Here is a 137,499-nt window from a genome sequence, read left to right on the forward strand (position 1 = left end):
CTGGTTCCACGGAGCTTAGCCACACCCCTTTATGACACTGTCTCCCTATTTAATCCGACCGCACCAGCTGATCGACGCTGGATTATTGAACTACGTTCCGTACTCACGAACCGGCTACAACATCGTTGTGAAAGCCCTCTGTTACCGGACCGGACTAGAAGACTTCAAGTTCCCTTCACCTCTCCTCTTCCACGACTAAAGCTGAACTCTCTCCTTCCAGGATAACCGCCTCTGAGGAGATCTCGGGAACCAGTGTTCTATGTGCCGGAAGCTAAGTAAAACCTCTGTGATAAGCGTTGCATTTCAAAGCTGTTAATTCCTGTCTTCAAAGTCCTTCGATAAAACAAAACCGTTACAGCTAACTTCAACTCATACTTTATCTCAGTTAGCTGCATCTGTATCGCTTCAGTTAAAGTCTATGGAACAGCTATTGTAACTTCTTATCACCTAATTCATTAATACTACTAAGAGACTCTTTCTGATTCAGTGTCTGCTAATTACTACCGTTTACTACTTAAAGCTACAGTGCCTGTAATTGTGGACTTCAGTTATCGTTTACTACTTAAAGCTACAGTGCCTGTAATTGTGGACTTCAGTTATCGTTTACTACTTAAAGCTACAGTGCCTGTAATTGTGGACTTCAGTTATCGTTTATTAATTAAAGCTACAGTACCTGTAATTGGACTTAAAGTCAATACCTTTTACTTTTGATAATAAATATTCAAACTATAAGAAATCTGCAGTTGTGTTCCTTCATAACAAATGTTTAGACGTGACACCAAGCAAGACAGCCCTTCCAAAGTGGTTCTTTTTTACCTGTTTTCACAGAAGCAAGCATTGACGTGCTCTGTGAAAATAAATATTTTGCTTCCATCACAATTTTACTTTTAAAACAGACTACCCTAGCAGTGTTTTTAGAATGATGCATTCCGTTCAGATATGTTCATGCACAGATTACACAGTAAACAGAACACATTTATTGACATATTATCGTACATGCATTGCTGTATGGAGGATGCACCAAGACACAACGAAGGGAAGAAAGAACAGGGAGTTGTCCATTTTGTACAATGTGGTCCCTAAACCACTGATAAACTGGGTAGTTCTAAAGTGATGAAAAGTCCAATCAAAGTATTTTAGAAAAAGTTTAGAAGGCCCACATGGTCATGGGATACATGAGGTGTCCCTCACCCTTCCAGCTGGCTTAGAGCTTCTCGGACGCCAGCAATAAGAACCTCGCTTTCTTTTGGGTGTGTGAGCATGGCGTTTTGTAAGCGACTCATGTAGGTGTCAATGGTATCCAGCGTTGGTGTTTCCGAAGTACCTGACAAAAAAAAAAAAAGGAGAACAGAAAATGTAAAGACATGTGGTATGTTGATATTGTCAAAAAATGAATCGTGTGTGTAACTTGTATACAGGTTCTAGAACCTATTCTCCACAAACAGATTAGTGGTTTTCACTGTAACAACTTATATATCTGAAAAATATAAACAAAATTAAACAAGGCACATCGACACACACACTACTTGGCAGACACCAAACTTTGATATCAGGTTTGGGTAGGTACAGAAAGTAGCTTTTATAATACAAGCCTGTCTTGGCCTTTTACATTAAAATGGAGTGCTATGACCTCAGCATCTAAAGCTGCAAACAGGAACATACCTGGAATTGGTACAGCCCGCAGACAGTGCGTCAGTGCCTGGCGAACACTCTGTAGGTGCTGCTGCAACAAAGAATTCCGCCCCTGTTCTTGGTTAAGTTCGGCCTCCAATCTCTGCACTGCAGATCTCATGCTCTCCACGTGTTTCTGGAGAGCAGCGTTACGTTCTTCAAACTCCATATTGGTCTTCCGCAACTGTCTTAATTCTGCCTCACGTGCTAAATAATAGAACCGTGAACAGGTGTAAATGTATTGGTAACAGGAAGACCCCTGTCGGTTATTTCTCCGTCAACAGTGATCTCTTACCTTTGCTGTGATTCAAGAACTCCTCCGTAAAGATTGGTATGTCGAAGATTGGTCTCTCTTTCAGAACAGATTCTTTCTGCAGCGAGAAATAGGAAGATATATGTAAATATCTGAAGGAATGTCGAGAAGTGGATAGTAGAATGCAATGCAGATGAGCAAAAGAAAGAAGACAATTAATTATATAGGCATTAATCTAACTGGCAATATAGTCACTGGAAAATTAATTGCGTGAATGAAAAAAGTCATGCATTTCGTGAACAGGGTATTGCGGTGATGAAAAATATGAAATGTGGATGATTTAGGACACGCAATACACAGTAAGAAATGGGGAGGATATAGGACATGCAATACACAAACTAATTATTCACTAAAGTGAGAATTACTGGAAATTAAATTTGGATTTTTTCTAAATTGCCTATTTTGGCCTAAATATTTGTATCACTTTAAATTCCCTACAATTCTCACTTTAGTGGTGTGATTATAGCAGTAAGTCTAAAGTATCAATGCTCAGGTTTCCTGAGCTTTACTTTCTAGGAATCTCTCTTTGATTTTTCACAGAATAATCTTCTTAAAATTTACCTGGCATAAAGAAACTGGCTAACCGCTGCTAAGCTCAGAATGTTTCTCTTACTCACTTTGTATGATCGACGCTTTGCTAAAAGAATTCTGAAAGTATCACCAATTTGCTTCATCCTGTATACAAAATGGCTTATTTTTTTCCCCTTATTTGATCCTTCATCAGTGTTAAAAATCAACCACCTCGCCTTTTTGGCATGCGTTTCATTTACAGTATCTCACTATTTTTCCCCAAACTTTTGTCCCTCTGTAATTCTCTATCCATGATCCCTCATCTTGCACTCCAAACACCGCCGACATATCTTGAATTTATTGTCTCAACAATACAATCTCTCTCTCTTAGCAGTCCACCTCTCCTTCCACAAAGTTATAGTTAGTTATTCTAAAGGGACTGGTATGTAACAAATAAAAAACAGGGACAAAAAAAAAAAAAAAAAAAACACAAAAAAACGAATTCATGTCGAGTTAAAACAATATCAATAAAATGCCACTTCATAATCTTATTTTTGTAGTATCATCACACACTTAAAGTCAATAAAAATCTTAAATGATCAATCCTTAGTATTACTAGGATTGGGAGGCATTTATTCTGCCCTTGCAACCTTGCAGATGAAAACAATGGTGATCTGAAAAAAATGGCGCTGTAACATGTTACAGTTTACAAGCATACTCTATTGGCAGTCAGACAGACAGTCACTAGGGGCTTTTGACTACCATTCAATATTCCATAATTAAATCATTTGACATCAAGTGTTCCACAGCATCTGGTGCCACATACTTTGCATGCTATGTCCAATACTTCTCAATGAGAAATATTGAATCAAATGCTTCTTATTGAGGTGAATGCTGCGTACCTTGCAGTGTACCTTTAACATTGACAAAGTGAGTAATCAGTATATAGGTCAAATGTAAACGGTTGACTTTTTTTTTTTAAGTGCCAAAATATTCTTTACTATGCCCATCCCGTTTACTCGACTCCAACATCCATGCTATACCATCCATAGCCCACACTGCTATCCATCCAGCATGTCCTCCTACTGCCTGTCAGAGATTAACAGCATTATAGCTCTGTCAATGTCTCTACTTTCAACCAAATCCTTTGTGAATCCACTTCAGGATAGGACATATTTAGTTTGCTGGTCTTTCCCTTATCCAGCTTATTAGCTTTCTCTAGTCTTAACAGCTCTATATAATCCATATGGCTAATCTCCTGGCTCCACAGTTAATATTTACACACTTGTATATTCAGTATGAAGTCAATAGATTTCTTTGAGCAAGCGATGAAGTGCCTATGGCTCCCTCCATCCAACCAGTAACGTTCCCTGTTTTTGCACCAAAATAGACAGTATCATGACAGCAGGTTAGCGATCTAGAGTAGAAAGCGGATAATTAACTACATCTCACTGAAACCCATGCTGTATTAAAAATAAAAAAAATACAAATAATAACGTTTAATAAGCTATGCAGTTTTACAGAACAGGAGTCACCCGATTCCTGGGTTGGTGAGCGTACTTCAGAGTCTGCATACCAAGTGATTTTGTAGCAGATGCAAAAAACTCCAAACTCTTTTTTTTTATTATATTGTATATTTTTAAGTCACCAGGTACAGAATACACATGCACACAATCTAGCGTTTCCCTTTAACCCATCTTGGTTCTCCTCGTCTTTCCTTTTGTCTTCACCATTTATTCTAAATCCCCGCCCCCTCCCTATTTTTCCTTTACTGTACCAAATGAATGCTTCCAAAACACAAAATCAGTGGAGAACTAGAGCAAATGAATAGGTTAATGTAAGAAAATGTCAATTAAACAAAGCCTGTCTGTTAGCAGAGCTTAAATGTCCTTTTTAGGGGGCTTATAGTGGTCTAGTATCCTTACCTCTGGGCCACTGGAGATTGTACGAGCTCCTTCTAAATAAAAAAATAGAAATTAGGAGGGAAATCATTCTCATACCCAATTTCCAATTTGTCCATACCATCTTATATTCCCCACCATCCTAGCTGTCACCCCGGCTCGCACTCTTACATCCATGTGCTATAAGAACCCAATAAAAATGGATTAAAAAAAAATCATTTAAGGCGAAAATAATAAAAAGATATGGTAATCATATGACCAGACACCTTAAAAAAAAAAAAAAAAAAAAAATTTAAAAGCCGGTGACGTAGCCCTGAACCCCGGTTACACAACTCTCTTTACAATGTTCCTTTCTGGGAGCATATTAGCCCTAATCGAGAGAATTTGATTATTTTATAGTGCACAGGGCTATAATACACCCATGCACTACTAGATCAAACCAAAAAAAAAAAAAAATAGACATTTAGAATTTAAATTTAGGTTAGATACAGATGGTTTATTGCAGACTAGAGAGTCTGCTCATTCAGATACTTGTCTGAAATACATAATTTCTGCTCTTCCAGAAGCTTGTCTATATACAGTCACAAGCAATGCTCAAACACCTTCTTCCCTGGGCTGTACACTTCATCAAGGTTATTTACTGAACCAAGTGTGAGCACCCGTAGTTGTGAATATGTTGCAGGCACTGCTCAAACACTAGATGCCTTTTGCTTAAAGGGAAACTATAGTGCCATGGAAACAAGGTTGTTTTCCTGGCAATATAGCTCCATACAGTGCCCCCCTTGGTGCAGAAGTGGTTAAAACTCCTTCTGTCACTTACCTCATTCCAGCATCAATGTCCCACAGGCTCTGCTGATATCAGCCAGCAGAGGGACCTAATGCGCATCCACGGGAGCAGTAGAACTTCCGACATAGGAAAGCATTGTATCTGGTTTTGGGTGATGCTGGATGTTCTCATGCAGAGCGTGAGGATGTCCAGCATCAGTTAGACGATTAAAAAAGTCGCCTAACCACCCAGAAGACCCTCTAGTGGTACACAGCCACTAGAGGTGAAGTTAACCCTGGCAGGTAGTAATTGCACTTTATCAAAAACTGCAATAAGTACCATAGTAGGGTTAAGGGACCTGGGACACTGTACCCAGATTACTTCAATAAGCTGAACTGGTCTAGGTGCCTATAACATCCCTTTAAACAAGTTTTCTGAGCAGAAATGCCAGTCCTATTGTGTTTTATACTCCACCTCCTCTAGACTGTAAGCTCGTTTAAACATGGTCCTTAAAGTATTGTTCCTGTAACATTTTGTATGTCTTATTTCTGGTCAATTTTATAACATTGTAAAGCCTTGCAGATGTTGGCGCTATACAAATGCCAAACAAAATTAAAAAATTGGGGATCTGAGCTGTACATGGCATATTGATTCTGATAAACTTGCACATCAAAACTACATGTTTAAATGCAGAGCCAAGATTTCTGCGGATGACCGAGTCCATCAAACCTGCACTTAAATTATTAAAATAATATGCAGTGCAGACAAAACAAAAAGTACTAATAGTTTTCAGGAATATATCGATGCTGCAATCCATTCTTAGCTAGTTCCTTCCTGCTGGTATGCACATGTAGAAGTCCCACTGGTCCCTTTTAAATAGAGCCATCTTTCTCGCTAAATCTCACCCTGTCTTTGCTGCCTTCCCTTCTGGTGACTCTGTGACTTGCAGCTGTATGAACGGAACGCCTCGGTTTTCTGGTACTGCTGGAGTTCCTTTGTATACCGCTCCTTGTCTCTTTCTGCTTCATCCAGGTAATGCTAGAATACACACAGCTCAGTGCTGGGGGAGGCAGAGAGAGGTCTCAGGACAGACAGTATAGTGAATTAGGAGAAAAACAAGGAGTAAGGAGTTAGGTGAAGCACAGCTTAGAAAATAGAAGAGACAGAAGAAAGTATTAGTATAAATAGGGGATAAAGGTCACTGGCTACACTTCATCTGTTGGGCAGTGAGCAATCAATCACCCAGCTATTATGGATGGCTATTATTTAAGTGTTGGTCACAACTATGGGAGCTGAACGCTTCTCTACTACAAAGGAGATACTGTTCTCAAACCAGAGGAAGTAAATATCTTACGCTCAATCACATTAAGATTCAATTTAGATGTATATGTAGGATGAATTCATGAGTAGGAAAGGATAATGGCAGACTGCATGTGTCCCGTGGGTGGCCTGAAGACAAAATAGGCTACTGGTGTGCGGTAGGAAAGAACACACTTTTTTTTTTTGAACTGTCACCTCCCATGCTCTTATAAAGCCACAAAAAAAAAAAACCAAAAATAAATATTAGTTAATCAAGTAATCAACAACGCTAAATTGCAGCACAGGGACCAATCAGCATCGTATCGGCAAGTGGGTGGAGTGAAAAGGATCATGAGTATGGATGGAACAAATTACATTCTTGGACATGGTGAGGGTGGATATACAAAATCTACTCTGCCAAAACAAAGGTAAATCACCTGCTTCTCATGGGCGGGCAACTTGCTCCACTCACTGCCTACGATTCTGGTGATCTCAGGGAATGGCACATCTGGTCTTTCCGCCCTCAGTTGCTCCCGCCTTTCATTCATAAAACGCACATATCCAGTCAGAGGTGCTTTTGGGGCATTGTTGTCCCGAGGACTCCTTTTCCTCTTGCGCCCTTTGGTCCAGCCACCACGTCGACCTCTTGACTGCTACAAGAGGTTGGAAGCATCTTTCAGCATGAACTTCCTTCATGTCACATCCATCCGTCAACTGTTCCACATTCAGCTTAATTTGTTTTCCATTCAGTCACCCCTTTCCATTTTCTTTTTTCTCTAGTTGTGTCTTTGCTCCCCCCCCCCGCCCCCCACCCCAAGCCTTACATGTTCTTTTCTTACCTCTTCCTCTTGCCTCGGTTCTTCACTGTCTACCATTTGCTGATCCCCACTATGTAATGCTAGATCCTCCTGTTCTTGATGGGGAGTGGGGGGGTGAGCACCTCCATGTTGTTGTGAACAGTCTGATATAGGTGTCCTGAGGATAGATATTTAGAACAATAACAGGTTGTTAACCTTTTGCAAAGTTGTATAACAAAACAAAGACACAAGGTAAAGTATCTCAACATACATTCCAGAGGAACAGGTGGCTTAAAAAGCAAAACACTCCAGACAAAACGCTTAATGAAGTCGGTCTTTTTTTGTGTGTGACAATTTCAAAAAAGAAATTGGCAGTTTTATAATTGGAGGTAGAAAGACCTCCCTGGATGTCAACGTTTTACAGCTCACTATGAAACATTGAAAAGCTGTGATCGAGTGCAGCTCCATTACAGAAGTTTTTCAATGAGCAGCCTCTGATTTGTGTATTCCCCAGTACATGCTTTCAGTCTGTGGAAACGAGACCTTGCAAAGGATGGTGGGGCAAGAACACGGTAGCATTAGGAATACGAGTTAATGTTCCTTTAATACAGCTTGGAATTCTGCCAAATCTGCACTCCAAATCAAATACCCTAATACTTGCATTTCCTGTCTATTGTGTTGGGTGGCTATTTCGCAGTAGGCACCTGACAATGTTAAAGTACTGCTCATTGTCTACCTTTACAAAATGTTTGTAACATGTTTTAGATCTGGTGCAAAAAACAGGAAACAGGAGGTGGATGAATGCCAATCCCATACCATAATTGGTTTCACAACAAGGGTTAAAATAGATTAACAAGGCATTGTAAAGGGTCTAGCATTTTTTTTTTTAACATTCAGTTTTCTAGTGTTTGGGAACATGGTCAATGTCTGTAGGTTAATTTAAATAAGGGAAATAAATCTGTTTAGCAGATATACCCTTAATGAAACCATGCATTTTTACATTGGGGTTATATCTAAAAGAGCTCGCAAAAGCTGCAGTTTTCTTGTCTGCTAACTCTGCAAACCGTGTCCTTCTAACCCCACCTAGACATTCTGTGGCGGTCCAATCACAGACTTACAAATGCAGCTCAATAAGTTTTAAGCAAGACTGAGCATATTGCTGCCTCTTGAGTTTAGCTCCACTGAGCTAACCAAACCAGGAAGTAACATAACCTGCTGTCTGATTGACAGCCAGGTTATTTTCTAAAAGTGACAATTTATTGAAATCTGCACTTTTTGTAAAACGGAGAAGAGGACACTTTACACATAAAACACATCAACAAGCTGGAGTACTTTAGAGGCCTGGCCCTTTAAAGATCACGGACCAACAAATTAGGCAATGTTTGCAATCCAGCACATGAATGTAGTCCATGTAAAGAGCCTGGAATGTGATATCAAATTTACAAACAGAAGGATTTAATTTGTTATGAAAAAAAACAAAACAAAAAAAAAAAAAAAAACACACTTTGGGCTCAATATATTCATTATTTTGCATGATGCATGTTTTCCCCAGCATCAGTACATCACATTTTTGTAACTCTTATTTTCATTGTATGTGTCGTTTTTACTTCGTTTATTAGTTAACTGTGTGATATCTGACAGCTTCCATATGCGTTAACAAAAATAAACACACCACTGTGCTATTCACTGGGGGCAGAAATTATTCCAACAACTGCCAAGCACTTTAATTTAACAAGAGTACAATAATGGAAAGCATTGTATTGTCTTGGCACAAGCAATGACTTAAGATTTGAAAAGATTTTTCCCTCTTTCTAAAAAAAAAAACAAAAAACCATCATGTTTAAACAAGTAAATAATTCTAAGATTAGAAGGCTACGTTCCACGTTTTTCCCCCCTGAAAATATTGCTCATGAACTCTATATGCACCTTAACTCGAAGGCAAACAATTGTTTATCCACTGAACACCAAAATGCAATAAGCTGAAAAAGAAAATGCTACAGGCTAAAAGTTTCCAACTAAACAATCAAACGAACAGATTGTCGCAGCTACAATATCGTGGAATATCTTTGCCAGTGATCAGATGCATTTCATGTGGATAAAATTTAACATACACATACTTGGTGCTGGACTTCGAAAACTCCAATAGAAAAACATATCCCCCAAAAGATCCCTAATTTCCGCAGATTCGGACACACCAAGCTTAGAAAAGGTACATTTATTTGCAAAAGAAACGGAAAAAAAATATAAAACATGGAAATAGAAGCAAAAAATTGCCTTGAACAGTTCTCATATGCACCAGTCCAATATCATATAGTATGTAAAGTTTGATGACAACATGCTCTGTGACCCTAGCCTGTCCTAATATGCAGTAAATCCCACTGGGAAAAAAAAGCTTAAAAAAAAAAAATTGTCAAAAGTATAACAGAAGAAAAATTATAAAAGAACGGCACCTTTTACAAGGGGGAAAAAGCACATAAAAAAGTGACCCAATGAAGGACCGAAATGCCCTGAACGCGTTTTACGCCTGGCACAGTGCTTTCTCAACCAAGGTTGAGGCGGGAAACGCGTTCAGGGCATTTCGGTTTGGAGTTCGGCTAAAAGAACCAAGCTGTGACTTATCGAGTTGGAGAATTTTTCCCAATTCAGCTATTTTGTAATGAAGTTATCGATTCAATAAGATTCATTGTTAAGTGAATAGACCTGGCAGTATGTGCAATGTAAGAATTGCAGCTATAATAGCTTCTCGTCGATACCTAGAGATTGGAAAACCTGCTCTGTGTGAGCACACTCTCCAATATCGTCCTTACCCCGTATATGCTGCATCCATGTTCTCTTTGGTGTCATCACTCTCTGCACCCAACGGCTGGACAGCAGGCCCAACACTCTCCATCTGGAAAGTCAAAGAAACAAAAAAAGAGCCAATCATTCATGGTTTTCCTGCGTTAAATGGAATATAAAATTCACATTAAACATACATCTAGCAAAAAACTCTCCTCAATGTCACAAATGTATATAAAGGTAGGAGGAAGACAACCTACAGTATTTATTGTGGTCTATTACCATTACATACGATGCCCCTCTTCCTACCAAAGGAGACCCAAGGGGTTAAAAACCACAGATATGGGTTATGCATTAAAAACATTTGAAGCCTCTGCATTTAGTGCAAATGTTTACAGTTTCCCAGTGAGCTTCAGCCAATCCTAGCACTCCCATACTGGAGCTGAACAAATCCAATTAACCTGTGAGAAAAAAAAATAATAATTCAGGGAGTCTGGGATGAAAAGTAACAGGTGGCTAGATAGGAGGTCAAAAGAGAAGCTATAACTTCCTGTTTAATAAATGGGAGAAACAAGCTCAAAACAGAAGATGGATTTAATAAAATGGCGGAGAGAGATCATTTTGAGATCCCCTGTGTCACAGAGTAAATCTTTTCAGTAGCCAGATTATTCAATAAACAAGGAAGTGAAAATTCTAAGCCAAACTATCAAAGTCGGAAAATTAACTGAACAATTTAAATATCTCTTGTCAATACCCGCAACACTCAAAACATTAATCTGGAAAAAATAAATTAAAAAAAAAAAACTCACAGAAAAGCACTGCTGGTTGACTGTACACAAGCAGCAAGAGCCAAGAGCCGCCAATCTAAGAAATATTTGCAGAGTTCTGTGTCGCCATGCTGTGTGTGATAACCCCGAAAATTGAAGGTCTTGGAAGGTGCATGTGCCCTCCAGTGCCTGTCTAACAAGCACCAGAGATCAGGCAAATTTAAACATTGCCTTTTTTGCAGAAACAGCAACGTTTTCCACATGGTCTGAGAAAATGAACAGGGTATTTGCACCAACTCCACTTCATTTTAACAAATTCTGCTCAGTGGTTTTTGATCCCTATAGGATTAGACTGATTTTTCCTTTTAGGAGATAAAAAGGTATACAATGGTCTGGGTTAGGGGTACTGCTCACCTATGCAGACTTGCATGATGTCAGTAACTTTCCAATGAAGCTGCCAAAACTTCCCAAGCACCATCAAAGGAAAGTCAATTTAAAAATAATTATGGAAATGTTAAAGTGTCGCTCTGTGTGACATCGTGGGTGTACAGAGATTTATATTCAACGATAAAAAGAAACAATGCTTTTTGTGTTCTGACAGGTTAGAAAAGTCCTAATGTATACATATTTATCAGTTCTTATACTGTGCTCTTATCCAGGAGTGTTTTATTTTATTTTAAGCAGAGAATTCTGCTTAATGTGGTCTTTATTCTAACAGTTGTAGCAGTTCCATAAACATTTATGTTTTCCGTGGGAGGTCTATTTTATTTACATTGTTGGGATCACTCTCACTCTAAAAGAATTGCAAAACTGAATAGTCAGACTTGACCAGTAATGAGTTAAATTAAAATTAAAAAAAAAAAACTATATTAAAAAAAGTTTATTTTACCATGCACAGCAATGCAGATGTACCTTTTTTTTTTTGTAAATATAATTTTTATTATTTTTGGAATAAGTAATGTCAAACGTAGAAATTTAACATGGAGACTCGCAGGTCTCTAGCTCACACATGTATACATGGGCACGCAGGCCCGTTTATCGTCTGTTCTTAATTTTGGCTCGCAGGCCTCAAGTGATCTCCATAGGTAAAGTGTTAAGAGAGAGACAGACCGATCTCAGTAGGATGCTATTATGTTCAACATATCTAGACATTTCAAATCTCTGGAACGGCAGCTCATAGGAAAACCTTTACTACCCCTGGTTTGGTAAACACTCTGTTCCAAGATGTTTGTGGAACAGCTATTTTCGCGCGGCTTGGCCGTGCCTGTCCCAGTCCCATCTGTGCTCTCTCAGAGTGTCTGGTTAGGGGTGTCGGTTAGCGCCAGCCCGCCTATGGCAACCGTTACCTGTGCTAGCTTCTAGGTCGGTCCGCTACTCCCGTCAGGCCTGTCTGTTATTTCCAGGTCGTGGACTTGGTCCTTCTTGGTCGGGGTGTGTGGGAGGGGTCGAGGATGGAAGGTTAGGGTCATGGAATTAGGGGGGGGGGGGGTGTCGGGTGCGTCTGTAGTCCTTTATGGTTCGTTTCTGTCTATCAGTCTCAAGCGGTCCATAAAGTCTGGTTTCGAGGTCTGTAATATCCAGTGTGTCCACGTGTTAAAGTATGTCTGTTGTGTGTTTGCTGCTGTGTGTTGGAATTCCTCTAGGATTCGGAGGTCTTCCATATGGGCGAACCAAGTGGTCAGTGGTGGAGTTGTGGTTTGTTTCCAATATTTGGGGATAATGGATTTGGCCGTGTTCAGTATTCGTATGGACAGTGATTTTTTGTATGCGGATCTTGGTGTCTTAGTATGGTGCAGGAGCATTTCTGCAGGTTTAAAGGGGGGTGGGTCATCTGAGAACAGTTGCAGCATTTTGTGGATTCCCTGCCAGAACGGGATGATTCCCTTGCATTCCCACCAAATGTGCATGTGTGTGCCCCTCGCCACTTCACATCTCCAGCATTGTGGAGAGTGTGTCGGGGAGATCGCGTGTAGAGTCGTTGGCGTGCGGTACCAGTGTGTCATGATTTTGTATGCCGTGTCCTGAGTCTTGCTATAGCTTGCGCAGTGGTGTGTGAGATAGCAGATTTTTCCCCATGCCACTTCGTCAAGTGTGTGCCCTAATGCCTCCTCCCATTTTCCCATGAAGCCTGGTGTGGTCGTTGGTGTGTGAGTCAGTAGTAGGTTGTATAGAAAAGAGACGCCATGTGCTAATGGTTGGGGTTCCAGGCATTCCCTTTCGAATGCTGTGGGGGTTCTCGTGAGCGATGTGCCCTGAGGGAGTGTGGCAATGTAATGGCGTAGCTGTCGGTATTTGAATTGCGTCAGGAATGTGATTGGTGTCTCTCCTCTAAGCTCCCTTAGGGTTTTAATGCCGTCGTGTCTAGAGATATGTCTGAGTCTGGGTAAGGGGTTTGGAATTATGTCCCTGAAAGCTTTCGGGTCTTGACCTGGGGGGAACTCAGGGTTGTATGTCAGAGGCAGCATGGGTGAGGGGTGCGTTGACAGGTTGTGTTTACCCTTCGCCCTCTGCCATTCCTGGATGGTGGCCCTCATGTATTGTGATTGTGTGAGCGTCTTACTCCCTGATCCTGGTGGTATCCATGGTATTATCGCTGTCGGTATCCCTGCCTCCCCCTCCTCTGCCTGCTTCCAGAGCTTGTGCACCCCCTCCTTGGACCATTCCAGTATCCGCAGGAGATGGCAGGCTCTATAATATAGGTGGAAATCCGGGAGAGCGAGACCGCCTCTGTTTTTGGGAAGTGTAAGTGTGTTGTGGCTAATCCTGGGTCTTTTCCCGTCCCATACGTATCTGCCCAGGGCGGAGCGTAATGTGGTGAAGAATGTGCGAGGAATTGTTATGGGGATGGTCTGGAACAGGTACAGCAGGCGTGGCAGGAAATTCATCTTGACCACCTGTATTCTGCCCAGCCAGGATATGTGCGGGTATGCCCATTCCCTCATGTCTGCGTGTAGCTGTGCGTGCATCGGTGTGAAATTCTCCCCGTACATGTCCCCCGCCTTTCTGGTTAGCCAGATGCCCAGATAGTGGATCTTGTGTGCTGCCCACCTAAAGGTGTAGCTTTGTCGCATGTGTGTTGTCCTGTGTTCCGGTATGCTGATGTTAAGTATGGAAGATTTTGTGTTGTTGATTTTTAAATTAGATATGGCCCCGAAGTCATGTAGTGCCTTCAAGATGTTGGGGAGAGAGACCTCCGGGTTCGATACATAAAACAGCATGTCGTCTGCATATGCCGCGATTTTGTGGTGGGTCTTTCCCACCGTCACCCCTGTGATGTCTGGGTTTGTCCTGATGGCCTGTAAGAGTGGTTCCAGTGCAAGGACGAAAAGTAATGGGGATAGGGGGCATCCTTGGCGGGTGCCATTTCGGATATCGAATGCCGTTGTCAGTGCCCCGTTCACCACTACCTGTGCGGATGGTTGCGTGTATAGGGCCTCTATCCAGCCTCTGATTCTGGGGCCCATGCCAGTTCGTGCTAGTGTTTGAAACATGTATGACCATCCGACTCTGTCGAAGGCCTTCTCCGCGTCCGTGGACAGCAGGAGGAGGCCCCCGTGAGCGTGTTTCTGGCTGTGTATCAGAGTGAGGGTGCGCATAGTGTTGTCCCGTGCCTCTCTCCCTGACACGAATCCCACCTGGTCCGGATGTACCAGGTGGGGCACGTGTGGTTGCAGTCTGTTGGCCAATATTTTGGCCAGAAATTTAAGGTCACAGTTGATGAGAGAGATGGGTCGGTAGTTTCCGCAGTGGTCCCCATCTCTACCTTCTTTCGGGAGGATGGTGATGTGGGCTGCGAGTGATTGTTTGGGGAAGTGGTGACCCGCCCTGATAGCGTTGTATGTGTCTACTAGTGGGGTGTAAAGTATGTCCGCAAATGTTTTGTAGTAGCTCCGGGGTAAGCCGTCGGGGCCTGGGCTTTTGCCCGGTTTCGTCTGTTTTATTGCGAGGGCCAATTCCTCTAGCGTGATTTCCTCCTCTAGAAGGTCTGCGGTGTTTTTGTCTAGTGAGGGTAGGTCTTGTGTAGTGAGATAGTCATTTATTTTGTTCGTCAGGCGTTCGTCGGCAGCCTGTGTCGGTGGGCGGGGCAGATCGTATAAGTTGGCATAGTATGTTCTAATTATGTCTTGGATCTTCGTGGGTAGTCGGTGTAGTGCGCCTTTATCGTCTCTAATGCGCTCTATGTATGTCTGCTGTCTGCGTTTTGCTAGCATCCTAGCGAGTAGTTTGCCACTCTTGTCACCATGTAGTGCAAAAAACGCTTTGTGTCGTAGTGCGTCCCTGAGATGTCTCTTCAGTAGGAGTTGGGTCAGTGCCCTGCGGAGTGTAAGAAGTTTATCTTGTAGTGCGTGTGTTTGGGTGCCCTTGTTTTGTGTGTCTGTCTCCTGGATTTCGGTGAGTATTGCGGATATCTCCGCTTCCCTTCGCTTTTTCAGCAAGGCTCCTTTTTGGAGGAAGTGCCCTCTCACTACACTCTTGTGTGCCTCCCATAGTATAGTCGGTGTCGTTTGTTCGGGTGTGTTTAAGGTGAAGTATTCTCTTAGTACGGTGCCAATGTCCGCCTTAATGTCCGGTTGTGTTAGCAAGTGTTCATTCAGGCGCCATTTGGTCACCCTTGGTCTGTGCATCGGGGATGTTATCGTGATGGAGATGGGTGCATGGTCCGACCACGTCACTGTGCCTAGCTCCGCTCGCTCCACTAATGGGAGGTGGAAGTGAGTCATAAAGAAGTAGTCAATCCTGGTGTAGGTGTTGTGGGGGTGGGAGAAGAAAGTATAATCTCTTTCATCTGGGTGGTGAGCCCTCCAGCAGTCAATCAGTTTTTGTTTAGATAGGAGAGTTTTAAGTGCTGTTAAGTGTTGGGTCGGGATATGAGATGTCCCCGATGAGGAGTCCCATCTTGGGTCCATGGCTACGTTGAAATCACCCCCTAGGATGAGTACCCCTTCCGCAAATTTCTGAAGTTTGCGCAACATGTGGGATAGGAACCTATAGTGTCTCTGGTTGGGGGCGTAGATGTTGGCAAAAGTGTAAGTTTGGCCTACTATCTTCCCTTTCACGAATAAGTACCTGCCTTCCCTGTCCGTCAGTATCTCTTCTTCTATGAAGGGGACTCTTTTGTGCATTAGGATCGCGACCCCCCGTGCCTTTCCCCCCTGGAAATCGCTATAAAACCCCCTCGGGAACCTGTGGTCGTGGAAGCGGGGTCGTGCCCCTTCTCTAAAGTGGGTCTCCTGTATGTAGGCTATGGACGCTTTTAGAGTGTGGAGTTCGCGTAGTGTAGTCGACCTCTTTTCAGGTTTATTAAGCCCTTTGGCATTGATGGACACTAATGTGAGGTTTGCTGGTGTGAGTGACATGTTTGGTGTGTGGTAGTGTGTGTGTCTACGTCTGCAGTCGGTCGGTCTCGGGGCGTAGGATGGGAGGGGGGTGGGGAAGGTGGGGAGGGTGTCGGGAAGTGAGGGGATATGTAGGTGTAGGAAATAACCGTCACCTGGGTGACGTTAGGGTTATGGCGTCGAGGTGTATGTGTGGGCCTGGGCCGTTTTGCGCGCCCAGTGCCCCTCTCACCTGGATGTGGCGCCTATCCCGTCGGGGTGTGGGAGGAACACCGAGAAGTGTCGTGACCACGTGGGAAACTCCTCCCCCAGGTGGTCCGGTTCTCGATCTCTTCCTAGTCTGGGTGGTCTGGGGACGTCTGCCTCCCATGCCTCCCTGTTCAGTGGCTCAAGTCGTGATCGTAGGTGGCTGTCTCCACCTTTGGAAGTCTCTGCAGTCGAATCGTCACCCTGGGCATATCTTCAAGTAACACAAGAACAAGAAACAATAAATCATACATTAAACGATTCTATTTACCCTCAAGCTTGCAATGTCTATTCAATAAGTAAAACCAATGCCGCGCTATAGAATTATGCCTATACAGAGCTTTAGAGTTTGGTCAGAGAGGCGGCGCGTTCTGAAATGATTGGAGAATACAAATAACACTAGTAAACCTTCATAAACATTCAAGTTATTTCTGCGCGGCTTTATGGGCCGGCCGACCCCCCCGCTCACCCTCCCCTTCCACCGTAAGATGATGGTGTCATGATACAATAGTGTTGCTTATGCTAATACCTACAAAGTTGGTTATATATCACCCCCTGCCCCCAGTTATTCCCAGTAACCCTAGCTCGTGGTGAGAGGTGTCCCTGTGCCCTGTCAACTCTTCCGTGCTCTGGAGGGGCATCTTGAGTGGTCTGGGCATGTGTTGGAGCCTATGTGTGAGGTGGTCCGCATGGGGTGTCATGCGGTCCCCTTTCCAGTGCATCTGCTCTCTAGGCTTTACGGAATGTCCCCCCCTCCTCCCTCCTCTATCCTCCTCCTCTACGGGTCGATAGCGGCCCTGTCAGTTCCCGAGTGAGCCGGGCCCACACCTCTCCTCTCCCGCCCGCTCCTGCTGGGGTCATCACGGGTCGGTGTAGGAGAAGCGTTTGCCCAGCCCAGTCGGCCCCATCTTGTGCCCGTCTCCCTCCCGGCCCTTGCGTAGTCTGTTACCTTTGGGCTGTACCTTCCTACCCTTCAACCCTCGCCCCCTCCCCAAGTGGTTGAGCCAGTCCCGTGCCAAGGGTCCAGCATATACTTGCGAGTCTTTCGGTATGGGCGTCGTCTCGGTTGTGGCGGCAGTCCTGTAGTATATCGAATGATTTGCAAAGTCCGGGCCGCACCCGGGGTTTCGTAGTTCTGAAGGCGGGTGTCTCCGGAGGAGGGGTGTCAAAGTTCTAGGCAGAACATTAGGTATAATCTACAAGGTGGGTATTCCTCGTGTCCAGGTATGGGGAGCCCGTGTGAGTTGTGATAGTCCGTGTCTGGTTAGAGTTCTGCTATTGTGACAGGGGAGTCTCTACTGGTGGTGGTCGGCCGGTGTCGTCCGCCATCTTGGCGCGTGTCGTCGATCCCCTCAGAGTTGGGCCCCCGAGGGCCTCAGCGCCTGTTGCCGCGTAGTTCTCCGGGTCTGCGTACTCTGTGGTTGGGGTGGAGCCCCTCGAGCAGGCGTGTATGGTGCTAACGGGTCCGGCCACTGTAAGGGTGCCGGCGTGATTTGGAGTTCTGCTGCTAGGGCATTTAGGTCTTGTCTGTCCTTCATCAGGAAGGGGCCGTTTGGTGTCTGTACTTGTAGCCCCGTGGGGAAGCACCAGCGGTAGCGCAGCTTATTTGCTTGTAATTGTTTGGTGAAGGGGCGTAATGCTCGCCTGTAAGCCAGCGTGGCTGGTGCCAAGTCGGGAAAGAGTTGTACCTCGGTATCACCAAGGTGTACCGTTCCTGCGTCCCTGGCCTTTCTGAGTATGTCCTCCTTGAGTTGGTAGCTCATCAAACAGCATATGATGTCGCGTGGTGGGGTCCCTTCCGGACCTTTGGGCCGTAGAGCCCTATGTGCCCGTATAAAGTCAATGGGATCATGGTGTGTGCGGCCCAGTATGGAATTGAAAAGACCGGTCAGCGTGGTCTGTACTGGGGCGGAGTTGTCCGCTTCCTCCGGGATCCCCCGGACTCTGATATTCTGCCTCCTGCCGCGATTGTCCAGGTCTTCCATGTGGCCCGCCATTTGCTGTAGTTGGAGGGTGTGGAGTCGTAGCGTGTCCGTGTTCGCAGACTGCGCCGCTGACATGTGGTCGCAGTCCGCCTCCACTTGGGCGACCCGCTGGTGTAGGCCTCGGATTTCCTCCTTGAGCGTTTGGAGCTCCGTTGAGATGGAGGTGCGGAGTTCCGAGTTGGCCGCTTTTAAGTCGGCTTTTGTGGGCAAGTTGCGTAGCATTTCCATCCAGTCTGGGTGGTGGGCGGCTGGATCGGTAGGCAGGTTGTCCGCCATGGTCCCGTCTCCGCTTGGTGTAAGTGGGAGCGGGTCCTCTGGGGCCGTGTGGCTCGTGTAGGCCTGAGGGTCTGCGTCCGCTTGTGCGGTCAAGAAGTGCCTCATGGAGGGGTTTTGAGACCTCCTGGGGGTGTCCGCTTGTTTAGGGGGTTGAGAGGGTCGATTTGTTTTGCCCATTTTCAGGGTGAAAGTGTGCTTTAGGCGGTGATTTAGCGGAGCCTTACAGGGAGCTCTAGGTCTATGCTGCCATCTTCTTCAGCGTCCAGGCCACGCCCCCCAGATGTACCTTTTAATTTGCAAATAACTGAATCTACATGTTGCGATCAAAACAGATAGCAGATATAATACAAATTAAATCCCTACCCACAGTATTTATCATTCTAAGAAATTTGGGACAGCAATCTAGGTGCATGAAGTATAGTTTATTTTAAACTAGGGTTTCATCTCACTTAGGAGATTAAAACAAAGTAGTTAAACCCTTATATTAAACAGAATATGGGTTTAATTGATTAAATCAGAAATTGTGGACAACTGACAAGGGAACTGCCATTTCTAGGCTAAAAAATATATTCTGGAATAAGAGGAATTCAAGTATCATATAAATTAAGCTATTTTGGCTTTAAATTTGCAATCCCCTCGTCACTTCTCTACAGTACCTGCTGCTGTAGCCAGAGGCCATATCTCTTACTGTACCAGAGGAAGAAATCCTGTGACTTGTCAGAGGAGCGTTTAAATGCACCCCCCCCCCCCCCCCCGACATGGTCTCAGCTTTCTGCAGAATACTTATTTTTATTATCAAATACTGGTTATTTGTAATGCCCGACAAGGAAGAAGTATGTTGTGCCCACTCGAAAAAGTAAAGGAATATATTGAATATTTGATATTACTATAGGTGCAGCTTAAGTGCAAACAGATTTTATTTTTTTTAAAGAATTCTTTATTTTCACAGACAGATTGGAGTTATTTTTGGCTATCACAAAGTAAAGATGAAGTGACTTGCTGATTAAAATAGGACTCTTAAGGTAGGACCTCTGGTACTATGTTTATATATGGTACAACCCCTGGCATTAGGTTTACTTATGATAGGACTACTAGCACTGGAATTAGGTTTAAGGACCCCTGGCGCTGGCATTAGGTTTACTTATGATAGGACCCCTGGCACTGGAATTATGTTTACTCCTGATAGGACCCCTGGCGCTGGCATTATGTTTACTTATGGTACAACCCTGGCGCTGGCATTATGATTACCACATAAATCAAATGTTTTTGATTTTCCCTTCATTTTCAAAATGACTAAAATTATTTTTTTGAAAATGTAAAAAACAGCTCTGTTATGGAGTTAAAGATTTTATGAATGTAAATAAATTTCACACAACATACTTCTGCCTCTGTACACATAACCATCAACTTTGCTTTTTTTTTTTTTTAAATCATACCTCGTGCTCCCTTACAGGTCTGTTCCTCTCAATAAAATGTAATGATTGGGAATGTCACCTAACCTCATTATATATATTGGAATAGTATCTTTTATTAGAAAGAAAGGTTTGTCTTGTTTACCTATTGTACAGCCCATTTACTGTAGTGAGCACGCTAGCAAGGAACCGGTCACATCTTAATCTAAAATATTTTTATTCAGAATGATATTAAACTAGATGTAATTGTTTGGTGAAGGGGCGTAATGCTCGCCTGTAAGCCAGCGTGGCTGGTGCCAAGTCGGGAAAGAGTTGTACCTCGGTATCACCAAGGTGTACCGTTCCTGCGTCCCTGGCCTTTCTGAGTATGTCCTCCTTGAGTTGGTAGCTCATCAAACAGCATATGATGTCGCGTGGTGGGGTCCCTTCCGGACCTTTGGGCCGTAGAGCCCTATGTGCCCGTATAAAGTCAATGGGATCATGGTGTGTGCGGCCCAGTATGGAATTGAAAAGACCGGTCAGCGTGGTCTGTACTGGGGCGGAGTTGTCCGCTTCCTCCGGGATCCCCCGGACTCTGATATTCTGCCTCCTGCCGCGATTGTCCAGGTCTTCCATGTGGCCCGCCATTTGCTGTAGTTGGAGGGTGTGGAGTCGTAGCGTGTCCGTGTTCGCAGACTGCGCCGCTGACATGTGGTCGCAGTCCGCCTCCACTTGGGCGACCCGCTGGTGTAGGCCTCGGATTTCCTCCTTGAGCGTTTGGAGCTCCGTTGAGATGGAGGTGCGGAGTTCCGAGTTGGCCGCTTTTAAGTCGGCTTTTGTGGGCAAGTTGCGTAGCATTTCCATCCAGTCTGGGTGGTGGGCGGCTGGATCGGTAGGCAGGTTGTCCGCCATGGTCCCGTCTCCGCTTGGTGTAAGTGGGAGCGGGTCCTCTGGGGCCGTGTGGCTCGTGTAGGCCTGAGGGTCTGCGTCCGCTTGTGCGGTCAAGAAGTGCCTCATGGAGGGGTTTTGAGACCTCCTGGGGGTGTCCGCTTGTTTAGGGGGTTGAGAGGGTCGATTTGTTTTGCCCATTTTCAGGGTGAAAGTGTGCTTTAGGCGGTGATTTAGCGGAGCCTTACAGGGAGCTCTAGGTCTATGCTGCCATCTTCTTCAGCGTCCAGGCCACGCCCCCCAGATGTACCTTTTAATTTGCAAATAACTGAATCTACATGTTGCGATCAAAACAGATAGCAGATATAATACAAATTAAATCCCTACCCACAGTATTTATCATTCTAAGAAATTTGGGACAGCAATCTAGGTGCATGAAGTATAGTTTATTTTAAACTAGGGTTTCATCTCACTTAGGAGATTAAAACAAAGTAGTTAAACCCTTATATTAAACAGAATATGGGTTTAATTGATTAAATCAGAAATTGTGGACAACTGACAAGGGAACTGCCATTTCTAGGCTAAAAAATATATTCTGGAATAAGAGGAATTCAAGTATCATATAAATTAAGCTATTTTGGCTTTAAATTTGCAATCCCCTCGTCACTTCTCTACAGTACCTGCTGCTGTAGCCAGAGGCCATATCTCTTACTGTACCAGAGGAAGAAATCCTGTGACTTGTCAGAGGAGCGTTTAAATGCACCCCCCCCCCCCCCCCCCCCGACATGGTCTCAGCTTTCTGCAGAATACTTATTTTTATTATCAAATACTGGTTATTTGTAATGCCCGACAAGGAAGAAGTATGTTGTGCCCACTCGAAAAAGTAAAGGAATATATTGAATATTTGATATTACTATAGGTGCAGCTTAAGTGCAAACAGATTTTATTTTTTTTAAAGAATTCTTTATTTTCACAGACAGATTGGAGTTATTTTTGGCTATCACAAAGTAAAGATGAAGTGACTTGCTGATTAAAATAGGACTCTTAAGGTAGGACCTCTGGTACTATGTTTATATATGGTACAACCCCTGGCATTAGGTTTACTTATGATAGGACTACTAGCACTGGAATTAGGTTTAAGGACCCCTGGCGCTGGCATTAGGTTTACTTATGATAGGACCCCTGGCACTGGAATTATGTTTACTCCTGATAGGACCCCTGGCGCTGGCATTATGTTTACTTATGGTACAACCCTGGCGCTGGCATTATGATTACCACATAAATCAAATGTTTTTGATTTTCCCTTCATTTTCAAAATGACTAAAATTATTTTTTTGAAAATGTAAAAAACAGCTCTGTTATGGAGTTAAAGATTTTATGAATGTAAATAAATTTCACACAACATACTTCTGCCTCTGTACACATAACCATCAACTTTGCTTTTTTTTTTTTTTAAATCATACCTCGTGCTCCCTTACAGGTCTGTTCCTCTCAATAAAATGTAATGATTGGGAATGTCACCTAACCTCATTATATATATTGGAATAGTATCTTTTATTAGAAAGAAAGGTTTGTCTTGTTTACCTATTGTACAGCCCATTTACTGTAGTGAGCACGCTAGCAAGGAACCGGTCACATCTTAATCTAAAATATTTTTATTCAGAATGATATTAAACTAGATGTATCAGATTAGCAGGGAAACAAAATAAATTGAATTTACCATGTTATAACAAAAACGAATTTAAATAAACAAGAAAAAAACATATGCTAACTTACACAATGCTGTAAAAATAATTAAGAACATAAACCCATGCTTTTCCCTTATAAACATGAGTGTGCTGGAGACCACTTGGGGTGGCAAAACTGTTCCAAGGCATTAATGCTGGGCAGGTAAGCAAGTTATTTTACTTACCTTCCCCTGCATTATTTAGGAAAGTAAAAAGGAACGGATACTTCACGGGAAGTACTTGTTGTCTGTGATTCATATGGACAAATCTCCTGACATTCTCACTTATCCCTCTGTGCTACCTTGTTTGTTTGGAAGAAAATAAGTCTGAATCATAAAAAACATTATAGCAATAATCAACAATTAATTGGCCATCTGAGGATTACTGAAACATAATTTCATAACGTTGGTTTACTTATATATAGAAACAATGTAATACTAGTACAGTTTCTTCTGTTGGTCAGTTCTTTTATTTTATTTTTTTAAACACACACTCTTTTAAAGTTATACGTATGGTTATACTTGCCTTCACTAAGCACCTGCTGCTGGTGGAGCTTCCTAGGAAAATAAACAAGTCTTCAGGAGTACACTGTACAGTAAAATAAAATAAAAAATGATTAAGGTTTGAAAGATTGCAACGGCAGAGGTCCTATACTACTACTATAATAAAGCTTTATTCCTATCACAAACAATGATAATTTAAAAACATGGCTGCAGGCTCCAAAAATGGTAGCATGAGATCTATATATTTTGCCAAAACTAAATAAACAGACTTCCAGAATGGAATTGAACACTCCCAATAAACAATGCGGTCTCAATGACAGCAGATAAAATGAGGAATTGAGGAAGTGCATCAGCACCTAAAAATCAATCATTTTCCCATGAATCTTTAATTTGAAAAATGGAGAGGTTTTTTGTTTTGTGCCCTTTCCTTGCAGTCCAGGACATCATTTAGTAGCAGAGAATAGGCTATTGATATACAGAACCATGGTGATGACAGTTCAATCCCAATTGTATATTTTCAAATAAGGCTATATCACATCGTTAAGAGGTGCTGCCATGGCAGAGACTAAATATTGAATCATTTTGTGTTGCGAAATAGAATTCAGTAATAAATGAAATACCTAAGGTAAAGTAAACAGACAGTTAAGCCTTACTATATTTCCCCAACTTGTGGCACCACAATTCTTGTTTAGCATGTCCATTATGGAGTAAGAGCAGCAAATGATAGGTCTACACGTGCACCTCTACAATACAGTGGTTGCCTGTCTTGACATTTCCAAAAAGTGGAGGGAACTGGACACTGATTGACCACATATTCCTCCTACAGTCTCTCATAGCTTTCCAATGCGGAGCAATGGAAGGCATAAAGTTATGCGAGGTGGGCCTAACTAGTCCTGACGGTCTCTCTTTTGGGTCTCCCACTCTTTAGCATGAGTGCCAACATTTTAATTATTGGTAGCTGATGGCACTCCAAAGTGCCCTCATAACGTCATTTTAAACCTACTGTAATATGGGAAACTGGGAATTGAAAATATCAATCCATAATTCACACAATAGCTTGAAAGCACCATGAACACTGCATCTGTCTGTAGTGGTTATGGTGCAAAGACTGCTGCACATTTATATGTAAGTGCCAACATCCTTAAGCAACGAATACATAATGTACCAAGTAGATAATATATGTATAAGTTCTACGAGGTAGTAACTAAACATTTGCAACTGTGCAGCACTATCATCACCCAGATTAATTTTTTACACTAATGTAACACCCACCTCTATTCCTTCCTAGCTCCATTTTCCCCAATCATGCACACCTACCTCCCAGCATTAACATACTTTCTTTGCCGGCATATTATCATCGGACTGGAATGATATTATCAAAAAGTGTCCCTGTATTTCTCTAGAAAAAAAGAGTGAGACACTCTTGACAAATGAATAATTAGAACAACTACAACCATGCCCTGTAGTTTCTGTAACAGAATGGTCTTAGGGATGGCCTCCTGCTCCTACCTGTCAATCAATTCTCATAAAATGACGGTGATGTTTAATGCATATCACCCAGTAAGAACTCAGAGACAGGTGAGGAAAGGGCCCATATCTTTACACAGCAAACAGTATTGATTTAACTTACTGTCACTAAAAACCAACTGGTGTCAATCAAGGTACACTTCCAAGAATGTGCTATACCAGTCCAGTGGTTTTTAGGACCCAAAGCACATACACGACTTGTCGATCCATTCTCAAATTGCAAAAAACAGTTCTGTAATCCATTGGCATTGCAATCTAAATATATACGAAACAGATTCTGCAACACCTTCATTAGATTATTTAAAGTTCTGCAGTTCCTGATATGTGAACAGTTTTTACTGTAGGCAGTAACTAGGATTGTCAGGTTCACCGTCTTGCTTTTGTGTAATAAGCAAAGCAGCAAAATATCTCTCTCTCTCAAACACTTATGGTGGGGAAAATTTGTGATTGAAAACCCCTTCCACCTGAAGTCTGTGGATAGTTAATACAATGTTAAACAGAAATCTGCACACTAGTAAAGCCATAAGACTTTTTTCCCAAAGAAATCACAAATCTGCAGTGATGTTACTACCGCAAAGGATTCTGGGTGGGTATATGCAAATTAGTTTAACAAAGAATTACATTTTTGCCTCATTCCATTTTAAACATGGATTCCTTTTAATCTGTGTTTGCTGTATACAACAGCTTTCAACACGGAATCTGGTAGGGTAGAGAGAATTCTCTCTACCCTACCAGATTCCGTGTTGGATACTGTTAGCGGGGAGTAAACGGAGGGTACATAGCACGAGTCAATCAAGAGTTTATAGTGTACCTGTGAGATATACAGCAGTTTGGGGGGCGTTCATTCGTATAGTAACTTGTAGGTTATCACCTTAGGTTATACTATCCCCATCCAGCACGCTCTCACATTTATTGATATCCTCCCGATCTAATTTTTCTTTATTTTGGTTTTCTTTATTTTGTGTATTGTATTTTCATTTCTCCCCCTTTTTTTTTTGTTTTGTATCTGGGTCCTTACCTCAAGCATTTTATGCATTAACTATTAAAAGTTATATTTTACTTTTTTGTACATATGTATGGATAATCACTAGGGGGCGCCCTACTCTCTCTCTGACCCACAAGGTCTGCTTCCTATTTATACAATTTTGTAAGGGTTATCCCCTAATCTGGTCGCCCCAGGACACACCATAAGTTGCTTCCCAGTTTGGGTATTCAACTTACTTTTTTCTATACAACAGCTTTGAAACACAACTTGGGGAAAACACAGACTCAAAAGGAATCCATGTTTAAAATGGAATGAGGCAAAAATGTGATTCTTTGTATTGTATTAACTAATAGATAGATCTATCATGTATGTCTCCCTTGTGCTGCCAAAACAGCTCTGATGCTTTGAGGCATGGACTCCACAAGATATCTGAACAAGTCTTGTGTTATCTGGCACCAAGACATTAGCAGTAGGGGTGATCAAAAGCACTCTAACCGGTCTGCAGCTACGCAACTCAGGTAGTGTTTTCCGACACCTTTCTATCATAGCCAGCATGAATGTTTTTCAGCAATTTGAGCTACAGTAGCTATTCTTGGCTAGTTGACTTTACGGGCTTGCTCCCCACGTGTATCTTTGAGCCTTGGGCACCCATGAGACTGATGGCGGCTTACAGGTTCTCCGTCCTTGTACCACTTTTGGTAGGTACTAACCACTGTGTACCGGAAACATCTTACAAGACTTTGTTGTGGAGATGTTATGACCCAGTTGTCTAGACATCACTATTTGGCCCTTGTCAAAGTCACTCAGCTCTTTCAGCTTCCAAACGCATGAAAATCAAGAACTAACTGTTCACTTGCTGCCTAACATAACCCCCTCCTGACAGGTGCGATTGTAACAATATAATCATAATATAAAACAATATAAAAATTTTATTCACTTCACCCGTCAGTGGTTTAAATTTTGTGGTGCGTATATATATATATATATATATATATATATATATATATATATATATATATACACATACATACATACACATATTTCTATAGAATGTAAGCTCATTTGAGCAGGGTCCTCTCCAACCTATTGTTCCGTAATTGTCCTATTTTATAGTTAAATCCCCTCTCATAATATTGTAAAGCGCTACGGAATCTGTTGGCGCTATATAAATGGCAATAATAATTATATATATATATTATATATCTCTCAAGAAGAAATTTGACTTATTCTTTCAACCAAGACAGTGATTTCTGTATAGTTTCCAACAACAAATGAAATCGACGTTCGTACAGTTTTTTCGTAACGTGTTCATGTAAACATAGCGGATTAGAACGAGCAGCTTTACTCTTAGCCCAGGGGGTTAATACAATGAATTTGTATGGCGCCAACATATTCTGCAGCGCTGTACAATAGGTAAACACAACCAAAACCATAAATTCTAACAAAACACGATTGACATACAGGAAGAGTAGGGGGAGAGGGCCCTGGCCAAAGGAGCTTGCACTCTAACATGTACCATCAGCCAAGCCCTGTGTGTTTGCCCCCCCTCCCCCCCCGGGAATAATAACCCCCTGTGCCAGCAATATTCTGGGTTTATTAGAGTGTGCCCATTGCACAGATTGAAATAATAATCCCTATTACACACGGATTAAATCATCATTACAATCAGTCAGTGTTATTGTTACCAGCAGCCCGCTCTTCCTCCTCCTCCTCTTCCTCCTCAGCTCTGGGTCCGCAGCGACCAATGGGAGAGCAGCATCCGCTCAAGGCCTCCTCACAGAGCGGATCCTTCCGCCGCTATCCTCACTCGGGGTGATAGCTCAGTACCATAGCTCAGTCTCAGTGAATGGATAACGGTGTGAGCGTCCGCGGTAAGGACTATATGTTCGCTGCGTGAATCTCGAGGAGGCTCTCGGGAGTTGTAGTTTCAGGAGTGGGCGTGTCTCAGTTGAGAGAGATAGAGAGAGCGAGAGCACTGTTGCCCCTTATTGGCTGCGGCGGGTTCCAAGCCTCGATTTGATGTTCAGGGAGCCCCGAAGCCTGTGATTGGCTGTTTTTTCTAGGGGAGCCTGCGGGGACCTGTGAGAGCAGGAAGGCGGCGGCCGTGTGGTCTTCGCTGGAGAGATCGTGTCACGTGACATCAGGTAGCGCGTTCTGCTGTGCAGCAAGGTATCAGGCTGGTCATGTGACACTGGGGGGGAGGGGGCAAATTAATAAATCAATGGAGGCAGGACATTCCCCCTCCCCCCGTGAGTGACAGTGATAGAGTGTCAGAGCCATTACTGACAGCAAACACTGACTGCTATAGGGCTGCCATGGATTCCCTCACATCATGAAAAGTGCTGCCATGTTACTGTATGTAGCATTCATATGCTGCAGGAGGGAAGCCATTTATAAATAGGAGATCCTGCTTAGTATATGTCATTATTGCAGTGAGTGAATTCTGTATACTGCAGGGCAGCCCTTTTCATGCACTGACCATGTGCTGTGTACTCAGGGAGACATGGTGGGTATTAATTATTGCAGTGAGTGAATTCTGTATACTGCAGGGCAGCCCTTTTCATGCACTGACCATGTGCTGTGTACCTGTTGTATCGGTCTGTTATTATTGTGTTTTTTTATTTCCCAATTGTACAGCGCTGCGGAATTTGTTGGCGCTTTATAAATGCTGGTAATAATAATAATAATATGGGGTAATGGGGATGTGATTGCACTGGAGGCAGACCATGGGTAATGCTAAAAGGGATCCAGAAGTCATCCACTTCGCTGGCGCACGCTCTGTAGTAATCAATGCTATTCAGCACTCCAGCTGTTGTGGAATACGTATTGATTGGTTTTCTGGCACCCGGATTGTAATAGATAATTAGAGCAATAGATCAGTGGTGGCCACAATGTGGCTACCGCAGTTGTAGGTTTGCAATCATTGCAGTTTAAAGGGACACTATAAATTGCATAACTATAAAATCTCAGTTTAGTGGTTATGTTGACAAAAGCATCTGGGCACTGGCCCGTGATTCTTTGTCAAAATGTTGAGGAATGTGTATTGGTTGGTAAAGCTACCTTTTAAAGCGGCAATTCCATAAACAAAGTAGGGACTATTTTGTCTTTGTATTTCACCTTTGCCAGACTTTCTTAGGCTGTGGTTAAAGTCAAAGTGTCAATCCCGACAGCTGTCACCAGTGATGGCTGCAGGGAACTGGCTCTGTCTCGAGAATCCTGCGTTCTCCAGGATTCTCCATAGACCTCATTGCTGAGTACAGAAGTGATCTTGGAGCAGGCCAAGCAAGATGGTTGTGCCCATGACAGACCGGTTCAGGTAAGTAAATCTATCCTCTAGCAGCCACTGGCTCCCAGTGTCACAAACAGGGACGCTTTAATAATGCAGAAATGTAATTCCCACTCTAATAAAGGAAGACTCCAGTCACCCTAAAATGTTATTCCAATAAAGTTAAACCACTTACGACCATTTTGAACCCAAATTTCGTCCTCCGGCAAAGTCTGGGACTCCAATGAGGAAAGTGCTTTCTGTTAAAAAAAAAAAATTGTGGGAATGGTATACACCTTTCTAAGGAACTGGTGGTCCTTGGGTGCTGGAGAGAGCCTAGATTTCCCACTCCTAGTCAATAGAAACATAGAATGTGACGGCAGATAAGAACCATTCGGCCCATCTAGTCTGGCCAATATTTTGAAATACTTTTAATTAGTCCCTGGACTTATTTTAAGTCCAGGATAGCCTTATGCCTATCCCACGCATGCTTAAACTCCCTCACTGTGTTAACCTCTACCACTTCAGCTGGAAGGCTATTCCATGCATCCACTACCCTCTCAGTAAAGTAATACTTCCTGATATTATTTTTAAACCTTTGCCCCTCTAATTTAAGACTATGTCCTCTTGTTGTGGTAGTTCTCCTTCTTTTAAGTATAGTCTCCTCCTTTACTGTGTTGCTTCCCTTTATGTATTTAAATGTTTCTATCATATCCCCCCGTCTCGTTTTTCCTCCAAGATATAGATGTTAAGATCCTTTATCCTTTCCTGGTAAGTTTTATCCTGCAATCCATGAACCTTAGTAGCCCTTCTCTGAACTCTCTCTAAAGTATCAATATCCTTCTGAAGATACGGTCTCCAGTACTCCGTACAGTACTCCAAGTGAGGTCTCACCAGTGTTCTGTACAATGGCATGAGCACTTCTCTCTTTCTACTGCTAATACCTCTCCCCATACAACCAAGTATTCTGCTAGCATTTCCTGCTGCTCTATTACATTGTCTTCCTACTAGAGATGTCCCAAACAGTTCGCCGGGAACTATTCGCTGGCGAACATAGCTTGTTCGCGGTCGCCGCGGCCGGCGAACATATGCGATGTTCGGTCCGCCCCCTATTCGTCATCATTGAGTAAACTTTGACCCTGTACCTCACAGTCAGCAGACACATTCCAGCCAATCAGCAGCAGACCCTCCCAGACCCTCCCACCTCCATGACGAATAGGGGGCGGACCGAACATCGCATATGTTCGCCCGCCACGGCGACCGCGAACAAGCTATATTCGCCGGCGAACTGTTCGGGACATCTCTACTTCCTACCTTTAAGTCATCTGAAATAATTACTTCTAAATCCCTTTCCTCAGATGTTGAGGTTAGTAGGGTATCAAATATCCTATACTCTGCCCTTGGGTTTTTACGTCCAAGATGCATTATCTTGCACTTATCCACATTAAATGTCTGTTGCCACAGCTCTGACCATTTTTCTAGTTTACCTAAATCATTTGCCATTTGGCTTATTCCTCTTGGAACATCAACCCTGTTACATATCTTAGTGTCATCAGCAAAAATACATACCTTACCATCAAGACCTTCTGCAATATCATGAATACAAATATTAAAGAGAATGGGTCCAAGTACAGATCCCTGAGGTACCCCACTGGTGACAAGCCCAAGCTTCAAATATACTCCATTGACTACAACCATCTGTTGCCTGTCACTCAGCCACTGCCTTACCCATTCAACAATATTGGAATCCAAACGTAAAGATTGCAGTTTATTGATAAGCCTTCTATGTGCAACAGTGTCAAAAGCCTTACTGAAATCTAGGTAAGCAATGTCTACTGCACCACCCTGGTCTATTATTTTAGTTACCCAATCAAAAAAAATCAATAAGATTAGTTTGGCATGATCTCCCTGAAGTAAACCCATGTTGTCTCTGATCTTGTGTTTTTAGATGTTCAACAATCCTATCTTTTAACATGGTTTCCATCACTTTCCCCACTACTGAAGTAAGGCTTACTGGCCTAAAGTTGCCCGACTAATCCCTATTACCTTTTTTGTGAATGAGTACAACATTCGCTAGTTTGCAGAGCGTCATGACATTCCTAGATTACAAGAATTGGGGTGCCATAGTTTAGCCATCTCTGGTCTGAAGTAAGTGATTGAATCAGTAATGCTTACTTATAATGTGATCCTAGAAGCCAGACTGTGCAAATGACAAACAGATTAGGAATTAGTGACCATCTTGGGAGGGGACTTGGAAAATGTGAGTGTGAGAGCAATGGCCCTTGAAAAGTGATTCAGCCATACAGTGTGTCAGTCTCATGCTTACTAATGTTGACATATCCTGTTTTAGGGAGACCAGGATTAAATCCTTCGACATCACATGGTATTATAATTTAATCGTTAATCATGCAGCTAGACAGAGCTCCATCACAGCATTACTGCCTGAACAGCGTGTGCTTTGGCTCTCTTTGTTGTCACTTTTGCAGTGTCTAAAAATATCTCTATCTATTTTTTTTTTCAGCCCATTCACTCTCGTTTTATTTGTCGGCTTCTCTTTTTTTCCCCCATCCTTTTTTCATTCTCCCCCCCCCCCTTCTTTCTCCGTTTCCCTCCCACCAGTCCCCCCCTCCCTCATGAGACTTCCATTTCCAGACTCTTACATTTGCTTCTCACAGGAATGATTCTGCTTTTCCATTAACCGTTTCACAACCCGACCACCACGACTGAAGGGCGAAGCTGTTCATGTGATTCCGCTCGTATAATAAACTTAACCCCTTCTCTGCCTTAGTGGAATGTAGTATATACTTCTCAAATAGTTTTCAGTGCCGTGTTTGTCTGAGAAATTAGCAACACTTGCCCTGCAAGCCTCTTGCAACCAGGGATTGACCAAGCAAAATTCTAGCCTAATCGGATTTCCCACATCCGTTCTCCGCAGGGCTATAAAAGAGGGTTTAATGGAACAATGTGTTATCAGACTTTCTCCTCGCACAACGGAACAGGTCTTCTATGCTACTATTTGGACAGGAGCCTGGTTTCTGATCCCACACAGGAATTGAGTCAGGCGAGCTGTAAGCTGCCGAGCCAGACTGTAGTTATTTCTAAATTGACTTTACAAAGTAAAGCAATTCTATTGTCCATTTACAGATCCTTATCTTATATTTACAGTTAAGTGTGTCCATCATTCCTATTAACTCATGTTCTATAGAGAGTGTGCAGTATTTGCGATTAGTGTATTTGGTTTAAGGCCTTGTTTGTATTATTATTATTGGTATTTATATAGCGCCAACTAATTCCGCAGCGCTTTACAATATTATGAAAGGGGTATATTTACAATAAATAAGACAATTACACCGAGACACAGGAACAATAAGTAGATGAGGACCCTGCTCAAACAAGCTTATTTAAGTGCTGTCCAATGTTTTAATATGCAGGGGCTTGTGTCACTCCAACTCCTGACCCGGTTACATTTATATTGTAATATAGTAGCACGTATGGATTTTTTTTTCAGGCAGTCTCTTCTAATTATCATAATGAATACATAAATAAGATGGCCGTACTGCCTTTTATGTGGATAAATATTTTATATTGAAGCATCGATTTTAATGTAGTCTTGTGTGATCATCATGAGTGCGTACCGGTTGTTCATTATCATCGTGGATTGTGCAATACTCAAGCTAATTATTGCTAATAATTGGTTTTATTCATAAACCTGTGCATGCATTAGTTGCATAACTACTGTCTTGTTATAAATTATATCGTCGCATATTTTTTGGATGTGTGTTTAGAACCAATGGAACCCTGCAGTTTAACCCCTTAAGGACACATAACGTGTGTGACACGTCATAATTCCCTTTTATTCCAGAAGTTTGGTCCTTAAGGGACACATGACATGTGTGACATATCATGATTCCCTTTTATTCCAGAAGTTTGATCCTTAAGGGGTTAAATGCCCCCCCACCATTTTTTATTTTTTTAAATGGCATAATTGGAATTTCTCAAGGGATTAATCTCAAAATGGAGAGCAGCTGTCATAAATTTCTTTGAGTGGCTGACAAGGCTGACAAGGCTGACAAAGACTGTTGCTGAAATTTTTTCATGATGTCTCGAGCATGCATGCTCGCTGCACGTCTTCCCGTAATGCAATGCACATTCATCCTTCCACCGGCGCTGTGAGTGCTAATGGCTGCTCTCACACTGCAATCATGGCCTTGTGGGGTATCAGGAGTTTTAAATTGCTTGTCACATTGTGATAGTGATGTGCAATATATACATGTAAAACTATAGCAATATTTTGAAGGAAAATTGATAGTATAGCCCATAGTTCATTTTTTTTAAATTATATATTTTTTTACTGTTGGGTTGTGCGATAATCAGTTTACGAAATAATATATTGATTCACTGAAGCAATAGTCTATGCACTTCCTATAAGCACCATAACTATGTCTGCTTGTTGAAGTGGTTATGGTGCTTGGTCTCTGAGCACAGTGTTTTTTCCTGAAAACGTCCGAATATAAAGATATTTCAAAGTGTCTGCTTGGGTAACTTTACTTTTAATAGCTAGCATTATCCAGCTCAGAACATCAATTTCAGCCTCGCTATGTCTGTGTGGTACAACTTTTGTACATACGCGCAGTATGCTGATGGTGAAGTATGACCTTTTCATTCGCACGGACCATACTTGATCGTCTATCATGCTTGGTTTGCTCCCTGCCCAGCTTTCAGCTGATTGCCAATCAGTGTTTCTCTTGGTCCTGGGAGAAGCATTTATTGGACACTGCGTGACACAAACAAGGTGGTTCATGCAGGACAAAATAAAGCGGTTGGTAAGCATTAGCTCAGAAGTCTGTTCTAATTTCACGTTTCGGAACCTGTTAGCAAGGCCTTCAGATGTTGCATGTTCATATGTGGGGAACCTGATGATACCGGAGAAACTGACGGAAGCGAAGCACAGAGAGATGGACACAGGTTTCTTCAGGAAGGAAGAGATTCTTTATTGGATCACCGATCGGGACTCAGAGGGACTAATGTCACCAAAAATACAGCAAGTTCTGAGCCCCGGACAATAGTGCAGGCTCCTTATATAGGCACATAACTCCTCCCATATTAAGCTCCACCCGCACATTCTCTTAACCAATCAATACAAATAAGAATTAACTTCCTGCTTGACCGCATGGCTTGTCCAGCACAATGGAGGAGGGGAATACTATATCCTGTATTCTTGCACATGCTCCGTACACTACTGATCGTATCTTGCCTCGTGCAACCAACTGATCGATACGTCAGCATATGCACGTACACATGCCACGTGGTAATCTCGGCCTACTAAATTTATTTTTACCGAGATTCCACCACATTCCCCCCTTTGATGCCTCTTGATATTTCACAATTACTTGAGGCATCACTTAACCTTAGTTTGCATACACCGCAAGTTACCTTGAACCAGACCAGACTTATCTTATGATGTGAATCTTCAACACTCATCTTCCTGCATTGGTTCTCCCTGATCTAGAGCCTTATATTTATAAATTGCCATTATCTGTGCAGCAGCCTTCCTCTCTGCTATATTTTCTATCAGGCTTTGCACAGACCTAACTACTAAGGGTATAAGACACGGCAGGAGTAGACACAACATTAAAATCAGTAGGACTCCACCTACCACTGCCTTAAGCCCTCCAAACCACTCATACCAGCTACCAAACCAACTACTTGGATTATACCCTTTCCATACCTGAGTAGGCACATGCGCTAGTTTAACCATATGGCTAGTAAGCTCAGCTATTGCTTGCCCTTCGTCATCTATTTGAAGACAGCAATTGCTCAGGTTAAACTTCCCACATACACCTCCCTCTACTGCCAAAAGGTAATCCAAGGCTAATCTATTTTGGTAGACTGCTGTCCTCATCCTGGTATTATGCTTCGCTAGAAGATTGAGCGCTTGTGATGTCTCATTAGTAATAATCTCAACCACCGCCTGTAATCGTATAATACGGTTGAGCATATAAATAGGGGTTCTATAACCAAAGGTACCATCTTCTGCCCACGTGGCTGGCCCATAGTAATCTATAATACGCTGGGGAGGCCATTCATTATCTTCCCAGGTGCCTATGGGTCCTCTTTTCTTCCTATGATTCACATCATACACTTTAACACCTAAAGTCTCACCTGTTTCAATAGGTAACAAGAAGAAGGATGGTTTGAGCATACCCAACACACATGCCCCTTCCCAGTCCTGTGGCAACTCCGAATAGGCTTTCTTACCACAGATCCAGTACAAATTTGCTGGGGCTCTCCAGGTAGATGTGATGGATAGGTCAAACCACACATCCTTTAAATTGGCGTATCTGGCAAACGGGTTAGATGGTTCTGAGACATTTGAAGCCGACCACCAAGTTGTATTCTTTGTATCATCATCATAAGCTTTTTGCCCTAGACAAGTTAATTCTCCTACAGAAGTATTATACATCATTCCTTTCCTTGCTATGCAAACATAACCTATGATGGAGGTCTTTAATCTCCACTCAGATTTACCTCTAACACTCATATGATAATCGGCTTGTGTAGATATTAATTGGTCAACTGCCTCAGAACCGGACATTACCTCCTTTGCTTCCCAAGGCCATTGGTCTCCCATGTTAGTACCTCCACACACATAGCAGTTGGTAACATTAAGACTACCGACAATACTTTCGGCTAAATCGATGAACAAGTTTTTAGCATTATGGGGGATCTTATTATCTATGCTCATCTCTTCATAAAAGGAATGGAATACTTGATGAGTTTGGGAGGATACTGTATCAGTCTCTATCCCTATAAACAATACTGTCCCAGGATCTAAACCCGTACCATATATTTGAAACCCAAATAAATTACCATACTTGTCTAAGAACTTGTCGGGGTTATTTATAAGTATATGGACTGGATTGCATTCCATAGACTTACAATATGGGCTGGTAGGCAACTTAGTCACTATCATGTCCTTGTCTACTGTCTGTCCCCAAGTTGCCCACCCCACACAAGACCAATATGGGCAAAAGTTATAATCTCTATTTGGGCATCTAGGACTCACATATTTATTTTTACTACTGGGACAAATATATTTATCATTAGACCCATACGTCCTCTCCCATCTAAGATCCCCACATACATTCCACGTCTTTCTACCACTTGATATCGCCTTACATGCATCAAATAGCAGAACACCCGAAGAATGTACGGATTCTAACACCGTCTTGTTAATTAGGGTCCCCTGAGGATCTCCATTCCTGAGAGTCAACCAAATTGTACGAGGTTGATACTCCGGACTGAAGCACTTAGGTTCTCCTACTCCTAAATGGCACACACTATATTCTATATTTAGGTATCTACATCTTGATACATCTCCTTTACACTCGTATTGTGAATGCCAAATTAGGGTTTGGGAAATATGGTTACCTGTTCTTGTAGTCTTAATGCATACCTCACAGCTAGGAGTGTCGGTACCTCTACCTTCCTGAATATAAAAATACACATAAATAAACATTATTATAAGCACATCTTTCGTCGTCATCCTCAGTCTTCGTCCGTGCGAAGGCACCTCAGCTTCCAGGATGTAAGGGCTGCAGGGAATGGAGTTCTGCTCGTCTTCACAGGAGTCCCTTCGAGACTTTCCTGGCTTATACACTATACGTCGGTGAGCGGACAGGCTTTATTATGGCCGTCTAAACACTCACTTCACCAAATCTCTGTAACAATAAAATTTATAATCCACAAGGTTCCTCGTTACTCCGACTGAGTCGTGCGTTTCAACCGGATCTTGCAGGGATTCTCTGGATCTGCTGTAACTTGCAAAGAATCGACTGCTGCTGGTTTAACCCTGGAGTGATGTATCCACGGAGTCACTTCGGCTACTTTTATCGCTGTAGGGGTAGACAAAAGAACAACATAAGGACCTCTCCACTTGGGCCCTAACGGTACATTATTCCACTCTTTAATCCACACTTGGTCTCCTGGGTGGTAACTATGAACTGGGGGATAAATATTCACAGGTAATCTATCTTGTACCCATTTCTGTACCTCCTCCATAGTCTTACCCAACTCTACAACCTGCTGCCGGGTAATTCCTTCTCCCAACTGACTCAAATCCCCCCTTAAGTTACCAAGTACGGGAGGTGGTCGCCCATACATGATTTCAAAAGGAGAGAGGCCCATCCTTCTGGTAGGGGTACTGCGGATTCGCAATAGAGCTATGGGTAAGAGAACGTTCCACTTAAGTTGGGTTTCCTGACACATTTTAGCCAACTGATTCTTAATAGTTCTATTCATTCTCTCTACCTTACCAGAACTCTGGGGTCTATATGCCGTATGAAGCCTCCACTTTATACCAAGCATATGAGTCAGTTGTTGTAGGCACTGATGAACAAAAGCTGGACCATTGTCCGATCCTATAGAGCAGGGTAGTCCATATCGGGGTATTATTTCTCGTAACAGGAATCTCACAACTTCTCCTGCTTTCTCTGTACGAGTAGGACATGCTTCTACCCAGCCTGAATAGGTGCACACAATTACCAGCAGGTAACGATGTCCACCCGACTTAGGCATTACTGTATAGTCAATTTGTAAATCGGACATGGGGAGTCCCCCCATAAACTGGACTCCTGGTGGCTTTACTGGTCCTTGTCTTGCATTATTTTTAGCACACGTTACACATCTTCGTACAATGGCCTGAGTCAAGTTGGACAATCTTGGTATGTAGAAATGTTTTCTGAGAGATTCTTCTGTGCTGTCTCTCCCAGAATGTGTCCCGTTGTGATAGTTTTGGACAATTTCTACCGCTAGTGATGCTGGAATGACTATTCTTCCATCTTCTAACTGATACCATTTGTTCTCCAAATACTTTCCAGGTTCAGTCTTTAACCACTCCTCTTCTTGAGCTGTATAAACTGGAGTCCATTGAGACAGTGGAGTTGGTATAAGAGCAGCTAAATGCCCCACATATTCCTGTCTTCCCGATTCAGCGGCACGCTTAGCTGTACTGTCTGCCATCCGATTTCCCTTGGTTACATCACCATCTCCTCTCAGATGCGCTCGACAATGTATGATACCGACTTCTTTCGGCTCCCACACTGCTTCCAATAGTTGTAGGATTTCAGCTGCATACTTGATTTCTTTGCCTTCTGAATTCAATAGTCCTCTTTCTTTATACAAAGCTCCGTGGGCATGAGTGGTTAAAAACGCATACTTGGAGTCCGTATAGATGTTCACTCTTAAACCTTCAGCCAATTGTAACGCTCGTGTCAGTGCTATCAATTCTGCCTTTTGTGCTGATGTTCCTTTCGCCAGTGGCCGGGCTTCTATCACCTTGTCTATTGTTGTTACTGCATATCCTGCATAGCGGATCCCTTCTTTCACATAACTACTGCCGTCGGTGTAATATTGAACATCGGGGTTCTGGATGGGAAAATCACGAAGATCTGGTCTACTTGAAAATACTTCATCCATTACTTCCAAACAATCATGTTGACTTTCAGTAGGTTGTGGCAAAAGGGTAGCTGGATTTAAGGTGTTTACAGTCTCTAAATGCACTCTTGGGTTTTCACACAACATTGCTTGATACTTGGTCATACGGCTATTACTAAACCAATGATTTCCTTTGTAATCCAACAACGTCTGTACTGCATGTGGGACTCGTACATAAAGTTCTTGACCCAGAGTGAGTTTGTCGGCTTCAGCTACTAGCAGGGCGGCTGCAGCTACGGCTCTTAGACAAGGTGGAAGTCCGCTGGCCACTGCATCCAGTTGCTTAGACATATAGGCAACAGGTCTTTGCCATGATCCCAAGTACTGTGTCAATACTCCCACAGCCATTCTTCTTTGCTCATGTACATACAGGTAGAATGGTCGTGTGTGATCAGGTAGACCTAATGCTGGGACACTCATCAAAGCCTTCTTCACATCTTCAAATGCCGTTTGCTGTTCTTGAGTCCACAAGAAGGGGTCGTGCTCTGTACCTTTGATAGCTGCATACAGAGGTTTTGCCAGTATCGCGTAGCTGGGAATCCATATCCTACAGAAGCCTGCTGCCCCCAAGAATTCTCGCACTTGTCTTCTATTCTTGGGTATCGGTATTTGGCACACAGCTTCTTTTCTCTCTGGCCCCATAATTCTTTGATCTTCAGAGATATGGAATCCCAGATATTTGACAGTTGGCAAGCACAACTGAGCCTTCTTTCTAGACACCTTGTATCCTGCCTTCCAGAGAATGTGTAGTAGATCGTGCGTTGCTTGCTGACATATTTCCTTTGTAACTGCTGCTATCAACAAGTCATCTACATATTGTAACAATACACACTCTCCTGGGATGGACTCGAAATCCAGTAGATCTTGACTTAGAGCTGAACCAAATAAGGTAGGTGAATTTTTAAACCCTTGGGGCAGTCTTGTCCAGGTCATTTGGCGTTTTGAGCCCGTTACAGCGTTTTCCCATTGGAAAGCGAAGATACATTGACTTTCTGCGGCAATTCGGAGGCAAAAGAAGGCATCTTTGAGGTCTAAGACTGTAAAGTAAGTAGCCCCGCCCGGAATTAAAGCAAGCAGGTTATATGGATTGGGTGCAACTGGATGTATACTAACAACCGCATCATTGACTGCTCTCAAGTCCTGCACAGGTCGATACTCATCTGTACCGGGCTTTTGAACAGGCAGCAATGGGGTGTTCCAGGGGGAAGTACAGAATTTTAGGATACCATACCGTATGAACTTATCCAGATAAGATTGGATGTTCTTCTTAGCCTTCTGCGGGATGTGATATTGTCTTAGGCTCACTGGATAAACCCCAAGTTTTAGTTCGATTTTAATAGGTGGAATATTGCGGGCCAGTCCTGGTGGGTTGTTCTCTGCCCAAACTCCTGGTATGTTGAATAAGGATTCATCACTCCTAGGGTTTTGGCTAGTAAACGCTGTATAAAGTCGCCACTCTTCTTCCTTTGGTACGGATAATGTCATAATACCTGAAGGTCCATTAAACTTTAAGGATGTTGTTCCATTTGGTAGGAACGTAATCTGCGCTTGTAACTTAGATAGCATATCACGTCCCAGCAATTGGACTGGACATTCAGGCATATAAAGGAATTGATGTTTTACTACGTGGCCTCCCAATGTACAGAGTCGACTTTTAAGAACCGGTTTTGCAGCACTTCTTCCAGTTGCTCCTATCACAGTAATAGTCCTTCCAGATGGAGGAGCAACTAGGTTAGTCACCACTGAATGTTCAGCACCAGTGTCGATCATGAACGCACTCCTTTTTCCCCCTATTGATACATCGACCATAGGCTCCGCTCGACCAAGGGGGATGGAGCCCGGTCGGTATCAATAGTCCTCCATGACCGTGTCAGCCAATCCTACAAAGTCCCTACCTTCTCTATCGCGGGACCTTTGCGCTGCTGGAAAATACCTATCTTCCCTAACACTTCCTCTGTTCCCATTGCTCCCTCTATTACCATTACTCCCTCCGGGACCTCCTCTACCTCTCGCTCTGCCTCTAAAGTTTCCATAACCTGTCCTAGGTCTGTCTCTCTCATACTGTTCTCTTCGCGGACACTCATTTCTCCAATGCCCTTCTTCCCTACAGTATGCGCACTGATTTCTACTTAGAGGTTCCTCATTCCACTTACTATCGCCTCTATCTGGGCCCCGTCTATCTACGCCTGCGATCGCTACCGCTAACATATCTGCCTTTCTACGCATCTTGCGCTCCTCCTCTTTCTTACTTTCTGTTTCCCTGTTCATATATACTTTATTCGCTACCTCCATTAGTTGGGTGATAGACATACCTGCAAACCCTTCTAACTTCTGTAGCTTGCGCTTAATATCTCCGTAAGCTTGGCTGACAAAGGCGGAGTTCACCATTCGGGAATTATCTGCGTCTTCCGGATTAAAGGGGGTATACAAGCGGTATGCCTCCAATAATCGGTCATAAAAGACACTGGGCGCTTCATCACTTTTCTGAATCACCTCAACTGTCTTCGACATATTAATGGCTTTCTTTCCTCCAGCTTTCATGCCAGCAATTATAGCGTCTCTATAGGCTCTGAGTTGAACCATATCAGCACCATTTACATTCCAGTCGGGATCGGTGTTAGGATAGTGTGTTGCGGCCCATGCTGCTGGATTGGCTTGATTCAAAGCACGGGCTCTATCCTCTAGCGCTTTAATGGCCGCTTGATTAATCCTTGTCCTTTCCTCGTTGTTAAACAAAGTCATTAATAACTGCTGGCAATCAGCCCATGTCGGGTTATGTGTCTGAACTATTGAGGTGAACAGATCGGTCATAGCTTGTGGTTTCTCAGTGTACGAGGAATTGTGGGTCTTCCAATTTAAGAGATCGGTAGTCGTGAACGGGACATATACGAAGACTGGGTCAGCATGTGCCATTTGACCTGCGGCATCGATATAGGCTGACCCGGGATTCAGACGAAGAGGCATCTGATAATGTTTTAATTGTTGGGTACCGGTCAGTTGTCGGGTTAGTATGGGGCTACGTAGAGGGGCGTCAGTTAGAGGTTCCGGTCGGGGGGTAATAAAACATGAGGGTGTGGGAGCTTGGTTTTGGGAAAAGGTAGTAAATAAAACACTTCGAGCCGAGCTAGAAGAAGCTTGACCGGAAGTCTGAAGTGGCGCCAAATCAGGATATTCAGATCTAATGGGGGTTGGCTCTGGTTCCGGAAGGGGAGATTTAGTACGAGAGGGGGTGGATTCTGTACTGGAGGAGGAAGCGGAAGTGGATGGGGGCAATGAGGGGAGGGGTGCAGGACTTCCTGCATTTGCGTCACTTCCTCTTAAAGGAAAGTAAGGGGGCGGCAAAGGGATCTCGGACTCAGGGGGCGTGTCCAAAATGGGCCTAACACCAGTCCTAGTGGACAAACAAGTCCTAGCCACCATGAGGCGACATTGCTCCTCGTGGCATGTCTGAATCCATTTTGGCGAGTCATTTACGGCCTGTCTCCAACAATCAATATAAGGAAACTGCCCGTAAAGTTCAGGCCTACCTGATACAGCCACGTGTAAGCGCTGTACCAGAGTTGGATCCAAACTGCCACGTGGCGGCCATGCCGCAACCAAAGTAGGCCACTCCCTAGTACACAAAGTGACCAAACGTACAGGAGACATTTTAACCCCAAAATCACATGTTTTGAATCCCTTTTTAAAATTCTTCACCATACAACCTAAGGGATCCGGAATCGTTGACTCCGACGCGCCCATACTTATCAATGGAACGTCGTTGACAACGAATACTATACACGCGTACTATTCAACAGTCACACCCGTTTCCTCTGGCAACAGCACCACGTGGTACGGTTACCAAGTGAAACGTACACAATAACACAATAAACACTCAGGGAATTCCCGTACACGCACAGCTGTTACACCAGTCACTATATAATCAATATTATGCCCTTTGGCGAAACTATACAGTCACCCACGCTATAATTCTCTATATAGGAATTACCCGTCTATAACACACCCCAGTAACATCGTCTTTTACAAATAGCGGTTACAGTACGGTCAAAGCACAATTTAAGGTCACAATACAATTATTAGTGGTTATGGTGTTAAACATGCAATAGACGACAATGATTAGTACTTATATACAGTGTCAGTAAATATACAGGGTTATGGTACCGTGCACTATAATACAGCAACACACTATTAACACTCTCGCTAGACGGCTGAGCTCGCGCTATCTAACAAGATATACACTTTACTAAACAATCTTTAACACATTTACAATTCCCAACTAAACTATTGGCCAGTACCTTGATGGACTACCTAAAACTATCTACATCCGTTTTGGTTAGCCACACTGCCCAAGCACCACATATAGCGAGCTAGAGGACCGAATTTACACAGACGCCTCTTAGTCGATAACTATCAAAAATCTAGTGGGTTCCAAATTTACACGCCTTCCCACTTAGCCAAGATAGGTTGAGAGCTAGCGAACCGAATTTACACAGACGCCGCTTAGTCTCCCGGTCCCTCCGACCTAGCGAACAAAATATACACCCTAGAACGCTAGTCTAGACAAGACACCGGTGTCCGGCTAGGGCTATTTACACCAGAACCCCGCCTGACTAACAAAATCAAACGGTCTGACTAAAGAGCGTTCGATCGAGCGGTGCGCCTTCGCTCCTTCCCTCCGACAGAGGGGGCAGATTCCATACACAATTCAAACCCCTTATGGGCCTACCGCACAATCGGTATACCCCTAGTGGGTCTGCCGTCTAAAACAGCAGTTGTCTTACCTCCTCGTTCCTGAACCTGAGTTCACACTCATCGACGGGGACACCCCAGCACTTCTTACGTAGAGGCCGATGATCTCCTGGACAACAGACCAGTGGCGCCGAGACGAAGGGAGGTCCACGCAGAAGTTCAGGGGTGCAGCCGTAGAGAACGTGGGCAAAGATAGACCGTCTCACGCCTCTGCCTCTCAGCTACCGTTGAACGATGAGTTTCCCGGCCAATGCACCAAATGATACCGGAGAAACTGACGGAAGCGAAGTACAGAGAGATGGACACAGGTTTCTTCAGGAAGGAAGAGATTCTTTATTGGATCACCGATCGGGACTCAGAGGGACTAATGTCACCAAAAATACAGCAAGTTCTGAGCCCCGGACAATAGTGCAGGCTCCTTATATAGGCACATAACTCCTCCCATATTAAGCTCCACCCGCACATTCTCTTAACCAATCAATACAAATAAGAATTAACTTCCTGCTTGACCGCATGGCTTGTCCAGCACAATGGAGGAGGGGAATACTATATCCTGTATTCTTGCACATGCTCCGTACACTACTGATCGTATCTTGCCTCGTGCAACCAACTGATCGATACGTCAGCATATGCACGTACACATGCCACGTGGTAATCTCGGCCTACTAAATTTATTTTTACCGAGATTCCACCACACTGATACATTGGTCATTATCATTGGAAAGAGTCAATGTTACAAACTCTTCTCCTATGCTGACAGATAAAAGATGGGGGAAAAAAAAATATTAAAATCACAAAAAGTAAGAATTCCACAAAACCTTTCCAATATGTGTGATGTTATCATCCACCCTGTTTTCCTGGCTGGTTTTCAGAAGACAAACTGGACACCATACAGGTACTGCTCAGGTATCCAGCCGCCTGTTCCAGTGCTGATGTAGAACCATTAACTGCTGTGCATGTCCTGTTCTGCCAACAGGAGTGGTTAGATTGAAGAATGCCTTGTACACGAGGGATAACATTCCCAAAATCGTGAGCACCATCATTTGTTTCCACTGCTGTAAAACCTGATTTGTAATAATTTATTGAAAGCAATTGAAATAGTATTCCTTCTATTTGTGGATATAGTACATGAAATTTGAGTTCCTTTAGTGACCCCTAGTTTAATGATTTCCAGCAGAGGGCGATGTAACAGAAGAATGTTCCATTGCACCCAGTTAATGCCAACACTCATGGCAAACATAAAACACACAGTATAGAGAGCGCAAGATAAAGATAATGTAGTGAACTTTCTAGGACAATGCCCCAAACTCAGTTGTCCACAAGAATAAATGAAAAAAGCTGCTAAATACAATAAAAAACCATCCCAAGTTTTAAAACATCCCATAGGACAAAAATTAAAACAAATTATGTATCAGCGCCTAGTGAATATACCCCTATTTTTAACATAGGGCTCAGCACAGAAAATATCTATTCAATAAAGAGTCCGCAGGGATAAGTTGCTGCAACAGTAGTATATATGTCAAGTCTGTGTCTTTGTACGTATCCAAACCTTAAAATAGAAAAGTTACCGACATAGCGTAAAAATGTTACAACTTTATTTCCCATATAAAAAAAAAACCCCATAGGAGAAACTCTTACAATAAAAAATTGTGAAGCTTATCTCTAAGATTCACAATAAAAGCAAGATTCAAACAGAGTGTCAATGGAAGAGTTGAATGTTACCGCTCCGTGGATACTGATTATTCAGAACCGGTCCTGTGCACTAAGATCGGTCCTCTCCAGGAGCGCCGGCTTCCAGATACTGCTGTGATCGTTACAAATTCAAAAGTCCCGCCAAAAACACGATCTACGCGTTTCGCTTGTTAGATTGAGCTTTTTCAAGATGAGGTGTTTAGGGGGACAGTAGGTATATGTAAGTACCTTTTAATTAACGGATCAATTAATATTTGTTAAAAATCTTGTAGTTCCGTAATTAAACCTTTTATAGTAACTTGTAAACGTTATCTTATACAGGTTCTATATTCATACAAATACATATAGACAATAGTATTAATCCTAAATAAATTTCTACTTAAATGCATGTTAAAATACAATTAATTACTTCACTCGATTGCAAGCAGTCAGTCTTATCATGTCTAGTGAGAGTGTGCCATTTAATTCTGTTCTATAGTAAGACAAATCTTTTTCTGCTCACTATCGCATACTGATTAAACATTAAGTAAAATAATTTCACATTTCATATTTAACAGATATTAAAAATATATAAAAAGTAAAAATGTAGATAATATTCTTTGCGTAAAACTGAAAGGTTATAATAAGATCTGTCTAGTAATTCACATATAGATGTATGTACGAATGACACATTCCATTATATTATAATTAAAAAAAACAGACTTTGCTTTTGTATGGCAAGGTTGGACATGAAAAGCTTGCTATCTTCTAGTCAGCAATGATGTATACACATGGATAATATATCAATATAATCACTCTGATATTACTCTATAATCACAATTAAATTTTCGTTCTTATCACAGTGTGTGGACACTATTTCTTACAGTTTTCATTCTCATGTAAAAAATGTGTATACTGAAACCTCCATCCTAGATTGATTTCGCTTAAGTACTTAAAAATACAAATAGCTCTTTTGTTTGATTAGATACGGACTATCCTTTATATCTAATGGGGCTGTTCCATTTGAATCTACTCCACGAACGGATTTTCTCGCTTTATATCACTTACTGGCTAAACATTAAATCAGTTATTAGCGTTTAGTATTAAACCGATGTTTAAATTACAATGTTAGTCAAAACAGTGATCCCAACCATTATATGGTGATAAAAAAAAATGTAGATGATGTTTATTTTCCTCAGAGATATCGAATAATTCACGCATAAAAATATCTATACGGACAGCATAATTAATTATATTATCACCATATAATGGTTGGAATCACTGGGATCACTGTTTTGACTAACATTGTAATTTAAACATCTATTTCACTGAAGCGCCTCCAGTCGCAGGGTGACAGCCACTAGATGCAAGTTAATCCTGAAATGAAAACATGGAATCCACACCACTTCATTGAGATGAAGTTGTCTGGGTGCCTATAGTGTTCCTTTGAGCACCATCATATTACAGAGATTCTTGTTACTACAGATTTCGAGATATTATCATGAAAGATGGTGTGAATTAGAGACTTTCCTTTCTGACTACTGTTCGTGTCTTTTGGATTTTGATTACAAGAACAAAAAATATCAGAAAAGGCTAGTTAAAATTTCTGCGGCCATACTTGGCCGGTTGAGAGACCTAGCATTGGAGCAGTGGGCTGAATTCCTACATGAATGTAATTACTTTGGAAAACTATAACAGCTTTTTGTTTATATAATGAAACTCCTATGGAAAATGTGTGAGCCATTGATCTGAATTGGAAGCATGTCAAGGACAGAGAACTAATTATCAGACATCATCCATATGCGCTAATGCAGGCTATCTAGTTGATGCAAGTTTGCCGTGGAATGCCTCCAGGCCAAATGAAGTCGATGTCAGTAGTAGGTTAATGCCAGGGTGGCATGGGCTATTTTTGGAGAGCGAGTGGACTGCACAGCTAAGACAAGATTACATTAACTCTGCATGCGCTATTTTCTATTTAGGTAATTTTTTAAAAATTCTAATTAACTTCTGCTCACAATGATTTCCAGGCAGCACTAATGCAACATTCTTCACTTCAAGGCAATTTTTTTTAATTCACTAAACTCCAGATTGTGGTGAATTAAATTACAAATATCAAAATTCGGTCCAAAATAGACCAAAGTGAGTGTGAACCGTTGGAAATTCAAATTGAATTGCAAATTTTAAGCCAATATAATGGAATAGGAAGAATTCCAGTAAGTCATGTTCTTAGTTTGGCTATTGAGGTCTAAAACAGGGCTCGACAAGTCCCTGGTCATCACGGCGACTAGGAATTTTGTCCTGGCGCCTGGGTATATATCAGCCTGTTCTTTCTGATGCAGGTGATTGTGGGAGAATCGGACGGGTGGCCGTCAGGAATGCAGGTTGCGAGGGTACTCTAATCCCCCTGCTCTGCTCCTTTGCATGCACGGCTTTGATATTGGGTGCCTGGATATGACATCACTCTGACCTCTGCATCACTGAAGGTGAGATAACAGCAGCCCCATTGGACCCCAGGGAAAGAATCCCCACTGGATTCCAGGGAAAGGATCACCACGGGACCCCAGGGAAAGCAGATCAATTCCAGATCTCCAAAAGATGGGAAGCTGGGTGGACATAAATTTAATTAAAACAAATAATTTGTGAGTGTGTTTGTCAGTCAGTGAGTATGTGTATGTTGCTGTCTGTGTGTGTGTGTCTGTCTATCAGTCAGTGTGTGTCTGCTTAGGTGACTGGCTCCCCTCTGATCGCACGGTAATTGTTTTTACTCACACTTTTCTCCCATGTCGTGACGGTCTCACCATGGCTAGCCCCGTCTCCAGATAATCAGTCTTGATGATCAAAGCCAATTCAATGCTTTCAAACTAAAACACGTTTGGAGGCTATTGTGCATGAGTGACAAAATGCAACACCAATCAGCATATCCTCCTAGAGATGCATTGAATCAGTGCATCTCGATGGTGAACGCTCAGCGCTTCCACGCAGGGCGGAGACACTGAATGTAGAAGCTGCACACTGTGCAGCACTGAGATAGGAAACAACTCTAGTGGCCGTCTGAGTGACTGCAACTAGAGGTGTTACTAGCCTGCAGTTTTCTCTTAAAAGGCAGTGTTTGCATTGAAAAGCCTGCAGGGACAGACTCTAGACACCAGAACCACTACATTACGTTTTAGTATTTCTCTTGAGTAACAAAATAATAATAATAATAAAGGGCTCCTGTTTTTAGCTGGATCTTAGATTCAAAGAAAATGTTTAAAGCCCTGGTCTAAAATTCAAAATTCTCTTGAAATTTCGGACAATTCTCACTTTAGTGAATTAAGCTGACGGTTATCTGTTGAAATTTTTTATGAGTAACATTTATATCACTTTCAGAATCCAGAAAACATAATTAATTTGTACATTTGCTTGTTAGTTTCTAGTAACATATTCATGCTCTTACTACTACAAATGAATTAATAATTTGTTGATATTGTGTGTATGAAGTACTCAATAAAAAGAAAGGGTAAAGCATCACCAAAACTCTCATACGTAACTTCATTCACGCAGTCTTATAGACCGCAGAATGTCCTTTTTTTTATTGTAAAAGCTGGGCTGGAAGTGGGACACTTTTTTTATTGTTTTTCGATTTTTAACCTAAAGTTTTCAATTCCCTTGTCGAAGCTTCGCCATTGCTTATTTGGGCTCCGATCTAATATTGTTAGATAAGCTCTACAAATGTTTCAGTATTTTTGGATAAACATTTTAAAACAATTACATAATTTTTTCAACATATTAAAATTATATATCATTTATTAAAAAAAATATTACAAAATATATAAAAAATACTACAAAATTAAAATATATTTTCATAATATTAAACCATTTTAAAAGTTTATCCAAAAATATTAAATCATTTAGAATGCTTATCCAACAATGCTAAATCAAGACCTTAACGAATAACCCTATATGCTTAAAAAAACACGAGTAAACTTTTATAAAGAGATTCTATAGTGTTAGGAATAGAAATCTGTATTCCTAATACTTTAGTGCCCTCTAGTACCTATCCCTTAATTATTGCAGTTTCTCAAAAACCGCAGCGTTTTACATTGCATGACAAAGGGGGACAGGGACACTGTACCTAGACAACTTCAATGAGATGAAGTGGTCTGGGTGCCTATAGTGTCCCTTAAGTTATGACTGCGCATATGGAGTTTAACCCCTCTAGTACCAGAGGTGTAACTCCACCTTCGGAGTGTCATCAACCAGCCTGGAACAAGAGTCCAGGGCTGCCTAATATTAATTCTGTGCAAGTTTCATTGCAGAGAATGTCAGTCATTAGCTGAGAGCAGTCAGCTAACGCTCTCATCCAGTGAGTGTTGAAGGCCGGGGTTCTGTAGCTCTACCACCATGGAGCAAGTCTCACATGCAGGGAGGTGTGCTAGATGGTGGTAACACTTTTGGGTCATGAATACATGTTTGTGTTCCTGACCCTATAGTGTTCCTTTAACTCCTAAATGGCAGAGAATTGAGCAGTGAGACTGAAGGGGCATGACCTATACACCAAAACTGCTTCATTAAGCTAAAGTTGTTTTGATTCCTTTAGTATCCCTTTAATGTTTTATTATCTACTTGCAATTTTGTTCTGCAGATTTGTCTGTTAACTTTGTTTTCTTTTTTCCCCTTTTTTTTTTAAAGTTTTTTTTTTTCTGTGCACATTTATTTTCTTATAAAGTCTGAGAAACATTGCATTAATGGTTTGTCTCGTATTCTTTTGTTTCTACAGTGTTCGCAGTAGTGTTTTTGAATTGATTTTCATCCTGTACAGGATTACTTTACTGTTTAATGTATCCCTATTGACTTAGAAAACACGTGGATCTATAAATTTCAGCATCTTTATTATTAAGGATGTTAATGTTTAAGATGAGTAAAAACAACACTATTTATCTACCTGTGTCCAGGGCAATAATGGTAGGTATGGTGGTGCCAAAACACGCTGTGGTGGTTATGGTGCCTGGAATCCCATTGCTGTGTCGTACGATAATAAAAAAATGTATATAATACCTTACTGTGTCAGGTACCCGGCTTTTTTTTTTTTCTTTTTTCATTCTGAGTTGCTATGATAAAGCAGAAATTCATATTATCTATCTTAATTTATCAGGCCTAACAATTGTTCCAATTTTGGCATGACAATCCCTATTTTAAGCTACTGTTCCTCCGTTCTGATTTTGTTCCCTGGTGTGTTGTATCCACGAACACTAGGAAACTGTTGCCAGGGAGAACAGCCCTCATTAGACATGATTGTACTGTGTGTTGGGTACTAGGGCTTCAGTAGTGCTCTCGGCATGGTCTTCTGTGATGGAGCCAAGCCTGCTGTCTGGCTGGCAGCCTGGCGTGCTTGATACCAAACTGACATGCCCCTTCATTGGGCAGGCCAGCCATTATGGGCATCCCCAGTGATGCCCCCTAAGCCAGCCCACCCCCATTCCAATCCCATACGATTTGGTGTGGGGAGATATGCATTATCATAGACAGTATTGATTTATTATACAACATATATGTTTTGAAATAAATTAAGACCCATTTTTGAGACTTAAAATATTTATTTTCCTATTATAGGAAACTATTTCACCTCTTCAAGACCTTTCCAGAAACACCTGAATCCTTTCTATAGGTGCCCTAGTTATGGAAATAGTGAATGTTACTAAAACGTGATGGTAAAAAAAAACCCGATAAAATAGCCAAGTAAGCACCTCTATAACTTTGGAAATACAGAAGATATGTCACATTTAAAAATAAATAAAATCAAAGTATGTGAGGTTGAAAAGTGCCTCTTTATTTGGAATTACTATATGGGAAAAAATAGCAAAGTCAAATTAAGCGTTATGCTAAATATTGCAACAAACCTTGAAGAATTTCCTGCTGGACACCCTGATATCTTTTACATGACAGTCTGCTAAAGGAAATTGGTATAAAGAAACAGTATAGGCATTATAACATCTTCATCTAAATGTAGTTGTTATGATGCCTTGGTGCTAGGAGTCCCGCTGGAGAAATCTTAACTTCGAGAACGGTTTAACCCTGAAGTTGCCTCCAGCACGGATCTGCCCCCCTGGCAGTTTCCTGCCTATGTAATTTCACTTACAGGTAGCGCAAAGTGCCGCCGGGCAGGGGCATTGCTGATTAGGTGTGAGCAGACAGCTTACGTTCCCAGCCAATCAGTAACTCCTTATTCACAAAACTGGCATGGAAAGAAACATACCTTTTCTAAGCCAGTTTTGTGAATAAGGGGTCACTGATTGACTGAGAGCGTCAGCTGACCCTTCTCAACCATTCAGCGCCAGCACTGCGCGCTTCCTGTAAGAAGCTGCCAGGGGAGGAGCTGAGATCGGTGCTGGAGGCAACTTCAGGGTTAAACCGTTCAAAAACGGTTTAACCCGTAAAGGTAAGAGTGCGTCTGGGAGCCTCCTGGCATTATAACAGCTTCATGTATTTGAAGTTATTTTGGTACCTAGAGTGTGCCTTTAAAGGGACACTCCAGGCACCCAGACCACTTCTGCCCATTGGATTGGTCTGGGTGCCAACTCCCACTACTCCCAACCCTGCAAGTGTAATTATTGCAGTTTTCTATAAAAGTTTTCTACTAGACAGCCACTAGACTGAACTTCCTGGATTATAGCACAGATTATCTGTGCTAGAGCGGCGCTGGACGTCTTCACGCTGTGTGAGGACCTCCAGCTTTGCTCATTTCCCCATAGGAAAGCATTGAAATTCATTTTCAATGCTTTCTTATGGGGAGCGCTAATGCGCATGCGCATTAGGTCTCCCCGGCCGGTGGACGGGATCTGTCTCGCCCACTGGCCGACGGAATCAGTAGGAGGAGCGGCGCGAAGGAGGAGACAGCGACGAGGGACATCGTCGCTGCTTCAGGTAAATTTTCCCGGCACTGGAGATTCCCTTTAATTGTCTATTTTCAATAAAACTACACTAGACTTGAAAAAGTTACATTTCCTTTCACATTGTTTATTCTTGTTTACTTAAAGGGAAATCATGTTGATGACTGGTTACCTTCAGATAAATATGTATACAAGCTGTCAAAACTTCCAGTGAAGTACAGATTAATAGATATACTTGCCCAAAGTTTGTTTACTTTACGAACAGCATTGTGCCCTCTAGTGGATGGAACGACTGCGCACTCAGCTGCCCTCCAAACGACGAGAACAGAATCTTAGTATTTCTAGCATGAGACTGCAGTTAAACACTCTCAGCACTCGTATATAAAGTCTTTAGTGCTGGGCTGACAGTGTGGGGACAGTATAGACGTATTACGCAGGAATGTGAAATATTGAATCTTAAATAACTTTAATCTAGACATTTGCAGCCACTTTGGCAGCAGCACATTCAATTTTAGCTTGCGTTACTTTCAAAGGAATACTTACGCTTAGATAAATGGATTTAATTTGAAATTTTTCAGCGTTGCCTAAAACATTTGCTCGGTACTGTAAGTATATGAATATTATGAGTAGAAATCAAATACTGCACACAATGTATAAACCAAAATAATGACAGTTCTAATAAGAACGTCAAGTGCCTGTTTTATTTTGGTGGCCACATTAACCCTCTCTCCTGGCGTTCTAGCGTGAAGGTGTTTAAGTGACTTGTCCTATTGGTGTCCTCTCCCCAGTGCAGAATGATAGAGGGGCTTTTTGGTGCATAATACGGAGTCACATTACAGCGTCCGAAGTCATTTCTAACTTCACTATAGTCACATTATTCCAAATTTTGCACTTAGATCCCGTTCAAGTTATCAATTCCCTACAAATCAGTGTTTAGTAAATACGTCCCTCTGAGTTGTTTGGAATGCGTCGGGAAAGCTTATTAGGGTATGGGTACTCTGAGATGGCACTTTGTGAGTTGTGGTGTGTTGGACAGCGAGAGTCTGAGTGGGTGTGTGTTGGGCAGATTGACATTGCAGTATGTTGATGTCCATGTGGTAGTGTTTATACCTCTGTTTTCTGGATTTTTGTATTTGATTTGATCATGCCTCTTTTCTTTCTGCAGCTTATCCTCTGGCATTTTGACATACGAGGAGCATGAAGATGTTGTCCGAGCCTTAGCTGCATCGTTCACTGTCTCCCTTTGCAGGTAACCTTGTCACATCAAGCACTCTATACGATAATAGTGTGTGTACCAATATTAATGAGCCAGAAAGATCAATATTTAAGACTGTTTGATCTGCTGTTGTATATTGTTTGTCTATTTCTTATACTATTTGAGGAAATCGTTTTGTTGCAATCTTTTTAGTATGGCATATTCTATTTCACTATATACTAGCCCTGCAGGATAGAAATCATGTGAAGATTTCACATTACGGAATATAAACAAACAGACAATGTTTTTAAGGGTTTACAATTGTGGTGGGAGGTTAGCAAACTCATGATTACAGAGAAAATCTCTCTCTCTCTCTCTCTCTCTCTCTCTATATATATATATATATATATATATATATAAATATATACACACAGTGCATGTAAAGTCTAAAAGAAAAATCTCATAAAAACGACTGATTCAATAAAATAAATTAAACAGAGTAGTTCAGATTTGATGGGAGGTAAAAACAAGCATATGATAAATGGGAAGAGGTAATAGGAGAGATCATTATAATTAAGGTGATGATAATAATTAGGTTTAAGGGGGAACTTGCCTGCCGGTCGGATCAGACGTGTTTGGTCTGAGCTCCTGCATCTGATTGCCGGGGCTAGCTGCAGGCCACACGCTTATTCAGACCCGAAACGATACTCACCCTGCTAAGCTGCTGACAGGCGGGGGTTATCCCGGTCCCCACTGGCGACCACCACTACTCTTTACTGCCTTCCAGCACCCGCACTGACGGATGTCTTGGGCAGGGCCGGTCACCCTAAGATGGCAGACAAGCTACTACCGCATGCGGAGCTACCTACCATACTCATGCAGAGCGCTTGTGAGCAAATACTGCAGCGCCTGGCTGGGACTTTTGAAACATTATGGGCCAAGTTAGCAGCTCACCTTGAATTGTCAGAGGCTCCAGTTGAAGCGAGAAAGCGGAGACAGGAGAGGCGGGAGAAGAGTGGGCTCCTTCCACAACATTATTGAAGTCTCACAATCAGGGCCTACCTGGGCTGAACGCCAACAGGGATATACACCCAGAGCATCATCCACTAACGCGGAAGCTCCATCGCTGCAGGCGGCGACAGTCCATCGGATCCACCGACGTCCTCTGCAAGGGAAGAACTCTGCCTCTTATTTGAGCACGCAAGTTCGTGGTCCAAGGATGCAGGTCTTCGTAGCGGCCTGGGGCAGTGGGGAGGTCTGACTCTGACTCATGATGCCGCTCAATCCCCTCGGCCCACCACCAAACCCAGGCATAGGCTGACTCGGGAATTTACACCTCAAACCCTTGCATAGTCGGAAGCCTGACTTACTGGCTAGCTTACTTTCCTTCCCATGGCATGCCTGCCTGCACCTACAGTGTTTCACATGCTTAAGCTCACAGCGAGCATCACTATTTCTTTAATTTGCTTATTTCCATTGTATATTTGATGTGTCACCACTTTTCTGTTATGTTTTCTGAGGGATGTTGTGGAAAGCAGCCTCTTATAGTACACAAGCCATACGCTGGCTGTTGTGCCACTGCCTAACAGAGGTACATACCCCGAACATATACGGTAATCAGTCTTCGCACCTATCAGCCTTTCCAAGGGCCAAAACGAGACAACATACAAGCTTTATACAGAAGCTCATGCTACCTGCTCATCTTGCGGAGCAGGTGCCCGCCTTATGTACAGTGTTATCATTCACAGGGAGGTGGACCCAGTGGTATTACATTCTTATAAGCCTTGCTTGAGACACAACATGTATATTATGCCTGACTCACATCTAAAGCCTAATCTACACTACTCCAACGGGCATCTCGCTTACAATTACTCTTAAGCATTTAGTCTTGCTAGTTACCCCACTATTGCTAAGCATAACTTGCTCTCTCCCTATCCACCCTTAAAATGTGCAGTCCAATCAGAATGCTGATCAACAGTTATGTTTCTCTATGCAATGTTTAGTCTTGAACCTGCATGTGATGTTGGGGCATTGTAGGATCTGCTATGTTATTACCATGCACAACAAAAATGAAGATTTACAAAAAAAAATAATTAAGTTTAAAACTTAGAGTATTCGAGGAAGTTACAGAAAATGGAAAGTAGGGGGCATGGCTGATAGCAATAAAATACAACAATAATGATAGTAGAACAATAGACTGTAGACTGCAATTAATCCGATAAAATCCATGTATATAGAAAGTGTAGGCTAATGCATTATATGGAGAGACAGGCTAGCAGTAATACTTTGCCCAGTGGCATTTTTACAGTTTATAAAAGGCATCTGTTATTTGCTAACAGTCTACTCTCTAGTGCTGGCTGTGCTTGGGAGATAGAAGCTGCTTATCTCCCAACAGTGTTGGATTCTTCCTTAATTTAAGATCCCATCCAACCTTTCCAGCTTTGCTCTCCGGTGTCCAGAATCTGGGAATGCCAGAGGCCAAGTCCCCATAATTCTTAGCAAGTGTCATCTACACAGTACACCCAGCGCATTCAGGCAATGGTAATGTGTTTTTAAAGTCCCCCATTTTCCCCTGCAGTTGTAAACATTGTTTCCATTGCAGGGTTAACCAGCCATTAGAGGCGCTATCTCTGAAAGAGTGGAGTAAAGCTTGGCTATTTCAATCAGACGATCTCATAGAAAGTCTCACTCGGGCAGTGCTGTGCTTTTTCTGTGCATGCGCCCTCGCCTCCCAATGCTTTTTTTTATAGAAAGCATCGGATTGGCTGAGATCATCAATCTCAATGATCTCTGCCAAAGAGGCGGAGTGACAGGCCAGGGACCGCCACTGCAAAAGAGAAAAGGTATGTAAACCTCACCTTTTTAACCCTCAATGGTTACTTAGGTCACTATAGCGTTGGGAATGCACATTCCTTATGCAATCGTGCTCCTTTAAGCGAAGCGTTCAATCATTCTGGCATTCATTCACCAAATACGGACATGCCCTATTTTCAGGCAGACCTGGCCCACTCCATTGTTAACATCTTTCTCCACAACCCCCTCTAGTCTCCTGGTCCTCAATTCATACATACAGTGTATGAATTAAGTTAGCTGACAATTTGCTCCATCTTTTTTGATGTTTTGCTCGATATGGAAGCTGATACATTCTGACAGAGAGCATACTGTCAGTTTGTAACCGTTTCCATCAGTCAAGCACTGCAGGGACATAGAGCAAACTGTCAGCGTGGAACCGTTTCCATCTATCAAGCACTATGCTCTTGATATTGAGATATTAATAATCTGTTTATTCTATTCCTGCAATATGTTTCTTGCGAATACATTATCACACACTTTACTCTGGTGTAAAATCAGTGCTTTTATATTACTGTGATTTAAACATTTTCTCTGTTCTAATTTAAAGATCTCTACTTGGACTTTGAGTAGCTTTATTTTGCTATCTTTTTTTTTTTTTTTGGGGTCATACAATTTATTTACTATTTTAATTTGCTATATAACCAACTATATTATATTCAGAAGTGCCTTCTATTTATTTAATTCTTTCATTTTTTCTTTCATTTTTCATTTTTTATTTTTAAATCACAACTTACCGTATATACTTGAGTATAAGCCGAGTTTTTCAGCACATTTTTTGTGCTGAAAAACCCCAACTCGGCTTATACTCGAGTCAATAGTCTGTATTATGGCAATTTGCATTGCCATAATACAGACTGGGGGCTGTGGGGGCTGCAGAGAGCGTTACTTACCTGTCCTGCAGCTCCTGTCAGCTCTCTCCTCAGCACCTCGGTCAGCTCCCAGTGTAAGTCTCGCGAGAGCCGCGGCTCTCGCGAGACTTACACTGGGAGCTGACAGAGGGAGCTGCACAGACCGCGCGGAGGAGGAGAGAGCTGACAGGAGCTGCAGGACAGGTAAGTAACGCTCTCTGCAGCCCCCACAGCCCCCACTGAACTACCAATGCTGGACCACCAGGGAGTAAGAGCCCCCCTCCCTGGCCAGCTAGCAAGCAGGGAGGGGGGACGAAAAAAATTATAATAAAAAAAATAATAATAATATTTAAAAATAAATAATAATGAATAAAATTAATAATAGAACAATCAAAATGCCCACCCCCACCAACACATACACACACACACTGCATCACACACACACACTGCATCACACACACTCACACTTCATTCATATACACACACTGCATTCATACACACTGCATTCATACACACTGCATTCATACACACTGCACTCATGCACACACTGCACTCATGCACACACTGCACTCATGCACACACTGCATTCATACACACAGTGCATTCATACACACACTGCACTCATACACACACTGCACTCATACACACACTGTACTCATACACACACTGCACTCATACACACACTGCACTCATACACACTGCACTCATACACACACACTGCACTCATACGCACACACACTGCACTCATACACACATACACTGCACTCATACACGCACTGCACTCATACACACTGCACTCATACGCACTGCACTCATACGCACACACTGCATTCATTATATACACACTGTAAATAAATATTCAATTAATATATACACACACACAATGCACTCATACACACACAATGCACTCATACACACACACTGCACTCATACACACCCACTGCACTCACACTGCATTCATACACACACACTGCATTCATTATATACACACACTGTAAATAAATGTTCAATTAATATAATTTTTTTAGGATCTAATTTTATTTAGCGATTTACCAATCGCTGCTGCATTTCCCACCTTAGTCTTATACTCGAGTCAATAAGTTTTCCCAGTTTTTTGGGGTAAAGTTAGGGGCCTCGGCTTATATTCGGGTCGGCTTATACTCGAGTATATACGGTAGCTACTTTAGTCTAATTTTTTTTCAGATCATCTTTTTTTATGTTGAACTGTTTAATTGTCAGGAATTTACAGTTTAGTGAATAACTTTAACTGCATAATAATTATACAGATTCAGACTAGTTTTATTTCTTTATTAGCAGCTAAAAGTTGTGTTCCCTTCTTTAAAAATGTATTCCTAAGCGTTTTGTATACAAATCGAATACACAGTGGACCCATGATAGTTTTCACTATTCCAGAGACGTGCCAAAACTTATCCTGCCTCATTTAATTAACATTTCTGTAATAAGATGATCTTAAATCTGTAAATAGCACTTAAAGTGGTACATGTGTTATAGCCCTTGATTGGTGTGCGGTTAACCTTATATTAAAATGCATTACGATTTGCTAAGACTTGTATAACTGGCAGCTTATTACACACAATATGATTAGTCCACAAATCCTATAAGTATACCGAGCGCAGGGGTTGACTGCCTCAATGAATATTTTTGTTCGGTATTTACAGCTGAAAATGAAGGAAAGGGACCTCTGTTAAAAAAAAAGGATAAATGAGTCATTTATTACATGTGAGTTTACAGAGGAAGAGGTTCTATTGCAACTGTCAAAAGTAAAGACAAATAAGTCAATGGGACCTGATGGAATACACCCAAAGCTATTAAAAGAGCTTAGTGGTGTACTAGCAAAACCATTAACAGATTTATTTAACCAATCATTGTTAACTGGAGTAGTCCCAGAAGATTGGAAGTTAGCGAATGTTGTGCCCATTCACAAGAAAGGTAATAAGGAGGAGTCGGGCAACTATAGGCCAGTAAGCCTTACTTCAGTAGTGGGGAAAGTGATGGAAACCATGTTAAAGGATAGGATTGTTGAACATCTAAAAACACATGGATTTCAAGATCAGAGACAACATGGGTTTACTTCAGGGAGATCATGCCAAACTAATCTTATTGATTTTTTTGATTGGGTAACTAAAATTATAGATCAGGGTGGTGCAGTAGACATTGCTTACCTAGATTTCAGTAAGGCTTTTGACACTGTTGCACATAGAAGGCTTATCAATAAACTGCAATCTTTGAGTTTGGATTCCAATATTGTTGAATGGGTAAGGCAGTGGCTGAGTGACAGGCAACAGAGGGTTGTAGTCAATGGAGTATATTCGAAGCTTGGGCTTGTCACCAGTAGGGTACCACAGGGATCTGTACTTGGACCCATTCTCTTTAATATTTTTATTAGTGATATTGCAGAAGGTCTTGATGGTAAGGTGTGTCTTTTTGCGGATGATACTAAGATATGTAACAGGGTTGATGTTCCAGGAGGGATAAGCCAAATGGCAAATGATTTAGGTAAACTAGAAAAATGGTCAGAGTTGTGGCAACTGCCATTTAATGTGGATAAGTGCAAGATAATGCATCTTGGACGTAAAAACCCAAGGGCCGAGTACAGAATATTTGATAGAGTCCTAACCTCAACATCTGAGGAAAGGGATTTAGGGGTGATTATTTCTGAGGACTTAAAGGTAGGCAGACAATGTAATAGAGCAGCAGGAAATGCTAGCAGAATGCTTGGTTGTATAGGGAGAGGTATTAGCAGTAGAAAGAGGGAAGTGCTCATGCCATTGTACAGAACACTGGTGAGACCTCACTTGGAGTACTGTACACAGTACTGGAGACCATATCTTCAGAAGGATATTGATACCTTAGAGAGAATTCAAAGAAGGTCTACTAAACTGGTTCATGAATTGCAGGATAAAACTTACCAGGAAAGGTTAAAGGATCTTAACATGTATAGCTTGGAGGAAAGACGAGACAGGGGGGATATGATAGAAACATTTAAATACATAAAGGGAATCAACACAGTAAAGGAGGAGACTATATTTAAAAGAAGAAAAACTACCACAACAAGAGGACATAGTCTTAAATTAGAGGGACAAAGGTTTAAAAATAATATCAGGAAGTATTACTTTACTGAGAGGGTAGTGGATGCATGGAATAGCCTTCCAGCTGAAGTGGTAGAGGTTAACACAGTAAAGGAGTTTAAGCATGCGTGGGATAGGCATAAGGCTATCCTAACTATAAGATAATGCCAGGGACTAATGAAAGTATTTAGAAAACTGGGCAGACTAGATGGGCCGAATGGTTCTTATCTGCCGTCACATTCTATGTTTCTATGTTTCTATGTTTCTATGTTTGTAACTCCTTGGTTGGGACGTAGAATTGTGCCCCATGTTATTTTGTGGGTTCCTAATGGTCATAACAGGCACATCAAATTTAGTCAGTACCCAGGCAATTACCAACAATAAAGTGTAGCAGTATTTACTTTCCCAGTTGGTCTGTCACTCTTTTTTTTTTTTAATTAGTTGTGCTTCTTTGGGTAGCCAGGAAGCCAAGTTTTGTTTTGTTTTGTTTTCCTCCGCTGAAAATACTTTGCTTTATAAGGTTTTATATAAGTAGTAGAACCCGCTGTTTGACAAATGTTGACAAAAAGTGAAGCTTCAATCAAGCTGCATGTCATTTGTCTACTCTATAATTGGTCGCAAATTCTTATTCGCCTTATTCCAGCAGTGATGCTCCCATGATACAGATGGACTGGGCCATCCTCTTACACATATGCTCTAGGGAGGGCAGAGGAGACAACTTCGAGAGTGCCGCCATAGCGGATTTGCTAAAATGGTGGCACTGTACATGAACATCCGGCGAGACTGGCAGGACATAAAATAAGGTAAGTTGCAGTGGATACCAGGGTTATCACCAAGTGTTGGGAAGTTAGAAAGGCTACGGTGACCCAAAGAAGGGCCGCGATGGTGGAAGATAAAGAAGTGACAGACCCACTTTAGAGGAGAATCATCTGACACCAGGTGAAACCCCATGAAAGATTTTTGAAGAGTCACAAAAATGGGTTGCTTAGCTCATGACATGAATGTATTTTGGACAAAATATAACAGAAGAACTGCACTGCACACCTAGCATAGTGTCCATAAAAACTCCTTTATTTTCTCAATGGAAGTAGCCACGTAATCCATAAGTTTGGGCTAAGGGTCAGGTCTGAAGTCAAAATTAAAGCTAAGATCTGTACACACCATGTACGAAAGGAATGTCCCGTAGCATGGACTGGGCTTACATAGGATAGCCGGATGATCTCTTACATGTGTTTCACACAGAGTGGCATCAAATAACAGTGGGTCCTCCAGCCCCCACCAAAATAAAAAAAAAGCCACTACGAGACTTTGAGGATGATCGGATGAGCAGTGCGGTAGATGTAACTCTCCATTGCTAAAAGACTACAAACGTATTTCATAAATAGTTGCTTCCTGTGTGCTTATTACAAGTATGTTTTCCGTACGGAAGAACAATACTGAGACGTCACACAGAGCTCTGGAATGTGTTGGTGAATTTAGCAATTCTATTTTTAATGAAAGTTCAAAATGAAAGTAAAAGTACAGAACCAATAAGAATTTAATTTCCAAACAGAACAACTCACAGTGATACCAATTTATAGTGAAGTGCAACTGGAACGGAAGTAACTGTAAAGTAAATTAAAGGACCACTATAGTGCCAGGAAAACAAACGTGCCCCCACCCTCAGGGTCCCACTCCCGTGGCGCTGAAGGGGGAGGAAGGGGTTAAACACTCACTTTTCTCCAGCGCCGGGCTTCCTCGGCGCTGGGGACTCTCCTCCTCCTTTGGTCGTCATCGGCTGAATGCATGGCAAGAGCCGCGTGCGCATTCAGTCAGTCCATAGGAAAGCATTCTCAATGCTTTCCTATGGACGCTGGCGTCTTCTCACTGTGAAAATCGTAGTGAGAAGCGCGGAAGCGCCTCTAGCGGCTGTCGATGAGACAGCCACTAGAGGCTGGATTAACCCTAAAGTAAACCCTAAAGTTTACAGCAGGCAGGGTTAATCCTAGATGGACCTGGCACCCAGACCACTTCATTAAGCTGAAGTGGTCTGGGTGCCTATAGTGATCCTTTAAGTGAGAAATAATTATGTATTTTGGTTTTAGGCTCATCTATGTTACGTGCCACCCACCACACTCTTTGTCGCACTCATGCATAAATGATCATGGTAACACACACACCAGGTTGGGTTTGATCCTAATCACAATTTAAATCACTTATCAGTAAGTCTCGATTTACATCATCATTTGTTAACGTAAAGACTCATTCGGGCTGGTTATTTTAATATTTTGAACCAGACGAAGATTTTGTATTTAGAATAATACCTTTTCAGATTAGTTTAACAGTTCTATCAGAACTGATTTGGTTTTGTACCATTAGAAATACATAGATAATGATGAAATAATTGCAGGGTGCACTGTTAACAGGTTAAATTAGCAATAATTAGAGAACAATTTAAATTGTTTTGTTTAACAAAATGTATGACATTTAGCACACATATTCATGTAACTTTTAAACATCAATGTTTGTTAGGTGAAGAGCTTAAAGAAAATATCTTAATAAACTTAAACTGCAATGGTTTGCTATCTTACCTGGATCCCACCCGGGCGCCAAGCCTACTCTGATGCTCAGTGATGCAGAAGCCATATGCCGATCCTATTGGTCACTAGTGTCAGCTGAGTGCTTTCAGCCAATGAATGACCCACTGTGCAACGAGCATGCACAGAATTGACATTAGCCAGCCTGGAACTTTTATGACCTTTGTATGTTTACTTTTTAACATTTCTGCTATTAAAAAATGCATGTTGTCTCTTCAGACACAAATTCAATTAACTAGGATTAATGGAATTCACCATGAATATGCAGCCTCATATATACCTAACAAGCCACATTCATTATCATACACGTAATTGGCCACTTGAACAATAATTTATGTAGGCAAATAGCCAAATACACACACATAGAAATTATATCAAAGATATGAAAAAACAAATCACCAAACATTTTTCTGTCATTGAAATGAGATGCCTGGCTAAATTGATTGCATGTAAAATATAATTTTACAAAACGAAATGGGAAAATAAATCTTTCCACCAGGATATAGTTTCTCTATGTCCCACCGAATGTTCAGGCATACCCCTGATGCCGATCATTCCTCATGGACCACAGGATGACATGCCCTTGGCCCCTGAATATCAGAGCATATAGAGAATTGCTCATCCATACATGTCATGTGTTGTGCCTGTCAATAAAAGGGGTTAAAGGTCTCTGTAGGTGCCAGCTTTCTGTGCAGCCTGTGAAAACCTAGAGCTACGTCAAAAGAATATGTCCCATAGAGTTTTTTTTGTTTTTTGTTTTTTTCCTTCCCTCTGTGAAATTGACAGTGTACTGGTGGATGGGGGGGAGAGGGGAAGAATTGTTTAATTTCTTCTTTACTCTGTATTATTTTTCCTTGCAGACTGTCAGTTATAAGGCAGAGTTTAGAAGAGGTAAATAAATAAAATTAAAATAACAATTGTCAACAAGAATCCAAGTTGGAGGCTACCATTGCAGTATAAAGAGGTGTGGATTTCTACGTGTAATTTTGTTTTTCACACCAAACAAATACATATTTGTTCAATATAGAGGAAAGTAAACATGATATTGAAAATCCTGGTAATTGACAGTTCCCCTTTAAATCATAGACACTAAATGGCCAGAATCATATGCCGAGCAGTCATGTGTTCAGTGGGAATTGTAGATTATTCACTAAAGTATGAGTTGTTGGTAATTGAAAGTGAATTCGATATTTGAATTCACTTTACATTCACCTAATATTCCCAAGCATTTAAACTTTATTGAATAACGCTGAAAGAGATTTTTATAGGGTTGAGTAAAAGTAGCAACACCAGAAAGATTAATTGAACCATTTTTTAAAGTAAGAAGAAGACGTGTAGCTTTGAGAAGGATGTTTTTATAATGCTTAAATGGTTTGACTATTTACCTGGGGTAAGCAGGGCATCGCTGCCTGCTTCTTCACAGCTGGCGCAAGCTGAGTGCGATCAGCTGAAGCTTAACGCTTTCAGCCAATGAGATAAGCCGTGCAGCACTCAGCTGTGCGCTTCCAACTGTGAGAAGGCAGAGAGCAGCGACTGGTAGACCTCAGGTAAGAAGACATACTGTTAGCAAACTGACTACTTGCATAGGAGGGGTGAAACCATAACCACTACAGGTCGCTGGATATAATGTGATAATCTCATAAATGTTTGTATATGCATGTTGTCTTATATCAGTGTGTTATGTCACGTAAAATCCATTTATCGTTGGGCATTACAGATTTTATGAATTTTTGGAAAAAAAAGGGATGGTTTGTCAGAATTGGATATAGAATTTAGGATAAAGTAATATAAACGCAATGCTATGTAGCAAGAAAAGCAAGCTAATTTTTTTACTATAATTATCTCATGGACAGATAGATATTAAGCAGACAATGTGTCATTGCAGAAGCAACTTGTAAACCAAAAGCCAGTGTCCTATCAGTAGACTGAATGGTACATTTGTTGATTTGTTGAAAGGACTACTCCGGACTTCATAGCAATAAAGTTGTTATGTTGCAAGGAATTTGTGGGCTCTGACATACCTTAAAGGGACACTATAGTCATTAGAACAACTACAGCTTAATGTAAACCCTGCTTTTTTAGAGGAAAGGCAGTGTTTATATTGCTCACAAGATCCACCTCCAGTGGCAGTCACTCAAACAGCCACTAGAGGTGCTTCCTGGGTCAGTACTACACAGTGTGCAGCACTGATGTTTAGCGTCTCCACGATCTGCATTATATGCATCTCTATGAGGAGATGCTAATTGGCCAGGGGGGTGTCTGGCTCTGCCCCTGCCCTTCCCCCTTGGCTGAGATCATCAGATTTGACTATCTCTGCTAATCCAGTGATTTCCCATAAAGGCGCTGGAATAGGTGAGTTTTGAACTTATTTACCGTAAGTAAGTCCAGGGACCTAAATAGTGTTTTTAGCGCTAAAGGGTCAGCAATACACGTTTGTGTTGCTGACCCTTTAGTGTTCCTTTAATGGATGAAACCGTTAAAGAACACTTTAACCCCAAACAATGGAATGCGGCGGAAAATAATTGCGTCCCTCTACTTCTTATGTAGGTCCGAGGCTTTATTCATGAAGCTTCAAACAGAGCATCCCTGACACTTTCAGCCTATCACTAGCTCCCCATCAAAAATTGGAGAGAAAAAGGTATGTATCTTTTAATGTCATATATTCCTTATGCAAGCGTAAGAAACACTTGCTAGTGGAATTTATAAATTGGGCTGGTGGACCACCCATGAGAGGGCTCTCCTGTCAATCACTATTTATTGACAGGTGCGAGAGGGTCCAGAGTTTAAAAGCACATTATACTAAAATAATGGTCAAATGACCAATAAGAATGGGACAAAACAAGAGTCTTGTAGTGTAGTAATTTCACATACACCAAGAGAATAGGGGAAAGTGATGCACTTACACTTTGTGGAGCTAAGATTAAGCTTCACTTTATGCACCTGACCAGTAAAATACCTGCTTGTGGATCTGAAGTATATCTTTTGGTCCAAATGTGGCTGGAGACTCTCCTCCTCCTTTCCCCGTCATCGGCTGAATGCGCATGCGCGGCAAGAGCCACGTGCGCATTCAGCCAGTCTCATAGGAAAGCATTCTCAATGCTTTCCTATGGACACTGGCATCTTCTCACTGTGAAAATCACAGTGAGAAGTGCGGAAGCGCCTCTAGCGGCTGTCAGTAAGACAGCCACTAGAGGCTGGATTAACCCATAGGTAAACATAGCAGTTTCTTTGAAACTGCTATGTTTACAGCAGAAAGGGTAATCCTAGATGGACCTGGCACCCAGACCACTTCATTGAGCTGAAGTGGTGTGGGTGCCTATTGTGGTCCTTTAAGTGCTTTAGACGTTCATAGGGTCCCTTTAAAGCTTTTACTGGAGTGACTAGAGCAGTGTAGATAAATAAAATAAACATATTTTCTGAACTTTGGCCTTTCAACAGTTTCGCCACCCAATGATGCCTTGGATGCGCTAATGCGAACATCGGACATCTATCAGCGATATTCCGTGATCTTTAACTAAGAATGATTCAGCTGCCATCAAGTTGCGTTACACATAGTAAAATGTTTAAAACTATAAGTTTAAATGGACATTAACCATGCCAAAGTAAATATTTTTTTTTTTTATTTTTTTTTTAAATTAAAGGCTAGGCATAAATTCAGGGTGGTGAACCCCCTAACACGAGCAAACTATGTGCTACTGGTGACATGCTTGAAATCAAAAGGCTATTGAAGAAAAATGAAAATACAGACGTTTTATTTAGTTCAGTTATTAGTCTAGAATAGTTGAGGAGCACAAAGGGACAGTTCTTGTGCTCAATCTGCTACATAAAAGGAACATGTTTCCAAAAACTATCCATAAATCATGTGTTCTACAGCATGTGTCTAGAGTTTGCTAACCTCAAATGGTTACACATTTTTAATGTAAACATAAAGTATTCTGAAAGGAATGCCCCTGTCCCTAGTTATATCATTGTTCCCCCAGCCCAGTTTGCAATAAAAATTAAGAAAAATAAAGGTTTTACTTATTTTTTTCAATGCTGAGACTCCATCTGCTCTGCTCACCTCTCCGTCCCTGGTGGTGTCATGGAGGCCTTTACTGTGGTGGTCCTCAGGGCCAGTGCACCCACACCTCTTACTTCATTAAGATTAACTGGTCTGAGTGATAATAGTGTCCCTTGAATGTAAAGTATTTTTCAGAGCGTGTCAATAATTCCTTCCAAAGGTTATTTCTTTTTTTTGTAAAACAAATAAAACAAATTAAAAAAAAAAAGTATTAAAGGACCACTATGGGCACCCAGACCACTTCAGCTTAATGAAGTGGTCTGGGTGCCTGGTCCACCTACGATTAACCCTTTCTGCTGTAAACATAGCAGTTTCAGAAAAACTGCTATGTTTACCTATGGGTTAATACAGCCTCTAGTGGCTGTCTCATTGACAGCCGCTAGAGGCGCTTCCGCACTTCTCACTGTGATTTTCACAGTGAGAAGACGCCAGCATCTATAGGAAAGCATTGAGAATGCGCATTCAGCCAATGACGGGGAAAGGAGGCGGAGAGTAAGTAAGTGGAAAGGTAAGTGTTTAACCCCTTCCTCACCCTAGAGCCCGGCGGGAGGGTGACCCTAAGGGTGGGGGGGTCTTAGAGACCCTATAGTGCCAGGAAAACGAATATGTTTTCCTGGCACTATAGTGGTCCTTTAACTACAAAAATCAAGAGTTTTTTTGTTTTTTGTTTTGTTCTTTTTATTATTCTGTCCAACCCCAAACTTTGCTGAATCCTGGATGCATTCAGATGCTTGCTCTATCTATATGTAATGTATATTGAACTGTAACTGAAAGCAATAAACATTGAATATAGACACAGTAATCTGAACTAATGTATATACACCAGAATTGTGGTTGCAACCTTTTAAGTCGCTAGAGTGGAAGAGGTTTATCATCAGTTTATGAAGTCGTTCACCAGTTGGTGCGTTTACTAGTTCATATATCCCAATTTCAATGCCCAAAGAGGGCCTTTTTCATTTCAGGGGGTATAATTGGGGCAAGGTTATTCCCATGATATGTTCTACTGATAACTAAATATTTTATTATAGCAAAAAAGAAGGAATGAGAACTCTGAGAACGAACAAAATCTTAAAAAAAGCTTGCCCTTTGCTACATCCCCGCCAAGGTCTCAAATTAGTTTTTGCTCACTTGTGCCATTACAGAGAGAACATATCTGAAGCATATAAGACTGGTCCCACCCGTACAGGCAGTCAATATCCGAAATGCCAGCAAGATCCCTCAGCACGAGATATACAGCAATCCCAGACTATCGTTTCGGCTTTTTTAGGCCTCGTCAGTAAGGTGTAGCTGATATCTCTCTAGTCCCAGTGAGCACGGGGTCCACGTCTGGATTACCCTTTTAACGTGGGGTGAGCAAAGTTAATGCATTAAAACAAAATATTTAAATATTTTATTATAGTTTCTATATACACGGTTGCCTTGGAGCTACAGTATCTTATACACTCACGCTCACCAAAAGCTTATCACTGCTAGAACAAGGGACAGTTCCTGTATACGAAGGGACTGTCCCTCTTACATAGGGATGTTTGGGAGGTATGCTAGACGCATCCCTTTACTATTTGATTTGTATGTAATTTTCTTGGTCTGTATTTTAAGTAAATAAGCGTTCTCTTATTTACATTGTGCAGCCTGTTCTCCGCAGCTGGTTTGATGTCTGTTTTGGATCTCTGCGGTGGACAATACATTTATTTATATTTTACCTTACGACTGGGTGCAATTTCTTCGTGTCATTTTTCTGGGGTGCATGGGGGACTTCTAGATATTGCATGCTTAGAGTTTTGATATCTTCTGCCATGGGTCCAGTTTTCTAGATCTCTATAGAAAGTTATTGTTTTCTAGCACAAAGCTGGGTTACTGAATTTGGTGACTTTGTGAGAATTTCTTTCTGTACTCTGGAGCTTTACATTTCACACACTGGTATGTTTGTTTTGAAACTATATGAGATTTCTGGCTCGCGGTGGGAGCTGTAACCATAGCTGAGCTGATTTTTTATAGAATTTTTACAGATATTGTTCATTTTTGGATACATTTTGCAATTCATTAAATAAACCCTTCAATGGATTCAAGCACCCACCTCACTATTTTTAGATCTCGTTAAGTAAAGCATGGCTTTTTTTTCTTTATTTTTGAAACCAGGTCTGATTTTTAGGGGTTTATTTCATATCATGTTCATTTGTGGGTAACTCTGGAAGTCACAATACAGTTTAGTAATAAAATCTTTTGTTCCTTAGTATAGGAGAGTAGCGGTACTCTCAATCTGACCAATAAAACACATTATCTGTGTACGGAGGCCTGTCCGAGTAGTCTCTTTATTGTGCAGGGGAGAGGGGCTTTGTTTGCTCAGGTGCCTATCTATACCTGTTTTAAGGGCTTTGTCAACCTCGCTCATTAATGTGCTCCTTTCCCTTTATTTACAAGCTGGTTCTCTGTGTTAGGGTCTCTGCATGTTAAATGGTTTTCTAATTGCGAGATGATTGTTCCTTAGCTTCCCATCCTAGCGGAAGAGTTTAATATGGCCTTGTACGAGCCATCCATTAGTAGTGGAAGAGGACCTATCTGTAATGGGCTGGGGATCCCCCAGGGATCGTATGATCGGCTGGAATAACATCCGCCCCTTGGGATCAACCCCCCCTTTCTGTGGTGTTCAATGTTAGGCAATCTGTGCTTTGTGTAAGACAGGAATGCCATTATCGTCCTAGTCTTAGATGCTGAAATTTCTCAGCTACCAGGCTTTGTTTCTTTGAGACGGACGATTTGCTTCGCTTCTTCGAGGAATAATTTTTAAAGGTATCAAAACTCTTTCCATTTAACAATCTTGGCTATCGCCCATTCAAGTAGGGGCACACGGTGACAGTCACAGACGTGGCGGACCCTCTGTGCCACTGACAACTCTTAAGAGAGCGGGCACTGAATGCTGAGTCAGGGGTTCTGCCTGTTTTGTAAATCCCATGATTGGCAATTCTGCAGATGTATCCTGGTTTCAAGGGGTGTGCTATTTTTCCTGTTTCAGTTCAGGAATGTTATTGGAAGCTATGTGAAAAAATGATTTAAAAAAAAGCTATAGAATAATAGCGATGCTTTTGTGACTGTCATTACAAGAGAGAGAGATTACTGAGTCTGGAAGAGGTGTAGTGACTGCTATGTGTGAGATGTAGTAAGTGCAGGGGTAGCAGAGGTTGCTGAAGGAAGAAGAATGGGCGTGGGGCGGGGGATGAATAAAAGATTTTGGATAAGGATGATGCGTTTGAAGTTACACCCTGAAAAGGATAGTAGATGGGGGTCTCTGTGTGAGTATCATGCAGCTGTCCCCTAACATTGCACCTGTCTGTATAAATCCCACATTAACATTTTGTATGTAGCTGCTGCACAGTGTATAACATTGTAGCTATGCCTCAATCAGTGTTGGAATAATCTGTGTTTCTGCGATCGGTGCATTTTGTGCTATTCTTGTTTTGCAATGTCTGTGCATCAGTGTTATACATGTGTGTATGAGATAGAAATGTGTGCCTTCCTCCTTCAGGAAATGGCTTGCTTGCTAGTCTGAACATTGCCTGCAGGGGGAGAACCAGATAGACAGAGAAAGTGAGAGACAGACACACACACACACACGCACACTGGCACTCAGACACACACAGACAGGCCATACACAAATCACACGCAGCACGGATCTGACACACAACACAGCCTGCACCATACAGCACCCTGACACACAGAGGTCTCCCAGAATCACTGAGACTCCGGAGGCAGAATCACACACAACTGTCAGGCACAGATGTCACACACAGACCGTTCTGGCACACACATTTGTATCACACAGAGATAGCTCTCTCACATGCATATTCAACATTGCAGTGCATCCTCACCGTTCATCAGAGACAGATCTGCTAAACGCGACATATGTTGGTGAGTGCCTTGTTTGAAAAGGATTTATACAAGGAGGGGGGTGGGGGGGAGAGACAAATGATGGTATTTGGAAACAATGCAGGGCCAGGCAGTGAAAGGGTTAATGAAGCAATGCTTTGTAAGTGTAACAGGCGGTGGCTTATTAATGCAATGATAAATAGAAATATTGGGCACTGGGGTGGGGGTGATTTATGGAGCAATGCACTGTAGTTCTCTGGTCTGTGAAGGGTTAATTTAAGGCTGACATGTCTATGTGTGGGTCTGTCGGGCAGAGCAAGGTTAATGGAGGGATTTTCTGTAGGTATCTGCCGTGGGAGAGAGGGTAATGGAACAATTGTCTCCATGTAAAGTTTAGTAATAGATGTTCTGTGGATCTGTGACTGGGTGGTGAGCCTCCTCCCCCCCCCATATTGTCCTGTAAATAGCACATACTTTCCCTGCTCCCAGTCTCACCCCCTAGACATAGCCAGCATTCCTGTAACTCTTCCCAGGCCTGAGAGACGGAGAGGCTGGACCGACACACACACACTGAATCACAATCTGGGCTCTGTCACAGAAGCATGCTGCGCGCTATCAAACTTAGGAGACACAGTTGACAGTAATGCTCGTACAGACATACAAAATGTAGCCCGCTGTCACATACAAGGCACACGTGAACAGGCATGTTCTGTGTAGATCTGGCAGAAATGTACAGTGTCTGTTAAAATCTCCCTGTTTATGGTGTATTTGCATTAGGAGGAATGCGCCTTGTTATTTATTAAACATAGATGAGACTAAAATGCATCCTGGTGTCTGGAATGACATGAATGTATCCAGATGTGCTTTTCTTGTTAAGAGATTATGCGATTCTATTAGGAGATGGAGAGAAGTACATATCCAGCTGTCTGTGCGTAAGGTAGGAGTGGGTGGTTAGAAGTGATGTCTGTATGTTCCTGATCTGATAGGAGAATGTTTGACGGGTATGTGTCCTGGTAGGTGTGAATTTGCAGGCGAAAGGTAAGTTCTAAGAACTGGATATAGTCGGCTAGGGGAAGATATAAGAATGTCTCTTTATTAAATTGAACCAAATGAAACTACCAGGTTTATTCGCTAAACATTGAAATGTAGTGAATTATAACGTTTAGTCTAAAATAGCTAGGCTGTACATCTGAGTTGAAAAAAAAAAAAAATCTGCATGTTTTGCCCTAATTTAGCAATTTTATTTCCAGTCTGCTAGAATTCACTATGTAGTGAATAAACCCCCATTTTCCCAAAGACTGCCAGTTGCAGGATGTGTCTGCGCTGGGAAGGACGGATAGTTTTACCAATGTTTGAGCGAATTTGTTTAGACATGCGTTAAAATAAATGGTTTAGCAGCATCATTGCCATTTGTAAGTGCACATTGCTATGCAAACTGTATATCATATTATCACTGTAGCCCAGTGCAGTTAAGTACATATCAGAGTTATCGTTCTACCTGTGAGTTTCGCACGCATGCTGTGGGTGACCACTGCATCCTTAACTCATCAGAGATTGTAAACATGCAGCACTTAAGATGCTGTGGACTACAATGCCTATCATCCTTTAGGTCAGATCTGCATGATGCTAGTTGCAAGTTACAATACTGTGCAAGGAAGTTCTGGGAATACCCTCCAATGTCCAGTACCCCTTGAATAACTAATATTTTACTATTAATCCAACTAAACCTTGCTCTCTAAATATTGTTCCCATGACCAATAATCATTAACTCAGATAACCTGTTTGCTAACCCCGGCCTGTAATCCTACCCTCATAACCTTCAACCTTACTCAAAATTCTATCCTAAAACCTAACAAACACCACAGTTGTTGACTGCAACTACCATAATTCTCAGCCAAAACACTGTGAAGGAGCTGATCGGAGAGATGTGTTAACTTGCGTGGCATCTGTCACTGCTAGGATATGCCATACAAGTACTTGTACTGCAGTGGGAGAGCATGGCTTCCCCTGTGACCTATCTGAGACACAAGATGTTACTTTGGAATGTGCCATCATATGCTGATGTTTGAAAAGGATCTCACAAAGAATACATGAATGATTTCTGTGCATTACCTTTAGATGGGAGGTATGTGTTCATATATTATAGAAAGAGAATATGCCGGGAGTGCAACCGATGTGCCTTGTGTTTATATTGAGTAGTTGGGAGGTAGATTCTATGTATGCTGGTTTTTGTCTTGTTATTAATCTTTACTCGGAGTAGGTGCTATATATCTGTTTCATTATATATGTGTTCGAATGATGGGGAAGATGTGTGCCCTGTATGTGTCTCGTGCTTTAGAGTTACAACTTCTATTCGTGTATAAATGGTGACATTATAGTGTCCCATTTCTTTGTTTTAGGAGCATAGGAGACGTTTGCGTTTTGCTATCTGTGTATTACAAGTAAAGGACAGGTATTGATCGCTATGCATGTCTATTAGGAGGATAACACCGTATGTGACCATGGAGAGTTAAGTGAGGTTGATGTATTAGGTGGTTGTGATGTGTATGTGGCACACGATTTGAGCTTTTTTTAAGGTGCCCATCAGAATACTAAAACCCTAAGCTGCTTGCTGTGCAGCACTGTGTACAGAAAATGCAAGTAATCGAAGCAACTAGTTGTGTAATTCTTTTTGAAAATATCAAAATTAAAAGGTGGAGAGTCATTGTAGCGATGTTATAGATTTAATTGTTGGGAGACGGTGACTATAGATTCTGAGTATTAGGAGAATATGATAAACGTGTGTGTTTTGGTGTCTGTGTATTACAGAATAGGGCGAGGTATCTGTTTTAATGACTTGTAAAACAGAAAACTAGTTTTTCCTAATTTCTGCCTGTTACTAGGATATGAGACATGTGTCTTATGTCTATTTGAAAAACAAGAGACAGGTACTTACCTTTGACGTCTTTGTCTTAGGATTGAGAGGTATGTGTCCTGATGCCTGTGAATCAGGAGCAGGAGAGAATTTTAACGATGTCTCTATTGGGTATCTTACCTGGTGCTAATATGTAAGCATCCCAACTCACTGGCCATGGATCAATCTGGAACGCTGGTCCTGGGGCCATTCTCTCTGTTTTGTTTTTAACTATGTTGTCTTAAATATAAAAAAAAAATGCAATGCCCATTGTTATTGTCGTTCTGCCCATTGGGAGCACATTGTGTCCCTAACACAGCACCTTTCTGTCTTATCTTAGTTTCATACCAGCAGCCATTGTTGGTTGGTATAAAGATCAATGTATCCTAAAAGTTATATACTCCTATGCTTGTTCTAACAGGGAAGGAATACTTGTGTTTCTAAAGGATTTGTCTGCCAAAAAAGTATGGCTACAGATAAAATTACCTGCACTAGACCTGTTTTAGTACACCTGGTAGTTGGTTTTTACTTACAGTTAAAAAATAACCAACATCTGTTTGTCCCTGAAAAAAGAACAAAAACACTCTTGGACACATAACTATTTTAATGAGGGTGCAGGCGGAATAGCAGGAGATGACGAATAGTGACTGAAGTTCTCCATTTCACCAGGGGCAACAAGTTGCTGAGCGTCCCACCATGAGTTAGCCCGGTTAGTACTCCTGTATCTTATTGTCTCTGTATTAGATGTTTAACCCCTAAAGGACCAAACTTCTGGAATAAAAGGGAATCATGTCATGTGTCCTTAAGGGGTTAAATAAATATCCTAAAGTTTTCCTATTGAGACAAATGGAAATACATTGTAATGCCTTTATATGAACATCGTGTGTTCTGCTGCCTGTGAATTAAATGCCTCTGTGGACAGGAGCTAATTCGTTGATGTTCGGCCGCAGATGACATACTGAATGAACCAATTAGTTTTTTTTTTGTTTTTTTTAAGGGGATTGAAGGAATGCTGTACATGTGCTGTCATCGAGGGGCTATTATACTGTATTTGTAGTTGTTTGACAGCGTGAGAAGTCATCAAGGGGTTAACATGTCTCTGTTAGGCGAGCTTTAAGTGGGCAATGTTGATTACATTTCGTCAAAATAAGGGTTAATTCAAAGTAGTGATAGTCTGAAGGTCTCTGGCGGGGGAGTTGTCGTATTCACACCCATGTGTGATTCAGAGGCAGGACGTAGAGGTGGAAGGGTTATTCCCTGGTCCAGACCCTTAATGTCTTCCTTCCTCGCTGAATGGAAAGGAAATTCGTAGTAAAGAACAGCTGACGAGGCAAAGCTGCAACGGACAGGAATTAAATAAAGATGGAATTGGTGGGGATCTGCTGAGCTTTCTGGGAGGCTGTCAACTTGAACATGATGAACGGAGTGATTACTATGTTGCTACTTGTTTGCTGTCGTGAAGGGAATCTTAATGAACATAAGTAGGAATGGACGGAGCAGTGAGGGGGTGCTAGGGCTCACACTGCGAAAACTAGGCAAAACTGGAGGCAAGTTAAGATGCTGCAGAGCATCTTGGAGGACAAGGATATTTTGGCGTTGTCTAGCGTCCTTATATAGAGAGCGCGATGGACAAATAATGACTAGGGGCAGGATGGCATAGTGTACTTATATAGAGAGCGAGAAGACCAAATAATGACTGGGAGCAGGATGGCATAGTGTCCTTATATAGAGAGCGTGATGGACAAATAATGACTAGGAGCAGGATGGCATAGTGTCCTTATATAGAGAGCGAGAAGACCAAATAATGACTGGGAGCAGGATGGCATAGTGTCCTTATATAGAGAGCGAGAAGACCAAATAATGACTGGGAGCAGGATGGCATAGTGTCCTTATATAGAGAGCGTGATGGACAAATAATGACTGGGAGCAGGATGGTATAGTGTCCTTATATAGAGAGCGAGAAGACCAAATAATGACTGGGAGCAGGATGGCATAGTGTCCTTATATAGAGAGCGTGATGGACAAATAATGACTAGGAGCAGGAGGGCATAGTGTCCTTATATAGAGAGCGCGATGGACAAATAATGACTGGGAGCAGGATGGTATAGTGTGCTTATATAGAGAGCGCGATGGACAAATAATGACTGGGAGCAGGATGGTATAGTGTCCTTATATAGAGAGCGCGATGGACAAATAATGACTGGGAGCAGGATGGCATAGTGTCCTTGTATAGAGAGTGTGATGGACAAATAATGACTGGGAGCAGTATGGCATAGTGTCCTTATATAGAGAGCGTGATGGACAAATAATGACTGGGAGCAGGATGGTATAGTGTCCTTATATAGAGAGCGCGATGGACAAATAATGACTGGGAGCAGGATGGCATAGTGTCCTTGTATAGAGAGCGTGATGGACAAATAATGACTAGGAGCAGGAGGGCATAGTGTCCTTATATAGAGAGCGCGATGGACAAATAATGACTGGGAGCAGGATGGTATAGTGTGCTTATATAGAGAGCGCGATGGACAAATAATGACTGGGAGCAGGATGGCATAGTGTGCTTATATAGAGAGCGCGATGGACAAATAATGACTAGGAGCAGGATGGCATAGTGTCCTTATATAGAGAGCGCGATGGACAAATAATGACTAGGAGCAGGATGGCATAGTGTCCTTATATAGAGAGCGCGATGGACAAATAATGACTGGGAGCAGGATGGTATAGTGTCCTTATATAGAGAGCGCGATGGACAAATAATGACTAGGAGCAGGATGGTATAGTGTGCTTATATAGAGAGCGTGATGGACAAATAATGACTAGGAGCAGGATGGCATAGTGTCCTTATATAGAGAGCGCGATGGACAAATAATGACTAGGAGCAGGATGGCATAGTGTCCTTATATAGAGAGCGCGATGGACAAATAATGACTGGGAGCAGGATGGCATAGTGTGCTTATATAGAGAGCGCGATGGACAAATAATGACTAGGAGCAGGATGGCATAGTGTCCTTATATAGAGAGCGCGATGGACAAATAATGACTAGGAGCAGGATGGCATAGTGTCCTTATATAGAGAGCGCGATGGACAAATAATGACTGGGAGCAGGATGGCATAGTGTGCTTATATAGAGAGCGCGATGGACAAATAATGACTGGGAGCAGGATGGCATAGTGTCCTTATATAGAGAGCGCGATGGACAAATAACGACTGGGAGCAGGATGGTATAGTGTCCTTATATAGAGAGCGCGATGGACAAATAATGACTAGGAGCAGGATGGCATTGTGTGCTTATATAGAGAGCGCGATGGACAAATAATGACTGGGAGCAGGATGGCATAGTGTCCTTATATAGAGAGCGCGATGGACAAATAATGACTGGGAGCAGGATGGTATAGTGTCCTTATATAGAGAGCGCGATGGACAAATAATGACTGGGAGCAGGATGGCATAGTGTGCTTATATAGAGAGCGCGATGGACAAATAATGACTGGGAGCAGGATGGCATAGTGTCCTTATATAGAGAGCGCGATGGACAAATAATGACTGGGAGCAGGATGGTATAGTGTCCTTATATAGAGAGCGCGATGGACAAATAATGACTAGGAGCAGGATGGTATAGTGTGCTTATATAGAGAGCGCGATGGACAAATAATGACTAGGAGCAGGATGGTATAGTGTGCTTATATAGAGAGCGCGATGGACAAATAATGACTGGGAGCAGGATGGTATAGTGTCCTTATATAGAGAGCGTGATGGACAAATAATGACTGGGAGCAGGATGGTATAGTGTGCTTATATAGAGAGCGTGATGGACAAATAATGACTAGGAGCAGGATGGCATAGTGTCCTTATATAGAGAGCGAGAAGACCAAATAATGACTGGGAGCAGGATGGTATAGTGTGCTTATATAGAGAGCGTGATGGACAAATAATGACTAGGAGCAGGATGGCATAGTGTCCTTATATAGAGAGCGTGATGGACAAATAATGACTAGGAGCAGGATGGCATAGTGTCCTTATATAGAGAGCGCGATGGACAAATAATGAGTGGGAGCAGGATGGTATAGTGTGCTTATATAGAGAGCGTGATGGACAAATAATGACTGGGAGCAGGATGGTATAGTGTGCTTATATAGAGAGCGTGATGGACAAATAATGACTGGGAGCAGGATGGTATAGTGTGCTTATATAGAGAGCGCGATGGACAAATAATGACTAGGAGCAGGATGGTATAGTGTGCTTATATAGAGAGCGAGGACAAATAATGACTAGGAGCAGGATGGCATAGTGTCCTTATATAGAGAGCGAGAAGACCAAATAATGACTGGGAGCAGGATGGTATAGTGTGCTTATATAGAGAGCGTGATGGACAAATAATGACTAGGAGCAGGATGGCATAGTGTCCTTATATAGAGAGCGAGGACAAATAATGACTAGGAGCAGGAGGGCATAGTGTCCTTATATAGAGAGCGCAATGGACAAATAATGAGTGGGAGCAGGATGGTATAGTGTGCTTATATAGAGAGCGTGATGGACAAATAATGACTAGGAGCAGGATGGCATAGTGTCCTTATATAGAGAGCGAGAAGACCAAATAATGACTGGGAGCAGGATGGCATAGTGTCCTTATATAGAGAGCGCGATGGACAAATAATGACTAGGAGCAGGATGGTATAGTGTGCTTATATAGAGAGCGAGGACAAATAATGACTAGGAGCAGGAGGGCATAGTGTCCTTATATAGAGAGCGCGATGGACAAATAATGAGTGGGAGCAGGATGGTATAGTGTGCTTATATAGAGAGCGCGATGGACAAATAATGAGTGGGAGCAGGATGGTATAGTGTCCTTATATAGAGAGCGATGGACAAATAATGATTGGGAGCAGGATGGTATAGTGTCCTTATAGAGAGAGCGCGATGGACAAATAATGACTAGGAGCAGGATGGTATAGTGTCCTTATATAGAGAGCGATGGACAAATAATGATTGGGAGCAGGATGGTATAGTGTCCTTATATAGAGAGCGCGATGGACAAATAATGACTAGGAGCAGGAGGGCATAGTGTCCTTATATAGAGAGCGTGATGGACAAATAATGACTGGGAGCAGTATGGCATAGTGTGCTTATATAGAGAGTGTGATGGACAAATAATGATTGGGAGCAGGATGGTATAGTGTCCTTATATAGAGCGCGTGATGGACAAATAATGATTGGGAGCAGGATGGTATAGTGTCCTTATATAGAGAGCGTGATGAACAAATAATGACTAGGAGCAGGATGGCATAGTGTCCTTATATAGAGGGTGATGGACAAATAGTGAGTGGGAGCAGGATGGCGGAGCTGTGCTGGAGTTGTGTGTAGAGAATACTGGCACTATTGTATTACGCTGTATTTTTGTTCTGAATACATTGCACAGCTAGTGAGAGGGAGTCTGGTACATCTTTCTCTTATACCTTTCGAGATGAAGAGATTGGCCAGAACTTTGTTTGAGGGGGTTGTTGGCTCCTCCATTTATACATATTGAATAATGTCAGTTTTAGCAGTGTGCGAGGTAGGCGTCATGCTCCTCACGATGTATGTGTTTTGCGATATAGCTGAGTCAATGGGCTCTTGGCACATTTGCAGTCAGTGCTGTTCAGGCCGCTGCCAATTGGAAGGCACACTGGCCACATGCTCCCCATAATGTAAAGTGGTCCCCAGCTTGCAGCGGTTCCGAGCTTAAAGTCCGATTTACCATGTATATACTTCCCATGTAGAAAAGCTGTTTATCGTTCTTAAACTGGAACTTTGGTTGCCACCTCGATACAAAATCATTAGCCACTTGCTGCTTAGTACTGCGATGTAGTCATTGAATCTAGTATTTTCTCTAAAATTTTAACCTTCTAAAGGTTAGTGTCATTGCAGCAACTTTATAATGCTGATTAAAAAGTCGTGCAAGTTATAATTAGAGATGAGGAATTTTGCTTAATTCTGCAGCCCCCTAGCCTAAATCTACACTCCCCCAACCAGAGCCTTAATGACATCAATTTAAACTGCTTTTAATGGATCTATAAAGATGCTGCTTTCATCTTAATGCATTGCTATTACAGCGTCACTCAAGTTTAATCAGCTTTCAAATGTTTCTGGCAGCAAGCAGAATGTGAAACGCAGTGGTGTTTTAAGTGCATAGCCTATTTTTCAAAATCAGTTGCCTGAAAATAAAAAGTTGTATGTAGTTATGGACCATTAAGTAATTAGCAGGTGTCATCATAAATGTGCAGTACAAACTGTAGTTTCCATGTTATGATATGGCATGGATTTTTGTAGCAGTTGGTAACGCGTTTCCATTCTTGTCAGTGAAAAGCAACTGTAAATACCAACAGCTGGTAGATGTTTTGCGGCAAAAAGAATATGGACCAGTATGCATGGTCATTACTTGTGTTTAAAGGGCCACTATAGTCACCAAAACAACTTTTGCTTAATAAAGCAGTTTTTTTTGTGTACAGTATAGATCATGCCTCTGAAGTCTCACTGCTCACTTCTCTGCAATTTAGGAGTTAAATCACTTTTGTTTCTGGCCATGCAGCCCTCGCCAAATCACCCCTGGTTGTGACTTACACAGCCTGCCTGAAAACAAAAATTGGTTTCATTTTCAATCAGATGTAACTTACTTTAAAAGTTTTTATCTCCTGCTTTGTAAATTGAACTTTAATTACACACATGGGGCTTCTGCAGGGATAAAAAAAAAAAAATCTAGATTAAGAAGAATTTGCAATAAAGGAAGTGTAAACATTAGATAACTTTTTACAGGAAATGTTAAGGAAGGCTGTGCAAGTCACATGCAGGGAGGTGTGGCTAGGGTTGCATAAACAAAGTGATTTAACTCCTAAAGGAAGAATTGAGCAGTGAGGCTGCAGGGGCATGATCTTTACACCAAAACTGCTTCTTTAACTCCTTAAGGACACATGACATGTGTGACATGTCACGATTCCCCTTTATAACAGAAGTTTGGTCCTTAAGGGGTTAAGCTAATGTTGTTTGGGTGACTATAGTGTCCCTTTAATATCTGCACAATACTTATATCCATCTCCACTGTTACTGACTACCAATTACTGCAACCTTCGATACTCCGGATGTGGAGAAGTGGACTACAACATTTACGTTTTAGATATATATATCCTGAAGAATATAAAATGTCCTATTTATTGTCATAGCATCTCCACCAGTACACAATAAAAGAGTGCAAGTTGCCCTTCTGTGCAAGTTGCCCTTCTTGTTTCCATACACCTGACTTACCAAACTTTTAAATTGTATTTATTATAATTTATGTACACCATGCTCAAATGTAGGGTTTAGTGCTCAATTATACTTAAATATGAAATAAATATATATATATATTTTAATGCATGATGTATTGAAAGCACATCCATTAACTTCTCCTTTCTGCTTTACAACTATATGAGGCAGCTGGGAACCAGGCATTAGTTAGCATTTGGTGTCTCCTGTTGTTCTCTGTGGGAGTTAAAACTTTTGGCTCCCACTAATTACCTGTCTCTAAACCTTTGTGACAGGTTAACACTGGTCATCACTAACGATAGCGACAGGCATTACTGACTTGTTACAAAATGATTGCGACAACCATAAAAGCAAGCCCATTTTGGGATTTTTGGAGGGTCCACTGATATTCAGCCAAATAGACAAATGGGGTGTTGGAATATTCTACTAATAAAATATTAGGATTGGTTTCTTTAGAAACAAGATATCTATAAAAGGGAAATTATTATTTAAATGGATTTTATAAGTTTAAATTAATTTATACAAATCCTTTATATAAATGGATTCCATGCCAGTAATCTCTAACAAGAATATTTACTAAAACTGGAACTGCAGGAGTGACCAGAGGGTTGCAAATTTTAAGCCTAATTAGCTGAATTGAAAAATAATTTCTATTTCACTCCGACATTCCTCCTTCCAAGGCCAATAAAATGAGTACCAGCAAGTTAGACAATAATGGCCACAAGACCCAAGAATGAAATGGTGAAACACTAATTGTATCTTTCTTGCATAAATACTGGGATATTTTTGACCTGTTTGCATGCACACCTAACAGCTCTGTGAATTAAATACAAATATATTGTGTTGTATATATTTACAGTGAATTCTAGGGCTATTGTGCTTTGAGTGTCTCTTGAGGTATCAATAAAGCTGCAAGGAGGAGAAGAGAGAGACACTCATAACTTGGATGGATTTTAGACAGTAATGCAGGAAGTACATTTCCTCCTTATCCAGCAGAAGGCCAGGGGCTGGATTTCAGTAGTATCTGTGTGTAAAATTATTGCTGTCACAATGACAGCTGTACCAGAAATAAAACGTGACGCAATTATAATTTAAGAATTCTATCACAAAGTGTAAAAATAGTTTCAGTAGACGGTGACGTCTGTAAAACAGTTCCACATGTTCAGGTCCAGAACCTGCCACGTCCTCAGGATTCAGAACTCTTTCTTGTACCACTCCAGGAAGTCTGCAATATGCATCAACCAGTGGTCTGACATTTTAGTTATCCTCATATATATATTTTTGTTGGTCTCTGACCATGATTTGAATTCCATCTGTATTCTGATTGGCTGAATAAAACAAGCAACCAATCACAGTATTTTTTTTAATTTATTTTCTTTTGACCACCCAGCAGCTCTTATATTCCTAAAAAGCTGCTGCTTGAAAACGGCATATATGCACACACAACTGACTAACGGTCCTTCCAATTAACCCTTCCTCAGGGCTGCCCATGAGCCCTTAACTTTGCTCAGTAAAAAGGAACCCACTAATTAAAAATAATAATGTATTTTTTTATGAGTTTAAATTACTAAGCCACCATTAAATTACCATTGAGTTTTCTTGGTGAGACTTGAGTTCTTGGTGAGACTCCTCTCTGAAACTCGATCTTCCTACTGTGAGATCGTTAAGATTTAGGATGCTTCTCATAGAGATCGTCACGATTCACCAATCCACTGCTTCTTCATGAGAAGTATTGAATCCTATACGTCTCAAAGAGAAGCAGTGGATCCACACCCACTGTATGGCCTCAGCATACTTTGAATTTTAATGGCGGATGTAAAATAGATTCAGTCACTGAATCGATTTTGACCTGAACACCCCGGTGGCTTTATCAGTTTCTCAGAAATGGCACTGCAATGTTTTCATTGCAGGGTAAAATACACCTGTAGTGGCTGGCTTCCTGAAACCCACCAGAGGGACTTAGAGAACCAATTAAGCCAATTAAGGCTCAGTTTGCATTTAAATGCCGGTCAATGCGAGCATTTGATTAGCACAGCTCATTGCTTTGCCCTGCATGCACGCTAGCACCCCAATGTTTCCTTATGGGGAAGCATTGGATTGGCTGAGATCATCAATCATAATGATCTCAGATAGGGAGACTGGGTGGCAGCACGGTGGGCTTAGTGATTTTGTAAAATACATTTTTAAATTACATGGGAACGGGGCGGAGCCTAGCATCCAACCTGAACGGTCGCATCTCCTCGGAGCTCCGACAAACTCGGCCAGAAATAAGCAATAAACCCGGCAGAAACTTGCGATAGCAACCCTACGGGACCCCCGATCACACACACGACATCATGGGGCGCAAAACTAAAAAGCAAAAAGCTGACAAACCTAACTTCGGCATGAACATTGGGGACTTATGGCGGCAGGCACATGGAGACGCACAAGCCAAGATGGCGTCTTACCCCGATGACAGCTCCGACTTCTCGGATGATCACACTCTGGAGTCTGGAGTCCACCTCCTACAAGCCCCTCCACGAACTAAGGTGACCCAAGCGCCACCCCCGATAACAAACGACTCATCGCCGGTAACCAAGGCCGACATGCAAGAGCTGCTGGCGGGCCTTCGGCGAGACATACAGGCGGACGTGGCCGCACTCCGCGCCGACCTTCAAGGCCTGACAGGCCGCATGGGAGTTCTGGAAACAGACTCCCACAACATCAAACAACAGACAACTCACTTACAGTCTGAGTTGAGGTCCATGCAAGAACAACATACCGCCCTGGAACGGAAAGTCACGTCCATGGAGGACGCAAGGCGATCCATGAACCTCAAGATCAGAGGAGTGGTAGAGACGGTGCCGGACGCGGAGTTACCGCACTTCGTGAGACGCCTCCTGTGCTCAATATTGCCCCTGAAACAGGCAAAACTAATAACTTTGGAAAGCATGTTCAGAATACCCAAACCCCAGAAAGCTCCTAAAGAAGCTCCCAGGGATCTGATAGTCTGCTTCCAGACCAAACAGGACAAAGCGGCGGTAATGACTGCCTTACGAGGACACTCACCTTACATATTTGAAACCTCTTCCCTCACTTTCTATGCTGACCTAACCGGGGAAACGCTGAAGTGGCGTAGGTCTTTGCAGCCCCTTACAACGCTGCTTCGCTCACGCACCATCAGCTACCGGTGGCGAGCAGCTCAAACTTTGGTGATAACCCACGAGGGGAACTCTTACCCGGTTCACACACTGGAGGATGCGGCAGCAATCCTAGGAAACCTGGGCCTCCCACCTGACTCCATCCTCAAAGCCGTGCAGCAACCGACGAACACACAGCACAATTGGGACCCGGTGAATGTCACAGCCTTTGTACCCCGGAGAAACCAGGAGACAGCCTATGCCACGGCCACAACATAAGGACGGTGAGACACCAGTTACCGGCTGCTCAAAACAGAACGCAACCCATCTTTCATGAAGACACGCTCAGGACAGTTACTGCACAACCACAGATATAATGACTGAACTGTACCTACCCGATAATACCCTTAAAGAGACGGCGATCCGTCTAGACCTCATCGCTCCTAGTGCCAATTGCCACGGGCACTACATACCCTATGTTATGGTTATACTTTATTATACTTTGAAACTCTAAACTTGTTATATGATGAGATATAATGTTGTGTGCAGCGCAGACCCCACTGACAGGCATTCTGAGGCAGGACTATCGGAACATACCACACACGCTCCAATACCATCCTGCCTGACGTTAAGACACGAAGTAACCACTGCCCCTCTAGTGGTACTACATTACTTTTGATGTTAACTGTATTTCTGTTCTTTCCCTTATTTCATGTTACTTTCACATAATTCGTTTTGCCCACCAAATGTTTGCATGCAAGTGACCTTACAAGCCCCTTCTGCCGGCTCCTATAGGAGCTCACAGCCCCCCTATAGCATAGTATCACTCGAGATCACACGCCCATTAGCTACACATATCCGTGTATAGCCTAGTTCAAACCCGTGCACAATACATTGATCCCTCAACTTATACGATGCCTCTGCCTGAATCTATAGAACCAAGCACAACGCATCACTTAACTTAATAGGCATAATATCTACATTTTTATATTTTTTATACGTTGTTTTTCCAACAGATCGCTACTCGCATACTCACTGCATGTAACTTATCACGATACAATAGACCGATTTTTGAGCTCGAGCAAGATATCAGCCCTACATATGTGTACTCATTATTGGACAAGCAGGGTCAAATCCTGTATTATACTTAAAAAATTGTGTACTGTACTCTATATGTCATGTTACTAATTGTTGTTAACTGGTCCTCTGCAGCTGTTGTGGCATAGTAGACCTAAATGTTCTTTTTCTCATACACGAACAAAAATAAAGAATTTAAAAAAAAAAAAAAAAATTACATGGGAAGGGTGGAGGTCACTTAATAAATTTTTAGCACTCACCTTGAAGCTTAAAGGAACACTATAGCGTTAGGAATACAAACATATTCCTAACGCTATAGTGTTCCTTTAAGCTTCATGTTCTACACTCCTAGTCTCCTACCCAGTCCTTAAAAGTTACTTACCACTTTAAGTTTGAAGAGTCCATGGCATATTTACCAGTGCTTAATTTCTACTCACATGGGCTAAATTTTCACTTGCCAATGGTTAGTGGAGAGTGGATATTCTAAGCCGTGATGCGCTTGCACTGACATCTATGAAGATGTATCTCAAGAAGTGAAAAAAACAAAAAAACAATCCAACATGATGGAATATGGTCCCCAAATCGGTACTGTCTAGGCAAATTCAAAACTGTTAATATGTATTTGTTTGATATAATCCAGTAGCTAACAACAAGTTAAAAACGAGTAGTGCTATTTTTAGTGTTTTATTTCTATTTTAAATCATATGCCAGGCTGTCAAGGCACAGCTGGCATACCATGCAAATTAGCCCTCATGAGTGTTGTGAAGACACATTATCGTTTACCGCACCATGGAAGGAATGATTCATGTAGTTTTATAAGGGGTTTATAGAAACAATCAAGTCAAAGTGTTTTTGTGAATTTGCTTTATATTCATTGGTTTCCCCAAAAATTATTTTTAGTTCTTCGAAGACAAATCGTGCATAGCATCTGGCTGCTTTCCATTGTATGACATACTACCTGCCTAACAAGCTTCTGTGCAATAGGCCTGGACATTTTTTGTGTATGTTCTTCTGAAACTAGTGGTTGTTGGTTCACAAGTGCTCCCTTTGTGCGCAACATTCACGCTTGAGTTATTTACTGATTTTCTTATGATGTCACAAGTTCATTCTCAGTGACACAAGACTCTGCATAGTAAGTGCTTTAACTGTGATTATATGAAACCGTGTAATGAAGCAGAGCATAATTTGATAATAAATAATATTAAGGGATTTACTGCCTTTCTGACTAATCCCAATTTGGCATAACTACAGAATATTAAATTAAAAGAAAACTCTAGGCTTATTGTGTCCCTAACTTAACCCAAGATTATAGTCGAATATGGCTTTCTGTTATCAAGAAAACTAATAAAACACACAGAGTACCTTTCTCAGAGTCCTAATCATCTTTTAAAGTAAAGTTATAGCATGCCTTATGTCTACAGCATCACAATTTTATTCTGTAACATTCAGGATGCTATCTAGGGGACTCTCTGGGCTTAGGTTCATTCCCACATCATAGAAACATAGAACGTGACAGCAGATAAGAACCATTTGGGCCATCTAGGCTGCCCATTTATTTCTAAATACTTTCATTAGTCCCTGGCCTTATCTTATAGTTAGGATAGCCTTATGCCTGTCCCACTCATGCTTAAAGGACCACTCTAGGCACCCAGACCACTTCAGCTTAATGAAGTGGTCTGCGTGCCAGATCCAGCTAGGGTTAACCCATTTTTTTTTTTTTTATAAACAAAGCAGTTTCCGAGAAACTGCTATGTTTATTAATGGGTTAAGTCTTCCCCCAAATCATCTAGTGGCTGTCTCATTGACAGCCGCTAGAGGCGCTTGTGTGATTCTCACTGTGAAAATCGCTTGCCGCGCATGCGCATTCAGCCGACGGGGCAGAACGGAGGAGGATCGGAGGCAGAGATCTCCCCGCCCAGCGCTGGAAAAAGGTAAGTTTTACCCCTTTTTCCCTTTCCAGAGCCGGGCGGGAGAGGGACCCTGAGGGTGGGGGCCAGGAAAACGAGTATGTTTTCCTGGTACTAGAGTGGTCCTTTAAACTACTGTGTTAACCTCTACCACTTCAGCTGGAAGGCTATTCCATGCATCCACTACCCTCTCAGTAAAGTAATACTTCCTGATATTATTTTGAAACCTTTGTCCCTCTAATTTAAGACGGTGTCCTCCTTGTTGTGGTAGTTTTTCTTCTTTTAAATATAGTCTCCTCCTTGACTATGTTGATTCCCTTAATGTATTTAAATGTTTCTATCATATCCCCCCTGTGTCATCTTTTCTCCAAGCTATACCTTTAACCTTTCCTGGTAAGTTGTATCCTGCAATCCATGATCCAGTTTAGTAGCCCTTCTCTGAACTCTCTCTAAGGTATCAATATCCTTCTGAAGATACGGTCTCCAGTACTGCGTACAATACTCCAAGTGAGGTCTCACCAGCGTTCTGTACATCGATTGTATTCTATATATAATGTATAACAAATAAAAAAAAAAAACAATCCTAAGTTTGCTGTTATTTCCAGCATTTGCAGTCTCTTTAGTGAGCCCTATCCAGAGCAGGAAGTACTTCCAGACAGTCTTGGCACTCATCTTCAGTGGGAGATAAACACTTACTCAGATTTTGATTTGATAATAATGCACCAGTGGCAGCAGATTAAGTCATGAATAAGTACCAAAATAAAGTGATGTTCCAAGCTTGACAAAGACCCGGTCGGGTCGAAACGTTTCTGTGTGTTTGCCCCAATAAAGCTGCAGTTCTGCTATCTACTTGAGTGCCTGAACCATCACTTTATTTTTCACATTCCATGTGGGGTCTGGCCTGCCCCTGATTTGGTGCAGCGTGGTAGCCTGGGGAGTGCGGTTTCCTCCAATTTACTATCATGAATAAGTGCCCAAACCAGTATTCAATTATCTGTATTGTTGCCAAGTGTGGCTACTGTTACTATCCGGTCACTTATAGCTTAATTTCATGTTTGCCCCCTATTGTTAGAAACAACACAAAAACAGGGACTCTCCTTCCTCAACAAGCTAACTGGTCCACACCTACCTCCGTATGCTCTAGTTAGACGCCAACTTGTTGTTCTGTTATTGAGCTCATATGGTATCAATGTTAAAATGTATACTGGAGGCTCATGCAAAACACCCCATATGCCTGCATTCCTCTGTTAGCTTTCTTGGTTCGAACCTTCCACCCCATTGCTCTGGCATCATCATTGAGTATGGCAGACATGGTTTATAGAAAAAAGGTGAAGACCTACGTATCGGAGGCTGATTACTGGAGGATGTTCTGAAAATGGGCTTGAATTTTAAATTAACATCTAAAGATTCCTAGGAGGAAGTATCTGCGAATCTTTCAAGCAGACATGATAGGGGACTGGTCAGTGAGTGATCGGGTTTAATACATATAATTATTACATAACACCATGACGAAGTCAAAAGGAATGGTCCTGAAACTATACCATGTATTATCCAAATGTAACCACTTTTATGGGAACACCGTGAATCGTACTGTTCTCAACAGACTTATATGAAACAATATCGAAGAAAAGATCTAAAGCACTTCTGATAGGCAGTGGCAAAAGGGGACACCAGTCAGAAAATGAACTGCTAAATCGAATTGTGTCCATGTTTTGGTTCGGTTTCATTTTTAACTTTCTCAATGTATTTAATGTAGGTAACTGAAATGACTAGATCCAGTGTAATGTTGTCAACAAAAATGTTTGTAGATTTTGTCGACTAAAACTAGATTAAAACAATTTAGATGACTAAAACCACAATAGCTTTTTAGTCAAAAGACTGTGACTAAAACTAAATGGAATTTACCACCAAAAAAAACCACAGGGGCTGTTGAAGGGGCAAAAGAGACAGACCATGGCTTGGGAAAGAGACACCTAAAGAGGCTGGGGGGACACAAGGAGACGCAGAGGGGTTTGGGAAGGGGCAAAAGAGACAGAGGCTTTAACTAAACTAATTAGATTTTAGTCGTGTCAACTAAAATCTACTGGAGATTTAGCCGACTAAAACTAAAACAGTTCAGATGACTAAAATATGACTAAAACTAAAAGGACTTTTTTTAGTCAAAAGACTATGACTGAAACTAAATTGAAATTTGCCGTCAAAATTAACACTGACTAGATCCAGTCGAGGAAAAGACTTCCTTTTTTTCTGTAAAAGTATTTCAGATAGAATTCTGTTTACAATCTCTTAAACTCCTTCCTGAACACTGAATCAGTCTGTGTGTAATGGAAGGCCCGTGCCCTTCTCAGTAATAGTATAATGCAGAGCAATTTAAGCTCCTCGGGGATTCCGATGGATTGATGCAAGTAATTAGCAATCTTCTGTCAGGTGATGTACTATTGTATTGTCTCAAATTGACCAGAGAGACCATCAGGGCATGGGGATTTGCTTAGCTTCAATTTTTTTCTGGGATTTAATAATGTTGCACAAGCTAATGAGTCGGTTAGAAGGTCCCACTGCTCAACTGAAAGCTTTGGAATTTAACCTTTTGGCAAGAAAGTCAGGTCATTGTGACATTAACGTGGCAATCCTTTTTTTTATTTATTAAATATTTAGTGCATATGTGATCAACAGCCTCCTTCTAAAAGAAAATTGAGCTTACAATTGTGCTGAAATGAACACTATAGTGTCAGGAACACAATTGTATTTCTGACACTATAGTGCAAAACTCACTATTTAGGTACTCCGCCCAGTGTCAGAGTAGTAATACTCATGTTTTTTCCAATGCCGTGCCGATCTCACAGCAGCTAGCTCCGCCTCTGTGGCTGAGATAAACAAAGTTGATGATCTCAGCCAATCCAGGCATTGGAGGCTATTGCACATGCACAGCAAAACGCTGCGCCAATCAGCATGTCCTCGACTCCTCAAAGAGATACTTAGATCATATATATATATATATATATATATATATATATATATATTAATATCAAAGTATACGTAGAATGATATTAATTAAATATATAATATAGATCTCAAAGGCAACGTAACCAATCTGGCGGATTTCAATGTGAAAAAAATGAAAAATTTAACATGATATATTTGACCCTGTAACTTCCCAAAACACCATATAAGCTGTATGTAAGGGGTACTGCTTTACACGTGAGACATCGCTGAATACAAATATGTGTATTTTATTGCAGTAAAAGCAAACAGTATTATGACATTCACAGTTAAAATGTCATGCAGAAATAAAAAAATAACATTTCTCATTTTTTTTTTTAAATTTTATTCATATTAAATTATGTTTCATAGCTAAATATTTGATGTTAAAGGGACACTCCAGGCACCCAGACCACTTCTGCCCATTGGAGTGGTCTGGGTGCCAACTCCCACTACTTATAACCCTGCAACTGTAATTATTGCAGTTTTTTTATGAACTGCAATAATTACATTGCAGGGTTAACTCCACCTCTAGTGGCTGTCTACTAGACAGCCACTAGAGGTCACTTCCTGATTTCTAGCAAAGATTTTCTTTGCTAGAGCGTCGCTGGACGTCCTCACGCTGTGTGAGAACCTCCAGCGCCGCTCATTTCCCCATAGGAAAGCATTGAAATTAGTTTTCAATGCTTTCCTATGGGGAGACCTAATGTGCATGCGCGGTAGGTCTCCCCAGCCGGTGGGCGGGATCAGTCTCGCCCACCGGCCGACAGAATCAGAGGGAGGAGCGTCGCGGAGGAGGAGACAGCGACGAGGGACATTGCCGCTGCCTCAGGTAAGTGACTGAAGGGGTTTTCACCCCTTCAGTGACCGGGGATTGGTGGGTGGGATGGAGAGGGTACCTCCAGTGCCAGGAAAACGGATCGTTTTCCTGGCACTGGAGTTTCCCTTTAAATGAAAGCCCTATTTCTCCTGAATAAAATGATATATAATAAGTGTGGGTGCATTTAATATGAAAGAGGTGAATTACGGTTGAACATACATATAGTCAAATTCCAAGTTTAGTTTACGTTTTTTTTTTAGCAAAACATGTACATTTGTCTCAGTCCTTAAGGGGTTAAAGGAAAACATTTGTATCTTTTCCTTTTCCATTAAACTTCGAACATTTCAATATAGGTAACTAATAGAAAGAAAGTTACAAACTCTAAAAGGCATTTCTAAAATAACTCCAGGGCTGCTCCTCTGCCTTTACCGATATTGTAGATGATTTTTAAGAGTAGCATTGCGTGGTGCCTATCTGATGTTCTTACCCCCTTAGTAGTTTCTGTGCATTTGAGCAGTAATTCCACTGTGCATGTGAGTTACTCAGCGGGAAGAAAGTGACAGACAGTACTTAAAATTCATCTCTGAACATTCCTTTATTGCTTCCATCTAGATTATAATTACTCTGTAGAACAAAACAAAGAATTTAAAAAGTTTGTTGGACTTTAACCCGTTTTTTTTTATTTTTCCCTACAGTTATTTGAAGTGGCTGTTGTAACTCTGGATGTGTGACGATGATCCTGACCTGTGTCCTGTGATGACTTGATTTAGGGGAAAAAGCTCATCTGTGTGCCCCGGTGCCATGCTCTACAGCTCCTTCCATCATGTCGGCCTGCGGCTCATTCACAGAGCATGTTTGGAAACCAGGAGAATGCAAAAACTGTTTTCAGCCCAAAGGACAACACCAGCTGGCAGCTCTTGGCAGGGGAAATTCTGGACAGCCTCCGCCTCCGCCACCACCACCTCCTCCCTATCGGGCTCATCATGCCAAAGTCAACACCAATCAAAGGCCCCGTACCACAACTGGATTCAGACCCCCAGTGGCCAAGAAGCCCACCATTGCTGTCAAGCCCACTATGATGGCAGTAGATGGACCAGTGGGCCACCATACACAGGGGCAAGCTAGGGTACCGCTTCCCCCCGTAACAACTCGGAACCAAAACCAGGCACCTTCAGTCACATGTAGTGATGATCAAGCAAATAACAACACAGGTGGAGAACACTTGATGACCAATAACAATCACATGGACAACAGTGGTCTTACTGAAGTTCTGAAGGAAATAGCAGGTTTGGGGAGCCCCTCTGCTCCTATACCACCCCCAGAAGGCACAGCCCGAGAAACATTTTTATGCAGGATCAATCAGTGCTACAGACGCTCCTTGGAGAGAAAACCATCAGCCAGCTGTCTTTCTGGAAGCCATCATGAAGGAAGGGGAGCAAAGCAGAATGAGAAACGAGTGGCGATGAGTGGAGAAGAGGGGGCAGTCATTTCAAGAGATGGTGGGCGTTTTTGTTACCCAGAATTTTCCAGCGGTGAGGACAGTTGGGATGAGGAGTACGATACTGAGAAGGGAGAGCGGGAAAGTTGGGAAGAGAGTGATGAGGAACTCTTGGCCATGGAAATTCGCATGAGAGGGCAACCACGTTTTGCCAACCTGCAGGGAGGAAGCCTGTCTCCAGTGCCTGGCAGATTAGGAGGCAGAGAAAAATGGAATACTGTGCCGCTTCGCCAGAAGTCACTGCAGAGGGTGTGTGCTGTGGATTATGACGATAGTTATGATGAGATACTAAATGGCTGTGATGTAGGTGCAGATATAAATGCTATTTCCCCATCTCCAGATTTTTCTGTATCAGAATCTTTGTCCTGCCCTCCATCCACTTCCTCCTCTTCTTCCTCAGGAGGGCTTTATTGTAATGGTACAGTCGAAGCTGAGAAACCTGAGGGTACTGAACAAGATGTGACCGTACAAGGTGTTGTCCAAGATGCAGGTATGGCTCAAGCCAAGCCATATCGTGTGGTAAGTCTAGAGCAGCCTGTCTGTAAACCATACACGGTTGTTGATGTATCAGCTGCTATGGCTGGAGAATGCCCACCTCCGCCCAGTACTAGATTAAGAAAAGGAAGTTCCACTCGCTATCAGGAGGTCTGGACATCCAGTACCAGTCCCCGACAGAAGCTTGCCAAGACTGATTTAGTGGAAGCCCCCAAGCGAAGTTGTCACAAGTCGGCCCCTACTTCACCCACTGCTGGATTGAGCACTCACACTGTACCTGTCCGCTCACCCAATCTGTCAGAGATAAAATTCAACAGCTACAATAATGCTGGAATGCCACCCTTCCCCATTATCATTCACGATGAACCAGAGTACGCCCATAGCTGCAAGAGTGCCGACAAAGTGCCCATTCTTATCAATCCTAGTGCTTATGATAACCTGGCAATATATCGAAGTTTTGTGGGTGCTGGAGGAGGATTCCCACCGCCTCCTGACAAGGAAAAGCGTCAGACTGCAAGTGTGATCAGCCACACATACGAGGAAATTGAAACACCTGCTAAAGGTCAGAGAAAAGAGGATCCCAAGGACGAAGTGGTCCCAGAAGTCCCAACTTGTCCCAGGGAGAGTGCAAACAGGGTACTGTCTCAAATTGTGGCATCAATCCAGCCCCCTCGTTCTCCACCAGAGGCTATGACTCCTGATTCTGCCAGCAGTGAGGAGCACCACGCCCCACTGTCCCATCCAGAGCCTGAGGTTGCTCCAGGTTCATTAGGCAGACCGAAATCCTTATTCCCGCTGCAAAGTGAAACAATGGGAACTCTTAGTTTCAGCAAGTCATCCTCGATACCTTCCAGTGATGACAGCCCAACTGTACCGGTTAACACAGAACCACTGCCTCCCTTCCCACCACCACGCTCCACTTCTTCACCATACCACGCAAGTATGCTACATAAACACTTTGCCACTCGTGGCAAGCCTACTGGAACTAATCGTCCCTCTCCCACTGAATGCTCAACTCAGCCACGCCGACCAGCTGATGCTAAGCCACGTCGTTGGATCTCCTTCAAGAGCTTTTTCAGGAGGAAGAAAGAGGGAGGTGGGATTGGGGCAAATGAAGAAAGAGGAGATGATGGCAAGCTTGTTGGACTGGATGGAACAGTCATCCACATGCTTCCACCACCACCCGTCCAGCGTCACCATTGGTTTAGTGAAAGCCGTACTGGACCAGGAGAGAAACCTTCTATTGTGTTTATGTGTCAATCTGACGAAGAGAGAGTGGCCAGCAGCCCACAGGACAGTGTATGCACGGAGACCAGATCTAGCAGGTAAATTATTTACATAACTATAGTTAGGATATTAGCAAAAAGAGATGTTGTATCAGCATTAGATTAAATATCTCTGTGATAAAAAGATAAGGAGAGTAAAGTGTTAATGGTGTCTGTATTCCCCAAGATAAGGTATTCACACACACACACTGTTTCCCTCTTCTCGCATCTTCCCAAATCTATTATTTTATTTCCCGTTGTCTTTAAATTAATTGCCTAATTAACTCTCTGTCAAAGCTTCCTCCTTTCCTACTGCCTCCTTTTCTATCTCTTTTATAATGTCTGTCATACTTCTGTTTCTGTGATTTTGTTTAGCGCAGAGTTCCTTAACTTTATTGTCCGCAGGGACACAATCTGCCTGTATGAAATTAGCTTTACTAGCTATTCCTTAATTTTAAAATGAGTCAGTGACTCTTTTATTCTGCTATAATATACGGCAAAATACTTTATGTTAAACACATTCATTAGACTCTTCCCATTGTCAAAAGCAAGGTGATGCTTCTACGCTTAACCCTATATTGTATTCCGTTGCCTCTGGTGTGATGATTGTGACGTATGTGTTCCAAACACCGAGTACCACTGGACTAATATGTGGACCCAATTTCGAGTCACTACAATTTTTATTATTATATTATTGCCATTTATATAGCGCCAACAGATTCCGTAGCGCTTTACAATATTATAAGAGGGGGGTATTTAACTAAAAATAGGACAATTACAAGAAAACTTACAGGAACGATAGGTTGAAAAGGACCCTGCTCAAACGAGCTTACAGTCTATAGGTAAGGAGGTTATACTAAATAACCTGGGCCTTTGAATTACCTTGCATCCCTTCCTTCCCAATAATGCTTTTCTGTAACATCATCTCTTTTCTGTAACATTTCTTTTCATGTTTTTCCAATAAACCTTTTAAACTTTTCCTATTCCAATACACGTACAGGTCTCCAGTCTGTTCATATGTACAGATTATAGCTGTAGGTGTGTGTGTTTTTGTTGTCCCCCTTCTGGTTGAAGGAGGAGGAGACTCTCCCTCCCTTACTCCCTTATCTAGCATTCCACGTAGGGTGTGGAGAGGTGTGTGTAACTGCTAGGCTGTAACAGTGTTTGGTGTCTATAGACACTCCTTCCCAGGTAAAGTCAGAGTTCATTGCTACCCCTTCCATGAGTGTTCAGTTCCCCTGTCACAGAATGGGTAGCTGTGTCAGTAGCAGGACACGGTGAGATCATACCTACCCTTTTCTATTTCCTGCTAACTTTCACTTCTCTAATCCTCTCACATTGTTCTCATTTGTCAACGCTCTTCCATTCAGTCAAAGCTTTTTTTCTCTCCTCTTCGATGCTGTTAATCTCTCATTTTCTGAGTGCTGTCAGCTTTATGTAGATCCGTTTTCTCTGTCCCACTTTAATTTAGCTTTCCTGTGTTGTGTTTATCAGGTCTCTGTTTATTTCCTTAGTTACGCGCTGGGCAGTGGTATCTTTATTTAACCCCTTCCTGACAGGTCACAACTTCTCGTGATGAAGAGAATAAAGTGATAGAATGTGTTGGTTTAGACATTGATACAGTGGGGAGACCTGCCTTGGGGCGACCAGTTAAGTCTGACTGTGGCTTGTCTGTTTTCTTTGCAGTACACCTGATGATACACCTCTACAGGAGACCCCTCCAGCTGGATTTTCAACCCGCACTTTGTCACCACCTTCTAATGAACAAATTGAAACGGGGACGGTGACACCACCTACTAATACAGAGATGCAGGCTAGAGAGGAGTCCGGCACTGCTTCCGACCATTCCTCTGATTGCAGTCCTGGAGGAGTGACCTATACCAATCTAGGTGAGAAATACAGCTTCTCGTTAACCAGTCTGTTTGCACGTAGAACCATTATTATTATTATTATTACTGGCATTTATAAAGCGCCAACAAATTCCGCAGCGCTGTACAATTGGAAAAAAAAAAAAAACACAATAAGAACAATAAAAGTGTTTAACTAAAAACAATATAGCTACCAAAAAACAGAAGAACCTTGCACTGTATATTATTCTGCAAATTGACAATTCTGCGCAGCGGAAACTGCAGAGCATCACACCACTACCCATACTGAAAGTCTGCAGAGCATTGCCTTGTAAAGCACCCTATTACTGCAGATAATTGCATTTCTAGTTACTTACCTTACACAGACCTGCAGAGTATTGCACTGTTAGACAATACCGAAAATCTGCCGAGCAGCTCATTGCAAACTAGTTTTACCGAGGTAGTTCAATACATGAGAGAGATGAGATAACCATCCCTCAACCAGAGACCTACAGAACATTGCTCTGCTAACACCCAAATAGACTTATCCTGCCTTTCTTCCAACCCAGTCCTCCTGTAGAACACTGTGCAAAGACCCGCAGAGCATTTATTCTTTATCTCTTTTCCTGTTTCAGTCTTTGTATAATCACTCTTTGTGGTATATTACTGTGTCGTTTCACGGATCACCTTTCCCAGGAAATATCTAGATTATTCCACCTAGGAAACATCTTGATTATTCCATGCCTTACATTAGCAGCACATTCCAAAACACATCATTTGCCACCACTGCAGAATATTGCTCCAGTAAAATATTCTTCCGTCATTTGCTACCACTGCAGACTATTGCACTTGTAAAATACTTGTACACACACCTGCTGAATCTGAAGAGCATTGCACCAGTAAGAGATACATATGCACATATGTTAGTGTGTTTTCTAGAAGTGTAGTTAATGTTAAGGTATACTGCTATTCTCTCTTGTCATAATATTGTTTGACAGTATAGCAAGTGTTTATATAGACAAGGTTTTAACAATTAAACACAATATGTTGATGATTGGTGGTGGGGGGGGGGAATGACAACCTTTTGTTTTTAAAATCAAGAAGATTTTTTTTCCATTTGAAACAAAATTGTAAATAGGCAGGTGTTTTAGTCATTACCAGAAATACATAGAACCAGTTGACTAAACCACTTGACAGTGTTTGCTGTCACACTGATGCAGATTAGAGTGCTGTATACTGTATACAGTGCAATGAATCCTGGCCAGCGTGTCTAGCTAGTTGGACTTGGGAAACAGGAGAAGAAATCATAGGGTGGAGCAATAAAGGAGATTTGTGGAGGTTGTTTTTTTTTTTCCCTCTTACCTGAGACATCTTTATTTATGATGATTGGATACTGATCTTAGAGACTGAGACAAAAGATCAGAAGGATTGAAAACTTCTAAAATGTGTTTGTGCTAATTATATCTAGTCTATCATAATGGTATTTTCTAAAAGCAATAAATAAATAGGACAAATTAAGAGCTAAACTAGACAATGCTTGGATGCAGACATTCTCACCACTTTTCTATTTTTATACCGCATTTTGTCTAATGTCCCTACACCTCTTGAGCAGTAGGCTGTCTACAGAATTCCACACTACCTTGTTCTAGCTCCCCTCACCTCTTAGAACCACGATACCTAAACAGAATGCTCATTCTAGCTCCCCTCACCTCTTAAAACCACGATACCTAAACAGAATGCTCATTCTAGCTCCCCTCACCTCTTAGAACCACGATACCTAAACAGAATGCTCATTATAGCTCCCCTCACCTCTTAGAACCACGATACCTAAACAGAATGCTCATTCTAGCTCCCCTCACCTCTTAGAACCACGATACCTAAACAGAATGCTCATTCTAGCTCCTCTCACCTCTTAGAACCACGATACCTAAACAGTATGCTCATTCTAGCTCCTCTCACCTCTTAGAACCACGATACCTAAACAGTATGCTCATTCTAGCTCCTCTCACCTCTTAGAACTATGATACCTGAGCAGTATACTCATTCTAGCTCCTCTCACCTCTTGGAATCACGATACCTGAGCAGTATGCTCATTCTAGCTCTTCTCATTTCTTAGAACCACTAAACCTGAGCACTATACTCTCTCCATCTCCCTTCACCTCTTAGAACTATGATACCTGAACAGTATGCTCATTCTAGCTCCTCTCACCTCTTGGAACTATGATAATTGAGCAGTATGCTCATTTTAGCTCCCCTCATGTCTTTGAACCACTAAACCTGATCAGTATACTCTCTCTGTCTCCCTTCACCTTGTAGAATCACAATACCTGGCAGTATGCTCATTCTAGCTCCTCTCACCTCTTAGAATCACAATACCTGGCAGTATGCGAGTTCTAGCTCCCCTCACCTCTTAGAATCACAATAGCTGGCAGTATGCTAGTTCTAGCTCCCCTCACCTCTTAGAATCACAATACCTGGAAGTATGCTAGTTCTAACTCCCCTCACCTCTTAGAATCACAATACCTGGCAGTATTCTCACTCTAGCTCCCTATACCTTTTGGAATCATGATACATGAGCAGTATGCTCGCTCCAGCTCCGCTCACCTCCAGTAGCCTTTGCCCCACTGCCAACACAATGCACTGTTTATATCTTATTACAAACAGGTCAGACAGCCTTCTGTCACACTTCATTTTTTTGGTGAGGGGGGATGGATGAATTAATTCGCCTCTCTGTACAGTCAACCCAAAACTGTAATAACTGCTAATGTTTAGAAAAAAGGTACGCAAAACTACTTGTAACTCTCTTGTACTATGTATGCTCATTCATACTTAACAATGATAGGAATCTCAGTATATTCATTGTGGTGGAACACTTACAAATGACCTTAGGCTAAGAATGTGGGAAGCAAAACAAAAGTATTTGTTTATAAAGAGGCATTGCTTAAAAAAACTGCAGTGTTTGTATATGTGATGAACTATGAAAGCTTCTTCTCCGACAGGTCATTCTCGGGCCAACATGATCCCATACAAGCAGCCACGCCAGACACGAGGTGGGAGCCCTCCTAAAGACCAAGAAACTCAACCCACTCCTCCACCTCTCCCTAAGAAGAACACAACACCCCGTCAGCTCACACCTGAGAAGACACCAGGAACTTCACTAAATCTTGCAAACCCTACCTATGACACAGAGAAGAGTTGGGAGGCTGGGGGCAGTGAGTCAGGAGATTCCATTGAAAGGTTAAAGGGGAGTGGAGGTCGGATTGCTAAATTACAGACCGAGGCCTTGCGCAGGTTTTACGCGCGGTGTGAGGACATTTTCATGGCAGGGCAGAGAGAGCCAATAAGCTTTGGACTAGAGAGCTGGCCTGATTTTCGCCTAACTAGCCCGACTCCTTGCTGCCTGGCTGGGGACGCGGTGTATTACCGAGCATCATACGCACGGGACCCTGGTAACCTATACGCTGTGAAGGTAATACACAAGAGCCACTCTATTAACAATACATATTTAGTAAAACGTATCATTGTAAGGAAAAACTATTGGGTTAAAACAACCTCCTATATATCAATGCATTGTATAGATAATTTATTCAAAAATTACAGTAAAAGCAGCTACAGGAGGATGCTGCTCTCAACAAAAAGCACTCCAATCAGAGCATCTTATTATAATATATGGAGTCTGTTCTTCTCCCATAAACTTCTGTACATCAGGTTAAATAATCTAAAAATACTAATCTAAACAGAACCACAACAAGATATAATGATAAATAACCATATAAACTACTTCACCACAAAATATAAGAATACATAATAATCTAAACAGTGTTATGTAAATAGCACCACCGCGAAATATAAGCAGGGTTATTCACTCACGTCTGAATTTTCATGAATTAAATCTGAATGCCAAAACCAGGTGGAAATAGCCAAGTTGTGACTATGGCTGATTTATTTTATTGTTTAATGCAAGTTTTTTTTTTTTTTTTTTTAAATCTTTATTTTAGTAGTGCATAAACGGTACAGACAGGCTTGCGTTGCCACAGCGGCTAGTGCAAGTTGTTTGTACATCATGGGTTAACAATTGTTGGCATTGATATTATAGCACATTTTTAATATATTGCAATACTATTACTAGTAAAAAGTAAAACCGTTAGCTAACTAGTGTGCCTAAAGGTTGTGAGACAGATATTCTATAGATACGTGCGGGGCAGGGTGCATTAGATGCCTCTAATACCAGAGAGTTGGTTAGAGAGGCCTGTGCCCCCTTAGTAGACTCATGGGACGGTAATATCAGTAGTTTATATGGTAAGGGGGGGAGTGGGAGGAAAACTGCAACAGTGCATGGGGAATTTTGTTTAGAAATACATTACTTATGCCATATGTAATAAAAATACAAATTGTAACGGTACTCATGGAGGTTTAAGGAATATTAAACTAAGCATAACAGCAACAGCAAAAGGCATTATTGTTAGCAAAGAGTTCAGGGCAGTTTTATGCAAGTTTTGTCTCCGTTTTTCCATTTGGATTTATTTCAAGAAAATTCTGTCTTTAGTGAACAACTCTGACAGACAAACAACCATGTAAACAGCACCATCACAAAATATAAAGATAAAAAATCAATATACTCTCGAACCTCTCCTAATTCCCATCCCTTCCTAACCCCATATCCCAACCGATGGCATTTGTAAATAGTTTTCATTCCCTTTTTACTCCGTCATCCCCCTCCGAACCCCCTCCTTCTCCAAAACAGCAACGTGGAACCATAGACAATGTGATTGCTAACTCTCAGGATCATAGTCAAATTAGACCTACTACTCTTATTCCACGTCTTTTACATTGGGGGTCACCCCCTTACTCTTATCGAACTCCCCACTACCGGTCATAGTTTCGAGCAAAAAAGCACTCTCATAGACATTGTACACAGGCTTTCATTTTACGTGCTGGTGAGACAAGTAATGATTACTTAACTAGAATTGTCAATAGTGAATCATATTGACCGATGTTGTCCTCTCCCTTTTCCCGTATTGTAACACTTTACAAGTTTCCCTCCTTTTTTTTTCTTTTATTTATTTTTTTGCTGATCTCACAATGTACTTGTTTATTTACTTATACATTACTTACGATTACGAAAAATAAAAAATGCATAGAAATAATGCTCCATCACAAAATATAAAGAAAAGTTAAATAAAAAAAATAAATAGCACCACCACAAAATTTAAATAAGTATGTAAACAGTACCATCACAAATATAACTATAAGTAACCATATAAATAATGCACCCCCCCCAGCTAGTGTACCATCAGGGAACCTTCATAAAACATGTTTTATTGTTTTTAATTATGTTGCGGCATATATTAACATATAAGTGAGAGCCATACGCAGAAGGTGGAAGATTAGCTGCAGGGGGTTGACTGGGCAGTAGTTAAGGCAATATTGATGGGGTACAGTGTTAATTTTGTCGACTAATATTTTAGTAAAATTGTAGTCGACTAAAACTAAAACAATACAGATGACTAAAATACGACTAAAACTAAAATGGCATTTTAGTCAAAAGACTATGACTAAAACTAAATTTAAATTTGCCGCCAAAATTAACACTGATGGGGAAACCCACTGCTCTGATGATGTGCACTATGGCTTTCTGGGGCTGTGACTTCGATGTGTATGTGTGTATTTGATAAAAATAAAGTGTGTGGAAATTGAATGATATACTCATTTACCTCGGAGAAGGTATGTGTCAGTCAGAACGTAGACACACTCTATGTCAATGTATGGTGATAGTTTGGCTGGGTCACTGAACCTGGTTCTTTGAAACATTCTTTTTCAATGTTGTCACAAGTAGAGGCTGGATGAGGGGGTAAAACACTTATATGTTTTAAAGTAAATGGTTGTGGCTATTAAAACTTTAAAAAGCAACATATATATAATGTTTGCCACAACACATCACCAATGCATGTTTCATGATCATCCCCCTTTAAGTAATAAAAGTTTCATTACAGTATCTTTAAATTTACTCATTCACATGTTTTTTCTCAAACTATAATAATTTACATTTCTATCTGTAGACAGCCAAGTTACTAATTAAACCATCTCTGTTTACACGAAGTAACCTGTGCTATTGGCGGAATGTTGTGAAAAAATAATCTATTTATTTATGAACAGGTTGATTTTTTTTATTTATTTTTTTTTTGTAGGTTATACATTCACAGGGTTATTCATTAAAGGGAAAATTCCCATGAGTTCAATGTGAATTTCGAAATTTAAGCCAAAATAGCCCAGTTAGTAAGAAATTCTCCAAGTGAATTCTGTTTTCACTTTGGATATTTTGACTTTAAATTTAAAATTCGCTTTGAACCCTTGGCAATTCTCACTCATTTTTTCATTTGAGTATTTATGGGAAATTTGTATCAGTTTACAAATCTACAAATTTAATAGCGGTTTATCCATTCATACATATTGTTTTTAAAAAAAAAATTAAATCAACTCACAATGTGTCAAACCGTATTATATAATTTAATTTTAAAAGCTTGGAAAACATTATTCCTTGCACTTACTATGTACTGAGCGATTAGCTGGTTATTTTGCTCTACAAAGCACCCCTCGAGTTAAACCAAAGGCTTACAATCCAAAACTAAGTAACCCACTCTGCAAGAAGGGTTTATATTCTAAACAGCACGTTGTGGTGCTCTGGCAACCTACTAGTACATTTTCATTGGTGGGAAGATTATATTCACATACACACACATACTCTTCCTCTGAATTGGAGATGGGTCTAGGGTTTCCATTTGTGATAATTGACCTAAATTGGTTGCCAACTCACCAGAAGGTGCTGTTCGGTGTATAAACCCAAAGTTCTCCGCACGTTCAGTGAAATGGTATGATTTTCTCTTCTAAATATCGATTATTAGTTTTTCACCAAAACAGCTTCATCAGGGTTTGAGAATTTGCTGTATCTTGTTACCACTTTTGTGCGGTTTAAAAGAAGTATTCATGGTTATCATTCTAGTTTTTAAGGTATAGGGTCCCCATTACCCCCACCCACCTTTATTCTAAGATAAGTAGTGTTAGCATATTCTGTACTAGATTATTAAACATTTACAGGATTATTCGCTAAATTAAGAATTGTTGGGAATTCAAGTAGAATTTGATATGTAAGGCCAAATTGGCTGAATTGGAAACATATCTGGATTTTTCCAGTTTAGCTTTTCGGCATTAATTTTGACATTTATCACAAATTTCACTTGAAATTCCCTGTAATTCTCTCTTGAGAGAATAAACCTGTTACTCTGTCCTGTGGCTACTGCTGGTATTGCATTCAGTGACATTTTGTTTCCTTTATAGATTTGCCGCGGCAAGGCAAAGCAGGCCCAACGAGAATACTATCACTGTTTGACAGTACGGCAAGGCCTCTCAGAACACTTTAACATCCAGCAGGACTGTGGCCATTTCCTGGCAGAGGTGCCTGCACGTTTGCTTCCATGGGAGGATCCCACCGTGTCTGAGGAGGAAGAAGAAGAGGAGGAAACGCAAGAAGGAGAAAGTGTTTCTACCCCAGAAGAATCCAAACCAGCACTAAAGGGGGGTCAGAAGCAGCCTGCATCAGGAAACCAGGGTTCTTTGGGAAAACGAAGGAGCAGGATAGTAGTTATCACACGAGAACCTCCCAGGCAGACACTTGCAGACTTTGTTCGGGAGGGAGAGATCCAGCACCGAAGAGAGCCAGAGGTTTATGAGAGGAAAGTGTGCTTGCTACTTCTCCAACTCTGTGGGGCTTTGGAGCACTTAAAGGCACAAGGCATAACCCATTGCGACCTACGGCTAGATAACCTGCTGCTTGCCAGCTGTCGGCCCAGTGAGTCAGGCTGCAGTTGTTGTCGTGACTCTTCTAAGGAGGAACTAAGTGAGCAGGGTAAGGAGATAGGTGCCTTTGAGCAAAGAGCAATGTCCACCTGTTCAGGCCGCCTTCTCCTCACCAACTTTAACCAGGCCAAGCTGAAGAGCCAAGGAACATGGCGCCCACAGGGACTTGGTGATCCCTCACGTTTGGCTCCAGAGATCGTAGGGGCCACTCAATATAGGAGGAGCGATGAGTTCCAAACAGGTATCCTGATCTATGAGATGCTACACCTACCAAATCCTTTCTTGGATGGGGGATTGAAGGAAAGAGAATATGGCCCGTGTGATTTGCCAGCTGTGCCACGCCGGTCTCCATACTCCCATGGTCTTGGCCGCCTTGCAGGACTTCTACTACATCACAGCCCGTCAGACAGGCTGCAGGTGGGCCAGGCCAAGGCAGGTTTACGCTGTCTGATCTGGGGTCCTCGTGATGAAGCAATCCAAGGACCAGGTGCTCTGAATAACTGGCTAGAAGTGAAGAGAACATTGCTGCTTATCAGGCTAGCAGAGCGCGCTCTTGAGAGGGAAGGAGGTGTCAGTTTGGAGGACTGGCTGTGCTGTCAATACCTTGCATTTGGCACAACCCAAGGACTGGCACAAACCCTGCGGTTACTGGAAAAACGTTGACGCGCATGGCCTCCTTTTTCATCTTCATTTCCGTCAGTCAGCGTGCAATAGCTGGGATTTTCCCACAAGGCTCCGTTTAAGAAGCTTGAACTTTCAGTGTTATACCACTTCCTCCTTACACAGGCAGGCAGACACAACTATGCTCTTTACGCACATCTGATTATACATACATGTCACAGACACTGCATACATTGCATCAGTATCTACATTTATGCATTGAAAGGTTGTTCCAAGCACCATAACCACTACAGCTTATGTTTTTTTCTTGGAGAAGGCTTTGGATGTCTCATTGGGGCCGTCCCAGCTCCTAAAGCCCACACCTTCTATGGCCAATGTAATAATGTGAAAGCTGTGCGCTGCTGAAATGACATAGACTCTGTGTCAGTTCAGTAACACCAAATTGTTTAAAGAATCTTGCTAGATATATAATATTTTTGCCAGGTAATCTCATTGACAGCAGAGGGGGGATGACTTTGGGTGCAGGGGAGATTCACGTTATATTATCAGACCTCTTAAAAAACTATTTTTCAAAGCCTAGTGGTACTGCACCCATTGCCTCTTGCGGAATTGTTACTGACCTTGTTTGCCAGGCCTAATAGTATTGGTATCCATGGACATATGGGGACATAGAGTGATCCAAATCCGGTATAGCCAAATGAGTGCATCTAATTGTTAAACTGTATCTGGAATGAACCCAATTGGCATCCTGTGTGGCTGGCTGAGGTTTACAAGTGTTATAGGCAATTAATAGCTGGAGGTCTTTATTTGTTGGCCTTTGAGCCAAATCATTCCTCCTACTCTATTTCCACTTTCATATAACCACATAGAGCAGCGATGACTAACTTTAACACATCTGTTGTTCATGAAAAATATATGGATTGTGCTATTTTTCTTTTCTTTTTTTTGTTTTAGAAAACAGTCTGAACTGTTTTTATATCTTAATTTAAAATCTATGCTTGGCTATCCTGGCACAACTAGTGAAAATCATGCAAATTAATTTAACCCTCACAGTGCCGTTTGTGTGGGCACGTGCAGGTGTATGGCACTGTATGTTTAAATGCCCATACAACATGGGGTGTTAACATTGCCCCGGACATGGACGTGCTACAGAGGTAAGTGTTTTTACTTCCCTCAAATGCATTACTCGCCTCTGTTAACATTGCAATGGCATTTACTTGGTGAATGGGGAACTTTTACATTCAAGGAAGTGACAGTAGGTCTCAAAATTTCCACCAGACATTGGCAAGTGAAATTTCAGAATTGGCGAGTAAAAATCCCCCCACCGCCCCCAATGAGAGTGCCGCATTCTCTCCAAGCTTGCAGTGGCAAATAACTTGCTTTAACTGAAACTTTTCTTACAGTTGTGTAGCCACATACAGTTCTCCTTTAAATAATGTTCAGAAACATGTGGTGTGCCAGAGCTGTCAATCTGTGATCGAGAGACATGCATAGATTACATGCTGATGCTTTCAAAAACAACACTAATGCACACAAACCGATGACATGATCCCTGTTTTATTGATCGAAAATTCTGCTGGCAGACATACACGCACAGTGCGCTCAAACACACACACACACACTGCCTCTCTGTGAAGGATGAGATTACCGGAACTAGTATTATTATGAAACGTTTTATTCTGAATGCTTTTAATACCATAAATCCATATTTATATTTATATACAAACACACGTACAGTATACATAAGCAAGACACACCCATAGTGTTATGACATATATTTATCTATATACACTTTGTGAAGACAGAGGTGTCATTAACACTTTGAGTTCATCTAGCCATAGTAAGGGGAGAACACTCATTTAAACCCTCCAAGAGATGAGTGGTGCATTTCTTCTTAATGTGTTGCACTTTGAGGGTTAATCCGTGTGCTGCCAGTTTAGCTGTCCCAAGATTTTTAGAAGGATTTTGTGAACCCCTAACCTCTTCCCACCCTCGAAAACTGGTTACCTTGAGTGTATCATTGCATTCAAAAGCGTTGTTAACCTTACTCACCAGAAGGTTACCCAGTTCCCGAGAACGAATTTGCACCCCATTGCTTTCTTTTTCCTCTGTTATAGGAGGAATGGGAGAGGATGGGGGTAGCATCTGTCAATGGGTGCCCCCAGTCTCCTGCCCTCCCTTACTCCGTCTGGTTTTGTTGTGGTACTCTGACCTAACCACCTATCCTGAAGGCTGATGTTCATATTATTACTGTGTTAATAAACCTGCTTTATGGCACTGACCTAACTGTGTATTTCATCTACGCCTGGTGTTCAGGTAGGCAACATAGCGAGCTATGTGTCCGTGTGGTTTCTTTTATATTTTTCTTTTTCAATTGGAATATAACATTTAAATTTGGAATTTCTGATCTTCAGATTAAGTAAAAAAAAAGTATACTTCTTTGTTAAACCCTTCCAAAACATTATGTACGTTTAGATAATGATATTGTTTAAAATAGACCAGATTTTTTTTTTTTACAAGAAATGTGATACAGATAGATTTCACAGGGCCACTTTTAAACGTTACACTGCAGAGAGCCTCAAGAAGATGAATTTTCCATGTAAGAGCATTTATGGCTAATTAACTGTATATGATCTGCTCGTTATTAGATCATGTTTTCAAATCTACAATGTGTCACACAGTGCTAAAAAACAAGTGTTATATAGTGTAACCAACACTATGCAATGCAGGACCTGTAAACGTACATGTCCCAGCCTGCCCAAGATTGGTGAGGGTTACACTTACTGAATTATTGGCAGCAGCTGAAATAGCTGTTGCTGGGGAAAGGTAGCTCCCACTAATAACAGGCAGCATAAGATAAGTATGATCTGGTTCCGCGCTAACATTTAGCTCTTCTCCTTACCCATGTACTTTACCTTAACCCTTCCACTACCCCTTTCAGTAATCTTAGTCTAAAATATGATGGGATAGAAAAGAAACATAGTGGTGAATCACGCATTTGGGAAAAATAATGCAGTTTCGTTCTCTGGCACTATTAATTCAGACTTGTGGTTAATAATATGTTTACTGAACCCCTCTATTGCATAATTTTCCCATAACACATATGTACAAAAAGAGAGAGAGAGAGCATGTATCATGGCAGATCATGTTATCAAACCTGTAGTGCACATGGGTGATGGCATATATGAGTATTACTTTCCTTGTGTAGTAGAGGAGCAGTGCGGGGACATTCTTTATCCTGTCTGTCTGAGATTCGTGAGAGTTATACTCTAGGGCTGTAGGTGCTGCTTTTTTTTTTTTCTCTCTAGCTCTCTTTTCTTACCCTTTTGCTTGATTTAGTCTTCATTTATGGATTTTTTACAAAGATAAAAGTCCAAAAACAAAGACCAGCAGAATGCATTGTTAAAGGGACACTATAGGCATAAAAACAACGGTAGCTTAATGAAGCAGTTTAGGTGTAAAGGTAATTTACAATGGGGTGTGAATGCAGACTGTGCAAGTCAAATTAAGGAAGGTGTGACCGTGATTTAACTCCTAAATGGCAGAGAATTGAACAGTGAGGCTGCAGGGGCATGATCTATTCACCAAAACTGCTTCATAGAGTTAAGTTGTTTTGGTGCTTATAATATCCCCTCTAAATTGGTACCATGGCTGCTTGTATCAAAAGCCACCTTCTGGACAACCAGGCTGCCCTTTTTCTAACTGTGGTTAGAAAAAAATGAATAGACACTGAATACGGACAAAGGCACAGGTATTGACAGGTAGGTAAACACGTCATGTCTCTATTTTGCTGTGAATATATGTATAGAGGAAAATATATGCTTATACTTCGTTTAAGATGACAGAGAAAGGCATGCTAGTGACTTGATGTGAATGACATCTCATAACGTAGAGCACTTTTGACATTTGCAGTAGACACCTGCGCCTGCGCACACACACGCACTACTGTCCCTTTCTAGTAGCCATATTTGGAACTCTTCCTGTGACAAGGAGCTTGGCAATAGATGTGCAATGAAGTGAGAATTCTAAATGTATTTCAAGTTTAAGGCCAAAATGACTGAATGGAAAAGCTATGTTTCCATTTCAGCTACTCTGGCCTGAAGTTTGAAATTCTCACATTGGTGAATAACCGTGTAAGGTATTTCTGACCCCGGCGCTAGATGTCAGGCTTGCATAATGTATAGCTGAAATTAATGTTGCTATATAATGGAGTTGGTAGGACCATTGTAATAGCCCTGGTGCAGAAACTAGCTGGGAAAAGGTATTAACCCCTTCACTACCCAGCGGTAATCCTCACGTAGTCTATTATACTCATATAATCCACCTCTCAAATATGCTTTGACCCATATATTCCGTACTGGTATCTGTATGATCAGGTTTGACATTGTGCACCTGTGTATATGCCAGAGAGTCAGAGTGTGTGTGTCTGGCAGTGAGTATCCTTGTGTGTTTGTCTTTGAGTGTTGGTGTGTATATGTCTCTGAATGCTTATCTATGAGTGTCTGTGTGTGATGACTATGGAGGAAACTCGTCCGTTGTGTTTATGTCCCATGGAGCTGCTGGGGGTGCTCAGCACAAACAGCGCTATTATGTCAGCGACGACTAAACTGCATGAGCAGCAATTGCAAACAAAATTAATTTGCAATAAACACATTTTTTCTTGTTGCAATTTTCAAAATTGTGTAGACACAATTCCGGGGTAATCATGTACACACAATTCACATAGTGACAACCAAAATAAAGATCCCATCTGATCCACTAATATAGATGATATCCAACGCTGCCGGTATAAATTTATATAATGTGTGCACCAGCTGCTGTGTTTTTATCTTCAAAGCTCATTATTTGCATAGTTTGCCAAAATTGTAAGCATCTGATCATGAGGCAGTTTACTGTTTGCTGGTTGTCAAAACAGGAAGATTGTAGAAAAGCAAGAGTGGGCAGTTTAAGAGATCGAAACCTAAAAATATAAATCCGATTGTGTACAAAAGAATTGTGTTGTAATCTGACCGAGATCTTTCCAATAGTTTTTGTAAATAAGGTAAGTAAAGTTTTTCACTCTATCATTATACCTGCGGGTGCCAAAATTCTATTCCAGGAATCTATGCTTTACTCTCAAACAGATGCAGTTCATACAAGAAGAATTCATGAATGTTCATGTTGCCATGGCAACACTGGGTTTTCTCCTTTTGTTCACGAGGGCAGCTGACTAAAAGAATGGTACTCCATGTTGCTGCATGTTACCGTGGTAACCTGTTCCCGTATGAAGCCATGTATTTACTTTATAAGGACACACCAGGATTGAATTGCCACCGTTTATTTTAATGCAATATGATTATAGTGTGTTAACATATTTACAAATAGAAAACCGTGATTTATCCATTTTTTTCCCTTTTGCAGAGACTACACAGGCCAATAACTGACCTCTTTTTTGTTGTCATTGGAATTTTAGGATTCATTTAGGCCTGTGGCATATCAGGCATATGACATGTTTATACTGATTGGGATCGGATGCATGCCTATAGAAACTGCTAGGGCATTTTAACTAGTTTAAAGGGATACTACAGTGCTAGGAGTACAAATCTGTATTTCAAGCACCATACTTCCCTCTGCCCTGACACTTTGGCCCCTCCCTTGCACCCCATGTACTGTAAAACCCTTACTGCACTTACTCGATTGCAGCGCCATTCTCCCTCGGCGCTGGGTCGTTGCTCTGACGGAGCTGCCGCGTGCGCATTAGGTCCTCCCCATAGGAAAGCTTTGCTGCAGTGCTTTCCTATAGGGTTTTCTCTGACGCTGGATGTCCTCATGCAGTGCCTGAGGACATCCAGCGTCAATCAACCAAAAGTCACTTAGCAAGCAGGAAGTGCCTCTGGTGGCTGTCTGATTGACAGCCACTAGAGACAGTCTTAGTTATGCAATGTAATAATTACAGTTTCTCAGAAACTGCAATAATTAACATTGCAGGGTTAGGGAGACAGAGACAGGGCACCCAGGCCACTTCATTAAACTGAAGTGGTCTAGGGTGCCTTTAGTGTCCCTTTAATAACATGAGTGAACTAAGACTCGTTAAAGGATTTTTTTTTTATTACTTCGGTCCAAATGGTAAAGACCTCAAATGTCCCCCATAACATGAGGATGGCTGTAGCGGATTTGTCAAAGTGAAAAGGAATCCGTTTCTAAAACTGGCCAAACACCCTCACCCCAATTCCTACAAAAATATATTTAAAAGAATATATTCGTACATAAAAAGACTTTGGGTTTATTCACGAACGTCCAATTGACGTCCACTACTTTTTGAAGGTGAATCCTACAGCAATATCTGACCAATGGTCGCACAAGCAGCAGCCTAGCAAATGGTTACAATAAATATTAAATTCTATGAATTTAATAATAAATGTGAATACATTAATAATATACATCTAACAACCTCAATAAATGTGTTTTCATTCTTGGAGTATATTGAACCTTTCTAGTGTGTTAACCCTTACTCCCTTTGGAGTTGGCTATCAAAGTGATGTTAATGACAGTGTCTTATGCGGTCTGACTAATAATCACTGCTCAGTTGCTTTTTGCCATCATTTGGTTCCAAATTTCAAGTGTTTAGGTACGGTTAGATCAATCTAAAATCTAGTTAATATTGGCAGTTAGTCACTAAAATAAGCATGTGTGGTGAATACAAAATTAGTTTCACGTTAAAGGTGAAAATAGCTGTGCTGAATAAATTGTCTAAATCATTCATGCCTCCAGTTCGGCTACTTTAGACTTAAATTTGAAATTCACTATTCCTTCTCACTTTAGTAAATAATCCTGTTTGTCTCATTAGGAGACTGTATTGCAAAATCTGGACATTGGTAAAGCTTGAGAACAATGTCTGAAATCTGCAGAATGGACCGGATAATTTTTGTTAATCCAGACATTCAGGTTTTAGTAAATAACCCCATTTAAAGTGCTAACCTTTTCCAGAACACGTTTGATAATGCTTGATTTCCTCCAAGACCATTATTTCCAGCAGCTGGTTAGGAACGTTTAAAGTTTGATTCATTAAACAATGAACTAAAAACCCAATGGCAAAATTTAGGTCAAATTAACTGACCTGGTAAAAGAATATTTAATTTTGGCCTACAACTCCCTGATCCATTTCTGGCAATTCCTGGTTAAATTAACACTATAGTCACCAAACATTTTGTAGCTTACTAAGGTGATTTTGGTGTACAGATCATGCCCCTGCAGTTGCACTGCTCAATTCTCTGCCATTTAGGAGTTAAGTCACTTTGTTTATACAGCCATAGTCACACCTTCCAGCATGTGACTCACACAGTCATTCTAAACACTTCCTGTAAAGAGTCCTCTAATGTTTAAACTTTCTTTATTGTACAATTTGTTTAAATTAGAATGTCTTGTCTCCTGCTCTGTTAATAGTCTGCTAGACTCTGCAGGAGTCCTCTGTATGTATTTAAAGTTCAATTTACAGAGCAGAAGATAAAAAACTTTTTAATGAAAGTACATCTGATTGAAAATGAAACCATTTTGTTTCATGCAGGCGGTGTCACTCACAGCCAGGGGAGCTGCATTAACAGAAACAAAAGTGATATAACTTCTAAATGGCAGAGAATTGAGCAGTGAAACTTCAGAGGCATGATCCATACACAGAAATTGCTTCAGTCAGTTAAAGTTGTTTTGGTGACTATAGCTTCCCTTTAAGTGACTAACTTTGCGACTGAATATTCTACAATGTGTGGAATTTCTTGTCTAAGTGATTAATTGGTGTGACCTTCTCTGAAAAAGGAAATTCCCAATCACAATTAGAGAGGTGGCGGAAACATTAGCATCTGTTCTCACCAGCAGAAGCTCCAAAATATTTTTTTTACACACATCGACTTATTTTAAGACATAGAATTCAAAGGATCTATTTTATTCTTTTAAAGTGGTAGCAGGTAGAACTGTTTTGAAAAAGCAATTCATTTAAATTCAGGTTAAAACTGACAAGCTGTGACTATAGCGGAGTATGAGAAAATTTGCAAGTACGTTTTTCCTTAATTTTGCCATCGGCCCAATCTGTCTTTCAAAAAGATATATAATGTATGTAGGTGCACTCAAGATGTTAACTTACAGTGGAACAAACATAGCAAAAGTGCCAAAAAGTCTCAGTTCTGAATAGAAACATAGAATGTGACTGCAGATAAGAATCATTTGACCCATTGTAGCGGTACTTACCCTCTCCAGGGGTCGGGCGAGGTCCTCCTTCTCCGCCGTCCTGCAACTGAAGGGGAGGCGTGCAATGACAGCGAGAAGCGGCCACGTGACGCGCATGGTACTGGGAGCGCGCTGCGCATAGCGGGCGCGCATTTAAAGGGACAGTGGGAGCAAAAAATAAAAAAGGTCTCCCATTGGCCCATGTCATTCCACATTCCCCATACTCTCACGTTTTGGGGGTGTGGATATGACAAGGGCCAATCAAATTAAACTAATAGGTATTTATACTCACCTTTCCCTTAGCTCACTGCCCTATCGTGGTTGCTGATTCAGTTCCCTTTAGTGCTTGCTTCGTTCAGTTGTGTTTTTTTTGTGCTTGACCTTGGCTTTGTACCTGACTCCGTTTTTCTCTTTATCCCTGCTTTGTCTTGTTCGCCGGTTTCCTCTCCTGTGTACCAGTCCTTGGCTAGTTCTAGTTTACGCTGTCTCTCTGTTCCCTTGACCTCAGCTCGTTCTTGACTCTGTCTTTTCCTGTCCTCGTCAAGTCCGGCCATTCTAAGGCCCGGTAAGACGTATCTTGTTTTCTTGCCTCTAGTTGGACTATTCTTGCGTGTTGGGGTATTACCGTGACAACCATCTAGTCTGCCCAATTTTATAAATACTCTGATTAGGCCTTGTCCTCATCCTAAAGGGACACTATAGTCACCAGAACAACTACAGCTTAATGTAGTTGTTCTGGTGATTATAATAGTTCCCTTCAGACTTTTTTCATACAAACACTGCCTTTTCAGAGAAAAGTCAGAGTTTACATTGCCTCTAGGGTCACCTCCAAGTGGCCACTCCTTAGATGGCCACTGGAGGAGCTTCCTGGGTCAGTGCTGCCGAAAAAAGCAGCCCTGACGTTCAGCATCCCCACACTCTGCATAGAGACGCTGAATTTTCCTCATAGAGATGCATTGAATCAATGCAGCTCTATGAGGAGGTCCTGATTGTCCAAAATGGCATTTGGCTCTGCCCCGTGCCGATTAGCTATGGACATCTATAGGAAAGCATTAAGTAATACTTTCATATGGGCTGCGCTTGGGGTGGAGAGTTCCCCAGCACAGAGGGAGCCCGGCGCTGGAGAAAGGTAAGTGGCACAAGGGTTTTAACCCCACAAAAAATATTCACAACTGCTATCCATCCCTTCCCTCTCCTGTCCCTCACTGGCCATCTTCACATATAACACTACCTTCACCTCTGCCTTGAACGCTGCAGCCCTGCTCCAAACATGCACCTCGAGGAGGTGCCCCTAACCATGGTCTGCTAAATCAACATGCTACCTGCAAAGATGCTCCTGTTGTGCTGAATGCTCCTGGAGGAAGTCTCGCACCCAGTCAGACTTTCTCCATTATAGTTTCATATTGTGTTCATACAGCGCAGCCCTTGCCCTTGCCTACAGTCATACTTTTTTCTCTCATTAGTTCATGCTCCCACAATCCCAGTTGTTTCTTTTACACCTTTACCTCTCTTCTTTACCCTGCTGTGGCCACCCCCCAAATTAACCTTACAGCCAATAGCTTTGCATGCTAATTTACCAACAAGATTGAACAGCTAAGGAAAGAATTCTACCTACCTCTTTCTCAACCACACGTAGATCATGCCTTTCCTACCCTTCAGACATTCTCCCTGGCTACTGAACAAGATTTGGCTGCGCTTCTCTTTTCCTCTCGCCCCACCACTTGCCCGCTCGATCCTGTCCCATCTCACCTTATCAGATCTCTCTCCCCCTGTCTTGTGCCTTCCTTAACACACATCTTCAACTGCCCTCTCTTCTGGCGTTGTCCCTGCTGACCTTAAACAGCCACTGTAGTACCTATTTTGAAAAAAAAAGCATCTCTTGACCAGTCCTCCCCCTTTGACTATCATTCCATATCCCTGCTCCCTTTTTCTGGAAAGACTTGTATTTACCTGTCTGCCTCACTTCCTCAATTCCAACTCTCTCCTTGACCCTCTTCAATCTGGCTTCCGCTCTCTCCACTCTACTGAGACTGCTCTTATCAAAGGTACTAACGACCTAATCGCAGCTAAATCCAAAGGCCACTATTCCATTCTAATTCTTCTTGACCTTTTTGCTGCCTTTGACACCGTTGATCATGCTCTCCTTCTTCAAACTCTTCAATCACTCGGTCTCTGTGGCTCTGTCCTCTCGTGGTTTTCCTCTTATCTCTCCCAACGCTCATTCAGTGTCTCCTTTTCTAATGATACCCCCTCTCTCGTCCTGTCTTGGTTGGAGTCCCCCAAGGTTCTGTCCTTGGTCCCCTTCTATTTTCTCTTTATACTGCCTCTCTTGGCAAACTTATTACCTCATTTGGATTTCACTACCACCTGTACGCTGATGACACCCAGATATATCTCTCCTCCCCGGACCTCTCCCCTGCCATCCTGCAACGTGTCACTGCTTGCCTTTCAGCCATCTCTGACTGGATGTCGCCCTGCTCTCTAAAACTGAGCTCCTTGTCTTTCCTCCTCTTTCGAGCTTCCTTCAAATACGCAAGATGCTACCAAGGAGCTTGTCCATGCTCTAGTAATTTCCTGTAGGGATTATTGTAACACTCTCCTAATTGGCCTTCCCAAAAGCCATATTACCCCGCTACAGTCTGTAATGAATGCTGCCTCCAGACTGATTTTCCTCTCTAGTCGGTCCTCTGCCACCTCACCCCTCTGTCAGTCCTTACATTGGCTCACGCTTGCAGGACTTCTCGCGGGCGGCTCTCTTCCTATGGAATAGCCTGCCTACAGCCATCAGACTCTCCCCTAGTCTTCAATCGTTTAAGAAGTGCCTTAAAATCCATCTCTTTAGGAAAGCTTATGGCCTCCCAGAGTAATCTGTCTCATGCTCTCTCCTAAAGAGCAGCACTCTACTCTCTCCTCCAGCTCTGCTTCACTCCCACCTTATTTGAGTGCTATTTCCTGTACTAATGTGTTTTATACCCCATTGCCGTGTCTCTTTAAATGTTGTTTGACATGAATCTGTACCAAATACTGCTTTCTATAAATACCTGCAGATGACCTACTTTTTCCATTCTAAACAAATATCTACAAATCCTGTTGCGTTGCTAGATTTTTATTTTTTATTTTTTTTAGTTGATTTGGTGCCATGGTACTTGCCAAAAATCTACTCATTTTCTCATGGGAGTGTATGTTGTCTGACCCATTTATTATGGGTTTACTCTGGTCTCTAAGCTATGTTGGAGAAGATGTTTCTAGTGCACAGGCTAGTGACACTAGGCAACAATGTTTCTCGTACAACACAAACTGCTCTTCCCAACGTCTTACCAAGGAAACTGTGCTGTATAGCTGAAAATAATGATAGCAAGACAGTGCGAAGTCAGATTACCCTTAATAGCAGATTTAAAATATATATAATCTCTGGTTATATGTGTATATATATATATATATATATTATATCTTTCTTTTTTGATCGTCTACAATATTCGTGTCTAGGAATTGTCTCATTTTCACTGATGATCAGGGATTATGTATTTGCATTTGCAAACAATAAATTTAATGCTACTTCATGCAATCATGCCTGTGGCATCTTTTTACCATCTGGACTCATCCATTATCTAATATTACTGTGATTTTGTGTTTTGATTTTTTTTTTCTCTCTCTCTCTCCATTGCGTATGACTGTGTGCGGGGGTGTTTGCCTTTCTCCACCCTTTTGGTTGTTTGATAGAGAATAGTAATAGATTGAGTATTCTAGAATGTGCAATGTTCTTTTTTAAAAAAAATTAAAAAAAATATGTTTAGGTAAGTTTAGAGTTAAATAAATAAATCACAATAACTGCATTCATGTTTGTATCACATTAGTTTTATTTAGGATTATTTAAACCTTACTTGCTGTTATTTAAGCTACTACCACTGTGCTTGGCATTATATAACTTAATCTGCTTAGTAGCATAGTACCTACACTGACCGTTTACGTTGTGTCAAGCCATTAAACTCAGTATTTTGTTGTGTTTTTTTAATTTATTTGTATTTTTTTTACTCAACGCGACATACATGTTTATTTACTAAAGTGAGAATTCAAAAAATTAGAAATGTAAAGGGTTTTTGTTTTTTAGTTTTGCAATGGCCAAATCTGCCCACCCCCGGCAGCCCTGTTTTCTCTCTCTCTCTCTTTTTTTTTTTTTTTTTTTTTAAGTTTTAAAATAATTTATATTTTTATAATAGGGACTACTTTTTCTTATGTATAACCTGCAAGTTGACAAAGGGTGGTGCTTTAATCTAGCTCCGTGTCCTTTTTTTTTTTACTTTTACCATTGGTTTTCAATTTGTGACATCCTTCCAGCAACGCATTACTACAATGTCTGTCTGTATTGGAAACTTGAAGTACTGAAAGGGCAGAGGAAGCTGATTCCTGCTATCTCTATCATAGAGACTCCAAAATTGCAACACTGGAAGAAAACCCAGTGGGACCAGCACAATGGAAGAAAAGGTAAGTTACCTGGGACCACTAAATGTTATGGAAGGAGTCAGGGGGATTGAGAGAGGAATTCATAGGTAGGGGCACAGGGGGAGGATTTAATGAAAGAGGCACTTAAAGACAAACTAGCTGAATTAAAAAAATATCTCTAAGTCAACGATCCTTCCAGTTGGCCAAAATGTTTACATTCACTGTTAATTCACTTTGAATTTTCACTTTTGTGAATAACCCTATTAATGGCTGCTACCAATGTTCCCAAGACCCAACATCAACTAAGTCCTTTCCTGACAGCTGCTATGCCGTAGAGACAGCAAAACAATGCTGAAATCTAGCAATACGAGGAAAGGGCAATCATTTTCAACAGAGATGCCCTGCTGCAGATCAATTCAGTTTCTTACAATATTTATATTTGTAAGTAAATATATATTTTCTTTAATTAGTTTCTGTTTTGTACATTGATATTGATTATTTGTACATAGATTATTTATTAACATTTTTGTACGGTTGGGTGGCATATTATCTGCCACTGAAAGCTTTAGCAGGCTATACCACTGCCTTAAACAAGCCTTTTCTAACTTCCTAGTAAGGTGATGTAAATGGAGTATGTAATGCACAATGATTATTATTACATTTCCATAGAAATTAGTATGAAAATAATGAGTTTTGGGTGTTGCAATAAAGAGGTCTGTCACCGTACCATGTAGTGATCATAATATCTATGTCAACCTTACTTTATATATTCTATATAAATCATATACCATTCCTTATTATGGAAGGGCAGAGTGTAAAATATATCATCTTTATTCTGGGAACTTGTGTTTATACTGAGTTGGTCTGCCTAAAAATACTCAAAAAGACTCCGTTAGTTTCCAAGTGTTTTCCAACAAACTGACAGTAGGTCCGGTTCATATGAGTGGACTGTTATACTCCATCTGATCTCTTTCCAGCTCTTTCATTTTAACGAACATGGTACCTCCAGGGAGGAGCTAAAAAAAAAAAAGCTGGGTTATGATCAATATATTGAGTACGTTTGCTGGTGCTTTGGTAGGGCAGGAGAGACACTGCTCCAACTGTGGTGGAATTAACACCTAATCTAACCATCGCGGAAGCAAATACTGTAATTGGAGGCCAGGCGGTAGGCTGGGGAGACAGGGTATATCTGCTCAAACGGTGCATAAACTCTTTAGCAGTGATGCAGGACCCAACATCACAGTTTCGAAGCACCATAATTACATTGATCAGTTTGAAGTGTTTATGGTGCCTACAGTTTTACAGTAAAGTTGACATTAGTGTTAACTTATCCAACTTTTTTCTCAAGGAGTGTAGTCCCGTTGTCAGTACAGATGTAGAAAAACACTTTAGCAAATGTATTTTTTTTGTTATTCTGATATATGAAGAGTGTTATGACAAGCCATTAAAACATTAATTTCACATTCCAGGTCATGGTATTTGTTGGCACACAGCTTGGGTATATACATACTTTTTCCTACTTTGCATAACAGTCCACAATGACACAGAATGTTATAAGTTAGGGATGTTTGAACAAAAATATATACAGCAACGTCCTCACACGACATCCCAATCCAATGAAGGTGTCCTCCATGTGATGTAGACTCATCCATTGTTTGTTTGTTTTTTTCCCAAATGGTTTAATACACATGGGACAAGTTGCACTCAAAGAGTTTATAAACTATTCCTAACCATTATATCTAGTGGTTTACCGAGTAATATCTAGTTTAGTTCAGTTGTTACAGTGCTAAGCATATCAGTTTAGATATATTGTCCATGCCAGGCATGCATTGTAGTGCGACATCAGAAAAATATCCCATGGTTTTATAACATTTGAGATCCTTGTTAAACCACTATGTACTGTCCATTGCTCCTTTCCTTGAATGTGCCTAGCCTTGAGTTCAATTATTAAAGCACAATTACTCTACACAAGTTGTCGAAGGCGCAGTTTAAAGATGTTGTGGCGGGCGTGAGACCCTATCATTGGAATTTGACTCGGCCTATTAACTTACAAGTTCTGCCCATTTAACCCAATCTACTCAACATCTAATCCAATAAGGCATAATGCCCCTTGAACATAATAAACGTATAGATATCTATATTAGGAAAACTCCGACCATATTAAAGGGACACTATAGTCACCTGAACAACTTCAGCTTAATGAGGTTGTTCAGGTGAGTGCTACAGCTCCCTGCAGCCTTTTTCTTGTAAGCACTGTATTTTCTGAGAAAATGCAGTGTTTACATTGGAAGCTTGGAACACCTCTTGTTGCAGTCAATCAGACGGCCACCAGAGGGACTTCCGAGTTCAGAGGCCCTAAAAAGGCCTTGTGTCTGACGTATTCACGCATGGGTGAATACTTCAGAAGGGCTATCAGCACACAAAGCACTGTGAACGCGCTTTGTGTGCTGAGGCTGTCAGCACTGCTGTGGGCGTGGCTTCAGCTGACAGCTGAAGCCCGAACCCACAGGGACACTTTCTGGCCACAATAGTGGTTGAAGGGGGTGGGGGGAGACCTACTCACCTTCCCCCCCCCCGGCCCCCACCCCTGGGCGGTGGGTGGGGGCCCTAAAATTAAAAATAAGGGGGGACCTACTGCCCCCCGGCCACCACCCCTGTTTCGGCGGGTGGGGGCCCTAAAATTAAAAATAAGGGGGGGACCTACTGTCCCCCTCGGCCCCCACCCCTGTGTGGCGGGTGGGGGCCCTAAAATTAAAAATAAGGGGGGACCTACTGCCCCCCCCGGCCCCCTCCCCTGTGCGGCGGGTGGGGGCCCTAAAATTAAAAATAAGGGGGGACCTACTGCCCCCCCCGGCCCCCTCCCCTGTGCGGCGGGTGGGGGCCCTAAAATTATCAATAAGGGGGGACCTACTGTCCCCCCCGGCCCCCACCCCTGTGCGGCGGGTGGGGGCCCTAAAAGTAAAAATAAGGGGGGACCTACTGCCCCCGGCCCCCACCCCTGTGCGGCGGGTGGGGGCCCTAAAATTATCAATAAGGGGGGGACCTATTGTCCCCCCCGGCCCCCACCCCTGAGCGGCGGGTGGGGGCCCTAAAATTATCAATAAGGGGGGGACCTATTGTCCCCCCCGGCCCCCACCCCTGAGCGGTGGGTGGGGGCCCTAAATACAAAGGGAGGGCCCTAGTTAACCCTTCCCCCCCCCAAAAAAAATTATCTCCCTACCTACCCCCCTCACCCTAAAAATAATGAGGGGGGGACCTTTAACTAAAAACCTGTAAAAAAAAATGAGATAAAAACAATTACCATTACAAAATACCATTCGATGTTTTCTTTCTTCTAAAATCTTATTTCTTCAGCCCCAAAAAAGGCCAAATAAAAAGCCATAATAACCGACGCAATAAAAAAAAAAAAAACCAGAGCGCAAAAAAATAATCCATCTTCACCCATGGAGGGCTCCGCGCAGACAGAGCTCCGCAGGGCGGGGGAAGTCTTATAAAGCCTTGGTAGGTTTAAGCCAATCAGAGTGCTCTTTGTCATTTTACAAGCGTGGGAAAGTTCTTTGGAATTTTCCCACGCTTGTAAAATGACACAGAGCACTGTGATTGGATGGATTTCAAGCCATCCAATCACAGTGCTCTGTGTCATTTTACAAGCGTGGGAAAATTCCAAAGAACTTTCCCACGCTTGTAAAATTACAGCCGCACAGGGGTGGGGGCTGGGGGGGACATTAGTTCCCCCTCTTATTGATAATTTTAGGGCCCCCACCCGCCGCTCAGGGGTGGGGGCCGGGGGGGACAGTAGGTCCCCCCCTTATTGTGAATTTTAGGGCCCCCACCCGCCGCACAGGGGTGGGGGCCGGGGGGGGGACAGTAGGTCCCCCCCTATTGATAATTTTAGGGCCCCCACCCGCTGCTCAGGGGTGGGGGCCGGGGGGGGACAGTAGGTCCCCCCCTTATTGATAATTTTAGGGTCCCCACCCGCCGCTCAGGGGTGGGAGCCGGGGGGGACAGTAGGTGTCCCCCCCTATTGTGAATTTTAGGGCCCCCACCCGCCGCTCAGGGGTGGGGGTTGGGGGGGGACAGTAGGTCCCCCCCTTATTGATAATTTTAGGGTCCCCACCCGCCGCTCAGGGGTGGGGGCCGGGGGGGACAGTAGGTGTCCCCCCCTATTGTGAATTTTAGGGCCCCCACCCGCCGCACAGGGGTGGGGGCCGGGGGGGGACAGTAGGTCCCCCCCCTTATTGATAATTTTAGGGCCCCCACCCGCCGCTCAGGGGTGGGGGCTGGGGGGGGACAGTAGGTCCCCCCCTTATTGATAATTTTAGGGCCCCCACCCACCGCTCAGGGGTGGGGGGACAGTAGGTCCCCCCCTTATTGATAATTTTAGGGCCCCCACCCGCCACTCAGGGGTGGGGGCCAGGGGGGACAGTAGGTCCCCCCCTATTGTGAATTTTAGGGCCCCCACCCGCCGCTCAGGGGTGGGGGTCGGGGGGGGACAGTAGGTCCCCCCCTTATTGTGAATTTTAGGGCCCCCACCCGCCGCACAGGGGTGGGGGCCGGGGGGGACAGTAGGTCCCCCCCTTATTGATAATTTTAGGGCCCCACCCGCCGCTCAGGGATGGGGGCCGGGGGGGGACAGTAGGTCCCCCCCTTATTGATAATTTTAGGGCCCCCACCTGCCGCTCAGGGGTGGGGGCCGGGGGGGACAGTAGGTCCCCCCCTTATTGATAATTTTAGGGCCCCACCCGCCGCTCAGGGATGGGGGCCGGGGGGGGACAGTAGGTCCCCCCCCTTATTGATAATTTTAGGGCCCCCACCCGCCGCTCAGGGGTGGGGGCCGGGGGGGACAGTAGGTCCCCCCCTTATTGATAATTTTAGGGCCCCCACCTGCCGCTCAGGGGTGGGGGCCGGGGGGGAAAGTAGGTCCCCCCCCTTATTGTTAGTTTTAGAGAAGCGTCCTATTGGGCCCCGCGATTTCGTCATTTTGACGAAAAAGGGGGCGCGGCATGGCTGGGAGCTCGGCGCTGGAACGGAGGTAAGTTTTTAATATAAAAACCCTCCGAAAATTATTATTTTTTTTTTTTATTTTTTTTAAACATTCTTTATTTTTCATTTTACGGAAATATTTTGCAACCGTGGTATACACATTTATCGTATGATATAACATGTTTGACAATGTTCTGTGATTGGCCATGTGGCCTAGCCGGTTCCATCTTCACAGCTACATTGGTTACGTATTGTCTGGTTGCACATAAGTGAATCCATAATAAACAGCGAAACGTAAATAAAACGTAAATACATACAGAAAAATACCTTCAAGTATAACTTAGAGATAACCGTTTGTCTCAGTGGTTGGGTGTTATGCTCACGGGAAGTTTGGGTGTTTCTGTTCTGGGGTTTTGGGTATCTGCTGGGGTCTGCTGTGGGTTAGCCCCTTTTACGCTGTGGGTGTGGGCCCCCGTCGGGTCTCCTCTGTTTGTTGTGCTATTGGGTTCCCCCTCCTGGTCTCCTTGCTATGCTATGTTCCCGTTGGCCGTTAACAGGGGCTGCAGCGTTGCGAGGTTCGGTTACATTAGCGCCGGCTCGCTCAGCCACGGGTCCCATATTTTGTGAAAGTGGCGTGAGGTTTCGTGAACCAGGGCTGATAGTCTGTCCATTTCAATGGCTTCCCTGGTTTTACGGATGATTGTGGATATTGTGGGGGCCTCCGGGGTACCCCAGAGTTCTGCTATCGCCCTCCTTGTTGCCAATGCTGTTCTGTTCGCTAGTTTGTTTTGGGCTCTGGTTAACGGTTCCCAGGGTTTGGATAGGAGCCAAATCCATGGGTCTAAGGGGATATCTGTGTGGAGTAAATCGGAGACCAGGCGGGCCACCTCTGCCCACAGTGGAGCTGGTTTTGGGCATTGCCACCATTGGTGTATGTATGTCCCTCTCTGCCCACACTGTTTCCAGCATAGGTCCGTGTCAGTCTTACCCATGCGGTATAGTCTTGTGGGAGTGAGATACCATCTTAGTAAAGTTTTATAGGCCTGTTCTTTGTGGTTGACACAGATAGAGATAGATGCTGTGGCCTCCCATATTTCCTGCCAGTCAGTCGGGTCCCCTGGTGGCCCCAGGTCTCTCTCCCAAGGCGCCACATATGCCATCGCTCCTGGGGAGTGAGTAGAGATGAGTATGTTATAGTTGTCTGTGATCTGGCCCTTACGGGCTGGGTTATGTATGCATGCTCGTTCGAATGTTGTGCATCTGGTGGTGGCTGCTGTCACGTTTTCTGGGAGATCCAGAAAGCTCTTTAGTTGGATGTATCTAAATAAATTGTGTGTGTTGTTGGGGTAGGTCTTTGTATTGTATTAGTTTTCCTCCTTCGAAGAAGTGGTGCATTCTATAAAGGTCGTTGTGTTCATAGTGTGCAAAATCTTTTGGGTTCATTCCTGGGCTGAATGCTTTATTGCGCAGTATGGGTGTCAGTGGAGACGGGTTGTTAATGATAGGGAATTTACGGGTAAGTTTGTCCCAAATGCTTATTGAGTTGGATAGTGTTGGGGGTGTGGGCGGTGGTGTGGGCCGGGAGTTACGTGGGACCCAGAGGTACAATGAGGGGTGGTCGAAGCCGAATATGTCATGTTCTATGTCTACCCAGCGTTTTGTCCCTGGTGGGGTGTGTAGGTGTTGGATCTGTGTGATTTGCGCCGCGTGGTAATAGTGTTGTAGATGGGGTAAGCCCAGGCCTCCTATTCGGTTGAGGATGTACATGGTCGCCCTTTTCACTCTCGGTCTTTTATTCGACCAGATGAACTTGTCGATGTGCGTCTGTAAGTATTTGAAGTCGGAGTTGGGGATGGGGATGGGGGAGGGTTTGAAAAAGATAGAGCAGTCTTGGTAGCAGATTCATCTTTACCGAGGCTAGGCGTCCCAGCCACGACAAAGACAAGTCCCCCCATCTCTGCAGGTCCTCCGTGAGTTTTTGTATCATCGGTGAATAGTTTAATGCATATGTGCGCTGTAATTCCTCTGGTAGTGTGATCCCCAGGTACGAGATGTGTGAGGCATTGTATTTGAAAGCATATGTGTTCCGTAGCGTCTGTCTATGGTTTTCGGCCATTGTCAGCATAAGTGCTTCAGTTTTGTCCAAATTTAATTTGTACCCCGATACCTCCGAGTAGTCGTCTATGAGTCTGAGAAGTGGTGGGAGTGCATTCTGCGGGTCTGTGAGTGACAGCATCAGATCATCGGCATATGCTGCCGCTTTGTACGTTTGTGTGTGTATTTTGATGCCTGTGATCTGGGGTGTGTTGCGGATTAGGTGCAGTAATGGTTCAAGTGATATGGCAAATAGGATGGGGGATAGGGGGCAGCCCTGCCTCGTGCCATTGTAGATGGAGAACGAGGGGGGGTTCGTGTTTGGTATTAGTAGGTTGGCAGTAGGGTTAGAGTAGATCATTCGCAGGGCATCTTGGAATGGTTTGGGGAATCTAAGTTTCTCCAGGGTGGCAAAGAGGAATGGCCATAGTAGTCTATCAAATGCCTTTTCGGCGTCTAGGGATAGGAGTAGCGTCGGGATGGAGCGTTGTTTGGCCACCCAGATCAGGTCTAGCATCCTCCTGGTATTGTCACTAGCTTGTCGAGTGGGGATGAAGCCCACCTGGTCCGGGTGGATTATTGATGTGATATATGGCAGCAGCCTGTTGGAGAGTATTTTCGTGAATATTTTGATATCTACGTTCAGTAGAGATATTGGCCGATAATGGCCTGGGTCTGAGAGGGGTTTGTTGGGTTTGGGTAGGAGGCAGATGTTGGCTTGCAGCATGTCTTTGGGGAGCGGGTTTCCCTGCAGTAGGGAGTTGTATAGTTGTACTAGGTGGGGCAGGAGAGTGTCCTGGAATGTTTTGTAATATATGCCGAAATATCCGTCTGGTCCCGGGCTTTTGTTGGGTTTGGTGGCCCCTATTGCGGTTGCTACTTCCTGCTCTGTGATCTCCATGGAGAGTTGGGTAATCGCGCTATCTGATAGGGTGGGCAGGTGGGTTCGGTCTAGAAAGGTTTGTATGCGGTCCTGCAGGTTGGTGGTCCGTTGCTTATGTTGAGGGGAGTGGTCATACAGGCCTGCAAAGTAGTGTCGGAATGTCTCCAATTTTGGTGGGCATCTCTGTGTCATGGCCCGATGGCGTGCGTATGCGTGTTATTTATTATTGCCATTTATATAGCGCCAACAGATTCCGTAGCGCTTTACAATATTATGAGAGGGGGATTTAACTATAAATAGGACAATTACAAATAAACTTACAGGAACAATAGGTTGAAGAGGACCCTGCTCAAACGAGCTTACATTCTATAGGAGGTGGGGTGTAAAACACATTAGGACAGGAATTTACAATCAAATAAGGTGGGCTGCCCTTTAGGAGAGGGCAAGAGACAGGTATGTGAGGTAAGGGTTAGTCTTGGAGGCCATAAGCTTTCCTAAAGAGATGGGTTTTAAGGCACTTCTTAAAAGATGCAAGACTAGGGGAGAGTCTGATGGCGGTAGGCAGGCTATTCCATAGGAAGGGAGCCGCCCGTGAGAAGTCCTGCAAGCGCGAGTTGGCTGTACGAGTGCGGACAACGGACAGGAGGTGGTCACGGGCAGAACGGAGAGACCGAGAAGGGACATACCTATGGATCTGTGAGGAGATATAAGAGGGGCTAGAGTTGTTCAGTGCTTTATAGGTGTGAGTTAGTACCTTGAATTGACTCCTATAGCATACAGGAAGCCAATGTAAGGACTGGCAGAGGGGTGAGAGAAACGACTAGAGAGGAAAATCAATCTAGCAGCAGCATTCATTACGGACTGTAAAGGTGCAGTACGGCTATTGGGAAGACCAATCAGGAGAGGGTTACAATAATCCATGCGGGAAATTACTAGAGCATGGACAAGCTCCTTGGTAGTATCTGGTGCAAGAAAGGGGCTGATGCGGGCTATGTTTTTAAGATGGAATCTACAGGATTTGGCAACATGCTGGATGTGAGGCTCAAAGGTGAGACCAGAGTCAAGTATGACGCCAAGACAGCGCGCTTGCAAGGATGGACTTATGTTGGTACCACAAACTTGGAGGGAGAGCGAAAGAGGAGGATCAGTATTAGGAGGAGGAAAGACAAGGAGCTCAGTTTTTGAGAGATTGAGTTTCAGAAAGCGGGATGACATCCAGTCAGAGATGGAAGAAAGGCAAGCAGTGACACGTTGCAGGACGGCAGGGGAGAGGTCCGGGGAGGAGAGATATAGCTGGGTGTCATCAGCGTACAGGTGGTAGTGAAATCCAAAAGAGGTGATAAGTTTGCCAAGAGAGGCAGTATAAAGAGAAAATAGAAGGGGACCAAGGATGGAGCCTTGGGGAACTCCAACCGAGACAGGGCAAGGGGAGGAGGTATCATTAGAAAAGGAGACACTGAATGAGCGTTGGGAGAGATAAGAGGAAAACCATGAGAGGACAGAGTCACAGAGACCAAGTGATTGAAGAGTTTGAAGAAGGAGAGCATGATCAACGGTGTCAAAGGCCGCTGAGAGGTCAAGAAGAATTAGTATGGAGTAGTGGCCTTTGTATTTAGCTGTGATTAGGTTGTTAGTAACTTTGATAAGGGCAGTCTCTGTAGAGTGGAGAGGGCGGAAGCCAGATTGAAGGGGGTCAAGGAGAGAGTTGGAATTGAGGAAATGAGACACACGGGTAAAGACAAGTCTTTCCAGAAGCTTTGAGGAAAAAGGGAGCAGGGATATGGGACGGTAGTTAGAGGGGGTGGATGGGTCGAGGGATGGTTTTTTTAGTATAGGTACTACAGTGGCATGTTTAAGGTCAGCAGGGACGATGCCAGAAGAGAGCGAGCAGTTGAAGATGTGTGTTAGAGAAGGCACGAGACAAGTGGAGAGAGATCTAATAAGGTGAGATGGGACAGGATCGAGCGGGCAAGTGGTGGGGCGAGAGGAGCAAAGAAGAGCAGCCACCTCTTGGTCAGTAGCTGGGGAGAATGTCTGAAGGGTAGGAAAGGCATGATCTATGTGTGATTGAGAAACAGAAAGGCAAGGAGGGGAGAATTCTTTCCTTAGCTGTTCAATCTTGTCAGTGAAGTAACATGCAAAGTTATCAGCAGTAAGGTTAGTTTTGGGGGTGGCCACAGCAGGGCGAAGAAGAGAATTAAAGGTGTGAAAGAGACGCCTGGGGTTGCGGGAACATGAACTAATGAGAGCGGAAAAATAGGACTGTTTGGCAAGGGCAAGGGCTGCACTGTATGAACACAATATGAATCTATAATGGAGAAAGTCTGATTGTGTACGAGACTTTCTTCAGGAGCGTTCAGCACAACGGGAGCATCTTTGCAGGTAGCGCGTTGATTTAGTATGCCATGGTTGGGGGCGGGTCCTCCTCGAGGTGCTTGTTTGGAGTGGCGCTGCAGTGTTCAAGGCAGATGTAAGAGTAGAGTTATATATGGAGATGGCCTGTGAAGGACAGGAGAGGGAAGGGATGGACAGCAGTTGTGAATCAATGTCAGCTGACAACTGTTGGAGATCAAGAGAATTAAGGTCCCTCCTGAGTTGAGGGGGGTTAGGCTGAGGTTTTTGGGTGAGGGGGTATGTGAGAGCAAATGATAAGAGGTGGTGATCAGAGAGTGGATATGGAGTGTTGCAGATATTAGAAACTGTACATGCATAAGTGAAGATTAGGTCAAGGGTATTGCCAGCTACATGGGTGGGAGAATTTGCCCACTGCGATAGCCCGAGGGAGGAAGTAATTGAAAGTAGTTTAGTGGCTGCAGAGGTCAAAGGTGGGTTTATAGGAATATTGAAGTCCCCGAGAATTAGGGATGGAATGTTAGAAGAGAGGAAATAGGGTAGCCAGGCAGCAAAGTGGTCAAGGAAGAGAAGAGGGGAACCAGGGGGACGGTAAATAACAGCAATGTTAGCAGAGAAGGGTTTGAAAAGGCGAATTGAGTGTATTTCAAATGATGGGAAAGAGAGAGAAGGGGGGGGTGGGAAGAGGTTTAAAAGTGCAGTGAGGGGAGAGGAGAAACCCAACACCACCACCTTTACATTCAGAGTTTCTTGGGTTGTGGGTAAGTTGGAGACCACCGAAGGACAAAGATGCAGGGGTGGCAGTGTCAGAGGGGGAGAGCCAGGCTTCTGTTATGGCTAGTAAATCTATAGAACGAGAGATGAAGAAGTCATGGACAGCAGTGGATTTAGTTATATTGCAAACAGAGCGTGCGTTCCAGAGGGCAGTATTGAAGGAGGATTTAGAGGAACATGAGATGGGTATGAGATTAGTGTGGATCCTTGGGTTAGTATGTGCTGAGTTTGTTGCGAGGGGGCCGGGGTTAGGAGAGACATCACCAGCAGCTAGGAGCAGAAGGATAGAAAGGAAGTGAAGGTGGGAGTAGGATTTGAAAGTTTTGTAGGAGGGTATGTATGTAGAGGATTTGGGAGGAGTTGGTGGAGATAGGCTGGAAAGGTATGTGTAGAGTGTATGGGATGAATAGAGAGGGGAGGGGAGTAAGGTGGAAGTAATAATTATGGTGTTGCTAGGGACAGGTGAGTGAAAGGATAGGGATATTTTAGTGATGAGAGAAGTTAGTGTTAAAGTGAAAAATAGAAGGGAGAACATTAGAAAAAATGTGTATTATGTAGATAATATATACAAACACACAAATATCAATGAGTGATTAAACCAATGTAAGGATGCAGTGTGTTAAATAAATTCAGGTGAGGAGAGGTTTAGTGATTTGATTGGTGTGTTAAGGAAACCAGCTGATGTGCACTATCTATAAGTAAGTTGTTGACCGTGGGGTGGGGTGGGCAATCTTCCAGAGATGATACCTCTGCTCTGAAGATTCAGCAGGACTTGGTTGCTTGGGAGTGCTGGGTGTTAATGCTGTTTTAAGGGGCCCAGTCTGAAATATAAGGTCTGAGGTTAGAAAAAAAAAAGAAATAAAACACACTATTATGGGTGGGGAGACATGGGGCTATTGAGGTAATTAATTAGAGATGAAAAACTAAAAGGAGATAACATTTGGGATAAAAAGATAGGAAGGATCAGATAGGTGAAAGTCATAAACCATGAACATAAATTTACAAGATTATCAGTGAGTAGTAACACTAGGTAAACAAACAATTAACAAAAAGTCTTAAAGAATGAACATAAAATGACATGATCACACCAGCTTTAAGCAAAACAAAAACAGAAGATCGGGATGGGAGATATAGGTATCAATTAAGTAGTGATAGTATAGGGAGGGAGATGGAATAGAACACAATTTTAAAATAAGAGTTTAAAGGAAACAGTAATACAGGTATTCTTGAGTAGATCTTCCAGAGATGATACCTCTGCTCTGAAGATTCAGCAGGACTTGGTTGCTTGGGAGTGCTGGGTGTTAATGCTGTTTTAAGGGGCCCAGTCTGAAATATAAGGTCTGAGGTTAGAAAAAAAAAAGAAATAAAACACACTATTATGGGTGGGGAGACATGGGGCTATTGAGGTAATTAATTAGAGATGAAAAACTAAAAGGAGATAACATTTGGGATAAAAAGATAGGAAGGATCAGATAGGTGAAAGTCATAAACCATGAACATAAATTTACAAGATTATCAGTGAGTAGTAACACTAGGTAAACAAACAATTAACAAAAAGTCTTAAAGAATGAACATAAAATGACATGATCACACCAGCTTTAAGCAAAACAAAAACAGAAGATCGGGATGGGAGATATAGGTATCAATTAAGTAGTGATAGTATAGGGAGGGAGATGGAATAGAACACAATTTTAAAATAAGAGTTTAAAGGAAACAGTAATACAGGTATTCTTGAGTAGATCTTCCAGAGATGATACCTCTGCTCTGAAGATTCAGCAGGACTTGGTTGCTTGGGAGTGCTGGGTGTTAATGCTGTTTTAAGGGGCCCAGTCTCTGCTCTGAAGATTCTCTGTTTGGCCTGCATGCGCCTGCGCAGTCTGCGGGCCAGGAGGGTGTCTGCTTTATTGGACTTTTCGTAGAACTTTTGTTTTGTCCATTGGAGGGCTCTGGTGGCGTCCACTGCCATTGCATTTTTGAGGGCCTGTCGTTGGTGTTCGAGTTGTGTAGCGAGGTCCGGGGTGGGGGTGGCTTTATGTAGGGATTCAAGGTCCCTGATGGTCGCTAGTGTTTTCTCTATGTGGGCGAGGCGTCTTTTTTTGTGTGCTGTGGCTAAGCTAATTAGGGTGCCCCTGATCACCGTTTTGTGAGCAGCCCATATTATTGCGTTGGATTGTACTGTATCCTTATTTGTGGCAAAGTAGTGTTTGAGTTCCGTTGCGATGTGCTGTACGGTTTGTGGGTCGTGGAGTAGTGTCGGGTTAAGTCTCCAGGACCAGGTTCTGGAGATCCGTGGGGGCTGGAACGTGATCGTTATCTCGGCGTGGTCGGACCACGTTATGTTGCCTAGGGAGGTCATTGTTATGAGCGGGAGTAGTGACGGGGAAACCAGGAAATAGTCGATACGCGAGTAGGTTTGATGTGGGTGGGAGTAAAAGGTGTAGTCTAGTGTGGTGGGGTGTTGCAGTCTCCAAACGTCTATCAGTTTGGTTGTGGAAATAAAATCTGCCATGAGTTTGTCGTTCCTGGTCGGTGCGGGAGTATGTGGTGGCCGTTTGAGTCTGTCTACCTGTGGCTCGATTGTGACATTGAAATCCCCGCCTATAATCTGGTGGTGGCTTGGGTGTAGGCTAAGATGCGCCTGTAGAGTAGGCCAAAATCCCGGGTCCGGGGTTGTGGGGCCATAGACTGAGGTGAGCGCATACTTGGTTGGGCCTATCGTGCCTACCACTGTGAGGAAGCGGCCGTTGGGGTCCCTGTGTGTGGTGGCGATCTGGAGGGGGCAGGTTTTCCTTAGGAGAATCGCTACTCCATTGTGATTGCCTGAGTTAGAGTTGGCTAAGTAGCAAGTCCGGAAATGGCGGCTCAGGAGAGGGAACAGGTGTGTGTCTGCATAGTGTGTCTCCTGTAATAGGAGTATATGCGCTTTGCTGCGGTTTGCCCATCTCATGAGTCGGTGACGTTTGGCGGGGTTATTCAGCCCTTTACAGTTAATTGAGATGCACGTCAGGTTAGCTGTCATGGATGTGTGGTAGGGCATGCTGTATTATTACCTCCCCCCAGTGGTGGGCGGCATCCCGTGTTTCTGTATATCATGTCCGTCATGTTACCTCGTAGTGAGACCAATTCAAACCATTGAACTAGGTTTAACATATAAAACATATAAAACCATATAACACTTAAAAAATAGATTCCTGGTCTTAGGGTTTGTGCCAGGCCAAATGGAGTGGGGTATGAGGAGTCCTCCCGCCCTGGGTGGGTCTCATGACCCCCGTACTGTACTGAGTGGTGCATTGCACGGTGTGGTCTCAGCGTGCTTCCCACTCCGGGCATAAGTGGGCTGTAATCGGTGCCCTGGGGTGGGTTCTCTCTGGGCCCTATTCTATCGGGTCTAGTGGATATGTGCTAGCGGGCCAGCTAGCTGCTTTGGGTTTGGTGTTTCCTGAGGGAACCTCTAGGGGGTCTCTGTCTCCTTTTGTGGTGATCTACAGTGGAGCCTACCTCCCCGTTGCCTCCCCCCGCCCTTCCTATCCTGTGTATCCCTCCCCTCTTTCCCCCCCCTCTTTTCTGCGAGTGTCCTGGTCCCATACCCTTCCCCCCCCTTTTTCCCCCCGGTTTTAGGCCCTTTTCAGCGCCTAGTGTTGGCGTCCCCATAGCTAATTTGCGTCCCCTCAAACCTTAATAAACCATGTAATACCAAACAACGTAATCAAAAGGATATAATGGTGTGCGTTCCAGCACGCAAAAGTTGACCAAAAGTTTTGAAGTCTCTTCAAGTCCCTTGGGATAGTCTCTGTCTGTGAGTGGTTGAGTCCATAGTGATCTGGTCCCATGCTGTTCAGGTGTCCCGGTCGCGATTCTGCACCGCTGTCTGCTGCTGGCGCTTGGGTGGTCGGTTCCGGGGCGTCCAAAGTTTTTCCCAGAGTGGCGTTCTTTGAGGTCTGGCGTTGTCCGCTGGATGTCTGGGTTGCGCTTGTGCTTCGGGCAGGCTGATGCCCAGTGCGGCAGCAAAGGGCGCCATTTTGGAGGTGTCTTGAAGGACGTGGGTGCTATCATGTTTGCGTACTAGTAGCTTGAATGGGTGTCCCCACCGATATGGTATGTTTGCTTGTGCCAGTGTGCTGGTGAGGGGTTTGAGCTCCCTGCGTTTCATTAATGTAATGGGTGAGACATCTTGGTAAAACTGAAGAGTGATGGCGTCAAATTTTGGCGGGGTTTTGCGTGTGGCCGCCATTATGGCTTCTTTAAAGGTAAAGTAGTGAAGGCGTACTATGACGTCTCGGGGCGCCATTTGGTTTTGGCTAGGAGGTTTGAGGGCTCTGTGCGCACGATCCATGGCTAGGTCTTGTGGCGTTGCCTCTGGGAGGATTGTAAGGAACAGTTCGCGCAGCGTGGAGAGCAGCATATCAGGTGTAACTGTTTCAGGGAGGCCCCTAATTCTTATGTTGTTGCGCCTAGAGCGATTATTTAGGTCTTCCATACCTGTCTCTAGTTCCTCCACTTTGTTCCTCAATGTAGTGAGCTCAGCTTGTTGCGTGTTAAGGTTTTCAAAGAGCTCATCTGCTCTCTGCTCCACCTGTCCTGTTCTCTCTCCCAGGTCTGCCAGTTCTGTTTTTAGTAGTTGTAGCTGTTTTCCCAGCTCAGCTGCCATATGGGTCTTGATGTCTGCTGCAGCTTCGTGCAGCAGTGTTTGCATGTCCCTCTTGGTGAGTGGAGTGGAGGGTGAGCCTACTGCCTCAGTGTGATCTGAGTCAGAGGCAGAGTCTTCCCGCCGTTGTGAGGAAGATGGCGTCTGGCCTCGTGGTTGCCGGAACAGAGAGGCAACAGATGGTGTCTGTTCCTGCTTTTTCCGACCCCCTCACATGTTCGCGGGCGGCTGTGGGGGTTCCGGGATGCGTGCTGTGGCTCTGGGGGTCCGTGCACCGATTGCGGCTGAGTAAGTAGCTGTTTAGGTGAGCCCGTCTGTTTAGGTGAGCCCCTATATTTACCGGGGAGGGCAGGGGCGCACAAGAAAGGAGGTGGAGCGATAGTGCCTGGAATACAGCGCTACGGAATCTGATGGCGCTATATAAATAATACAATAATAATAATAATACAGCTTTGTATACCTAGCACTATACTATCTATTTAATGACCCCAGTGGTAGCTGAAATGGTTATGCTATTATTTTGAAACACTGCACATTATGAGTTAAAGCACATTGCTGTCAGTCGTGTGATTCCACTTTTGGAAGTGTCATTAAAGGGAAACTATAGGCTGGTATAGGCTGGTATACAAAATTGGATTTCTAGCACTGTGATATGCTATAGTCCCACCCCAATCCCCCCGCAGCACCGAAAGTGTTAAAAACCTGTCACTTACCTAAATCCAGCAGTGATGGCCCTCGTCGCTGGGTCAGGCTCTGCCTTTGCTTATCCTCCCCAAACATCAGGGACCTAATGCGCGGCAATTGTCGCAATCGCATTTGGACAACCCCATAATAAAGCACCGAAACAATGCTTTGCTATGGGGTTTCAGCTGATGTTGGACATAATGCACAGCCTGAGGACATCCATCGTCAGTTAGGCGACCAAAAATCACCTAACAACCCGGAACCGACTCTAGTGGCTGTCTCTCGTTCTGGGCTGGCTTACGTTAAAGAGATACTATAGGCACCAAAACAACTTAATGAAGCAGTTTTTGTGCATAGATCATTCCCCTGCATTCTCACTGCTCAATAATCTGCCATTTAGGAGTTAAATCAATTTGCATTTTATTTTTAATTAAACTCCACAGTTTGGAGTTGAATGACTATGGAGCACTGCTTCTGTAAACTTCAAGTCTAAGACCAAAATAACCGAAATGGAGAGATTCTCTGAGTCAGTCAACTATACTTTCAGTTTTGTTACTCTGGCTTTAAATTTGAAACTCACTTTGAATTCACACTTTAGTGTGAATATTCAGGATTTCATAGTGAATTTATTTTTTCGAGGTCAAAATAGCCGAATTGGAAAAAAGATTCTTCAAGTCAGTTCTTTAACCGTTTGCCTATTTTGGTCTCAAATTTGAAATTACGTTTGAATTCCAGACAATTCCCGGTTTACTGAACAATCCTGTAAATATGCAAGAACCACACTAGTTCATTGCAGATGGAAATGAGTAAGAAAGGAGGATGTATAAATCAACGTAGCACATCCTGATCTATTGCGCGCAAATGTTGACAACAAGCACACACTTCCATTAGAAAGATTCTGAGCGCAGTGTGGTTTATAAGCTTTCTATTTGTGGTGGAGCTATTTCCTATATGTGGTCTATAAAGGGAGCTGTCACTAAGCAAAGAAGACTCACTTCTGCCAGAATCTCCTGAATATTTGTCTGAAATTGAGTGAAGGGAAATAAAGACTTTGTTATCTAAATTCATTATCCATTGTAAGAATAGAATGCACTGGTCACAAATTAGAACGATTCAAAGCAGGTTTATTAGCAAAACATATTTATACAGCATTTTGGCTCACACAAAAAACCTTTTACCAGCCTTTTAGAGCCTTTTTGGGCAGTACACTGTATGTGTGCTGTAACGGAGCACCTGTATCTAGAATGGTACCTCCACTGTAGATTCTCCCAGGTCCCGTAGTGAAGCACTGATTATAACTCCCGCATACTCAAACTTCAGGCAAGACTTGATAAAGGGTACAAAAAATTAACTGGTTTATTATGGCCAAGTTGCCTGTTTATACACACAGACCCACAGCATTGGGTCTCCATCAAAAACATAGGTAAGCCTGCCGAGGCGTCTCTGTGTCTGGGAGATAAGTGAGTTTGCTTTAGCTTAAACTAATTATCTCCCAGGCACTCGAGGTACCATACATAATACATAAAACACCCCAAAATACATACAATATCGATAGGAGCCCCCACAAGTATTATATCCACGGATAGCCCGGATCTGAGCGCCCAAGTTGTCTAAATAGTGTTCAGATCCATGTAGTATAGCCAAATCGCCACCGGGGTAAAGCCTTGAACAACCGCACATATGGCTGCTGCCCAACATAGTTCCAAGGAAAAGGAGGTAGCGGTCGGTCAACGTTTGGGAGTTCCTATACAAAAACAAACGAAGGTTCCCCCTGGCTCATAGGGAGCGAATGTTTCCCCCAAAAAGCACTCTCTTGGCTTTTCTGGGAATGGAGCAGGTAACGGTACGATTTTCTCTGAGTTTCCGAGGCCAAGTCTCCAAAATAGAGTTCCACGCACTCGACGACCAAGTAAAGCTGCCTGTGTTAGGGAGACAAAGTGGCTGCCATTTCCTAGAGCACGTGTTTTTGGTTATACGAATGGCGGCCACCTAGAGAGTTAAGTGTTTCCAGGGGCGTACCTAGAGCATTTGGCACCCGGGGCAGACCATGAGTGTGGCACCCCCCTCCCCCTCATAATAAAAATGTAAGAAAACACCCACAATTTTTTGCTTTCCTATGGACTGTTTGAATGTGCGCGCAGCTCTTGCCGCGCATGTGCATTCGGCTCCACTTGGGAGCTGACGTCGGCGGGGGAGGAGAGGTCACCAGCGCCGAGGGAGCCCGGCGCTGGATTAAATTAAGTGGCTGAAGGGGTTTTAACCCCTTAAAACCCATTCAGCCACTTACCTTTCTCCAGCGTTGGGCTCCCTCTGCGCTGGTGACCTCTCCTCCCCCTGCCGACGTCAAATCCGAATGCGCATGTGCGGAAAGAGCCGCGTGCGCATTCAAACTGCCCATAGGAAAGCATTACTCAATGCTTTCCTATGGACGTCCAGCGTCTTCTCACGGTGAGTTTTACAATGAGAATTGCGGAAGCGCCTCTAGCGTCTGTCAGTGAGACAGCCACTAGAGGCTGGATTAACCCTCAGTGAAACATATGTTTTTAGCTGCAGGGTTAAAACTAGAGGGACCTGGCACCCAGACCACTTCATTGAGCTGATCCTTAGAAATAGCATAGGAAAGGGATTTGGGTTCAAAAGATGTAGCGGCTAGGGCAGAGGTTTTGTAGAAGGGGGCCAGGGCAGGGGTTTTGTATAAATGTGCCAGTTTTGTAGAAGGGGGAAGACCAGTGCTTTTGTAGAAAGGGGCTGGTGAGAAACTTCTAGAAAACTCCTCCCCTGCCCCTTTCTACAAAGCCCCTGGTCTCACCCCTTCTAGAAAACCCCTGCCCTTTGCCCTTCATATAAAAACCCTGCACCCCGATCACATAAATTTCATACACTCCCTACACATAAAAACCCTGAGCACACCCCCCTTAATTAAAAAAAAAAGCTGCACACCCCCTTAATAAAAAACAAACCTGCACAACCCCCTTAATTAAAAAAATCCTGCACACCCCCTTAATTAAAACCCTGCACACCCCCTTAATAAAAACAAAAATCTGCAGTGCACATCCTCCCCTTTAATTAATCCACACACCCCTTTAATTAATCCACCGCCTCTTTAATTAATCCACCCCCCTTAATTAATCCACACCCCCATTCATTAATTGACCCCCTCTTTAATTAATCCACACACCCTCTTTAATTAATCCACCCCTTTAATTAATCCACCCCCTCTAATTAATCCACCCCCTATAATTAATCCACCCCCCTCTTTAATTAATCCACCCCATCTCTTTAATTAATCCACCCCCTAATTAATCCACCCCCCTCTTTAATTAATCCACCCCCCTTTAATTAATCCACCCCCTCTAATGAATCCACCCCCCTTTAATGAATCCACCCCCTCTTTAATTAATCCACCCCATTTAATTAATCCATCCCCCCTCTTTAATTAATCCACCCCCTCTTTAATCCACCCCCTCTAATTAATCCACCCCCTCTAATTAATCCACCCCCTCTTTAATTAATCCACCCCCTCTAATTAATCCACCCCCTATAATTAATCCACCCCCCTCTTTAATTAATCCACCCCCTCTTTAATTAATCCACCCCCCTCTTTAATTAATCCACCCCCTCTTTAATTAATCCACCCCCCTTTAATAAATCCACCCCCTCTTTAATGAATCCACCCCCCTCTTTAATTAATCCACCCCCCTCTTTAATTAATCCACCCCTCTTTAATTAATCCACCCCCCTCTTTAATTAATCCACCCCCCTCTTTAATTAATCCACCCCTATTTAATTAATCCATCCCCCCTCTTTAATTAAACTTCTACCCCCCTTTAATTCTTTAATTAATCCACCCCCCCCTTTAATGAATTCAGCCCCAAACATAAAATATCTACTTACATTTTGATGATGCCTTCCTTGCCTCCGAGTCCGACCACTGGGTGCCTCACCGCCGGAAATGTATCCTTCCGCTGAAGATCCGTGAAGGCGGACTGACGGCGCTGCCAGGAACACTCCTCCCCCTCCTCCTCATAGAAGAAGGAAGTCCCGCCGGACTGGCCACAGATGCTGCGGCTGAGCGCAGCGTAATGATGGGGGGTGACACATGACACTGGAAGTCATGGCACCTCCCTAGTCAGTGGCACCCGGGGCGGGCCGCCCTCCCGCCCTCCTCTTAGTACGCCACTGAGTGTTTCTTTTGAAGTTAACGAGTCAGTGTTCGGTCAAACAAAAATACGGAAGACCTTCTCTCCTGTAAAGCAGAGACTATAGATTTTACCCCTTACATTCAGACTCGTCTACTGTGTATAGCTATAATCACTGCGCTACAGGAGAGAGGGTCTCTAGAACTATATTCACTGCAGTCTGGTCCAGTGGAAGAGGTCCTCAGAGAACCCAGTTAAGATTTGGGGACTGGTTCTGAAGTGCTTCAGACTCTTCAGAGTCCCTTATAGCAGAGAGGAAGCTGAAGTGCCAAAGGTACTCAGTCGGAGTTTGGGTGTTCCGTCCCAATAATTAAATAAAAATCTTAACATAGACAGGATCACCACTGGGAGATATGAAATCAGGAAGAGGTGGGCCTATAGGGGAGGCTGTGTCACCACAA

The 137,499-nt window shown here is 42.6% G+C and overlaps 2 protein-coding genes across 6 annotated transcripts; one reads left to right on the plus strand and one right to left on the minus strand.

The window, feature by feature from the left end:
- Positions 1–954: 954 nt before the first annotated feature.
- Positions 955–27,514, minus strand: HMG20A (high mobility group 20A). 3 transcript variants are annotated; one of them, XM_063449341.1, is made up of 10 exons: positions 27,352–27,514; positions 23,177–23,239; positions 10,065–10,147; positions 7,300–7,435; positions 6,898–7,113; positions 6,067–6,199; positions 4,420–4,448; positions 1,967–2,042; positions 1,663–1,878; positions 955–1,324 (listed from the first exon to the last, which is right to left on the minus strand). In XM_063449341.1, the coding sequence occupies exons 3-10, from the start codon at positions 10,145–10,147 to the stop codon at positions 1,188–1,190; spliced, it is 1,026 nt and encodes a 341-aa protein (XP_063305411.1). In that variant the 5' UTR covers positions 23,177–23,239; positions 27,352–27,514; the 3' UTR covers positions 955–1,187. The 3 variants fall into 3 exon arrangements, with proteins under 3 accessions (XP_063305411.1, XP_063305410.1, XP_063305413.1); XM_063449340.1 differs by having other exon boundaries at positions 4,420–4,451; positions 27,352–27,507; XM_063449343.1 differs by lacking the exons at positions 4,420–4,448; positions 6,067–6,199 and having other exon boundaries at positions 27,352–27,508.
- Positions 27,515–27,702: 188 nt separating this feature from the next.
- Positions 27,703–106,129, plus strand: PEAK1 (pseudopodium enriched atypical kinase 1). Of its 3 annotated transcripts, XM_063449338.1 has the most exons (6): positions 27,703–27,810; positions 52,881–52,964; positions 90,964–93,586; positions 95,213–95,415; positions 98,373–98,842; positions 102,709–106,129. In XM_063449338.1, exons 3-6 carry the CDS (start codon positions 91,092–91,094, stop codon positions 103,888–103,890), a joined length of 4,350 nt encoding a protein of 1,449 aa, XP_063305408.1. In that variant the 5' UTR covers positions 27,703–27,810; positions 52,881–52,964; positions 90,964–91,091; the 3' UTR covers positions 103,891–106,129. The 3 variants fall into 3 exon arrangements, with proteins under 3 accessions (XP_063305408.1, XP_063305409.1, XP_063305407.1); XM_063449339.1 differs by lacking the exons at positions 27,703–27,810; positions 52,881–52,964 and adding an exon at positions 69,075–69,123; XM_063449337.1 differs by lacking the exons at positions 27,703–27,810; positions 52,881–52,964 and adding an exon at positions 69,927–70,239.
- Positions 106,130–137,499: the final 31,370 nt, after the last annotated feature.

Source organism: Pelobates fuscus, chromosome 3, assembly GCF_036172605.1.
Source record: "Pelobates fuscus isolate aPelFus1 chromosome 3, aPelFus1.pri, whole genome shotgun sequence".
Taxonomy (NCBI): domain Eukaryota; kingdom Metazoa; phylum Chordata; class Amphibia; order Anura; family Pelobatidae; genus Pelobates; species Pelobates fuscus.

Excerpts from the sequence above, each read along its gene's own strand:
- HMG20A (XM_063449340.1), bottom strand. The coding sequence starts at position 10,147 with ATGGAGAGTGTTGGGCCTGCTGTCCAGCCGTTGGGTGCAGAGAGTGAT. Across the intron at positions 2,043-4,419 it reads CAATCTCCAGTGGCCCAGAG|AAAGAATCTGTTCTGAAAGA; the intron begins GTAAGGATACTA and ends TTCTCGCTGCAG. Across the intron at positions 1,325-1,662 it reads GCGGGCTGTACCAATTCCAG|GTACTTCGGAAACACCAACG; the intron begins GTATGTTCCTGT and ends TTTTTTTGTCAG.
- PEAK1 (XM_063449338.1), top strand. The coding sequence starts at position 91,092 with ATGTCGGCCTGCGGCTCATTCACAGAGCATGTTTGGAAACCAGGAGAA. Across the intron at positions 93,587-95,212 it reads ACGGAGACCAGATCTAGCAG|TACACCTGATGATACACCTC; the intron begins GTAAATTATTTA and ends TTTTCTTTGCAG. Across the intron at positions 98,843-102,708 it reads GTAACCTATACGCTGTGAAG|ATTTGCCGCGGCAAGGCAAA; the intron begins GTAATACACAAG and ends TTTCCTTTATAG.